This window comes from Acipenser ruthenus, chromosome 16, assembly GCF_902713425.1.
Source record: "Acipenser ruthenus chromosome 16, fAciRut3.2 maternal haplotype, whole genome shotgun sequence".
NCBI classification, from domain to species: domain Eukaryota; kingdom Metazoa; phylum Chordata; class Actinopteri; order Acipenseriformes; family Acipenseridae; genus Acipenser; species Acipenser ruthenus.
Window position 1 is genome coordinate 26,632,439 of NC_081204.1, and position 144,179 is coordinate 26,776,617.

A 144,179-nucleotide genomic window follows, 5' to 3' on the forward strand; every position below is an offset into this window, starting at 1 on the left:
TACCTTATTTTGTATCTCTATTATGTATCTATTATTTGTAGCCTGTTTAAAATGAAATAATTCACAGCATTTGATGGTATTGAGATCAAATGCATAACCTGCGTGTGAGGCTTGTCTGAGCCACTGGACAAAGTGTTTACCTTTTGGAATTAATACAATGTGGGAATCAGAATTCAACCACTGTAAAACAACACTGTAATTCACTTGACAAATACTGTATCCCGGTCGTAATACTGCAGTGATGATTTCACAGTGGTCGATTAGCGCCTACTCTCAAATAGACGCTCTTATCCACATAACGGCCCAGGTAAAGAGAAGATTGAGAAAATAAGCGCACTACTTCGAGCAAGTACAGCTCATAACCAACAGAAAACTATTTCACTTTCCCTTTACTGTACCTTCAAAAACACCTGAACTAGTGTCTTAGAAAGAAGGAAATGTACAATTTGATCTCACCTGTTGTCAGCAGTGCTTTGCGCAGATGGACAAGGTTTTGTCCTTGGAGTTTGTACTCGACTCAGAACTATGGGAAGAACAAGACAAAAACACAAATAAAGAAAACAATATCTTCATGTCAGGTCATCCACAGCCTTCTAGTCTAGCTTACACATGCCTTAGGGCATATGAGCTTCACGACATCGTTTAACACAGACATTCATCCAATACTCACACTCCTCAAAACTCCCATCACTGTCAGAGTTCACAATCATAACACAGGGACTAAAAGGAAGAGAAATATAATTAGTACAACACCCCCAGCACTTATTTTGTAATTAAATATATTTTTTTAAATCAGCAAAAGTGGTACCCACCTGTTTGCCTTCTGTGGTCGGCACGTGGCTTTACGGGCAATTTTGGGAGTTGCCTTCTCAATCAGGACTGAAAGAAAAAGGGACAAGGGACCATTCTACAACATCACATCACCAAAACTGGGCAACAAATCAAGAAACCGGTAGTACAAAGACCAATAATTTGAGTATTTGATTAGGTCCTGTAAATTAATTGACACCCCTCTATATAATAGGAAGGACTGACCAAGAAAGACGCATTAAAATGTTTATACTTTGTGGGTAGTGAATGAAAGGAGCAACAACCTCTTCAATTCTGACACCCTGGTATCTATTCAAATCCTGTTGAGATGTGTCTTGAAAATCATGCATGGCATTCTTTCAATGCTTCTAGGTCAAGGCAGAACTTACACTTATCAAACTCCTCATCCTCGTTCGAGTCGAGAGCAGCCTGGGCCAGGCGATGCTCCTTGCAGCTGGGTGCTTCTGTCACCTTTTGGTTCTCCTTGTCAGAAGAGCTTCCCCTCTCGCTGTCAGAGTCTGAGAGGTGGAGCTTGGGAAACAAGGACATTACTGAGGGAAAGGTGGGTTTACACTCCTCACCCCCAGAATCCGGGCTAAGCAGGGCAGGCCTTCTTTTTTTCCCAATGCTCCTCAGCAGCTGCACACAACACAGGGAGAGAGCAAATATAAAGTAAAAAAGAAGAAACAAAAACAAAGTATCCCAGGGTTATAGAACGGTTTGCAAGCACAGATAAAGTTAAATGAACAGGAGAAAAGGGGGGTTGTAAAGTTGAAGCAGTATTTACAGTACTGTTTTCTCAAATATGACAGGAAGTTAAAACTAATTTGATCACAGAACGGTATTATTTATTTGGATGGCCCCAATATTTACAGGAAATTAATAGGATCATTTAAGACAGATGTGTATCAACATGGCAGCCAGTATCACACAGTAATTAAAATCATTATTTTGCTCACCTCACAGAGATGCTTAATTATTGGGTTCATAGCTTCTTACCTCTTTCTCTGTTGTGTTGAGTCCATCATGTTGGGACCAGCCCAATCTCCCTGCAACTCGACTGAACAGATCTTTTGTCTTGTCCTCCATGGCTGCTCCTTATAGTCCTGTCCTCTCTGACTTGAGGAGTTCCCTGGAAGAGTACACATATAGCGTTGTTTCTGTGTAGGTGCATCTTATTTGGGTTCTAGTATGAGGTTTTATTTTGAATTTCCTGACTGCACATGTCACTCATGTGGCTGTTTGGTTGTTACCAGGTGGTAACTAATAACCGGGAAAGTGGTAGGCGCTTACCTATTATGTTCTGGTCAAGATATTTAAAATGTGCGGATATTAGGCGGTGGTATTGGATTTTACTGTACAGTACTTTACTTCTCTGAAATATTGTGTAATTAGTGTTACATTATAGTGTGGGATTTAAAAAATAATAATAATAATAATAATAATAATAATAATAATAATAATAATAATTACTTCGTGATAGAACTTTAATTGTCTACAACTACATATAATATAGATAAAAGTTCTACAATTCAGGGTTGTGTTTTTAAAAAAATAACAAATATGTTCCTTAAATTATGTTACAACAGACAACTATATTTTTCATAACAGTTATAAATGAAAATTCTGCACAAAAAGTATCCGTACCACATTACTGAACTAATCTAGGACTACTACAAACGGGGATGTTAATATCCCTGGCTTTTGTTTTCATTTTGTGTCTTAAAAAAAACGCAGTCAGAGTTTGCTTATACAGCTGGGAACTAACACGCAGGCACAAGAATCCTTAAAAAAAAAAAAAAAATCTATACCTGCAGCAACACGTCCGTCGTTGCAAAAGCAATGTTTCGAAATATAACTTTCCTACGAATATAAATTCCTACTCGTCTGCAACAAACTCCCGTGAATTCTACTATGTATTATTAAACCCACTGTTAATGTATTAATGTATCCATAAATATCTACCACACATTTAAATGTTTTTGTAACAAAAACAATTTCAAACCTGGCGCCGTGTGACACACTGCTGTATATGACCTCTTCAGAAATCCTGCTACATTTGAACCAATCGGATTTCTATCATTTAAAAAACGACACACATCATGTAAAAGTTTACATGCAACACTTCTTAGCGCCACCTCCTGGATTGGAGTACCGGTATAGCACGTTGCTAAGCATTAACATTTATTCAAGCAGCTCCAGTAGGTCACACATTCAGATTAGTTATTTGCACATTTCAAACAATACAAGTTAAATACATTAATGTGATATGCAAATGTAGCATTTAGACTATTTTAGACACAGGTGGTGATGCGTAAGGACCGGAAGTTGTGTGCACGCCTACCGGAGTTTGCACGTGACCACCGTGTCTCTGCTTGAGTCGTCTTGAGCAAACATTGCACAGCCATGCTTGGTGGGTGTTGTTTTGTTTACAATTTCTAATTTCTGAGAAATGATGCTGAAATAATTTTCATACTAAAATTGCATACAGGAGCCTAAATAAATGTATCAAAGTAATATGAATTTTAAATAAAACGAAGGTAAGCTGTTTTGTTAAACTTCCACACCTACAAATAATCACTTTCACGGTTAATGTGCCTTTACTATACATGGAGGATGCAATTCCTTTGTAATTAGAACTTGTCGGTGGCGTTTTTCTGCAAACGTTGCCATTCCAGGAACCACCGGGGAGGATGTGTTAATGCAGCTGCGGCGGGATGAGCCGCGTTGTGAAAGCAGTCATTGTAACATGCCTGATGTGCAATAACTAAGATCTGTCTGCTTTAACATGATTGTTGCTGAATAGTTGGTTGGTTGCACATCGTTACACTGGTCTAGTGCATCAGTGTATGATTTATTAAAGTATTTGGTTAGCTACTTCTCAAAGGATGTGTATGTAAAATTAAACACATTTTTTTCCCTTCATGTCATATACTGAAAATATCCTATTAGGACCATCTTAAGAGACTTGAAAGGCACCTCTCAGCCATCTTTCAGTAGCAATAGGTAATACCATTAGCAAACGGTATTATTTCACCCCTCTTGCAATGGATTGCCCAGCATTGTTTGGAATTTAAAACAAACAATCCTTTATAACCCTGGCATTTACAATGGATGCTTTTTAAAATATTTTATTAGCATTGATATAAAATATGCTCTAGAATAAAATGTCATATAAAAGACAACTTTAATAATAATGACACAAACACCAAATTTGTTTCCAATTATCTCTATTTACAGCGGTATTAATAATAATAATAATAATAATAATAATAATAATAATAATCACACACCCACCATATTTTTTTCCAATCATCTATTTACAGCGGCACATTTTAAAATGTCTTTGAAGTCCAGGCCCTGCCTTTGCATGACAAGCACAGTTTAACATGGCTGATACGACTGCACTGGAAAAACACAAATTTATTTACCATTTAAAACTGCAGGGTTATTTCAAGAGTCCCTCCAATACAAAAAAAATACATTTACATGTATATTGGGGAAAACTGGACCTGCCAGCCGCTAAATCTGCCGACTCCCGTTTCCTAGAAATGCATTTCAAAACATGTACAAACAGTCCGTGTTGCATTCAATAAAATGACCACCAATAACAAACCAGAAATGTGATGTTCAACAGTAGCTTTTCTATTGTATTTAGATAGCGATTATGCATTTCCAAATCATTTTAGGCTGTTGGTGGCTTAGCTTGTATGCACTGAATGCTGCAGGTTCCAGGGCTTTCAGGCTAAACATCTGTACCCTATATAACGTTTTTGGTGGTGCAGACATCTTTCAGATCATGTGGGAAGTCTGCGTGTAGATTTTCAAAGAAAACACCGAAGTACAGACCCCAGTGGCCTAGCTAGATCTGGCAAAAAAAAAAAAAAAGAACCGCGCACGCAAGCTTCTGGCCTCTGTAGAAATAAGCACTAATGTACACAGGGCTAGTCTTAAACACATTCAAAAGACAAAATGATTTGAACACTCTCTATAAACATTTCTCCAAAACAAAAAGATAAGTTGCATACTTATATTGTAGTTTTCCAGTGTAGTTCTTATCAAAAGCCAGTGCAACAAAAAGGTACACCAAGTCTCAAACTGCAAAAATATTGATGAATTTTGAAAAGCAAAAAAATTTAAAAAATCAGGTTTTAAAAATACTTACCTGGGCCCTTCCACAAGAAGCATGGATTGCAAGATGGGATTGTTAACAAAAAAGCCTGGACTAAATAGCAACACTAAATCTCTGACCAGAGATGAATCCTCTCAGTGATTTAAACCTTTGGACTAATGAAAGATGCATTCTATACAGTACAGTAAATGCTGAATAGAAATTGACATAGGGAGAGTTTGACTATTCCCCACTTCCCCCACCAAATAAATACCAACCAGAAGAGTACAGCATGGGCATTAACTTGAGGAAGGTGACCTGCACTGGAAGCCTGGCAGAGCCAAGTGGCAATTATTTAGAGGGACTCCCATAAGCAATAGATTAGTATTTGTTTATTCCGTGCCCAGATGAAAAAGTGTTTCAACACATCAATAAAAAAAAACTATTTTACTGTGGGATATATTATGTTCACGAACAGTCCAACTTAAGAGACATAAAGTGTTATTACATCCGCTTTTACGTTGAAGATTTACAAATTGGGAGTGGGGGGGGGGGGGGGGGGGGGGGGGTTGGTGGTTATCCTGGATCATACAGAAAACAGCACAATTTCTTAACAGGGTAAACGTGTAGTTTCCCCCCATTTGAAAGGCTATGAAAAGGCTCCCATCTTCAGGGGAAATCAGCAGGTTAGGAGTTGAAATTTCAGTTAAAAAAAGAGGAACCCCTTTGCAGCTGGAAAGCTCTCTGGCAAATTGAGTCTCTTTCAACAAGGCTGCAGGAAAAAGTGTATGCAATAAAAAACAAAAACAAAAAGGAGGATGTAAGGACATGCTGGGAAACCCGCTGTTGCAGTGTCCCTGCTCAAGCGGTCTCAGTGGTCTCCAGTGCTTTGGGTTTGAGAAGATGTTCAGGTTTATTTCCAGCGCTGTGGTGCTCCCACATCTGTAGATAGAGCTTCTCCAGCTCCATGGTGTACTGCTTGGTGTTAAAAAGCGGACTGCAGATACGCTGCTTCCACACCTTGGCTCGGATCTTCTTCAAGCTGGTGAGAGAGAACAGGACAGCTGGTCAACAATATAGTTCTCAAATAAAAAAGGAGTACGTTTTGCTCCTTAGTGTTAGAGGACTTACTACTCCATATCTGTTCCCAGTTTGACTGCCACATCCTCGTATTCTTGGCGGTTTTGAGCAATGAGCTCCGTGCAGCCAAGGCAGGTGAGTTGGGATGCAGCTACTCGGGATGCCAGAGTCTCTCCTGGAAAAAAGGATTGTTGTTAACACTGGAAACCATCTAGGTACATTATTCCCTATTCCCAACTATAAACATATAGCTTTATCAACAAATACCTATTAGTACCTACATAAAACAGAATATATCCTGATACCAATTTAAAACAGTTTGATACTTGGGTCATCAATGCTAGTGGAATGGTAATCATAATAGTCCTATTTCATTGCAGTTTTTTTAAACCAACAATACAGTTAGGTATGCATTTAAGAGCGTTAAATCAGGCCACCCAGAACACCACTGCCTAAATTAAAACCCTATGTTAGAATCAACTGCTTGGAGTTGGGAATATTAAGAATGACACCTTGAGGGGAAAAATTACCTGGGAGAAACATCTTTCCACAGCTGATGACTGACTGTTTCCAGACTTGTCCTACCAGAACTAAAAAAAAAAACTTCAAGATAAAACAGGAAAAGCAATCTACTTCACAAACATTTTCAAATCTACACCAAACACCAACTCCAAGCATTTAACTAATGCAGAAGTATATACAAGATTGATTCGGACATCAGAAGTAAAGAACAAGTTTAATGCATGATGATTTTGAAAACAATAACTTTGAAAGTTTTTTTTTTTTTTTTTTTTTTTTTTTTTTAAACCTGAAAGGTGAGTTTGCACCAAACAAGCGAGTACTTCACATTGAAGTAGACAAAATAAAAAGGAACTGAAATGGCGTATTGATAGCTGATGTAATGTACGTTTTGCAATAGTCACAGTCATATTGTTTATATAGTTTGTTCTTCAGATCTTGTTTTCTATTACTGTTTACAAACATTCTTTATTCACTGCACTTGTTGCTATTGTGCATAATGCTTGTTCTCTATTGTTCATAAAAAACAAAAGTATATATGAAACGTCTTATTTGACTGTTTGACTGGCACACAGGCTTAAAGAGTTAATGGAGATTGAGCACCGATTTATGTTTTATTTTAATTCACAATTTAAATCTGGTACCTGACATGCATATATATTCATTTTAATATCTGGAGTTGTGGTTCAAGTGGTCAAAGCAACTGGATGTGCCTTTACTCGAGTGCACTTCTAGCCAAAGATAGTATCCCCACCAGATAATGTTTAAAAAAGATGGAGTTTCTTTGCTAACAAATTACTTCTAAAAAGGACAAAGCAGTGCATCTGAAATTACTTTGATTTCTTAAACTGTAAAATATTAACACAGCACAACACCGAGCTATGCAATATGCAAGCTATGTCCCTACCTGGCATGGTGACCATTGGTGTTCCAGCCCACAGCACATCCATGCCTGTGGTGTGCCCGTTGCAAAGTGGGGTGTCCAGGCAAACATCTGCCAGCTGACCCCTGCGCACATGCTCCTCCTTTGGCGCAACAGGGGAGAAGATGATGCGGTTGGCCGGAAGTCCCATGTTCTGGGCATACTGCTGAATGTTGGGCTCCCCCACTGCAGGGAATCGCAGCAGCCACAGCACACTGTTTGGCACACGCTTCAGGATCTACAAGAAAACAAACACACAGTAATCTCCTCTGTTCAATATTACAAGGAACACTTATCATGTCATCTTAAATCATAAAACATATTTTGCTTCTATGCATCTTGGTACCAAAAACTGGTAAACAAGTAAAAATGAGCTCTAAATACTCACATTCACCCACATCTGCAAAGTCTGGGGATCAATCTTATACAGCTGGTTGAAGTTGCAGTACACAATTGCATCCTCAGGCAACCCGTACTGAGAACGTGTTGTCACAATGATGGTGCGAGGGACCTCCTCACCAGTCGCTGCCTTGTTATTAATCTGTGGTTATGTCAGAAAATATGCAATGTAAATCTGGTAACAAAATATGGGAACTTGGAAGTTTGTTTTTGCAAAGCACTCTAAGCTGCAGTCAACATGTGCACTACGATAGCTCTGTATTTAACAGGGATATTTACCTGCGTTGTGGCCAGCCCATTGCTTACAGTGAAGCCATTAATAGTGACCTGGATCTGGCCTTGGTTGATCATGTTAATGATGGCCTCAGCAGCCGTGTTCATGGGGATGACTGGCATTGAGAGGGCAGAGTTGCTGTCACTTTCCTGGCCATCAGGACACTTCAGCTGTAAAGGGGATACAGCAGTAAGTAACACACAAGTCATACTCTGATAATAAAATGAAAGAAAAAAAAAAATTCTTCACACCTTGATCACCTTCACATCAGGTAAGCTGTCCAGAAAGGCCTTCAGATCAATCCCATTTAGAACAATGCGATTGTCAAAAATTTGTCCGTTAGACTTGAAATCAATCACTGCCTTTTTCTGAAAGGACAAAATAAGAACGTTACCCAAAAGAGAAACAACCTCTGTACTCCCAAGTTTACCGTGCCAGATCAAATCCCAAGACTTTACCTTGAGGTGTGGGAACATGTTGGCATGGTCCCCAATGAAGAAAGAGTTGGGCATGTAAGCCAGTTTCTCAGAATACTGTTCTGCCACCTCTATTGGAGACGTCTCTTTATCAGTGATGATGTAATCCATGAAGGGCGCACCACTTGTTCCAGGGTATCCCAGCCACATCGCCTGTAAAATAAGATTTAAATTAAAGCATTACCTATTACTAAACCTGACCAAAAAAAACAAAACAAACACAAATGCAGCTGCATACTATACTGGGCATCAAGTATATAAATGATGGACATTGACGATTTTTTTTCTTTATTTTTTTAAAAAAATCACTATCATTCATCCTTGACCATGACACGCTTGAGTGACTATGACTGAAGCATATACACTTAATCACCTAATTAGTAAGACAGTTGATTGGACACTGGATATGGAGTGATTTGAGCTGTTGAATTGCAAGCTTGAATAAAAGCAATAAAGAAAATCACCGAAAAAAAACAACATGCCACGTCTGTCAAGAGAGCAGTGATTTTGTGCTAATCGGCATGTTGGAGGCTGGACTATCAAATATAAGTGAAAAGTATCTAAAAGAATTTGGTTTCAATGGTCTGGCAGCATTAACTAGATCTGTTTTGGAGTAGAAAACTACAGAAATTGCATTTATGGGCTACAATGTACAATATTCAGCAGTGTTACCTGTAACGGTGCAGCACGCAGAGCAAACAACTCATTGCGCGCCCCCTTGGTGTATCCGTTCATGTTGATAAGAATGTGAATCCCATCCTGGTGAATTCTGTCTGCTGCCTTTCCATTACAAGGTATCTGGGGAATGACAGGACAATATTTTATGCTTCTTTTAATTATTTTTGGATGATTATTAATATTTTTAATTGTAAACAGTTAGTCGTCTTTACCTGGGACAGGTCTGTGAAATGGTGCGACTCAGCCATCACTTTCACACGGAAATTAGTGCCATCGTCAGGACTGAGCGCATAACAGAACACCTGAGGACGACAGACCAAAAGATAGAGATTACCCTAAGATCAACTTGACATCATTTAAAAAAAATAAACCTCAAAAAGCAATGACCCAGTAGAGAACAGGTGCCGTTCCCTCCTCTCTCACCTCAAATTTCTCTGAATTGTGCATGCCAGGGATGGACTGCATAAGATGGGAGGTCGGATGGTTACCAAAATCAGAGCTGATATAACCAATACGGAGACGGCCGTTGCTGACCTTTAAATCCTTCGGGTGCTCATAAGGTGGCTTGTGAAGAACATTTATCTGTAGAGAAAAAAAAATTGTAAAACTACTGGAAACTTTAGCATCCCACAGCATACTCCACAATGAGGAGTCTCAATAAGAGAGCAATACAGTTTAGAAACAAGTGCAGGAAATCAACTCCCTGTCAACAGAACACAATGTTTTCACACACACACCTCGACTTTTGGTCGATACATACAGAAATGTGCTTTAAATACTGATGGAAGTCCAGTCCTTACCTTGTCCAAGCACAGGTTCCCGTGCCGCTCTGCAATGGCCTTGCGGAAGGCATGAGACAGCGGGTACAGCATGCTGTGGTGAGGATGCACAGAGGGCAGACGATTCTTGTCAAGCTGATCAGCCACAATGCTCACCAGCTTTTTCATTCGCTCATCATAATCAGTCCAGTCACAGACAATCTGAGGGAAGAGACACAGTTAGAATAGGGAGAGCTTGTGGATGAGTTTGTTGTTATATGCACCCAATCTATGAACAGGATTCAACGTAGTGACAATACAACTACATTCATTATTCTGACAAGGGATCCTTGCAATATTTCACCCAGAAATAAAGTAATTGTACAATTCGTGACTTATTTTACTTTCACAAATTAACCACTGCAGTTCATAAGCAATTTAAAATTACTACTGCCGTTACATTTCCGGGAGTGATTGCTGCGGACAGAAAAAACAACATCTGGGGCACTGAAGTCTAACCCATTTTGCATTACTACACATTTGAAATCAAGAACAGTAAAGGATTCAACCCTTAACATACCTGCAGGCAGTGTGCCAGATTACAGTAAGCATCTGGGAAATCAGGCTTCAGTTTCAGCGCTGTCCGATAAGAAGCAATGGCTTCAGGGATATTTCCAGAGTCCTGAAAGACAGATTTGTCAATACTCTATACAGTTTAAAATCTCCCTCAGACTATTCTTGCCAATTACAGATCATATTTTCAACATGACTACTGCAACCATGCTCATTGTGAAATAGCTGCATCTTACTACCTTACCTAATATTAACGGTGCTAATCGGAGCGCACAAAACCAGTTGCTAGTTGATTTCTGAAAGGTTTAAGACACTACAATTTCCCCTCCCTAGTTGCTATATTGAAGTAATATTCTATGGTGCTTCCAATATTGGATTCCAAGTACATTAGTGCCAGGAAGTTCATTCTGGCTGGTTTTGAATCCAAGGAAACTAGTTAGCCTTCAGACCACAACAAAATGAAGAACATTTTGCCCCTGAACAAAGTACCTTATGAATGGAGGCAAGATTGCTGTGTGCATCTGCAAAGGCAGGGTTTATCTGGATGGCCCGTGTGTAACACTGCAAAGCTCCCTGAATGTCTTGCATCTCTTTCAGGGTGTTGCCCATGTTGGAATAGGCATCAGCAAAGGTAGGGCTTATTCTGTAGGAGAAAATAAAACAAGGATTAAACATTTACAGCTTTTCATTTTGTACACCACCAATGTAGGGCAAAATTTTAAAAACAGTCTGACAATAGCAATTAGGGTATGGTTCTTTGTGTCCTTCACTCAGCTATTCATCTGTTGAACTGTATTGAAGTGTTTGTTTCCATACCTGATGGCCTCCTTGTAATGCATTAGTGCCTCCTGCAGCTTGCCCTGCTGCTGCAATACACTGGCCAAGTTTGAATGCGCTGCTGCAAACTCTGGGAACACCTGTAACCAAAGAAACATTTTGTTTAAGAGAACCAAGGCGAAATACACACAAATTTAAGCAACATTATTTACTGTATAGTAATTCTAGTATTCATTGCAAACTCACACCAAATATTTGAAAGACAGACAATCCCTTGCAGAAAATGTTTTCCCTTTCATCTCTACTAATTAGTCTCAGGAGTGACTGACGAAGCTCACAGTAAAACCTGTTTCGAGTTTAGTAAAATTAACAAAAGTTGGAGTACATTCTATACTTTAATAGGTCCCTCGATTTCAAAAGACACCAGTAGCAGCACAGACATAAACTGGTTGAATATGCATTCTTCTAAAATGGCCCCCATATACAAGGAGAGGTGTCAGGACTGCAGCTACCTGCCATGTGGGCATTACTCTGGCACTGCTGAGGATCACAATCCCAGCCACAACATCCCTCTTGGTGCGGATTTGCCCAGATTTAGAAGTACAGCATGCACTCTCCCAGTCTTAAAAGCCAGGGCACATTCAGCACTCTGTGCCTTACCTCTAAGGCTTTCCTGTAGAGCCGCACTGCCTCCTCTATGTTGCCCTGCTCCCTCTTGATGTTGGCCAGGTTATTGAGGGAGTCGGCATGGGTGGGACACAGTCGTAGAGCTGTGTTGTAACACTCCTCTGCTTCAGCAACCTGAAGAGAAATTCACATTAGGATCCCCAAAAACCACATCCTTGCTACAAATTAATAAAAAGAAAACACACATGCTTACAATATACCCACACTCAAACATGCATGTGGATGTTTTTATTTTTATAAGACACATACAAATGCTTCCTTTACAGCTGTCTGAACACACACACACCGTGTAGTTTCTTACATTGCCCTTCTCCTTGAGGGCGTTGGCCAGGTTACAATAGGCATCAGGGAAGTGTGGCTGCAGCTCGATGGCACGACGGTACGTATCAATGGCTAGGTCAATCAAGCCCTGTTCATAATAAACACATGCCAGGTTCCCATGCACCACAGCATGGTTTGGGCTCAGACTGAGAGCTCGCAAGTAACCAGCAACAGCTCTATAGGAGAAAATGAGAAAATACTTGGGTATCTGCCTTCAAAAAAGGGGAAGAGTTTAAAATTAGCACAAGCTAAAAAAAACTCAACAGGTGCATAAAAAATACCTGTCAAAAATGCGGGCTTCTTTCAGCACGTTGCCCAAGTTAATATAGGCATCCAAGAAATTGGGATCTAAAGTTACAGCCTGAAAAACAAAATCAGTTTACATGTTATTCAGGACACAACATTAAGTCAGTAAACTTGTCATCTTTAAAATCCTGCTACCATCTTAAAATTAATATTAAACACCACTAGCCATTTCCTAGATTGCTTTTTGTGTGTTCCTTTCATTTCAATTCTGATTAGACTGTCTCTTATTCACATGCTAAAGTGACTCCTGTACTTGTATATTTGGTGGACAAATAAATTCAGTACCCCATGCACAAAAACAGATCTTTGTGGAAAGAATACCACAAGTTAAAAATTGCATCCTTATCTTCTAGCTTTTCTGCTTACCTTTTCAAAGTGGTGAATGGCCAACCAGATCTCTCCCTGGGCGTTAAAGACACAGCCCAGGTTACTCCAAGCCACAGCAAAGTTTGGCTGAGTCTCAATAGCTTTCAGGTAACAGGCCTTGATGGGTTAACAATGAAACCAGAGGAGCAGAAGAAAGGTGGAGGTGTAGATTTTCAAAAACAATAGGAGATTGAATAAAAAAAGAGAAAAAAAAAACAGCTATTAGTATTCATTCTCCAAAAAGCAAAAAGTGAGCCTGCAGCATAGGCTAGCTTGCGCACGTATGTCACTGCCGCGCTAAGCTGTTTGCTTTTTCCTACGCTGCGCTGATCCGACCTGCACCCAGGCACAGGCACACATTCTTTAGTTATGGAGCAAGTTTTGGAGTAGCAGCTTGCATTCTCCAGTTATACAGGAACTATTATTAAATTTCCAACATTCAAGTAAGATGGTTTATTATATTGGTTCCATGGATTACCAGTGTTCCCAAGTGTAGAATTAACAAAATAAATTTATATTTTAAATTGTTAAGCAAAGACAATTTTCATTTCAACTGGTTTAATGCTTGAAAGTTCATCTGCAAGGGATTAGTAAAAACCACCATGAATAGATTTTTTTCCATTAAGTGATCAATTCACAACCTCAAATGCAAGTTCTGTGCGAGGGTAACGGTCCCTGTAATGCAGGCGCAAAAACCCACGCTGGCGCATTTGCCGCTCGCTCGCTGCGCAGGCCACTCTAAATGCCGCTTCGCTGGCGCAATCGCAGACTCTGCAAGTAAACCACAGATTCGGTGCAGAAACCCCAAACCAGTTAGGCACACACTCTGTACTTCCAGCTTATGGGACATGATGTAAAGCCTACTTAGGAGCTGTCACAAAACCACAGCTCCAGTGCATGAGAATTTGTCGCACACCAAGTTTAAGGGAGATTTAGTTTTGGAGATTTGTTCTCTTCGCTATTTAGGCACTGTGTTCTAATCTCCTTGACCAGCCAAATGTTCCTCAGTTTACTGGAAGGCCGCTGGGTGCCATGCTAGCCCAAGACTGCATGCCCAGTCTGCAGTTTCCAGTGCAGAGATTTTTCGCATGCGTACGCTTTGAGCAATATTCGCTGCGCAGCCTTTGCGTTACTGCAGACTCACAGCGCATCAGCCCAGCAGAACACTGCAAGTCCAAATAAAGAAAAAAAAAAAAAAAGGAAAAAATAATTAACAAGCTGGAGAGTTAGAAGGTTTTTTTGTTGTTGTTGCTTTTTTTGTATACTGTTTAACTACTGCCAATTTATCTTAAGGCTTTTACATGGCTACTAATATTTAAAAAAGAAACAAAAAGTATACTACTGTTTTTAATTACTTGTTATGTTTTAGAAGCCACAAGATAGAAGAATTCAGGCATGGAGTGAAGTGTATTTGTTTCTTTTCGTGGCAGTTACAAACCCGTTACCATATTTTTCGACTTTGTCGGGGGCGGCCGGAGCTGGAAGAGGAGGTGAGGAGTGATGCTGCCCTAGAGTTCCTTTCAGCGAGGCACCTACGCTGGAATAGTTTCACCCACCTGAAACCTTCTAAATAACAATATCAGTCGTGAAAACACCAAAAGAGACAAAATAAGAAAACAAGAGCGTTAGTAAGAGTCTGCAAATAGTACAGTATCTTTCTTTCGAAATACACAGAAAAAAAACAAATAAAAAACAAACAAAAAAAACAAAGCTACTATTTTTTTGTTTCTCTAGAAGTTTCCGTCTTTTAGGTTTCCATTCATGCAGTAAGAAATGGATTTGACTTTTTCAAAAGAAAAGGAAATGGTAGGGGGCATGTACTTGGAAAGGGGGAGGGTAGGAAGAAAGGCTCTCATTGTCAATTTTAAACAAACACATTTAATTTCACTTATACAAAAGGAGGGGGTTGGCTGGCTTGATCTTCCCAAATGAACTGACCACATGTAATTATTACGAATAATCAATCAATAAATCTTATGTTTTTGCACTTGTGTACGTAATACCTGCATTATTTTCTGTCCTGTTCTTGAATCCTGGCCAATGGATAGAAACTGGAATATTTAAAACTGAATCTAGATGCCTCCACAGCTCTGAAATAAAGAGGTCAGTGCTTGCTGCGTGCGCACTCTCTCACTATCCCAGTCGCTCTGAAGCGTGCAGTGAAGTGCAAAATGATGTTAGCTGTCTGCTTGGCTCAATGAGAATGGGCACAAACTCATCACATTCAATAAGGGGACCTTTTTACAAATACCAATAGAAAGTCAGCCCTTTTTTTGGTTAGCTTTACATGAAAAGCATTGACTCTCCCACACCAAAGTTTTCCCCAAGATGGAAATCTAGTCCTTTCTTTTGTAATTTAACAAAGATTCAATGAAAACTATTGACAGCTTCAGGCCATAAATGTAAGGGGGGAGGGGGGGCAGGTAGCAGAAATGTAAAAGGCCAGCACATGTCAATGTTCTTTTACTTTAAAATGATTTATTTTTGTAAATGCAGGGCATTGAAACCAAAGAAAAGCAAGTACAGGATTGGCTGGAGTTGGCAGGCTCAGCCAATCCCAACTCAGCCCCTCGGCTGCACGCCTGGGTCCTCAAACAGACAGCTACTCTGCGCGTACACTCCACAGGTCCCTGTGCGGGCGCGCGGGGCTCGGAACGACAGATCAGAGGGGTGCAGTCGGACAGACTGCCTCAGGCTCCTCCCCGTTCCTCACCCCTGTGGCACTGTATAAGATGGCTTGTAACCAGGAGAGTAAATAAAACACAACAGCCAATTCCACTAAGTTCACACTACTCCCACTCTAATGGCATCTAAAAAGCCAAGCAGCAAAAGCTTTTGCCATAATATATTATCTTTAGTTTTTGTTTTGTTTGCTGCTTTTGGTTGACAGAAAACTCAATTTCTTCCTAATGGGGCTAGAAGCCATCTTATTTCTTATTGCAAATTACTATATTTATCAGTCCATTTTATCACAAGACCAAACCAGCACCATCCTTCCAAGCTCAATCTGGAACTTGTCTTTATTTTTATATATGAATGGATATGGATATTAGATTTTACTAGCCTTTCTTCCTGTTTGGCAGGCTCTGGATGTCAGATGTTGAAGTGGAGTGGCTAATGGGAATAGTGAGGTCTTAAAATACAGGCGCTTTAACTTAGCTTTCAGGGACGGGGCGGGTCTATTTTTAAAAAAAATACACACTGGCATTATAAATGTGTGTCAAAAGTCTTATGCAAATTCCTTTTTTATCTCACAGGAGCCAAGTGTTTTCTGCCCTTATCTCCAGCAGCCATGTTGTCCTATGCTGAGCAAAGATATATCTGGATTAAGAGGGTTCACATTCAGAAACAGGCTGGCCATCTGTTTGAAGGGCTGAGGGAACCCTACTTTAGTTAGGGGTGCAGGGCAGGATATATATTTTTTTTACCCTGCTAAGAATATAGTGACAAGGAAGGAGGGGTGGGGAGCTGGCTGTGCATCGAGGCTTGTGTCCAGGTTTGCATCAGTTCTGCAATTCAGAAACCGCATTCGATTACCTCATCCTTAGGGAGAGATCGTCACACGTTTCCTCAACAGTGAATTACTGAGCTATTCAGCTGGCTGATTGTGTGCATGTTTTTTTCTTCTCTCAAATAAAAAAAAAAAATAAAGCTAAAATTTCAACCAGGCAGGACCTACCTTAGCTTCTTCTAAGCGACCCAGGGCTTTGAGGAGATTCCCTAGGTCACTGCGAACACAATACAAATCCTGGAGAAAAACAACAAAAAATAAAATCAAATACAGCAGTTAGAAATTATTATAACACAATTAAAATAATGCTGAACATCTTAACTCTGCTTTCTCAACCCAAAACACAAAGAACAGATGTGACAAGGCATTAAATTGCTGGCTGAGAGAAAGAGCAATTTAATGCTTTGCAGCAAATCTTAATTTGTGGACAAGTGTTAATAACAAAAATGTAAATTACCAAATGATGTTCCTTTTTTATGTGCAAAAAGAGAGCATACTTTAAAAGGGCATTAGCACCGTTGCATTAAACTGCACATTATACAATACAGGTACTGCAAGATTTGCTAGTGCATACAATTCTAGGGAGGGTCAGTACCGAGTGGACTGTATGATACTTGGTACTAACCGGGTTGTACTGAAGAGCAGACACATAAGCCTGCACAGCTCCCTCCATGTCTCCTGCTGCCACTAGTGCTGCCGCCAGGTTGATGTATCCATCGATGAAGTCCGGTTTGAGCCTCAATGCATGCCGGTAGTGCTCAATAGCCTCCTGTAACTGCCCACGCTCCTTGTACACATTACCCAGGTTGGAGTAAGCCTCAGCCAGCATCGGGTTCTGCTTAATAGCCAGAGTGCTGAAATGTGCCGACCTGCAATGGGAGGACAGACCTGGTTGAATAAAGCTGCAAGTCCCCACAAGTTAAAACCTAGGGTTTTACAAGGGTTGAGTTGAAACTGCTACTTGCCCAAGAGTTGGATGAAACTGAACAGCAGGTAGACATGACATCACATCAGTCTGACATTTGTAATGTTCTTGAACCCTTTACGTGCCTATGCAACAGTGCAGTGTATTTCAAAAGACTTACCTGCTGCTCTTCAAAACAAAAGTTATTTAAAAGTAGTTAACAGTGAAGTTTAGTATTGTGAAAGGTTAAAGCAAAAACAAGTACAAACCAGTATTGTGTAGAGAGAAAGAGAGAATGAGCATGCCAGTGAGCGACAAAAACAGAAAAAAAGTATGGAGTACTTCATAATAGTCAAAATACCAGTGTAGAAAACAGAGAGCAGGTGAAAAGATTAAGACGAAAGCACCCCAATGCCCTGCGGGACAGAAAGAATTGTTTAGAATTGCACTCAAAGCACAGTGTCCTAGCACGGCAAACATACATAGAAACACAGCTTGTAAAGTGAACCTAAGTATTTCCACTTTATACCTGTCAAGTCGACGACATTGGAAGTGGATAGAGGACAGCAGCAGCAGAACACCTGTGTTGTCCGGCTCTTGTCTCCACAGCTGCATGCAGTGTCGCTCTGCAGCCTCAAAATCACCAGACTGGTACTCACGATGTGCCAGCTCTGCCAACCCTTGGAATGAAAGCACATGTTTGGTTGGTTCTGGAGCAGTCACCAACACATCCAAGGGGAAAACAACAAGTTAGAGAATGGAAACAAATACAACCAACTAGAATGGAAAAACAAAACAAGCACAAAAAACATGCTGTTAAAATAAAACTGGAGAATGATGAATTCATAAATAAAATAATTAACTTAACACTGCAGCTCTTCATACAGGCCAGAGATAGATAATGCCCAACCAGTACACTACTGTGCTCATAAGACACTGTAGCTGTGCAACAGCCTAGTGTCATCCCCTGGTTGCATCTCAAAGTATATAAGCAGGACAGCACAAGTGGATTTGAAAGTTGGCATACAAAGACAATGTAGCAAAAAGTACTGCATGGCTATGCATATAATTTAGCATTCTATAAATATCTGATATTTAAAATTAAAAATAAGTGCTGTCAATATATGGTTTCCCCTGCTTTAAGCAATCAGTTTGTAATGTTGCATTAGTAGCATAGATTTCCTTAAGAGTGTTAGAACACAGAAGGTTAGTGATCAGGTGCTCACAGTGGAAACAAGTTGCTCCTGACTGCTTGGCAGTTTGAGCTTTTCCAGGCTTTATGAACTCAATTAGACACGTCTAAGCTTGGGTTAACGCTCTCTTGAGTGCTTATCGGTAGATGAGCTGGTTAATACATACACTATTCCATCCTACTGAATCGTCTTGAAAGCAAAGTACACCTGTTTGGCCTTGCCCTATCCTGGTTTAAATCTTATCTTTACGATAAGTTTCAGTTTGTCTGTTGGGGAGGTAAAATCGGCATTATTGGAAGTTGTCTGTGGATGTTCCACAGGGCTCCATTCTAGGTCCCTTGTTGTTTTCATTATATGTGCTACCGTTGGGCAATACTATCCGCAGACACGGAGTTAACATCCATTGCTACGCTGATGATAGCCAGCTATATTTGTCCCTAAAGCCAGCAATTTCTTCTGCCTGGGTGTTATTAGCTACTTGCCTTATAGACATCACGCACTGGATGTCACAGAATTTTCTAATGTTGATTTCAGATAGAAGAGGTTATGCTAGTGGGTTCACAGAACCAACTAAAATGAAATGTGGGATTACATGAGCTCGACCCTTGCAGTCTCTCATCAAAACTTAAACTATTTTTTTCTTGTAGAGCTCCTAAATTATGGAATGCTCTGCCGCCTTCGTTTGTCAGAGAAGATGGGATGTTACAGTTTTCAAGTCATGACTAAAAAACACTTTTATAAAATGGCTCTCATCTTAGTGGGTTTTAATGTAACTTCAAATTTGCTGGTTTTGTATTGTGTATAATGTTATTTAAATGGTCTAATTATTGCAGTTGTATGCGTGACATGCTATACAAATGTCTTGTGGTTTGTTCTTTTTTTTCCTATGTACTGTATAAAAACCGCTACATAAATGCAATAAATAATTTATAGTAAAGTATTTTAAAAGGTAGTTACAAAGCTTCAATAAAACCTGGAATGGTTCCAACTGCTTTGTAACTCGAGAAATTTCCATCCCTGTCAAATACTGTATTGGACAGTACTAGAATACATACATGCTTTCAAAGTCATGCAAACAGAGAATGTAGACAACGGGACAAAAAAAGGTGATTGATTTATAAAAATAAATAAAACACACACAGAATTGATAGATGGACTGGAAACTTATGAAACAAAACGTATATGATGATGGATGATGCCAGCTACAGTAAACTTGGTACTAGGGGGCCCCCGCACAGGAGCCCAGCCACCACACAATGCAGATTTTCGAGAAAGCTCGATGAAGATCCACCACCACCTACTTCGGTTCAGTATCTTGAACACTGAAATCATACAGACGCCAATTTTTTTCCCCCGCAGTAAACAAAGCCTGTAACTGGGCCTACCACATTCTCTGCGTTTTCACCCACCCTTCGGTCACCGCCCTGTAATCTAGAATTATAGGCAACATTTGGGAATCTAAAATGTCTGCAATTAAATACTTTAATGTAGGTCATATTTTTTGGTAGACTACTGGAACTAGGGTTGACACATTCTGATTCCAACTTCACAATACTACTTAATACCAATCAAAGAAATGACTCCCAAAACCAGACAAGTATCAATTACAGTGTCAAGATCCTTGAAGTAGGCCGTGCTGTACCCGATGTGATTTTTCCGGTTTTTACTTCGAATCAGAAAGAAATGTAACTCAGCGTGAGTTTAGAAATTGGTTAGAATTGCAAAGACAAATATTTCATGAATATGATTTTAAATATTTCATAAATACACCAGTTTTGCCCCGAATTATATTTTCAAAGTATGACTCTCCATAATGCAGACATGCCAATATTGAATTTACCATAACATTGCGTTTATTCTTGAGACTAGTGTCTTTTAATAATACATTGTACCCGAGCCTCGGTTTATAATACAGGTCACCATCACCATGGAATTTATTTAAATTTGGTGCAAATCAATTGCTACTACTAGTACTAGCTTACATATATTGCCCTCCATATACAACAAAGTTACGTGCACACTAGCCTTTTCTAAGCAGTTTATTTAAAATATATAATTAGTAGTATTGTATTACTATATTATTTACCTGTGCTGTCAGCCACGTTGCCAACTGAAGTTGCCATTCTGTCGATGTTGTAGACTTTTTTTTTAATTCAGAAAACAAATAAAAGAGAATATTTTTTTCCTGTTTCGATGATTTGTCGTTTACTTCCACACGGTAGAGGCCGCGGGTTCTATTTTTATGTACGTTATTTATCTCGCTGATAAACTACTTCCAACTAATAATATTTACTATGGTATACTTCACCAACCAGTATTGTCGTGTATTATTAATCTAAACTTTTCAATCCTTACTACTTTCGTTTTTGTATATCAAAATGTCTGATATTTACACTCGCGTCCGCTTTGCTGATAAGTCGCAAATACATATATGACGTTATTAAAATTTCTCTAGCACTATCAATGCCGACCTCCTGAAATGGCGGCTCAGGTTGGCACTACTTCTGCTTACACATATAGTCCCTATAGTTGACCCACAAGAGTGTTGATTAAGTAATTCTCAACATTGTTTTGTGGATTATTATTAAAACGCACTTAAATAATTTTTAATAGCAGTACGCGTTAAGCTCCAAATGTTTAAGTTCATGGATAATTTTCCAGTCGCGTAGATGTTGACGAGCTCAGTGTGTTAGGTTAAGACAGGGCTGATGTATTACTCCGCGGTAGCATTGCGGCAATAGAAGCCCCAGTGCGCATGTGCAGATGAAAGTTGTACTGTAGGGACCGCGTGACCTTGTACAAGTAAAAAGTAGGTAAAGTAGTAAAATACTTAAAAAAATAGCCATTGTTTTAAACACGCTTGCACTGAATACTATAAAATGCTAATTATTAACCACTCCCTTTAATTTAACAGAAAATGTGGTGTTTTTAAAGTATTTTGGTTTAGGTTAAAAAGGTAAAGTTTAACTGTATTAACCCATTTGCATGGAATCAGCATATACCTGAAGCTGAAACTATAAATGAAGAGCTTGTACACAAACTAGAGTGCACAGCATGTATTAAACAGCCAGTCAGGAATAATGCATTTAGCATGGGGATCACAGAGAAAACACCTGTGAATCACACAAAAAAATCTGTGGTACAGTAATAAATAAAATCCACATAGACCACATTAGCACTGAAAATGCCCACATTGTTTCTCTTTGTTTAAAAGGGGTTGAGCTCATGAAACAATGTCATCATTCTTACCTGCTCTGCTCTTCTATTATCTTTCTCACATGCAGTTTTGAAAAAAAGCACATCTTACAGCAAACATGTATTTGAGATTAAGATGTATATGGTTTCTGGTATCATTGTAGGGTAAAGAAAGCACTGTGAGCCTTACTTCCAAATAGACAGTTACTATTTCACTACTGAGGGCAGTGTTCAAGCATGTCAGAGGCTGCAAACCAGGTCTGTCATTTGGGGTTTGATATTGACTGGGGAAAAAGAAAAAAGAGAGAAAAAAGAGGTCTTAATTTATGGCCGAGGGATCAACTTTACAAAATTTACCACTCAAAATTCGGCACGGGTTTTATCATATATGCGTGGTCAACAGCACTCGCTGTTGACCACGCGTTCTCACGATTTTATCTGAATGCGACATTTTAACCCAATCCAAGCTGTAAACAATTATAAAACGGCGTGTTTTTACAAAATTAAACAATAATAATATAAGAAATAATATAATACACAGAGGGGCGGGATGTACCCCGTCACAAAGGGTGTATAGGTGCACCATTTAGCTAAGCTATTCAGCTATGTTAAAATTAATTTTTTTACAGATTCTTTAAGAAAGTAATATTAATTGTCTTTCCTGTATTCAGTAGCCACAACTGCAATACCATTTCCTGACACTAAGAGGCAGGCTTAGGCCACACATCTTAAAGTCAATATGTCATTGTAATGCATTTTTTAACCATCAGGAGGAACTGTGTTGTAAAGGTTCAGTCCCTAAAATGTGAAGCCGATTGGACTTCTCTAGCTATTAGCTTCAGTACCATTTTCACTGATTCGGCTGACAGTTGAATACATTTCTGTCACTTTGAAAATGCTCGGAAGGTACTACACTGTAAAGCAGACATCTCCATGTTGGTTCACATCTATTTAGGTCCCTCATGCTGGACAGAGAGGGTCCCTTTTGTGTTTGAACTCCACTTAACACAAGCTGTGCCATCCTTCCTGCTGCAGTCGTGGAAATAACTATATTTCACACTTGGTGGATTTCTGTTTGTATCAGTTTACCATTGTAAAAACATAACAAAGTGTAATAAAGCATATTGGAAGTATAATAAAACGTAGGTAAGCATTGTAAAGCCCATGACCATGGGAAAACGGCAAAGCTACAGTGGTACTGTGGTACCATTTTATAAAGGTATTTATTCCCCTTTCTGTGTTTATTTTTTGTAGATGATCAAAAATCTATGTCTGTCAGTTCTTATATTTATTTATACCATCTGAAAAGTGAATTTACCCCTTCTTTCTGGTATTGCCTTGAAAGCCCTGAAGGTAGTTTTGATGTGTTGAGGTATCATGAGAACTGCTCAGATCAAATAACAGCAACACAATGAGGCAGTGCAATATGCCTCTATTGCATTTAAATACTTAGTTCAATTGGTTATTGAACACACAATGTATCTGTGTGCTCCGCTCCCAGTCTGCATTGGGAGAGGTGAGGCATGTTCCCAGCCCTCAGTGTTTAATTAAATTTCTTTCAGAAAACATGTTTATTTTTCCCAGGAGATGGCCAGGTCTTCTCCACGTGTGGACAGAGGCTTGTCAAACATGCACCCCCCCCCCCCCCCCCCCGAAGCAGCACCCTGACAGGCTGCTCTCTTCTCTCACTGACCCCTGTATCACACTGAATCGAAAAACACCAACTGTAATCGGTGACCTCATCGCCACATTCTTTGGGTTTTCTCTCGGAAACGGTGTTTAGCGCACAAAAATACTCAGAATGGGGCCAAACAAAGAGGCTCATCCTCTGGCGAGAGGGCCCGGTTTGCTTAACCATGTCCTTCCCAAACTGTAGGGCTCTCCATGCCCATTAAAGGAGTGCTAACCGAGGGTATAAAATTGCATTTCTTAGCTCTTATTAGCACTAGCAACATTATCACCAACCCCCATTTTGTGTGGTAAAAACAATTTAGTTCTTTGTTTAGACACGAATTTGGGATATGCAAATATTTCAATTACAACTCCGGAGAGGAAAAGTTGCTGCTGCTGCTAATCCCTATTAAATCCAGTGGCCTACAGTGACCTACAGCACAGGTACCAGGTTGCAGCAATTCTTCTATAGCATATTTGAACCAATAAAAAAAGAGTTCCACCAAATGTATCGATATCTTCAAACACTCAATCAAAAATCTAGAAGTAAAACAATGCTAGTGCCATCATCCGTGTATCAGGTATGCGTCTAATAAAGTGGCCACAAAGCTCTGACTGCTAATTTGTGTGAGTGCCCTTGGATCTCAGTTCAGCAGTAGGACTGTCCCAGATAATAAACAGTTAGCATTTGTCTTGGGAAATGCTGCATTATTAGATGTGCAAGGTGATGTCATCTCCCTCTGCCCGGTTTGATATCTCCTGACGTCCTTTATCTTTGTGCAAATGTAGGGTGGTTGTTCAGGGAGGAGAAAAAAAGAAGCTCTCTGCTTTGTTGTGCCAGTGACATGTTGTATTTATTTTTGGTTCACACAGGCTCCGAAACGGGGCTATTCTGGGAGACGAAAAAGCCTAGATGAATTAATAAGGGTCAGTCTTTGTGGGCCTTTGTAAATATTTAATAAAAAAACAGACCATCTTCTTTTGTTGGACGGATTTGTACCACACTGACTGTGTTTTAGTACAGTCAGGGTTTGGAGATAGGCCAGAGTGCTTTGCTGCTGTATACCTGTACACAACTGTCAAGTTGAATTCCAGGGGCTTTGTTTAACATGTATATGCCAAAGAAAAACAAGAACATTACTCCATTTTGAGCCCTGATTTTATCTATTGTAACTTAAATCATTTGGGACTGTAGTTTAAAGACTTATTTAAAAGTAATCACTCCAGAGAGGCTTTCTTTGTGAGTGAGAATGTACTGTAACACATCCTCACTATACTGTTTCTTTCTGTATTGTTTAATCTATTAGATACTTTTACAAAAGACAGTTCATCTCAGAATATTCTGCTTCCTAGTTTTGTATAAATATCTAAATGAGGAGTAGGGGGTAGAGATGGAACAATTATTCAATTACTGATCACTATGGCTTTTATTATGAGAACCTCATTGATCCATTAACAGCTCCGGCGCAGCAGTTGGAGCCTCATGTCGTTGCTAGACTAAAGCTCTTCCGTTTGTATTTGTTTTGTGATGAGAAATGTCAGAACTAAATGAAAAAATCAGTGTTCTTGCTTTTTAGTAATAGTATTAATAGTAATATTTTAGTCATATATTATCTATAATAAGATGCACATGACACATGTATGTTTTCAGCTGTATTTAAAGGCTTTTTGTGAAGAGTCTACATATTTATTTTGCTTCTTGCTTTTGAATAGTATAGTGTTGTTCTCAATGCAATGTGGATGATTTCCTGTCCAATATTCGATTATGAAATGTGTTGCTGATTGCATCTCTTACTAGACGGTGCAGCAATCTAATTCACTAGCTTCACTTTCAACTTAGCAGAGGCCTGGGTTCTAAAGTGGCTGCAGGTAATGATCATTTTATACTGGTACTGTCTTACAATTTAGGGGATCGTGGAGCTTTGGGGTCGATGTTCCTGGAGCAAAGACCACTGGGAAATTGAGTTATACAATGAAAAACAAAACAACAAACATGTCCGTGTGAAAGTGAACACATGGCTCCTCAGTGCCCTCCTGGCTGATTCTGTCCCTGGGGGAGATCATTGTTAGTTGTTAGTGTTTTATGACTCCCTGCCTTCCTGACTCCTGGGTGGGATGGTAGGCATGTCCTAATAACTGGCCATTATAAACATTAGCTGGAGCCTCAACACAGGACCAGGAGGAACCAGCTCTTGTTAGTTTCTGTGTCTACCTTTTTTGGCATCTACTGGTAAATTTCCATAAATCCAGGTCCCACCCCCAGATAACCTGCTTTCACTACATAACATATTGTTATAGGCCATTATACACCCTTAAACCACAAATACAACAAACCTGTAGAGCACCTTTCAGAGCAGGAGCAGTGCCAGGGTGCTTCACATCAACATTACAACTGACTGGCACACAAGGCACCATGCTTCCCCTCTTCAAGTAAGCACGCGCCAATTCTGCGCCGTGCCATTCAGTCCTGGACCTTTCTCAAACACTATGTTCCAAACTGCATTGGTTTTTGTGAATGGCCTTCTGTCAAGACCACCAAAAACCATTTCACTTGTGCCACCTTCAGAGGTGAATTATACAAAGATTTAGTGAATTTGCTAGCTGCGCCATCTAGCCCAGTGAAGGTGAAAGCTTGTTGTTGTGGGCTATTGTGGAGAGTGCTGAAAAAAATGTGGATCATTTTGATGTGTGGTACAGATAGTCAATGGGCTGTTGCCATCAGCTAAACTACCTTTAGGGAATGTAAACTATGTAGTGAACACACAACAATCAATTATATTGCAGTGTCAAATTGAACATGATTGCAGGACAAGGCAGCTTTAATATCCTAAACATGTAATTTAGTCCTGCTGGCTTTGCCATTTTGAATGCCATGTACAGAATGGGTAATGAGTACCTAATAACTGGTTTTAACACACAGTGGCTCCAGGTTTAGAGAAGGCTGTCCCTGAGCTCTGATTATGTTACTCTCAATGGTATTTGCTAAAAGGGCCAAACTAAATAAATTGAACTGAATAAAATACCCAGTTGGATGCTTGACTCAATATTCAAAGAGCCTTTTAGTGCTGGGCAGATTTCCAAGAGGGCTGTTTCTTATTTTTTCTTCTCCCTCCTCCTTTGGTTTACCCCTGGTTTATTCTTTTCTTTTTGCTCCTCAGACTGTTGTGTAGTGCTATTGAGAGCTGCACGTCTCACACGTTGCCCAGCGACGCCAAGCCTGCCCACTTCAGCATACTCCAATACTCCCAGGTTAAAGGTCAGGAAACCTGTGTCTTCATCAGCACCAAAACAAACCCATGTGGTGTGCTTTTTGCGGGCCCAGTGATGTCAGAGCAGGGGAGGGTGGGGTGGAGGAGAGAGCCCGAGAGGTGCCACTGACCATGGGCAAAGAGAGGATAATGGTTAGACTGTTTGCAATCCAGGAGCCATATGGGCACTTCAAGCACATGTTGAACAGTGACTGAAATGCAAGCAGATTGAAACTAGCCCACATGATTTCCATCTGAATACACCCACACGAGGCACGCAAGGCATAAAGTTGCAGTGACCCACAACCATGTTCAATATGACACTAAAATGTTACTCCTCGTGGCTACACAGTTTGGTACTCTGTTTGATCTGAAATCCATCTTTACATTCTAGTTAGTTTACATTCCCCAAATGTAGTTATAGCTGCAGGGGCCAGAGGATGCCTTGCCTTTGAAAACTGCTTGCCACTTCTAAAAGCTAAACATTTACTACTTGTGGCAAAGTAGTCCTTGAGGCAAAGTAGTCCTTGAGGGTTCAAAGATGTAACAGCCACAAATTGACTTACAGTACATTGACTAAAGCTTTGATTTTATGTAGGCATCATACAAGTGACGTTTCACATACACTTGTGATTTAACCCATGGTTCCAAGTACACAGGGATCAACATGTAGTTTTTCAAATGCTTAAACATGTATTTAAAAAAAATATGTATTTATAATATTTTTCCAACATGTGCAAGTTATAAGGTTTCATGTCATGCATGAACTCCATCTTGCGGATACACTTTTTCACCCCCTTACCCTCAAACTTACAGCTAATCAATCTGTTTTCAGGACCACTTGGGATTTTGAATACATGTTCAAGAATATTAAAACAGGTTTAAAAATGGCACTGCTGTTGTTTTCAGAGGGATACAACTGTCAGTTCCACCACTTACAGCATTCCAGGTCTGCAGTACTATCATGATATACAGAAGAGTAATTCTCAATTTTTAATTCTGTCTTTAAGAATTAAATATTCAAAATTCTAGGATTTTGCATATCGAAGATTCTAAAATACAAAGACATAAACAGGCATCCACAATGTGGCTGTTAGGAATGAGGAAAATGCCTGTCAGCTTGAAGTAATAACAAGGAATCCTTTGTCCCCTGCATGCCGAAAATCTCATCTTAGGTGTTTAGTGTAAACATTTTTATAATTTACCTTCCTGAAGCCTGGGATAAAGAGCACACTCAACAGTTTTATAATGAATTTGGGAGTAAAGACATAAACCATTCCTTTTGTAATCGTCCTTTTTTTGTTTATTTCTTAAACATAAAAAGGTCCTTACAAAGTACAATGCTGTGGCACAATTATTACGGTTATTTTGTAGCATAATGCAAAGTTTCCAAATTACGGCGCATTAGGATGATATTTCTTGGGAGGGACTCTGTAATGTAATGGTAGACTAAGATCGCTTAAGGAACAACTTGTATTGAGAGCTGTTGTCAGTCGCCCCCAGCGGAGTCATGTTCTGAACACACTGCCTCGCTGAACAGAGTATCAATTTATTGGCACAAGTCTTTATCCACTTTTATTTGGCTCTGGTGGAGTCACTTTGAAGTCTAACTTATATTCACCTGCTGACATTTCAAAAACCCATTCGTCCAGAAACAGATAATGCCGCTGATATGAAGTGGCGGGAGAAGGTGTTTATCATTGATAATACAGAGTAAGGTGCCATTAATACTGAGTCTGCTGATAGGACTGCTGCTTTCCTTGAACTTCTTACTTGTGATAGCAGTGGCGGCTTGGACTGATTGTAGGAACTATAATTTCCTTTACAATGGTAGCTGCAATTTCCAACGGGTGAAATGGACATCCTTTAAAACAATATATATATATATATATATATATATATATATATATATATATATATATATATATATATATATTATATATATATATATATATATATAGTGACAGGGCAGGGGGCCCTGCACACAGGGTAAATGTCTGTTTTATGGCAGGCAGGGAGTTAATATCCTCCCTGCCAAGAATACACGTGCAAATGTGTGTTATTGTTAATTGTATTGCTTAATTGTTAATTGTTTTTCGCATTTGGTGATTATTGTAAATCAGCGCCAGCTGCCTACACCTGTTTTTGTGGGGAATATAAACCCCTCAGAGAATTAATTTAGGGCTGTTGAGTTGAAGGAAGCAGGAAGCTGTGTGCCCTGCTGCTGAGTGGTCAAAAGTGAGTACTGGGTGTACCAATTTGTGTTTGTGTCAGGGCTGTTCCTGCTTATGTGTCGTTAGCGCTCTGTAAGGAGTTAGGCTTTTGTTTGTTTTTATTTATTTTGAAATTAAAAGTGCGTGTAAAAGCGCTTACCTTTTGGTCTGGGTCTCGATATTAAAGAAGGGAAAAGAACCCGAAAGCGAGCCGAGTGAGGTGAGCGTTATCACATGTGTGCTGCTTCAGTTATGCAGTCCTCTTTTTGGATGCCATCTTTAGTATTAAATAACGTTCCACTTTCAATTCACAGACTGTTCCAAAACAACTCCAGTGGTTATTGGATAGAATATTGAGACACAGGCTATTTGAAGAAGGGATGCAAGAGGAAGCATTTCTGATAGAGCAGCTGCAACGACAGAGAGAAAAGAGGGCACAGTGCCAAGAAGACTTCAACCACACAGCCATCATGTCTGGATATCACCTTTAGGAAATGTTCAGACTTTCTCAATTTATTTTAATGAGCACTTTTATGTTTTTTTTTTTTTTTTACTACCTGCTTACTCACATGTTAATAATATATAGTAACCATTAAAAAAAAAAAAAAAAAAAATTTGCCAAAATGAACATATATATATATTTTTTTCAGTGATCAACTTGGGTTTGTTAATCCCTAAATAGGAATCTGATGTTGGCTGTAAAGGTTACTGTATATTAACCATAACAAACATAACAGCATTTGCTAATATGTATGCTAACTGTGTACAGTTTATGTGGTGTTTTGGTTTATGAAATGTTTTGTGTTGATGATCCAATTTAAAATATGTACAAACTTTGTCGAACTGATAAGTGTATAACATTAACAAAGGATTCAATAAATGCCAAAGTATTGGATTTTAATCAATATTCCTAAATCATTGTGGCAATGTGCTCCGCCCCTGTGTGCATTTCTGTGTTGTATGTTGCGTGTGGTGTGTTAATGTTGGTGTATAGATATGGCTGCACGGGATATAAATGGGTGTGTGCAGCATGAGTTATTTAAAATGTATAATTGTATTTAGGCACGGGATTGCACATCACTTCACATGCATTTAAAGTATATAATATGTGAGCATGAGGTTGCACATAATTAATTCACGTGCTGGGATTCAAGTGAATAATTAATTAGTAATTGAATCCCGGCACAACAGTATATATAGATGCACGTTTTACTCACTCTGGGTTGTGTGTTCGGTGAGTGGAGAATGGGATTGGAGACAGAGGTAATAGTTGCAATAATAATCATTAGTTAAAATATCTGCTCACCGTGTTTTGTCTGTAGAGTCTGTTTTGTTTGTCTCTTTTGTTTTGGCTAATGTGCCGTGTCCTGTTTTGTGTTTAAAACCTTTTTATTTTGTAATAAACCTTCTGAACTCTACCATTGCGTCTCAGTTTCACTCACCACTACTGTCTGTCTGTGTTTCTTCCGGGTCTGACGTGTCACCACTCAGCCAGCCTTGTGACAATTATTCATGGTAGACTACATGTTTTTTAAAGGCTGACCCCCTGAAGAAGGCTGAAGAGTTTTTTCGAGACTGCAACAAATGCAGTTAGACTTTCTTAAACCGTAGTCGTGTGTTATTTTTTTTCTACAGCTATTTTCAGTTTATTGTCGGTAGGCTTTCCTGATGCAGCACAGGAATGCTCTGCTTCTTAAATGCTGATGAGTTTATCTTTTACAGAGCTACATTTCTTTGCAGGAGGGATTTGCTGTGGCATCCAGCTTTTCCTTTTTAGCAGCCTTCTCATGCTCACCTCAAGACGACATGTTTTTCCAGGATCCCTGACGCTTCCTTACAGCCGCTGCTGAACAATAGCAGGAATAAATGGGCTTTTCCAAACACTTTCACTGCAGCCAGGAGTAGTGCTGTGAGGATCAGCTAAAGAAATATTATCCTTAATAACATGTACCGGTTTTTGAGTTTATTCTAGAGAGCCCAATACTCACACGCACTCTGTAAACCAGTACGCTTTTAGTATGGGGTTATGGGGTCAAAGTAAGATTTTGTATATCCGCTGTGCGGCTCCACCGTTTTCCACCCAACTCATGCAATTGTATAACAGGTTGGATTTGATCATCAAATGGGAATCTGAATGATGTTTGCTGTAAAGGTGATCACATATTAACTATCCAATAACAAAAAATCCTAACATATTAGAAAGCTAAGGAGCCAATGGGGACATGCTCCTGATAATATCACTTTTGTTATCTCTGGGCCATAAAAAAGTATTGAAATGTTCATGCATATGAAATACAGTAGCACAACAGCATACAGAACACTGCAATGTGTATATTTACAGCTCTCTTGTGTTCATTATACAGTATTGTACTGTACAGTATAGTATATTTTACTAACAAACTATATTGCAATATAATATTATATTTTAAGTTTCACAGCAAAAGCAGAAATATTTGTTATACCAAGAGTGTTTTAGTCCTTTTTTTTCCCAGGTTGCTGGTGATCTCTGCTTTTTGTCAAGAGACCTTCTTTGGAACCAGTGTATTGTCAATGTATGGCAAAAATGGTTGTAGGCTATATAGTTACAAGAGTTGCCAAGGTACATTTCTGAGTTCAGTCCACATCTTAGGCAGACAGGACAAGATATGTGACTGATGCAGTGAATATTCTGAAAGCCTCACTCTACACACCATTATCTTTGCATGTAGGCTTCCATTATTGCCTCAAGTCCAGATAGGGATCCTGCCTCCTCCTTCCTCCCTCTTATCAGACTGAATCTCCTCAGCTTCTCTGTCCCTCAGCGCTACCAGCCCAGGACTGCTCTGGTTCTACTGCAGAAACAGAGCTGGCTTGTTTTTGGAGCCACTGGCACTTTAATCTACCAGAGAGATCTGTATCCCTGTATCCATGAAATAAAGAAATGCAAAAAACAAGCAGACTACTGTTTTTTTCTTTTTTTCTCACCTGTGGGGGTAGGAGGAGTATTTATAAGGTAAAATAGGAGCCTTCTGGGGAAATATAAAGATAATAATCAACATTTTATTAGTTTCCAAACAGGTTCTGTAATCTGTAGCTATTGAAAAGACACAAGTCAGCCAAGGAAGATGGAAGTGGTGTGTGTATGTCACAGAGGACAGGTACTCTCACTGAAACCACCAAAATTGTTAAATACCAATGTAAACTAAAAGAACACCAGTTTTAGCCCCTGTCAGGAGGACTGAAGATACATGGGCAATCTCTGTTCCTGTTGTCCAGCCAATTGTTTTTTTTTTTTCATCAGCTGAACTAAGTTACTGAACCCAGGATACAAGAACTCAGTCTGGGGAGTCTCCTGCTGGACTCGATGGGTGCCTCACTAGCAGTGGGAGTGAAAGCCGATGTGGTGAACCAGGCCCAGACCACTGTCCACCAGGAACGCAGAGGTCAGTGCAGATCGGCAAGGTGACAGGAGTGGGATTCAAAACACACTTGCATGCCTTTAATCTGATTAGTATTTTGTCCCAGTGAAAAATATACAACTGTTGCCAAACTAGAAATAAACCGCACACAGATTTGCTATGGCGTAAGGAGGGGTATGTGGACCCATCCAAGAGTATTGTATGAATCCATCCCCAGGGCAAAAAGCTTTTATACCAGGAGCAAGAAGTTGCTTTGCCTTTAGGACATTCTCAAATGCTTTCCGTGACTGTAACCCTTTTAGTAGAATCCTAACAAACTGTAGGACTAATTAGTATGTGATATAATTTCCCTACGATACCTGGGAACTCCACCAGAAGCAGTTCAAACCCTTGAATAACAAATGAACAAAGTGGATAATCACAAACTAAATACTGTCATCAAATAGATCCCCTTGGGTGGTTCAAAGTCTCTGATCTGTGAAGTACATGATGATATCCCTCCCCCTGCCACGCCACCCATCAGTGCATCAAAGGAGCGCTAACCAAGATTTTAAAATGGGTTCTTACTATCACTTCCTGACCTGTTTCTCATGTAGGAAAACTTGGTTCTTTGCTTATTTTTTATACTTTCATTTGAGCTATGCATCTCTTGCTGCTATTTCCTCATGTCAATGATCTAGCTACAGTCAGACTACGTACCTTACAGCACAGGTACCAGATAAAAAGGTAGAAGTTGCATCGCTTTGTTAGTTTCAGTCACGATAGGCAATATAGAGGGTCTGACAGACTTTGACAGAAAATGTAAATTAAAATTGCCATTCGGTTAACAATGCAAAAAGTTATAGAGAACAGTGGTTGTAAGTTTTACAACAACAACCATTCCAAAAAGCATGCCTTAGTTTTAAACATCTGTGGCACCAGGAAAATCTACAGACAAGTCGAACATGTCAGTTTCTAAAGTACCTGTTCTAGGACTATATGCACCTCCAGAAGCATACGCACTTATACTTGTAAACTCAATGACATCATCAACTCTTTGCTCTGGATGGCCAGTAATATATTACAATTTCAATTGATCCAGACTTGATGTTTATTAGTGAAACCCCAGCCAAAAATAGCAATACTGCAAACCATTAACCTTGTTATACACAGTTTAAACACAGGACACTACCCTCTGCACCACTCAAAGGTTTACAATATCAATGAAGCATCCACCTAAAGCTTAAAGGTGTCAGTGCGCTCCTTTGGTGATGTAAACTTCATGTGCACTAAAGGCTCCAGCAGATATTCCCAGGGCATATTTCACAGGATGAACCGACAACCTGTGTGACACACATGACACGCTGCTATTGAATAAAGGTGTTAGCATGTTTCTGTGACCTAGATTCCTGGATTTCTAACAACATATCAAGAATTATCTACAGGATGGGCAGGCATGTTTGCTAACCCAACATATCTCCTATAAAATCTCAGCTGTGATGCTGTAACAGAAGCGGGTGTGAAGAAGGGTTGTTTATTTTGGCCATAACAACTGCTAACTTTGATGTTAAACACAAACCCATGCGAGAGAAAAGGAAGTGCCTTCATGTTGATGTCCAAGTCTTACATTTGAGTGAGCAAGCTTGAAAGGAAGTGTTGCAATGGGCCTCTTGGTCACGGCAATCATGTTATTCAGATTAAATCAGGGGTTCTGTTTGAAAGGTCAGTGCAGGTGTCTGAACACAATAGAACGGCGCTGAAGGTTAATGGAGGTGCTTCACAGCATACCTGGGGTCAGATTACAGCAAGGGTCAAGGGGCAAGCCAGACCTAAAATGTCGGTGCTTGTGAATGACACCAGACCAAAGCATTATACAAGGGGGGTGAGGGGGTAGTTTCTCTGAAATATTGGCTGACACATCACAGGTGTGGATTCGATTTAAATTATAAACTACAAACAAAAAATGGTCATGAAGATAACTGATGTTTTTTTTTTATTTTACAGCTTTAGCATAACTTAATTGCAATGATTTTTATCATATGAGAGAGCAGACTTGAGGGTTAATGTCTCCAATAAAAGTCTTATGACCCAAACCCCACAAATTTCTTTAGAAATACTAGTTATACTGCAATCATTTTAAAATTGTTTCAGTACATTTCAACACATTCATTTTAAAGTTTATTTTTCTGCAGGTCTCCCAAAAGCACCTCTCCATAATCTCTACTTCTAAAGAACTCCTGCAGCCGTGTTATGAAAACAGTTATTAGCTCAGTAAAAATAACGATTGTTTCCAAGATTATATGAAACAATGAAACCTAATTATCTACCTGCCTGCTAGCAAAACAACTACTGTTCTATCTGATAGTTAAGAACAGATCAGAAACAACGCTGAACAGAACAGTAGCACAACATGGCATTAAAATCAAAGTTTTGTATTCTAATAGCTTTTCTTTTTTTTAATCACTACTTACAAGACAACATGAGATACACATTTTTATTTGGAGCTGTGCGATGCTTTGTGCTATTTATTATTAGATACAGTGATTTTACAAGTTCCTCACTGCATACATAGGTTTAATAAATAATTTTTTATCAGTTTATTACTGTAAGGAAGTAACCCAGGGTCAGGCGGTCACATCTTAATTAGTGAGGAAGTATTCCCAATGGGGGGAGACACAGCGAGCTTGTGGTTGCTAAGAAACTACATTTCTACATGGGCCTTTAAAATAGGTTTCAATGAGTAACAAGTAACAATGACCACGTGCTACCTGTTTGGATGGGGGTTCTAATGAGGGTCAATACTAGGCCATTGCTTTGTTATTTCCCTTCTTTAATGGTTTGTTTGTATTTGGTAAATATAACAACACACACATTTATAAGCTGATTAAAATATAAGCTTCAATCAACTTCAAAAGGGCTTTTTCCAAACTAAGCTGAGCAGGAATTTTATCGTGTTGTCACTTTGTTAAACAGTATGCTGATTTTATGTGACATTTACTCTGTCCTATATCTGCTATACATTACCTACTCTGTGAAACATCTTCCTTCCGCATGCTACAGCTGTCTTTTGCTTCATCTGCTACACCTGGCCTATGCCATATCTTCCCTGTGCCCTGTGCTGTATCCAACTTGTGCGATATCTTCCCTGCTCTGTGCTATACCTATGTTGTGCCCTAAGGTATACATGTCAAGTGCTATATCTTGCCTGGTTAAAACCTTCCCTGTTCTATATGTTCCATGTGCCAGTTCTGAGTAACATTTGCTACTATATCAGCCACAGGTTGTGTCACACCATGTAAACTAATTTAAGACACTAACAACACTATACAGTTTTGATTTCTGAACAACAGACAGCTAAAACAATACTCTGGCTAGAAACTAGCAGAACGACAGCCAATGCAAGAATGCATTGTATTTCAGTTCTGAAATCTGCCAACTCTTATGAGTCACACAGAACTTCAGACAAACTTATTAGTGGATTACAATCTCTATATTTTTCACACTATAAAGTATAAAATAAATACTTATGACAAAATAAAAAACAGTGTTGTGGATTGGCATAGAGGGCTTCCAGGAATTCTCTGGGTTTTTCTGGAACTTTTCCACTGTTTCTCTGGCGCTTCCCTTCAGGAACTTTGGACCGGAGCCTCTGCCTTTTCCCAAGGATAACACAGCCTCGTGACAAACAGCCGGGGAGGTGAGAGGTGCCCAAACACCCCACTATCAGCACCCAGTGAATTCAGCATTAATTATATAAAAATGATCTGACCATTGTTTAGCCCTCTCCTTGCTAATAAATCACCCAACACACAGCCAGGAGCCTTGGCATTACAGACCTGGCTGGTGTCCCTTTGTTTGCCTGGTGTCTCTCTAGTTTTCGTAAAAAATGTTTTCGTATTTACAAAAGGAGTTTTAGCGTATATACTGCAGCTGAACAAAAATACTAGCGAATTGTAGCACATATGAGGACTATCCCTCACATTCCTAATTCATTTGTTATGTAACTAGAATCCCTGATAAGCATTGTGTAATATATAAAAGCTTCATCTCAAATTGGGCCTACATGACCACAGTACTGTGCTCGCAATGCAAGCTGACATAATCTGTAAAACTGCAAAACTGAGGGAGAATCAGAAGAATTATTATTCGAGTTCTATCTGCTGCTCTGTGCTCTAAACCAGTACAGTTGTGCCATTTAATACATCTGAATTTCAATATCATTTTATTTTACATGAAAAATGCACATATGTGAGAACCACTGCCATAGAGTAATGGTCAATTTCTCCTTCTAGAAAAATGGAACCTCTTTTGTTGAATCATTGCTGCCATTGCATTTACATACTAATTCCAGTGGTTGTATTTACATTGATAGTACTAATTGCTGTTAAGGAAATTGATTTAAAAACAACGACTGCTTTAAATACAGCTATGTAATGCAATGCTGTATTAAATGTAATTGTCAGTGCTCTGTATAATAAGACTGGTGCCAGTAGTTGGAAGGACTGTTTCTGTTTGATGCTTTGGACCTTATTCCCCAGTTGTGGTTGTTCATAATGCTGCTATTAAGCTATTTACTGGTATGATCATATTAGCTTTATCAGCAGATAAACAACACATTCCTTCAGTCAACCCAACAGGTGTCATAAACTGAAGAATTCAGCATACTGAACTAAATTTACTTTGACATTTGCTCCAAATATCACTACTTTTTTTCTAAAAGGAATATAATACATGAAAACTGTAAACAAACAACAGTATCATATTTTAAAGCACAAGTCTCCCACAGTCACATTCTTTACACTAAAATATAATTCATTGATGTGTGTTTAAAAAAATGCAGCCTTCTGTGTTCTTCACTTTGTTAAACAGTACAGTGCAGTTGTTCCATTTTTTCAGTAAAGGTCATTTTGCTCATCCTATCCCTATTGGTCCTAATGCATTAATTTTATTGCAGCCAATCACACTTCTCACATTAACTAGAATGGAATGTTTTGTTATAGGTAATATTCATACGCACATGAGTGAATTCATAGCCAAGTAAATGCAAGAATCAATTGTATTTTAATTGGCTTTCATAACTTTGAAGCTGAAAGGGCGTATTTCCCACTCCACCTCAGCTTTATGTGTGTACAAGTTAACAGCACTTCTATTCAGTTTCATAAATTGTTAACATAACTATCAGTTTTCCTTTCTCTGAACTTCAGTCCAGTAAAATATAGATATTATGTTGGTAATGTAACCCTAGCCAAACTGGGATTCTACCCCCTGGGCCATATGGATGGTTAATAATGAAACAGCGTCCTCGAGTTTACAGGTATGACCAGGTTTTCAATCTGACCACTGAGAAAGCTTTTGGATCATCTACGACTCTAGTATCTAGAGACAAATCAAACGCATCTACAGCACGTCTGTGCTCCAGGATGCTACAAATGAGAATGAATGGAATAACTTCCATTTAAATATTTCCTTAAACCTGTGTCATGAGTTGTTAATGTAACTACCCCTTTCCTTAATCTTAACTGTCACTCTCAGCCAATTTATTTGTCTACAAGTCGAAATCTGGTTACCAAGTAAATATGTAGGAAGGACATTGTGCTAAAATGCTTTTGCTTTACAGTATGAGTTACAGTAAATGGGTCTTTCGAAGGCAATGCTGTAATGTGCACTACAATGACAATAGTGAAGTATGTAGGGAAGCATGATGACAGCTACATCAGTAAAACCAGTGGGTATAATAGAACCACAGTGTAACTTTATCCTATTTTGATTATGTCAGTATACCATTAGCCATTGCAGGACCAGTCTGCTGGAACCCCAGTACCCCAGTACTGGGGGGGTTGGGTGGTGTATTTGGAGCAGATTTAGACCACAAGGTATGTGTAGAGATGACAAGAAGTTAGTGCTGTTTCTAAATGATCCACAATTCCTGGGGTGACACCAGGCTGCAGTGAAAGGGGAGTTCTGACTGAGTAGCTCCTTTAAGGAGACACAGTCTCTCTCTACTACCCCCTTTATGAAAGCTCAGGAGTGCTTAGAGTATACAAAGAAACAATTAGATGAGCTTATGTAAGATCTTAATCTGCACACGTCCGTGTGTGTCCCTGAGGTATAACCTTCATGTACAAGCAGTACAGGTCCAGGTTACTGAACCAATAGACTTGCTTTTAATTTGTTATTATGTGTCTGGGGTCTTATTGAGTGACTTGACATCTCTGTATAGTTAGAACAGTCCCTTTCTTAATTTAAATATGAAATTAAACGTGTCATGTGTACAATGTCTGCCTTCATTTGGATGCAGATGGAGGTCACTTTTTCAATTCGGGCAACGATGTACTGTTCCATATCCAAAAAGTCATTATGACAGTTAAAAATATGGTATGTTGTTTTGAAAACTGTTTCAATCACTTTTGAAAACAGACTTTTTTCCATGTCCAGCAGGGTCAGGAAACAGTACCAGTTGGTGATTGATTTATCACTCAGTGTTTGTTATTAATGAAACCTCTCTGTGTCACCAACTCCCTGGTGAGTGAAGGGCTTGTCACTTCAATGGCATTGGGGAGAGATGGACTCAAAGCACTTACCTTTCTGCTTGCCATAGCCATATTGTTATGTCAAGATCACAAGATACAATATCTCACGATCTCGACATAATGGCTTGAAATGTGAAAATCCTGAGATAAATTATACCCTATCAGGACCATACTATACAGCAAGGGTGCGTCTGCAAATTTTACCCAGAGTATGGGATTATCTTCAAATTACCAATTTAGGAAATTAACAAAGAGGATTTACTAAAATCTGGTAAAAAAAAAATGTGGTCAGATCAGTCAATTTGAATCACCTAGAACCAAATGCGCCCCAATTGAAACAGTTAGTTCGACTGCTTGTTTTTCACAGAGTGAGAGGATAATCTGTCCCATTGTATGGACCTCATTAATATTTAAATTAGGGTTACACCCTCGTTCCTTAAACGATTTCCAGGTATTGTTTGTAGATGAAGCGACAATTGTTTACACTTTTCTATCTCTGTTAAAAGCCTGTTTTGGCCAATGTAAAACTTAACATTAACCCTATATTTCCAATTGTTATATTCTGTTTTCAGACACCAATATGGATATGCACATACAGGTCAGACCTGAAACTGTTAGTAGCAGCAAGCCAACTGATCAATTTATAAGGTCTTCAGAAAGGACATTTTAACCAAACTGGAGACAAATTATAGAAGAACAAATGTTCTTTAAAACTGGACATGATTGTGGGACTGCAGCTATCAAGCATGTCAATCCAATAGCACAAATCCTTTTACAAGCTGTTTTGCCTGTTTAAACCACGGTGCTTGTTGCATGTTTTTCTCCGGGGCCCGTGGAAAGTTGTGTTTCCAATAGGAAATGTTATTTGGCCTTTGCTGAGGGAACTCCCATGGAAGGCTGGGCTTGCTGTGGGCACTGTTTGTTTTTATTCTGCACATAAATAAAACTGTTTGTAGGGAGGAGATGCAGGATCCTGTTGCTGTAAAAATCCGCAAGATTTATCTTGTAGGAAGTGTTGGGCTCTTAACTCAGCTGGCACAAAATAGGCTGCTGTAAAGTTTCTTATTATTTTTGACACTTCCATGAACAGAGCTGCCCATATGTCAGACATAACAGGAGCCTTGTTCTGTATAGTAGTAACACGTGTATATAGTGAAAAAGACAAATCGCTATTTTGTTGAGCTCAGAAAAACAAAAGTATGTACTCAAGAGTGAAGCTGTTCCTCTTTAGATAAATGTTTCTTATGGCACACTTCCAGAACTGACAATAAATCTTTGTGGGAATCCTGGGCTTTGGGGTTGTAAAGGCTAACACCAGGCAATGTTTTATGTTAACCTTTCAAAAAACTAGTTGTGGGTGACGTTTTCACCCGTGTTACTCCATGCACAGAGTTCATGCAACAAAATCACGTTGATTCAAATCACTTGAGTTGCATCAACTCTATTGCTAGAAGGAAGTTGCCGTCAAGTGGTCTAGTGTTTCTTAGGCTTTACAGTTTTACTCTGATCAATAAAGAGATTCAAAATTGCAGTACATTGATAAAGAATTTATGTTGAAACGTTTGCCTTTAAAGTCAAAGAAAACCCAAAATGCAAGTGAAAGGAAGAATAAGGATGAACTGTAAATACATTTGTATACTTTAAAATATCATTAGCATTTATTTTGATTATGAGCATGCTGTAGGGCTGTTAAAAGCCTTGTCTATATATTGCCCTGGCCTTGTAGGGAGTAACTAGCTTTTCATAACTCAGAGTGCAGCTGTGATGCTTAATAAGCTGTTTTGTACAAACCATAATTAACCCAATTAAAACTGGTTCTAAAACCACTTACTTTTATTAAAAGTGACATGCTATAACTTTAGGTAAAGTGTCACGGAACGCCTAATAACACATTATACAAATGAAACACTAGATTTTTCCAATTAAATTGCACAAGTTCTTATTGTTTCATCAGCCGGTTGTTTCTTTCCATTAGCAGCCCGTTGCTTATGTTGCCTATTTAAATAGTAAAGAAATCATTGAAACTGTCTGTAAACGTGTGATTTTCCTGTGTTTAATGTAAGCTCTGAATCAACGCAGGGTTAATGAACTCTTAAATTAAGTTATACATAGCTGGTGTATATCAGCAATTCGCACTCACCAGCCTTGTTGTTCGACCTTGCGATGGGTGGGTATAGAACTTTACTGCCTGTGAGAATTTAGCAAAACTCTTAAATGTAACTTCTTGTTTTTAAATGTGGAGCACAGTGCTCAACAAGAATGCATCTCAGCATGCACCTGAGTTCTAACCCTGTCTCACCCCTAGCTAATGTCTCCTCCTTAGCCCTGTCTCAATATAGTGACCATTCGCACATGCTGAGAACTGTCTCATTCATTTAACATTGGTTCCAAGGTGCCCTTTCAATCTCAAAACTCTCCAACAGCTGTTATATCATCACACGGTTATGTATTCTGGAAACTGGTACCTCTTCTTAAGCCATTCCTTTTACATAAAAAAACCCCTCTTTTAGTAAAAAAAAAAGTCTGCTTTTTCATTTTCTGTAGATAGAAGCCAGACAAAAGACCCCAGATCCCAAGAGATTATCTGTGTCTGTGTTCACTGAGGTGGATCCAATCCTCTGTCCTGTTTGGGCTCCTTAGGAGACCAGGAGGAGAAGCCTAGTCATTGTTTATCAGATCTTTTAGATCTTTTTACAAGACCTGCAGGAAATGAAGAGGCGCTGTGTTGTGCATGTTTTGAGTGAATAAAACACATGGATAATGTCAAGCAGGAACTGTTTATTTGAGTATGTGTGAGGGTGAATGAAAGTGTGTGAATAAGTGTCTGTGTGTGCAGGATTATGTGTGTTGAAGTGTGAAAGTGTGTATGTGAGAGAACATTTAAATGTGTTTGTACTGCTGTGGTGTGATGGGGACACTTGCCTCAGAAATCAATTCAAAGCAGGGCTGAAGTTTACTGCATTTATCAAACACTGCTCAGATCAAACAGCACTGTTCTAAATATTGTGTATATTTGCACGCGAGAATATGTGTAAGGATGCGTGAATGAGTGGTGTGAGGGATGTTTGTATGTTTTGGTTTGAGTAAGACAGTATTTTCAGGTCTGAACTGTTTATGCAGTTTCATGCACACCAGTAGAACTAATTGACCTGAGGGAGAAAGGCTTTTAAAATGGCAATCTGGGATTAGTTTTGGTTGAGCAGTGCATGGGGGATTGTCTCAGAACATAAATATCTTAAATACCCAAGTGCAAGTTGCTTTTATTGTCCATAGTTAAGTTGCAATCAAGGAGCACTGAAGTGGTCCAGTGTGTAATTATGCAGCATAAAACTGCAGTTTAAGATCACTAACATTAACATTCTACCTGAATTTTCCATACAGTACCTTTTGGTAAAAACCTTTTGTCTGGCACACCTCACTCCTGACCTGAACACCCACTGACATTCAGCCCTGGGCCTCTCTCAGACTGAGACTGGCAATTGTATTGTCCACTTGGGGCTTAGTGGCGACCTCATGTTTCCAGAAGAAAAAGATATTATGCTTAGTGAATTAATATACCACCCCACCATGCCCCTGAGTGACTTTGTCTTTTTATACGCACTAACTGGCAAGTTTTATAAACAGACAGCCACATGCAACTTCAGCGCCAACCTTGCAGTTCCAGCTGCCACCCTGGACTTTCTAAAGGTAATCCCTTAAGCAAGAGAACTGAAATAAGACTGTCTCCCCAGGAAAAGGATAACCAAACTGTATAGAATCCTGAACCCATCGGGCTTTTACTACAACATTCAATGCTCTGTCCGGCTGGGACTCCAGCCAAAATTCCACTTGTTACTCCCCAATGACATCAGCGCTTGGCACACCAGCCTTTGGGTTCTCTGGTTGGTGTTTGCAGAAATGAGGTCATCGCAGGCCTGAATCAGATGGGATCTATGTGGGCTGTGTGGTGTGTTTTGCTTCATTTTTTTTTTTTAATACAGAACTGTCCCAGTTCAAGAGAATGTAAACAGCCCCCTTGCTCCCCTGCGACGTGTGTATAAAAACTCTCTTTCTCTGGGGCTTGAGTCTGCGCCAGCCCGATGACAGTGGCTCTCTCTCATCTGCTGGGTTATTACCCGGGCAGACAATGAGCCTCATTATCCAAGAGCAGCACTCACAGACACCAGCGAACAGGACACACAACTCGTTTTCTTTCGCCTATGTTTACTAATACACTGCCTACACTTCATCCAGTGCTTTCAAAACCCCAAACAATTTCATTCACACTGCTGGGAGAAGGAGGGGAGAGGGGGATATATTACATACATCACTACTCTTCTAAAGGAAGCTCTTTTTCCCAAATGGACACTCTTGAAAACTATTAACAAAACTAATTTACTGATTTACAATTATGTACTGTCTTATACATCAAGTGAGTTTCTTTGACATATAACAGAGAAGTTCAACACTGGTATGCCATTATAATCATAGTGTGTTAACCCACAGAAAGCAGAACCACAGACAGACCACAGCTTTACCAGCTAACAGCAGCACACCTATGATATGATGATACTGCAATATAATTACCATTGTATATTGGTTAATACCATTCTAATACCACAGATATGCCATCCTACCACTGTGAAATATCATACCATTGTAGCTATTCTTCTGTTGCCATTGGGTCATTCCATACCAACTCAACCAGAGCCATTTCCCAACCGTCTCAGATTTTGCTAGAAAAATTAACCTGGGGGTTTTCGGGCCAGCTGAGTTCAGAAATGTTAATCCATTTTTTTTTTAATTTCCCCTTCAAGCTGTGATCTAGCAAAAGTCAACCTAAAGTGAAAAAGTGACCCTGACCAGAAAAATGATCCTGGGCTCAACTTTGACGCTGCCATCATGTGTAGCACCTCGTTCGACTCGTAATGAATAGAGCTTTTGAGTATAAGATTCCAGGAGCACCTAACTCACTATTGGCAAGTTGCTAGACGAAGGGTAAGTTACTCAAACTGTTATTTGGCTCAACCCTTTACCCTGTAGTGGATGCAGGTCCTAAAATGTTAGTATTGCTGTAAGAACCTTAGGGACCACTCTTCCAAATTTTGTCCCCCCACTAGTCAAACCCCCTATGAAATTTGCATTTTTAGTATTTCTACCAAGTTTAGGCCAAAATAACTCATGTGGGAGGGCTCCAAAAAATCACCCAAAGATATTTTTGGATAGATGATAATAAAGCAAAACATTTTGGTATCCACAGATTTTAGATTTTTGGCAGATTTTTGAAGTTGCATTTGTCATGCATTCGAGCATTGCTTATGGACACTTTGTTGAGGCTAAAGCACCACATAGTCCTGACTGAACTGGCGTTATTCTTCAATTTTGCATTGTCTGGTGTTAGATCTATAGTAAAAAGTGACAGAGTGTGCTTATTGTGGCACCAGCTTGGAGCTGAGGGTTTATGAACTTGCGTGTGGAACTTAGATTTCTTTGTTACAGTGACACATTTCAAAATACCAAAACCTCAATTAGGTGTGTTTTAAAAACTACAAACTGATAGAAAACACAAAAAAATAGATTACCATGGTAAACTTAAGGAACTTGAGAGGTTAACAACTTCCGGAGTCACTAGAATTTCATGTCTACTCCTACTGGAATCAAACTAAAAATCTCAGGTCTTAAGACAAGTATATAACTACGCAAAAAAGTTAGGATCTTAACCATTTTAAAAGTTGCATGCAGAATGTCGTTGTTTAAAACTGCTATAGAAACCACACATCACAAAGTTCAGTACTCATCAAATTTAAAATGATTGTGGGCGTGAACTGGAATGGGGAGCCAGATTTTCTTCACAATGTTCTTCTCTTTTTTATAGGGTGTGGTGCCTACCTAGGGGGATTCTTGAGAAAGCCATTTGCTGCATTTTCATGCTGGCGATTGAATCAATTAACCCTCCTGGGCAGGCACACCTGAAAGTCTGGAGTTTAAGTCTTCAGTGACAGGGAAGCTCTACCTTGCCACAATATGCCAAGTCCTATTTCTTCAGGATGTGTCAGTTGCCAGTATGCATAGCGCCTGGACACTGGAGCGCCGCACTGAGCAGTGTTCAAAACCACATGGCAACCACACTGCATTGCCAAGATGGCGGAGGCCATGCGTATGCAAACAGTGGGGTAAACTGGGAAGTTTTCTTTGTGAAAAACAGTGAATTTCCATAATTATTTCAACACCAGACCTCACAGCCTAAGGAAATTTTGAGAATGGAAACCGCATACAGTATGGTAAGCATGTCATTAAAATAATGAAATGGTTGACCCCTTAAGCACCTAAGTGTGCCAAGAAGATCTATTTCTTTTGTGTTTTCTATCAGTTTGTAGTTTTTAAAACGCACCTAAGTGAGGTTTTGGTAGTTTGAAATGTGTCACTGTAACAAAGAAATCTAAGTTCCACATGCAAGTTCATTAACCTTCAGCTCCAAGCTAGTGCCACTAGAAGCACACCCTGTCACTTTTTACTCTAGATCTAACATCAGACAAAGCAAAATTGAAGAATAACACCAGTTCATTTAGTTATTATTATTATTATTTATTTCTTAGCAGACGCCCTTATCCAGGGCGACTTACAATCGCAAGCAAATACAAATACATTCAAGTGTTACAATATAAGTCATACAATAAGAACAAGAAATACAATAATTCTCAAGTGTGACAAACCACAATTCAATAATACAGCAGATAATAGTGAAAGTTACATCAGGATATGATTAAGTAGTGATAGTTACATCAGGATATGATTAAGTACAAAATACTACAGATTAAACACTTGGGAGATTACAATATTCTGAGGTACAGGATTAAATGCAGTAAAATAGGGGGCAGATAAGAGCAAAATAAAGCATATTTAAATGAAGGGTGATAGTGTCCCAGGATACAACAGAGGAGTTCTACAGGTGCTGTTTGAAGAGGTGAGTCTTAAGGAGGCGCCGGAATGTGGTCAGGGACTGGGCAGTCCTGACATCTGTAGGAAGGTCGTTCCACCACTGCGAAGCAAGGGTGGAGAAGGAGCGGGCTCGGGAGGCAGGGGAGCGTAGCGGAGGTAGAGCCAGTCTTCTAGTGGTAGAGAGGTAGAGCCAGTCTTCTAGTGCAGGCGGAGCGGAGAGGTCGAGTGGGGGTGTAGGGAGAGATGAGGGTCTGGAGGTAGCTGGGTGCAGTCTGATCAAGGCATCTGTAGGCTAGTACAAGCTAGTAGTTCATGTGGTACTTTAGCCTCACCAAAGTGTCCATAAGCAATGCTCGAATGCATGACAAATGCAACTTCAAAAATCCAAAATTATTATTATTATTTCTTTCTTTCCAGACGCCCTTATCCAGGGCGACTTACAATTGTTACAAGATATTACATTATACATTTTTTCACATTATACAGATATCACATTAATTTTACATACAATTACCCATTTATACAGTTGGATTTTTTTTTTTTTACTGGAGCAATCTAGGTAAAGTACCTTGCTCAAGGGTACAACAGCAGTGTCCCCCACTGGGGATTGAACCCACAACTCTCTGGTCAAGAGTCCAGAGCCCTAACCACTACTCCACAAAATCCACGGATACCAAAATGTTTTGCTTGATTCTTGTAGATCTCATCAACATCTACCCAAAAATATCTCGGTGATTTTTTGGAGCAAAATCTGAGACGGACTTGTCATTGAAGATCATTAGTTTTGGGAAGACATTTGAAGACATTTTCCTCAAAACTGTGTATTTACCCAACCAAATGACACAGTATAAATATTCCTGCAATCATGTGTATCCACTTAACACAAACCAAACCTCTCGGTAATCCTTCAGCATATATATATATATATATATATATATATATATATATATATATATATATATATATATATATATATACAGTATATATTTGAATCTGGTGACAATAAAGATGTCTATTTATGGCTTTATAATGACTGTCATCAAGTTTAAGCAACAACATTCCCTATTGCTTTATTTTCTTGAGATGAAAGGCAAAACTGTAAAAGGTTATGAAAAGGCATCCCTAAATATTGTTTGTCATGTTTATTAGTTTTGATGGATAGTATGTTTGTTAGATTGTGTTATAATTGGTTAATAAATGAATGTACCTTTTACGATTCCTGTAACTCCTGGGGTGCAGGTGACCAGCAGGAGCTGGGAACAGGATAGTACATTTTGGTTTATTTTACTGGCTATTGAGCTGGACTATAAAACTCAGCACAGGCTTACATAAATTAGATACATTTAAGATACTAGTGAAACATACATTGACTTCAAATGTAGTTTTTCTTAAACCAGCATAACCAGCCTCCAAACCAGCTTTGCAGTCCTTTCCAGCATGTCTACTTGAACAACCAACACTGGCAAGCTTAAACCAGCACTGGTCACAGCTGAAACTTCAACCAGGTTGAAATAGAAATTACCATTTAAATGCAAACACCATGTTTTCACTTTTATTTTAAATCTAATTTATTAGGAGGAGGTAAAACTATAAAAGAAACAGAGAGCAGTTGGGGTTTTATTGCATAACTGCATGAACCTAAATTCTTAACTAAATGCTTCCAATAGTTTTACCTCCGAATGTATTATTAATGTTGTGATGTTTTGAAAGAACATTGCATGAGAGAAATTCCTTTGCCCTGAATAACTGAAAGCATTTCCCTAGTATAAGGACAGAGTTACATGTAATGGGTTTCCATATAGATGTTTTTTCCAGGGATGACCAAATTAGTAAGATATACATATACAGTGCGTTCGTTTTGTCACTTACATGCATGCATGATTCTGTGCTTGTATTACAGTGGTGTAGTTCACATAGATGAATGTGTGTTTCCCCTTTGGGTGATGTAGGAGGTGTATTTGACTGAAGGGATGTTGATTCAGAGGAAACAACTGTTTGGGAGGGGAGACTTGTATTTGTGTTTTCGAGATCTTTCACCGTGGAACTGATATGATTTATATCCCATAAAATGTAATGTAGAAAATCAAGCATTTATTTTTCTTACTGGCCTTGTAAAATCCTTGAAAAACAAACTTGAAAGAGAAACTTCCCATCCACGTACTCATATTTAAGTGGACACATACTTGCTATAACCCCCAATACCCTCCTGGCCTCTTGGCAGTATGACGTGGGCTGGTTGAATTCGGCCTTAAAAGGTTGCCATGGACACTAAGACAGGAAGAGGGACCTGGCACAGAGAGGCAGCCTTGGAGCTAAGAGCTGGGAAAAGTGTTTGTTAATGGAGATAATCCCTTTTATTTCTTCACAGGAAATCCTAATTGCAGTCAGAAACCCAAATGAATGTCTGACAAGATTTGCTCTTACTGGCAATTTACCCCAAGAACTTGACTAACCCTCACCTCTCCTGCTGAACTACCTTCAACCCTATTAAATGAATAGTATCAGTGAATGTGTACAAATGACCCTGCCTCTTACAGTTTAAGGCCTCTATGTTTTTTACTTTGGGTAGGAAAGATGTTCTGTCAAGTGAGAGCGGTCTTATTCTTTCCACAGAGAGTGGTAATATAAATATAGTTAAATATAGTTAAATGAAAAGCGAGACATGCATATTTGTGTTGTTCATTTTACTTCCTTTGTAAAAATGATATGCGCCAGTCCTAGACAAAAAAACACCCCCCCCACCCCAAAAAAAAAACACTCAGAAACTATGAAGAGATGTCAGAACTCAATTTGCAAACTACAGCATTCTCAGAAGTGGGAACACAATGCATTTGGGGCACAAGGGTAGCATTAGTACTGCAATTAATACTACATTGCTTCATACCATCGGAATACCACAACATACAGGAGGAGATTTGGTGATCACCTGTGCAAGCAAGGTTCAAGCTTTAAGCCCAGCTGGCGGGGGAAGATTGGCTGCTCTGCTGTCACAATTGGTCCTGGGGGTCAGCTTCCAGTTTCTTGGCTGCGACACTCGCTGAAGAGGTTGCAGTGTTCCATTTTGTTTGCTCTAATCGTCTCTTTATTAAAGTGTCACGCAATCTTCCTGTCTGCTTGTGCCGCGTTACAGAATTAAACTAGTTCCTATTCTTCCTCTGCCTGGCTCTGGGGGTTCCTGTAATCTTGTTAACTGTTTGTTTAGCAGTGGCAATGGCTCTCAGGGGGGGATTTGGTTACTCTCTCACAGAGATCAAGTCATGCTTCCCCCCAGCACTGTGCTTTCAAAGAACAAGAGACACCTGATCCCGGTAAAAGAAGCAAAGGGAGGAAAAGTAACTGTAACCCATTCCAGGACGCCATTGCATGGTCAGTGTTTGTTTATGTGGAGAAGGGCTTAAAGAAAAAGGCTTCAGTTAATGAAAATCGCAGGAATTAATCAGGAGCTGTGAAAGGGGTTGGGGATGGTCAAGAACCTTCAGAAATAGGTCCATTTGAAAGAGTGTGGTCAGAGTAAGTGCAGATAGGTTACTAATTTAGAGGTGCAACACTGAAATAGACTACAGCAGCTGTTAATACAAGTCAATATGTGGGATAGGGAAGGTGTTAATAGGGATAGTGTGAAAGAGCTGGGATTAAGGATGTTGTCAATTAGTATTGGGAATGGACTGGTGTTAAAATAGTGTGTATTGCCTGGTGTTAAATTTGTAATTATAGAACTGGTGTTAAAGATAGTGTCACCACGGGTACTGTGAAATGGCTGGTGTTATTTGAGAGATTGTTATATGTAATGCAACATCAGTTGAGTTGGTGGCATTGCACTTACCACATGTGATGCTGTCCTCAGCTGTGTGATTTAGAACACGGCTTTAGTTCCATTTGGCCACATGTTTAGGGTGAATACTCAGTTGTAGTGTGTTTCACACATTGTATGGTTGATTGAGATATAGCATCCATGACTATGAAGACATTGAAACAGACTTCTAGTCTAAACATTGCCATTCATTATCCTTTTAGTATTTTTAAATTTAGATATACAGCACAAAAAATATATTAAAAATGTAATAACACAGAAATAGCAGGAATTCTTTTTTTCACATGTCGTTTTAAACTTGAATTTGACATGATTTTATTTGAGGCTGCATAAAGACTGCATATCAAATCTTCATAAACATTACACTTACATTTAATAGTGTACAGCTCTGTCTTTCTTTGAATCACAAGTGCACATGGAAAGTAGCATGGACTTTGTGTGCATCACAACATTTTTTCTGAATTTCCACAACCATTAATATGGGGCTGGAACATAGCATGCTATTAAATAAATGTGGACTAGACAATCCTGAGTGACAGTATTGCATAACATACAGTTCAAAGGCATTAAACTCCCTAGGGGTTATATTTAATTACCTGTGTGTTAAACCTAATTACAGAACGCATGATCACATCTATCGCAAGCTTTGTCACGGTTATGCTCGTATATTAAAAACAAAACAAAAAACCATTTTGCACAGAGAGAACTAACACACTCACAACCACTGTCTCTCGCACAGACACTTACAAACGCATTCACACACATTCAATCAAGACCCCAGGAGGTGAGATGCTTCCTATTATCTCGAAACAATCATTAGTGATGCTTAGTTTTGAAGTCACTCAGATTGCCTTGATGAAGGTGGTTAATACAGGTAAGCGTATATATATATATTAATTGCATCATGTTACTTTGTGCCTTCACTGCTGTCTGTTTGACCCTACACCAGCAACAGCAGTACATGCTTTTACTGCCAATTAGGGTTACAGTACTAGATCCAATTAGGATGACTAGGGTCACTTACATAACTGGATTAGGGAATCCAAGCAGAAAAAGGGCTTTATTATTTTTGGGAAGGATCATGCTTGTTGAAAATGATCAGAGAAAATCATTTGAAGACCTTTTTACGTAAGTTTTAAATTTTCATCTTTTTTTTTGCAGGCTTTTGTAAGCCTTAAAGAGGAAAGAAAGATGTGTAGAAACATTCGAAAAATGATTCTAATCAAAATGTTTGTAATTCCATTTTCTTTGTCATTAGGGTTAATAAGGTATTTTGAAATACAAATACAAATACCTTTTCCTTTAAAAAAAATATATAATTTCTTTATTTGGTTATCCCTGTCTCTAAGTAAAGAGTCCAGGAGAATCACAGTTGCCTTCAAGACATTGAAAAAGATGGCTAGTCAACACATTTGTCAAAAAATTGCACTATTCCTACATATTCTACCGTTGAGAGTTTTTAAAGTTATGCAATACTTTTCTCTCCAGAAGAATAGGTAAAGCCGATGGGCAATGAGGTGCAGAAGTGGGACTTGAAGCCTGCTTGGGAATGCTGCTCCACCAAGGCTTTGATGTCAGGATTTATCATCAACGTACAGAGCTAATCCTGTAGAAATAGAGAGATCTGACACTTTTTATTCTCCAGATCTCAGCAAACATGAACAACCCCCAACAAGAAGAAAAGCAACAGCCCCAGCTGCTGATTAACTTATAAATCTCTTCGTTTAGGACAGATTAGCAGCTCTAACGCGTGGGAAAATGGGACAGGAAGCCACGGGGACCCGGAATTGAAGTGCACTGTGCAGACAGTGTCCCAGACGTCATCTTTTCCAGAACTGGTCATTTACAACAACAACCCCGAGGAGTCTCTGCTGACATTCAATAATACATTCAATATAGTCTACTCTGAAATAAACCATTCCATCCATACTCTCGCCTAATTGGATATGCACTGCATAACACATTACAGGCATCAGTGTCCTTCATAAAGTTACCCTTTTAACCCATTATACAGAGTAGGGTATCATAATAAATATCCCTTCAAAGTACACAAGCGGTTCTTTCCCTCTTCAAAATAGGGACAACAATCCTCTATACCTTTCTAAAGCTCAGCCAATCAAGTCACTATTTGTCCACTATGTCGACTGATGGTGGACTATAGATCAGTATAAAAAAGTTATTTTACTGCAAAATATATTCAATATATAAACAAACTGACATATATAAAATGTAACTCAAAGGCATTCACTTTTGTATTTGTTCTAAAAGGTGTCAACAGCTTCCAATCGAGACTGAAATCAATGCTTTGGGTGTTGTCATATAGTTCAGCCCCATTTCCACGAGGGCCATTGATATCAGCTGCACTTTGATAGGTTGTGTGTCTGCCAGAGTTTCTTCATTTCCAGCTCTTGTGCTTGGTGAATGATAGCTCTTTGTTCCCGGGCCTGTCAAATAAGTAAAATGAAAAATCTGCTGCAGTACTTCCTCACATTATGAAAGGCTTTGCTTTCATTTTTATTCTTTAATAAAAATAATGTACTGCTGAATTTCCTGTGCGGGTTTATATTGGCAGAGAAATTTCAAAACATTTTGACCAGCTTTTGCAAAGTAGATGTTTGGCCTGATAGAAATAATTAAAACATTTTTCAATTCAACATACCACAGGGGTGGAGAGGAAAGCAGTACTAACAGCCATGGATATACATTTCTCCTGGAATTGCTGCACTAGAGACTGCTTGGCTGGTTCTCAATAAAGGACAGACACGAGTAATGAAACTGGAAGGATTGCTTCAGTGACGCCTTTCTGTGCACGAGCGAACCTTCACAATAGATTGCTGCTTGTACATTAGCCCTCCAAAGATAGGAATACCCAGCAAAAACAGCATTGCAGACATACTGTGGTGGGTCTCCACATGGCTCACCAGGTAAAGGAACAACTGTCATACAGTCCTACGGTTAGAGGAGCAAGATCTGATTCCACTGGGAGCATCGCACTGGCTCAGGGTTAGAGAAGCAAAATACAGTATTGACTGTGTTACAGCCGACCTTACTGGCCAGGCATCCTCTGTATAGAGTCAATTGGCCCACTGCCTTTCACTTCTCAGCTCTTTTAGGGATTGCTGCAGTGAGCACAATAATTGGATAGCATAAGTTGGGGAGATAAATGGGGGTAAAATAATTGGGCACACTAAATTTGTAACAACATTCCTGTGGAGAGACCTAACCACCTGGTCTTCAAGTACAATGTAGTAGCACTACAATGACAAACCAATGGTTCAGTGCTATGGTAACAAAAGGGCAGCTACAATGGCATGAGTCATTGATGGAATGGTGCCACAATGATAGCATTTTCATATTTTGACATGCCAGTTGCATGGCAATGGTGCTATTGTATCAGGACCACAATATTTGTTTCAAATCCTTTGTGTGGTTTTCCCAATAGTATTTGTCAAGCTTTCCTGTAAAGAGATATTGTCTGTGCTTCGCTGCCTTTCTTCTGTATTCATCTCCACAAGACATGGCGTCCGTTGCAGTTCACTAATCCAGGGGATGGTTTTGGCAGACAGCACCAAAGGAAACCTTGTGGTAGTCAGCAGGGCAGGCTGAAGGCTTTTCTTGTAATACTGCTTGACACAGCCATGTTTTCTTTAGTAGAAACTAAAGAGTCTTTATTTTAGTTGATCTTGTTTTGAATGAATCTTTCAATTCTGTTGCTAATTCATCCATAACTTAACTTGAGTGTGCTAACTCAACACTATTGAATAATAACTTGGGCTCCATCACTCAATCTGGGCGTTAGTCTAGCTGACTAATTTCAAAGTCACGAGCAGCCCAAAATCGTTTAGTTATTAGATGAGAGACTCAATTGTTTCATACATCGTGTCATCTACTATTCTGTCCTTCTCTCTCTTGCTCTTTGACATTTCGCCTGGAGCCGACTGCCCCAGGAACATCCATGAATATAGAATTCAAAGTTCTATTAGTACAGCTATGGATGAAAGACATCCCAAAGATCTGCTATTCTGTGCTTCTGAATCCACAGAACATCAGAGGGCTTTGTCCTTCCAGTACCAGTAACATGATGTGTTACTGAGCAAGTGACAAGGACTTGCCAGAACGCACTATAACATAGGAGAAGTCTGTTAAAATACACTCACACATCACTGTACTAAAACCAACCTCCTTCCTGCTTCCATCCTTCTATCACTCTCAGTATCTCTCTCTCTCTCTCTCTACATTGATCAAACACATCCCCACCTATTTGTGGTTCCAAACAGCTTTATTCTACAGTCTGCTTCACTCTGAAGAAACCCATTGACATGACATCATCACTTCATAGACGAGATTGTCCAATCTGTAGTCTTTGAACTTTGATACACTTTCACTGAATTAATCCGATACTATTTGGCACTGGGATCTCAACTTCCTTGATTGTACTGTATCTTTTGAACATGACTATTTGCAGGTCGGAACAAGTGCCAAGCATGTTTGAACTAGTTGTGTTGGGTGTTCTAGTTAAAAGCACGCAATAGTCTTGTTAATATTTCAAAAAGAGTAATAGTGTTTTATTTGTATTTATTTATTGTGTTTATTTATCAGGAACACGTACAATAAAAAATAAGTGTCACTTGCATGACCCAAGATGCATTTCCAGCCAGAACTGCTTCTGAAAGAGTTCTCAAGGCTGATTTACTGAAGTGAACTGGGGAAGCGTATTAATGTTGCACAGGTTTTAATGCATAGTGCTTCAGAGCTTCCCAACCTCACTTCAGATAACCAGCCTTGGTGAGTCTTTTCAGAAGCAATCCTGCTGGAATAGCTGGTACGCATGGTAAGCAGTGCACACATATTGGGTTATTAAAATGGTAAGAAATTAAATTTTAGGAAAAGGTAGATGAAAGTATCCCTTTAAGGGACGAGGGACGAGTTCTCCTTTGTATCAAATCCTTGGCTTCTCTTGAGTCTGCCTATAATGGTGCCCACTGCCAAATCTATTTGTGGTTTTGTCACTACTGCTATCTGAAAGTCATGTCTAGACCACCAAACCAATTTCTTAGCCAGATTCAGCCTACTGTATGTGAAAAGCCAGTACTAATAGTTTTATATGTGGACTGACAGAGGTTTGCAGAGAAGGCATGACCCAGCTTCCCGCTGCTTGAGAAGAGCGTAACAATACCAGGGTTCCTACAGTACATAGCAAAACATTCAGGCAGAATTAGTAAAGAAAACAGCAGGACTACAGAGGGTTACAGTAAGCCCCAATAGCCACATGTTCCTGGGTTTAGGTTACCATGTGTGTCCAGGTTACCTGACTGCAGCAGACAGCAGGGATTGACCTTGTATCTTTTTGGGAGCCAGGGAGCTCTGTCCAGAGAACAGCTTTAAATTACAGATTGAAAATCACATTCACTTATACAAATATAACATTCCTTACAGAAAAGTATGTAAAATACCATTAGGATACCATCATAATATCAGTGTATACCCCCATCAGAACCAGAAGCAGCCTACATCATTACAATGCCAACACAAACAGTATCCTCATACGGTAACACACTTGTGCCAAAGTGCTACAATGGATCCCCAGTGTGTACACCATTGTGAAGCCATTGGGATGTCAAAATATATAGCAGTGCTGTTCCATTAAAAAATATCTTTACAGCAGCCTTTGCCCTCAGCACAGATCTATTACACTGCCAAAGTGATATAGATTCAAAAACCATTCAAGATAATTCTGTATTTAAACCAAGTGTGACACCAGATAAATATAATATTGCAGTTATAAAAATGCAAACATAATCCAGACTTACTTTGCTGAAAGAATGCTTCTTGCTAAATAACCCACTTTATTCTAAAAATGCAGCAATTACAAATAATTAACAAAGACTATAATGAATGCATTATGAATCCAACCCCCACCCCCCAAAACAAGGAAAAACAAAACTGGACCCATATTTGGTACAGGATACTATAAATATACTAGGAGGAGATTACAAACACCACAACTGTAGTCGGCTACTCTCTTTGCACACTTTATACATTGGAGCAGTTCAGCAAAGCAAGCTTATCACAATATTACTCTAGACAAATATATACTTGTTATAAAAATATATTGTAAAATGTCATTTGATTCAGAGATGCTCGATTAAAATAGCACCAAAAACAACCATTAAAATACATGTGATTGAAGAAACACTGAAACAGGAGATTCACAAACTAAATAAAATCTTTTAAAAAAAAGTCCTTTAAGATCAATTGTTTTTTGTTGCAGCAAAATACAGTTGAGTACCGATCTGGGTATCACACATGAGAGTACTGTATTTCAATTGAGGGGTCGGGTGACATCGTACATTGTGACACTAAAGGTCAGTTAGTGTGGGCACTTCATTTTAACCCTGAGATTGAATTACTGCTGACTTCCATTTTCTTTGCCACCTGCTTTGGTTTATATTGAGCCAAATCTTCAGTTCCTAGATTCACCCAATTTTCTGAAATAAGAAAGAAAATATATAATAATTATGTGAATTAAAACTAACAACACATCTCTCAGTTGCAGATAGAGCTAGAATGTTTTTTTTTTTAATTGCTAGTGTTATAGCAATTAATTTTCACTTCAGAAAACATTGGACTGGTGGTAAATGCTATGAGCATATTAATTACTTCCAATATAATATGTTGGTGAAATATCACCTTGCAATTATATTTAATTAAACAAAGTGGCTTAAGAATGAGGGGTATGGACCTAAAAGTAGCAAACTTCATAATTAAAAAATAAAATAAAATAGAACTTACCAAGTACTTGCAATAATCAATCAGTTCTAGATTTGTGACGTTTTAAAGCTTAGGCAGAGATCAGATAAGCACAGTGAATTACACAATTGGTTGCTATTTCCCTGCAATTTAACTAAAACATAATATAGGAAGCATGAATTATGGGTTCTGGGGAGGTTGGCTTTTTACCATGCTATCTAACCAAAAGCTTCCAGAAAGGTATGTGAATCATAAAGGTATTCCTGGTTAGGTTGTGCGTGTGTGTGTGTATTTTCTTTTTAAGGTGCTGTGTATACAAACAAGCATAGAACGACTTCTGGAAACGACTGCCAATTTACGCTTACAATTGTCTTTTGTTAAATCAATGAGAATTGTATGGCAGCAAATCTTGTGTTTATTTTTTTGTAACTTAATCCAATCATCCATCCATCACAACACATTTTTTTTTTAAATCTGTCGACGTAAACTGATTCCCAGCAAGTTGAGTCACAAAGCAATTGAAGGGCCTGTCCCTTTAAATCATACGTGCCCGCGCACGCGCGGCCCAGAAGCCGCTGGAAAGTTGGTGAAGAAGTTTGAAAAGTTTATGCGGGGCTCAGTCTGAAAGAGACGACCGACAATGTTAGCAGCCTAGTAAAGGACCTTGGGGGGGTTTCATATTATTATTGGGAATAAACTGGGATGCAACTGCAAAAAAACAAAACAAAAAAGAAAATAAACAAAGAATGTAAGTATTTACTCTTGTATTTTACTAGAAAATTATTTATTTGTTTTAAGTTTTAGTGGCAATGCATTCAGTGTATATATGTAGACTTAGCTGCAACATGGATTTTGAACAAATGAAAACAAACAACAAACAAAGGAAACGCACTGAGTATATCAATAGAATGTTGTTGTTTCCAATGTTTTTAAATATATACATGTTATTTGTATATATTTTAAACAAGAACATTTTGTAAACTAAAAGTGATTTTTTTTGTGTGTGTCGATGGCAGGTGCCGACTTCTGGGGATTGAAGTAAAATCACGAAATCAGTCTATTCAATCTTTAACATTTAGTTTCCTAGAAAGAGTTATTTCATATATGCATATCATAGATCTGGTGTGTTGTACCGTATGCAACTGTATACATTTGCAGAGGTTACCTGTACTGTATTTTTTCTCTTCGGTACGATCGATGTTTAGAAGAGGTACACAATATTAACGCAGTGTGTTAACTCGCAATGGGACGGTGGTGCATTTAGCGGGGTAGGTTGCTGGCGCTCTATCGACAGCTAGACAGTTGAACGTTTCATGGTAGACCCAGAGGACTTTAAAAGTCTGAGTGAGGTACTTTAGTACTAGTAGAGTTTTTGTGAATACGTATCTGCAAACAGGATAATGCCTAAATCCATTCACCTTGACGGACCCATGTCATTTTATATAACATCCATACAACCGAGTTTTGAATAATGCTAAAAATACTAAGTAACCACAACCGAAACCCCAGTATTCGACCCCATATTACATAGACGTTTGATTGATCGGATTAAAAAAATAATAATAATTTAGGCGTAATTGTTTTGTGTATTGCTCTGCTTCGTCGTGAAATAGCGCCCTCTGTTGTCAAAGGCGGCAACCGGAGCCTTCAGTTAAGAGCCTGTTCAAATGGGAAAATGAAATAAAGGTGTTTGCAAAGGTTTAGCCACCTGGTGAACGTGTTGTATACGCGATGCGCTGCAAAGGTAACCGGTGTTGCTATTTCCAGGATAGGTTCAATAAAGGGAACCCCTTAAGTAGACAGTTAAAAAGAAACCGATTGATATTGCTTTGTTAAAGATGGTTTACGTATGTCTATCAGTTTAAGCACTAGTTTCGGTTAATGTTTGTCAAATTTGCTTTTGTCCCAGTAACTTGTTTTCATCAATTATGTGTTGAATATCCAATGAAATTGCCTTTTGTTTCTGTATGTGTGTTTGTGTGTGGCTACTAGTCAAACGTATGTACAGTACAGTATGAGGAAGTTTGAGTGCGTATTAAATTGTGTGCTGGCCCACAGTATGTGTGTAATTCATACGCTTTGCATTGGCAGCTCTACGCTCTACTGAGACCTGAAAAGCCGTTTATTGCATAAGAGAAAATAGTAAGCCAAGGTGTGGAATTCGTGCGTTAAAAATGTAATATTCTGAAAACCTGATCCGTACAAGTTTGTTTCGTTTTGAGTTTATTTCTTTTCGTTTGACCTGACGGGAAAGTACCAGACATTACCCTGTGAGGGTGCTTTCCTCATGTATTAGGTTGACTGTAAACTGGCAGGCTTTTAACATTGAACAATTCTGCAATCATTTTCAGTTTTAGACTAAAATTGAATTTTTGACGTAAGTATACATTCCAAAATTACGTGCACTATAAATGATTAGAAACCAGGCTTGGTTGACAGTCCTGTTGTTGTACAGTCCCAGTGGTTCATTTTAGATTGTAGTAGAAGCCTCCTTCCCTTTCCTAGAACCTTTGACTCTCTGCTTTCACCTGTGAGCCAAATAGACACGTGCCTTCTGTACTGCAGCTGCAAGTAGGAGGTTATAAAATGACTTCAAAGAAAAAGCATAATGAATATGAACCTTTTTAAATAGAGTGGTGTCTGGTGTTCAGATAGCATTTGTACATACTTTTAATTGAACGTTCATCTTGTATGGAAAATGGTATCATGTAAGTCCACCAACAAAGCAGAGGTCTCAGTGTGCGCATGGCAGCAAGGTTAGGATCGTTTTTTTTCACGGGTACAAAAAAAACAACGGTTAGCAATTGACACTCTGAGTCACTAAGTGCCTTGTTTTTGTTTCAACTTGGACCTGGAAGAAAGCGTAAGCTTGGTTAACTAACTGACACCTTTCTGTGATGCAATAAAACACAACTATCTCTTCAAACCAGAGCAGGCAGTTAAGATCAGTCCCAGATCTCTGAGCACCGAGCTCCAGTTTGTCTGCTCTGTCTGTCTGGACTGTGTTCTCCTTGTCATTTATACAGTGTTTTGTATTGGTGCTGTCTTGTTCAAAGAGGCACTTGGAATGTTTCAGCCTGTCTTTTTTTTTTTTTTTTTCTTTTTCTTTTACTTTGAAAAGTTGAGATTAAGTTTAATTAGGTTTGTGTGGGTTTTGCCTGAGCAGAGCATGAAATACTAAAGCTGTAATTAGAGGCTGTGAAGCTGAAACAGGCAGGCCAAAACCACAAGCTACAACAGAACATTTAAGATTATTTGTAATGTTGAATGCTGTTATTCCCACCACAAATATGTAATTTCCCAATATGGTATTTGCATATATCTCATTATTAATTATTATTATTATTATTATTATTATTATTATTATTATTATTATTATTATTATTATTTATATGGAAAATTAAATTGGTCTAGTGTACAAGAAAAATCGTTGTGAAATGCCACAGGGTACAAGGATTGAAGTATAAAATAGTGTTCTTTTTCCACAGAGAGGGATGCAGAATAATTGGTGAACAGAGAGAGAAAGAGACTAAGCCACTACAATGAGACCATGAGAGGTCTTCCTTCGCCACAATGCTGATTAATTTGAACGTTGGAGCCAAGGAAAGCCGCTTGCATGGAGTCTCTGCTACGATGCACGAGAAGAGCACGGCTCTGACGGATATTACGGTCAAACCAATGGAAACGCAGCCCGTTCCTGCAGCACTGTTGGAATGCCCCACTCCTCCTCCTCCTCCTCCTCCTCCACCCCCCCCACCCCCTCTCGCCCCCCCTCCCCCTCCGCCTCCCGCTTTCGGCGCCCCGTTCTCCCGCCAGGATGTGACCCGGAGGTCCAAGCTGAGGAATTTTAACTGGGACGCTATTCCCAAGGATCGGATTTTGGGGAAGAACAGCGTGTGGAGCGATGTGCAGAGCGATGACTTTCAGATCGACACCACCAGCATGGAGGAGCTGTTTGGGAGGAAGGAGAGTGCGTCACCGACTGGGGCGAACGTCAGCCGCCGGAGCCTGCGCTGCAGCTCGCCCATGGATACCAACAGTGACAAGGTGAGCTACTTGGCTACGGCTACTGTGGTAAACTAAAACCTGTTGCTTTTTGCCCAGTGTCCTCTGAATCAAGGTGTGCAAAGTTTACCATTTCATTTCAGACCCAACCTTGTTTTAATTAACTGAACCAATTAAACTGAACCTCCATCTAGGTCCCAAACGACAGTCTACACTCGTATATCCCACTCAATTGTCCGTCACGCCCATTGTTTTTGCAAGGCACTTTATATATTCAAATACTATCGCACATTTAACCACCACTAAAACTCAACGGATAGTCTATAGACTGTAGTTCATTATTACAGCCAGAGTGAAATGACCCTCCAGGAACAGACTTGCCAACATGTACTCTCACTCGAGGGAATGGTTCCCATACATGCACATAGTATAGTTTCACTGGTTGTATCTCATTGGCACCAGGGGGGTTCGAATGGCAGCTGCTTTGAGGTCATGGTGTGGGGATATAAATCAAAATATGGACAAAATGGTGTGGGGTGAAGTGGGCATTTAACCACAAGAGGGGGAGATTTCAGAATTGGCTTGGTTTCTATCACAATATACTACTTGAAACCTTCCTTCAGTATTTTCAGGAAGAGTTTTGTTTTAGCCCCACCTTCCAGTGAAAGAGGGTTATTAGTTTGTAGGGTTATTAGTTAGTCTGTTGAGGTAGTAATTGGCTCTTTCAAATCCCGGTATTAAAATCAACATTTCATTTAGTTTCAGTTTTCTGGGAGCGAGACGGAATTGGCTCAAAGATTTGTTGTCAAGCGAGCTGAGACTAGACTGTCCCCTTCCCTTCAGTTGCCTGACATCTCCAATTAATCTGACTTAGAGTCCACTTTGCTCAATGGATTTAAACAAACAAATACTTTAGGGTTTCAGTAAACGCTTATCCTGTATTGACAAGAACATGTTCTAATGAAAGAGCAGAAGTCAAATCACAAGGAAGTTTTTTTTTTTTTTTTTTTTTATTAAACTACCTGCCTCTTTTGTTTCTTCTCAGAAAAATAAACTTTACTTGAATTGTCTTTTGTTTCTGTGCCAAGCTTGTCAGTGCTTGAAGGATGTGGTAGACAATGCCTGCTCACTTGTGCTCTGTGTGTGTTTAACTACATTGCATGTTCTTTGTAATGAATTGCAGGTGTCTCTGTTGGATGCAAAGAGGAGCATGAATGTGGGGATATTTCTAAGGCAGTTTAAAAGGTAAGGGCTGCTAACTCCATGGCTATCTCAGTAGTTTGAGTCGTACACGTAGCAATAGTATTAATGCATGCCTTGTGTGTCCTTTGGTACTTTTGAACCATTCTAACTTCTGTCTACATTGCATGAAAGGTTAATGCTCATTGTGGAAAAAGAGGAAGGTTACAGGTGACCTTTAAAGGGATTTTGTAATTACGCAGGAGTTATCAAGTACTTGCACTGGTGTCTTTAATTTAAATGCTACAGTTAAATTTAATGCATCCATCACAGATGTAAAGGCCATCTGGCAGGCAGGCAGACACTCCCCAAGGCTTTTATACAGTGGCAGATTGTGCTTGTGTTATAGAAATTGGGGGGGAACTTGGATTAGCCGGCTCAGCTGTGTTTGAAAACAGACTGCCTTGGCATTAATGGAGTAAATAAGTTTGAAGCTTCTGTACACAAGCCTTGTTATTTTTACACATTGTGGTTGGAGTCGTTTCGGGTCCACTTGAATGTTGCTCCCTGTACACTTTGCATTGTTTTCTTTTTAGATTTGTATCCAGCTGTGCCCTTCCCTACAGTTACAGTATATGCTCTTTTTGAAGGATGTGGTAAACGCCACACTTCCTCACCACGATTTTGTCTTTTGAATGTCCTATTGCTGTGGGATTGTAATGTGTTCAATAGCTGTGATTTCAGTGAGACAGAAGTGAGCTACAGTCAATGACAAAAAAGGCTAACCAGATTTTTTTTTAAATTCTTTTAAAGTGGGTTGTGAAATGAAAGACATGCATATAAAAACAAACAAAGCATACAGAATTGTGTTTTAATGCAGAAGGCAATAGAAAGTAATAGTGAGAATGTAGTCAAGGGCTGAGACTTTTTTTTTTAATGACATTTACTTTGTCTCTCTTGCTTTACTTTTATTCTGAAGGTCAAGCTGTTATACGTATGTAATCTCTGGGTTCCCCTGACTCACTACATGGCTCTATTTATCATAATCAAAGTGTACCACCCTGAGGCATGACTGTTCAGGGTCTTTGATGTTAGCACGTAGAAGGCCCTCTAAACCAAATGAACTGTAATACTATAAAAGCACACAATAACATTGATTAGTCACCCCCTCCCACACACACACACACTCTCCAAGCAGCTCCAGGACATTAATATCACAGACTCTGATGTGTGACCCCTCACACTCAGTCAATTTGCTGAGTAATTTCTACATCGCCACCCATTCACTTGTTCACTGTTTGTTCTCTCTGACACATGGGTGTTGCATGCGGTAACCTGGCTGCAGCCAGGCTCATGCAAACTAGAACGCACGCAATGCTGAAACCTGGAGCAAGAGCTTGGATTTCCTTCATAAAAAAAATAAATAAATAAAATAAAATAAAATACTACAGCAATAACCAAAGAAGTGACTCTGTTCAATAAGGGGGCTGTGATTTTCTGTTGCTAGAACTAACAAGTACGTTGGTAACATACAATCCCTGATGCGGCTCGAAGTTCAGTATTAGAGCGGGAGATTACAGGTAGGATATTGTGCTTTGAATTCTAGGAAAGCGTTTGTTGCTCAATAATTCCAGTTACGTCTTGTGCCTCATTGAAAAGGGCTCTAATCTTTCTCCCTTTGTTCTGCTACCCAGCTGCTGATTAGTGTGATCCGCGACTTTCTCAATGTTTAACATGTTTATTCTTTCAGGGCGGTGACCGATATTATCGAGGACATCAGACAAGGAGTCAGCCAGTCTTATGGCTCAGAGAAAATGACTGAACTCTGCAAACTGCTGCCAGAGAGTGAAGAGGTACAGTTTCCATTCCTTTCTTTTTAATGGAATGAGTCCAATTGTGGCAATTTGGGCAATGTTCCCAGTGCAGTTTAGGTATCACAAATGTAGATGACTTTTATTATACATGTTGCAAATGACCTCCTTCGGACCAGACGACTGCAGCATTTAATTCTGGACTACCCAGTGCTACCTCTGTAAGGTAGTCCAAGACTAGTGGTAATCCGGGTCTGTGAAACATTTACTTGGCTTGCAATCCCTGACTTGTGCATGTTGGAAGTCTGCTTCAGTCATATGTGGCAGGAGTTGTTAGATGGTGGCGATGGCTGCTCTGTTGATGGATGATTCCGTATTCAAGACTTTTACGAAGAGCAGTCTCAAAAGTAATGTCCATTTAGAAGTACAGACTCTTCATATTTACATTCCTAACTGCTCTTTGGGGGCATTGATCAATACTGGTGACATATCCCTCCAGAAGAGAATCCTAAAATAAATGTTCAAATTGGTGACCCTGTGTTCCAACACAAGAACATTGACTGGAGTATTTGCCTGCGTCATGTGCCTTGATTTACACCATACCCACACAGTCTCGAACAAAGGAACTTCTCTCAAACAAACACATTGTGTTTGAGGGATAAGATTCAGCAGTGTGGAGAACAGTATCCCTCCCAAACACACACTGTCTTACCCTGGTCCTTGCATGCACCACATAAACTCTGATTTGCTCAGTCAAGATGCAAAAGACCATTCTGTGGTAGCACAGATTGCTGCTTTGTGTGTGTGTTCCATTGCGAGGCGTTGACCGCGGGTCCCTTTCTGTCCCCATGCAGGTGAAACGTTTGAAGTCTTTCCAAGGAGATCGCAGCAAGCTGGGGGAGGCTGACCTTTTCATGGTGTTGATTGTGGAAGTGCCCAGGTGAGCCTTTGTAATGATTGATACTCTAGGGCAGTGGTACTCAACTCTGGCCCTCAAGATCCAATCCAGTCCAGTTTTTAACCCCAAGCAGGTTTTAATATAGTTAATTGAAGCTGTTAAGAGGCAATTAACTAATTTGGAATAAAGACCCAGACTGGAATGGATCTTGAGAGCCAGAGTTGAGTACCACTGCTCTAGGGTAAAGCTGTACATTTTAAATGGGAAGCAGTAATCCAAATCCTGAATATTAAGTTCCTTAAAGGTGTGTTCTTCAACACATTATAATCTGACTAGGTTCTATTGAAAGTACAGTTTCAGTGCATCAGATAGTGCATTAGTAACCAATAGTTAATAAGTGGCATTGAACTGCATTTGAAGAGTGATGTTTACATCATGAAGAGTTCATCCTGCTTCCTCCAAACCTGCTTGTCCCATTGCAGGGGCAGGGCTGATGAAAGACGTCCAGGGTGACCCCTGGCCTGTATGCGCTGTGTGACCCCTAGCCTGCCTAGCCTGTGAAAAACCAATTAAATTAACATAAACAGTGACACGCTGGCTGATTCAACAGCATTGCTTGACTGCACTCCTCCAGTCTAATAAAGCTGATGCTGCTTTTGGCAAACCACCCTCCTCCCACACAGTGTGTACACTCATCAAGATGTTGTCTGATGCATACTTGACACATGGCGCTGAGTTGCAGAATTTTTAATTCTATTTTCACTTTCACTGTAACTTTTTCAATGCTGAAGCTCTGTATGTAGTTCTGGAGAAGATAACCACACTGAAAACTCAAAGCAGTGGCCCAGTAAACTAATATAATATACTAATACATACTGTATCTCTTGGCCCATTTATTTTAATTTTCAGCTTAAGACACTGCAGCTATTTAGTTATCCTAAGGTAGTCTTTCTGTAAAGTTACTTGGTGCTGATTGAGGGATTCAAGCCAAAACCCTTATGTAGGGGTAGAAAATAAAAGGAATATAAATATTCAGACCTTTTAACCTGGAGTCCCCAGTGGTTTGGGGTTAAACATCCCAGATACATTATATTTGCAAATTATACTTTAATAAATGATGCAACTACTAAGTGGGAATACAAAAACACTTGCTAAGAACTACGAAAATCCTGTTTGCTATCAACAACACTCACTATTCCTGGATGTTTCTCTGGGGCAAAACATGTTGCTAATATAAGGTTTTATTATCATAGTTTTCAGCTGCGTCTGGAAGCCATGATCTTAAAGGAGGAGTTTGAGCCTCATGTGACCTCGCTGTGTTCTGCGGCCTGCACGCTCAAGCAAGCAGCTCAGGGTAAGGCAGGGAGTCTGGGGATGGGATGCTCTGGACTAAAGGGTGAATAATTACATAATTGTGTTGTGTGGTCCAGTGGTTAAGGAAAAGGGCTTGTAAGCAGGAGGTCCCCGGTTCAAATCCCACCTCAGCCACTGACTCACTGTGTGACCCTGAGCAAGTCACTAAACCTCCTTGTGCTCCGTCTTTTGGGTGAGGCGCTGTTTTATGTGACTCTGCAGCTGATGCATAGTTCACACACCCTAGTCTCTAAGTCGCCTTGGATAAAGGCGTCTGCTAAATAAACAAATAATAATAATACTTAAACTTGTTTGTCAGGAGCGTAGCACAGCATACAAATGATCATTTAAGCTTGTAAATCTGCTCCTACATGTAACATTTGGAGGGAATGGTCCCACTGTAATAATTGTATAGTGCAGTTTAACTCTTCTCTGTCTATTGTTGTGCCAGTTTCTGTAACCGAGCTGGCCTTAAATTTTTTAATGCTGTCTTTGTGCCTTTTTAGTGAGCAGCCATTATGTGGCAGGAGTTAATAGTGTTTTTCTGACCTTGGAATTGAGCTAGCCCTGAAATGTGAGTGACTGGACGGGACTCTGCACTAAAAATGCTGTAAAGGTTTAATGGTAGTTCAACCTTTTTTTCACTTTTGTTAGAGCTCTTGAACTGTCCGGAGCTTCACACAATTCTACGACTTGTGTTGAAGGCAGGAAACTACATGAATGCTGTAAGTATCTCGGTTAATGCTGTGTGTGTGTGTGTGAAACTAGGTTAGGTGACGCTTTAGTCTGTAGCCTTAACTAATATATAAGATTATCAGGTTTGTTTTTGTTTGGATATAACTAGCAGGTCTTATAATAAATCAATACAAGTAACCAAATCAAGCAGACAAAAGTTTATTATGCCCTCATCAGTGTAATATTACACAGATTACGTTGTTGGCCTCAGTTACACAGTTTAACCTTTTATGAGTCTACCTGTTACACCCAAATCATTGTACCTTTTGAAACGGAGTGCTTATGAATGAAGTGTCTTTCTAATTATCCAGGGAGGATACGCTGGCAACGCTGCTGGATTTCGAATTGCATCTCTGCTGAAACTTGCCGACACAAAAGCCAACAAACCGGGGATGAATCTCCTGCACTTTGTAGCCATGGTAAGCAAAGAATGTGCTCTGTGCTGGCTGTTCCTAAGAGCAAGCCCATTATGCTGGCCCAGTCTTCATCAGACACTCCCTACAAACCCCAGCTCAGCTCTGTAAAGAGGACACTTTGGGCTCCCTGGTATAGTTCCTGCATTGTGGTGCAGATAAAGTGTTCTAAAGCAGTTCTGATTCTTTGAATCTAAACTGCTGTCTTTACTGTATGTACTGGCATGTGTTAATAACTACCACAAACTGTATAGAACCAAAAAACGGCTTGTCAGGACAGGTTCCTCCATCACTCGTCCTCCTCTGTTTCTATCTCTCCATTTCATCTTTTGAATCTTTTTTTTCTAATTGAATTTGAACTCCAAATAAACTGCCATGCATTAAAATTCTTGCCATATCTTGCTGGTTTAAGGTTGATACCAAATAATTATTGTTCAGAAATTAGCCTTGTTTGGGCATTGTTAAAAATACAATGGGCCCTCTCTTGAAGCAAGTGGACATGAATATTTTCTTTTTAGGATTGAAGTAATTGGAACTAGCAAATAAGTTAGAGCAGCTGACTGTTTTAGTTTCTCTGAAAATCTGTCTTTACAGTTGCTTCTCAATGCGTTTTGATTTTATAAAACCCTGCAATACAACAAGAGACCCCCTTTTTATCCTGTTTTTTTTTTTTGACAATGACTAACATTTAACATTCCTCTTCGTGACACAGAGGGATGCAAGTATTCCTTTCTTTGCTACAAAAGAGGAATATGCAGCGTCAAAGCTGAATCTGAGTTGCGAAAACGTCTTCTAGTGTGACTCATACAGTATAAAGTTACATACCAGATGTGATGCACTTTTTCCCTTTTACACCCTAAAATGTAATGAATAATAAAACCTCGATTTAATGCTTTTTGGCTCTTGACAATGTTTAATTTAGCCTTCAAATCTTTTAATTTCCCTATATTTTAAAGGCTTTAATATACACCAACCTAAAAAAATAAAATAAACTTTATTTATAATCTTTTCCAGGAAGCTCAGAAGAAAGACAAACTGCTTCTTTCCTTCCCTGACAAATTGAGGCACGTGGGCCCTGCCAATAGGTTGGTTATGATGTTTTACATTACATGAATATGTTGGAATCGATACTGGTCTTTTTTTCCTTGTTTGTTTTTGGACTGGTTGCTAAGTGGATCCTCTCTGTTTTGTCGTGCCTCAGGTTATCAGAAGACTCAGTCGTGGAGGAGCTGTGCCGGTTACAGCGCAGAGTGGATGGGTTGCGGAACAATCTGCAGAGTGAGGCCGAGCTGGGGGCTCAGACACAGCCCTTTTTGCAGGTAAATATGGAGACTGTTATCCCAGAAATACTCAAGATAGATGATTTATTTTACCAGCAGGAATTTCTCAAAATAGTCATCACAGTACAAAACGGTTAGCTGAATCTGGATGTTGAATTCCCATACTGAAATGCTAGAGGCGGAGGGCATGCCTAGCCGTATAAATCTGTATTATAGAATGGTAAATTCCAAAGTACAGACAAGTTCCAGAGTAGGCCAGTTGCAATTTACACACCCTGATGTCTTTTAGCAGTTCGTTCTGAAGCTTAATCAGAGTTAACATAGATAAAGAAGCAAAGGTGCAGTTTTAACTGGAGTATCATTTTTTTCCAATGTGTACTACCCAAACATCAGTAAAATATAATTTTCATAATTTTTTTTGTGGATCCATTTTTGTGCCAGTTTGAGAAACCATGGTTGCCAATGGGTTATGTGACGTGTAAGAGTGTGGATTAATTTATTGAAGTTCCAGCGAGCTATGCAGCTGTGAGATTCAGCTGATTAACTGCTCTCTCTCTCTCTCTCAATTCAATTCAATTCAATTCAAATTGGCTTTATTGGCATGACAATAAAAAGAATTGTTGCCAAAGCACATACATGGCATAACCGACTCAAATATACAGACAAATCTTTTTTTTTTTTTTTTTTTTTTTTTTTAAAATCTCTCTCTCTCTCTCTCTCTCTCTCTCGCTCTCTCTCTCAGGCTGCAGAGTCGAGGCTCTTGCAGGCTCAGGGGGAAGTGGAGGACATGAGGCTGGCCAGTCAGCGCCTGGTTGAGTTCTTCTGTGAGGATGGCGACACGTTCAAGCTTGAGGAAGCCTGCAAGGTCTTCCAGAGCTTCTGTGAAAAATTCATCAAAGCTATTCAGGTGGGTGTCAGACACAGATTTGCATAAATGAAATACCTGCTTTCTTGGCAGCCTTCATATATTGCTGTTGATACATCCTATACTTGGAATACAGTAATTATCTAATTAAGTCAATGTTAGGTATTTTCAAATTGCATTTAGGGTTCTAATTTTATCTAGGTACATATGTTGACTGAAAGCCAACAAGGGCAAAAAATTGTAAATACTTTTTTGCTGGGGCATGTGCAATTACTTTGCTTACTAGAGACACCATTGTCTAGGCATGTTAATGGAGTGTTTTCACAGGCTTTGAGGGATTTTTGACTGGTCTCTTTCATTGTTCAGGAGAACTGGGAGCGGGAGCTGCAGGAGTTGAGACGGGTGCAGCGACAGGAAAGGGAGGAGGAGGGTTTAGAGAAGCGGCGCTCAATCGCCACCTGCTCAACGCTGGAGGTGGGGTTGGGGCGGACCGCCTCGGATGACGACCTAGAGCTAACACTGGAGAGGAACCTGCGCAACTCATGGAACAGGCGAAGCTTCCGCCCCAGAGAGCCCCGCCCCCAGCTGAGCATCCTGGCCAATGAAGACTCAAGTAAGAGGCTATACTCCTCAGAGGTGCTGCCCTCTGTACTGCCGGAGAAGACAACAGTGGAGACCAAGGAGTTTGTTCAGGAAGACTGCCCTGCTCAGAGCGCCCAATTCATGCGGCAGGTAACAGAAAGAGTCCTGAGCCAACAGATGAGCCTCAGCGCCTCTGGACAGGGCAAAGCAGCCGCTGCGGCAGTGCCTGTCCCAAAATCAGTGGAGGAAGGACTGCAGGAGTGTGTGCATCCGCTACCCGAGTACCCCAAAGTGGGAGAGTCACTGGAGTGCCACACACTGGTGAGAGGACTGAAGTCGTATGATAACATGACCTCGGCGGTACAGAAGCCCAGCCATTGCTCTAAATGGCGTCGGGAATCAACGGCGATGCAAAGAGAGGCGATGGAGAGTGAGAGGAAGGGAAATGTGAGGACAATGAGGGAAAGTAAGAGTTTGAAGGTTTGCGGAAGTGAAACTAGGGAGCAAGGAGGAGCAACTGCAGTGTTTCAACAGAAGGAATTGGAAGTGAGTAAACACAAAGACTCTGTAAAAGACGGGACTAAAATGAATGAGGCCGGCACTGTGCCGAAGAGATATCACTCTTTGAAAGAGCGGAGCACAGCCCTCATGGGCTCTCTGAGGCAGAAGGGAATTAAGCTGGAGGAGCCGGTGCCTGCTTCGCCACGAGACTCAAAGCTGCCATTATTCCCCCGTGGTGGATTGCGCAGTACTATGCCGCACAGGCCAGCTGTGTCGGCCTCTCAGGACGTCAAACGTCCCGGCAGCTTCAGGGAAAAACAGAATGTTCCCAATATCACCCCCGAACCCAAAACCAAATCCCTGAGGCGCCCAGCTGAAAAAAATAAACTGGAGAAGGAGAAGTCGATTGTGTCTCCAACAAGCATTTCCCGTGCTTCCTCACTGAGAGTTCCCAAGAGAGTCTCCAATGGGCCCGACTCGACTCCTGCAGGTACAGGGAGTGGGCAGCAGGGGCGGTCACCCCAGTCTGCCAGCATGAGAACAAGAACTGGAGCAGCTTCTGTGCCAGCCGCCACTAAGACAGTGAAGCACTGTGAGCCCAGCTCGCCCAGTCCGAGGACTGCTGTAGGTCGACCGAGTAAGAGTCCTAAAGGAACAGGCCTGCCCACTTGGAAATGAGAGTGGGATACATTCCAGGGGCAACCACCTTACTTCACTCTCACCTGGGTCATCACAGGAGACAAGGCAGGAGTAGTTTATCAGGAAGAAGTAATTGATTGATGGAGTGAGTAATCCATGACACTAGGGCCGTACACAGTAAAAAGAGGCAGAGGTTAATGCATTTAAATCCATTATGAAGAGTGAGGCATCAGTCATCTGCAGAAATCAAGCTTACCTCAATAAGATCCTGGAGATATAGATTCCTCCTTAGCTCAGGAGTTGGCAGTGACCAGCAAGTTCATGGTTTTCCATTTTGCAAAATCCTTGGAACAATGTCCTTGCTTTGCACATGTGCAGTTAACCATATTTAAAATGTCCTTCCACATAAATCCAACATTTTCAGTCGAATTGCCAGAAACCACAGTAAACTACAGCAATCAATTACAAGTTTAATTGAAACTCTGTAAGGTACAAAAAGGTTCAAATTTATTTCTATTATTTCCAGTAAAGTGATCCATTTTTTTCATGAGTTTTAGTTTAATTTGAATTTATTTTAAGCGTGTACACAACTCAAGTCAGACGGTGGATTATTTACCCTAATCAACACTTATCCATTTCCCTTGGCGACTGAAGTGCACTGCGCTTTAAAATCTGTGCTGGTCATTCTTACTCTCCCCAGATTATTCAATGCACATGTGTGGAGCACCTGCATCATTCCAGGGATCCTTGTGAAAATTATTAACAGATCTAATCAAAGCCATACTCTCACTAGCCTCTACCACTCCAATAAAAGACGAAAGTGCCTTGAGCTTCAAGCTGCTGTTGAATGACAAAAGTCAGTATTGGGTGGTTCTGGAGATCCTAGAATGGCCAATATGATACTGAACTTCAACAAAACCACTTCTTGTGCTGGTGGCACCAGAGAAACTGATTGACAAAAGCTTTAAAACAGCCAACAGTTCCTACCTCGAATGTCCAGGACTCCCAGTGCTGGACACAGGGCAGCGCTGGACAATCATGCTGCAGTCTCCATACGATCACACCACATATCCACTGGGCTGCTGTGTCTAGACCAGAGGTGAACAACAAGGGCCCTTCCAGTGCAGATCTTTGTTTCATCCAAGTCTTCCAAGTTCCACCCAAGTCCTAATACAAATGGTTCCTATAAAACCTGGAGTGGAATGACCCTATCGCAAACGAGAGTTGTCCCCATCTGTGCTAGAGTATGCCAGTACATATTGAGCAAGTTCTGGTTTTCCCATACTGAACTGTTCTGTAGTCAATCATCCGCTTGTAATAGTACACAGGGTTAGAAGAAGGTCTGCAACAGTAAATGCATGATCATTTATATATATAATATCACTCTGTTGTCCTGAATATAGTTGTCATTTTAATTAATGTACAGTTCTCTGATGTGCCTCAGCCCAATGAGGTGCGTTAGGAATTAAATGTAGTTCTCTTTTGTTTTTGTTTTTGTTCTGACACCAGTATGCAAAGGAATTATTATTTTTTTTTTAAATGGCGGCAATTATACTGTATCCTCCACACACACCACTTTTAGTACCACATAAAACAAAGGGATGTAACACAGCCAGCCATTTGAGTATGCGTGATATGAAAAAAAAAAAAAAAAAACATTCAGAACAGTTCATCACCAGTCATGCCCAGTGGAAATGTGGAATTCTCTCTAGGGTATCGGTGTATGCATGAGGTGTTTTTCTCCAAAGGTGCTCAATAACACTGAGGGAGGGCTGGATAACGAAACTGACAACTATCTCTGCCCTGTCTGTAGGACTGAGGTCTAGATGAGCAGAATTTTCAAATGTTAAGTTACAAAAAGAAAAATTATATATATATATATAATTAAAAAAAAGTGTTGGACTTTTGACCTGTTGGACTGCTAAACAAATGTTATTTGGAGGCATGTTTATCCTGCAGTAATTATCCAACTGTGGCTGTTTGGCGTGAATGGAAGTTACCAAGTATTATTTATTATGAGAATGAAATCTACCTTTTCATCAGAAGGGCCATGAACTAATGGAGGATCTGTTTCACTGAATGAATCTAGATGGAACTTTAACCATCCTCTCTGACAGTACTAGCAGTTTTGGAGGGAATGTCTGCCACTTCCTGTTCTCAAACCCAACTACCATTATGCTGCTGCTACTACTGGACTTGTGTGCTTTCCAAGGTTCCGTCCAGTTGAACCTGGTTCTGAAATGCACTGAGAGTGAAAGACTCTTTAAAACTAGATGTTTCTGTTACTGTCATATATTGTTCTGAGAAGAAAAAAAAACACGAAATAATAACGCAAATATAGCCGCGGTTGGTAAGGTTTCGTTGTAAACAAACAACTTTGGACAATGGTTACAGAAAGAACTGTGGTATGTAATACTGTGGACTGGAAAAGAGAGAAATAATGTTTTCTATTTGTGAAAATTAAATAAATAAATAAATAAATTTACATATAATGTTCTAGATTGTGATGTTTGTATATGATGTAACTTTTTTCTGTTGAGGTGTGATGGTCCTCGGCTTGAGGACTTGGTTCATGGGACACAGACCAGCTCCTTGGGGGGGGGGAGTAGCTTGGACCATAATGTCTGTCTTTTGGCTGTTATTGAAAGCTGGGGATTGGGCACAAACAGGTTGGTTTCCCAGTGTTGGCTTTCAGAGTAAACCAGTACTGGCTTCTCGGTTAAATGTGTCAACTACTTTTTTTTCATTCATGCAGTGCTGTATCCAGTTGCAGTAAAGATGCAGACCTTTTAAACCCACCATGCTTCAGTTCTGTACTCTTCATCTTTACCGTGTCTGGGTAAACCACCACCCATGTGCAAAGCAGTCGGGTTATTCCAGGAAATGAATTTCAGAGCTTTGTTCCAAACATGGCTTTCTTTTGTAAATGATTTCATTGAACCAATACATGTGAATCCAGGTCAAGTAGTTCCACTAATTATTTCCGTGGTAAACCAGTGGAGTGGCCTATTCCTGGTGTAGAGACTGCCGGTGTATTTCAGATTCTTTTGTGGTTTAGATCTGGATGTAGATTGGCGTCTGGAAAGTCTATTCAGTGTTTGTATTATGTTTTACGGCATTGTGCTTTGATCTTCCAGATTTAGTTCTAAGATTCAACTTAAAGAAACTGCTGCAGTAAACAAACCCACAGGTTTTATAGAAGTGTACGATTGTAAGTCGCCCTGGATAAGGGCGTCTGCTAAGAAATAAATAATAATAATATAATAAAAGTGCTCAAAAGGCATATTGTAAACTTTTGTTAGGGAAGCGTTTTGATGCATTATCATTGTCTTCATGCATTCTTTTTAGTAGGTATTTCAATTTATGGATGAAATCCACAAGTTTAACTGAAAAGTCGGTCAATTAAACAGATGTTTTATGTTGAAGGATTGGCGGCTCAGTTATTTTAAAACAATTGTATAGTCAGTTTTATACCAGTGGTCTTTCACAGGTTTCTTGCCAGAAGGCACTTGAAATGGTGGACAGTTTACAGGTTCCTCCAGTGGTTTTTGTTAGCCTGTATTGAGTCTTCAGCCAGAGTAGCTGCTTTACTGTCAATGAAAGTACCGGAAAAAAAATAACGTAACTACAACCTCCCCCTCCCCTGCTACATTGTCTGTGTCTTGTCGCTGCTTTTTTCATGTAAAGGTACTTGGAACGAGTATTTCCCTCTCTCTTCCCTCTTTCCTGCTGTAGACTGCAGATATCTTCTGTCTCCTCTATTTGTATATCTCTGTCTCAGTAAAGATGCTGTGTGAACTTCATCAGTCTGCTGCACTTTATACAAACGTATACCTTAAAAACTTCAGTTTTGTATTATTTGGTATATTTTAACATAACTATCTAATTTTTGCAAAAAAAAAAAAAATGAATAAAGGTGATTACTATGAACAGTGTACCAGTTTGTGTGTTCTGTTTGCCAAGAAATGGAGTACGGAGGGATTTTGTTCGATTGGCTGAGGTTCTTGTGTTTGTTTAATTTTTTATAATCTTTAACAGACTAAAATAAAAATATTAATTCGGTCTTACTTTTTAATGTAGAGCCCTTTGCTTGGGTTATCCAACATTCTAAATCGTCAGACAACCACTTCCTAAATGTGGTAATTTTATAGTAACCGGTATTAAATCAACTGATCTGGAGAACTGTCTTGTGTTTTCATGCTGTGATTCTCGTACAGCCTTTAATATGAGACCAACCTAACAAAGAACACTGCGTTCAGCAATGAACAGTCACGCAAGCACATCCTACAAAGATTGTCCTGTGAATAATGAGCAACGAGCAGAATGTGTTAAGGGGAGCAAGGGGAATTCAATCCCAGGCCTTCATCAGTAACTGTCCCCTTGATCAAGCGCAGCTGCGTAATCGTTTCATTTTGTGTGGTGGCGGAGGTAATGATTTTGTACACAGCTGAACCTTTCAATGGCATTTTTATTTATTTTTATTTTTTTAGCTAGACAAACTGTAAACTTTACAGGAAGTGTCAAAGCTCTACAACCTTAGGCAAATAGCAACAAGTTTTTATTTTATTTTTTCATTCAATATTTGACTAGTACTCTTGTGTCTATAGTGACCTAATAATGTCCACTGTATTGTTCATCCAGTTTCTAAATATGTTCTCTATGCACCAGAATTGTTCAGATTACCTGGTAATCCTAAATGTTTACTATAATTCTAGTATGGTTCAGTTGTGTGTTATTTTAGGTCTCTTTTTACAGGGATTTAAAAAACTTTTTTTTTTACACAATTAAAACTATTAAGTATCTAAATAGTGTTTGCCACTGTAGATACTAAATATATGTGGCGCACAACTAATTGAAGATTTTAGTGCTTGTGAAAGGTGAAGTGTAATGCACTGACAACAGTCAGACAGTACAGACAGGCTCCATTAATTACCTTTTCATATGCCACCCTTTTCATAGTCTGATAAGGTTAAGTATCCAAACAGCCCCCTCTCCTCTCCCCCTGTTGGGTAGCGGGGTCTCCCTCCCTCCCAGCCTGTCTAGACAAGGTGCTTGGTGCAGTACCTGGAATGCATAATGATGGCCTGCAGTCTTGCTAATCACCAGGTTGGCTTGCTTGGTTTCTGAAGATTCCGATTTATTTTGCTGTAATTTGTTTAATTTCTCCTCTGGTTTTTACACCTGAAGATGGTAATTATAGGAGCACTAAATTTCCGACAGGTTTTCACATGCGAATCGTAACTTATCCCCTCTGCTTAAACCTCCTAGGAATGGAGTTTATAGCCTGTAATAGAGCCAGGCAGTGATTTTCTGTTTGCTTCCATTGAACTGCTGCACCTTAGCTCGGTAGTGATGGGATTTACTGTGCGATGGCCACCTACTTTCTCTGTTTGTCTGTCTTCTTCCTTTCACCCTTGTTTCTTTCCCTCTCATTTCTCCTCTTCTCTGGTGGCACCCAGGCCCTTGGAGGGTCACTATAGAAACACAAGAAGTGTCCCTGGAAATTCCTTTGTCTTCCACAATGCAGGAGGGCAAAGGGAGTCTGTCGTTTCTGTGGAAAACTGTGCTTTATGGTGAAGTATGACGCCAGTCCTGCCCTGGAAATGCTGTAAAGTGGTTCCTCTTTGTGTGCATGTAAGTCTGTTTTACAACTGATCTGTGGTTAAACATCTCTCCCCTCCTCCCTCAAACCCTTTTTTTTAGGACTGCAAATTGAGTGAAAATTATCCATCAAACATTCAAGCTACTGCCACCCTGGTTCTAGTCTTTCTACTTTTGTATGTATTACAGAATGTTTGATTTAAACACATTTTTCATTGTGTCACAAGCTCCTGTTATGAATTAGATATAGAGACAGTTCCCACCTGCAAAACTAAAACCCCCAGATATACGGAACATGTGAAAGGGTCAGCTGTTTTGTATTGAGAGCCCAGCACTGAGGGAATGTAACTTCTCAATGACCTTTTCTTACTCTTTATTCAAAGCTGTGGGGATTCAAAAGGAACAATTATCTTTTCACTGTCAAAGAAACAAAATCCAACCAGGCAGGGCCTGGTAACCTTTCCCCCGATTTAGAGAGCTAAGAAGATAGTGAGGGATGTTTGTGTTTGCAGTCCATTGAGTTAATACTGGAACAGATAAGAAGTTGCATTAAAGTGGAAAATTAATGAACTAATAATGTCATATCCTCCCATGTATTATTCAAGCTAATAGCAAGCTAAAAAAACAGCCCAATTCTTTTGGCGTATCTATGAGTGGTCTTCAATACTCTGTGTGTTTTATTTTTTTTATCTTCCCTTTTGAACTTCCTCAGCTATTTATTTATTCGGAGATTGCACTTTTTTTTAATAACACCTCTCCCAAAGGAGAAGTGTTTATGTGCTGTTGACGTTTTGCCTTTTAACCCTGCAGGAAGTGGGGTTTGTGTGCACACATTAAAACTGTGTATTGATGTGCTGAGCTGGCCAGCGGTGATCACTAATAAACCTTCAGGTTTGGTTTCACAGGCCGTAAACTCTGAAAGAGGCCCTTCCCTCTACAAGCCAAGTAGCAAAGAAGTATCTTGCCAGCTATAGAACATTCTGAATAATTTCTTCCTGGGTATTCATTTATGGAAATTGGAGAAGCACTTTTCAAAAGTCTACAGTATAAAAAAAAAAAGTAACATAACAAGCTATGTTTCTCTTGACAACATCCAAGTTGCTATTTATCTGGCAACTTCTAATATTGTGAAATACTAGTCAGGGGCAATTTAGGACATGGGTTTTAAATGTTTGCTAACATTCTTTCTGAAAACAAAAATCTAAAAAATGTTTTGGGTCAACCAGAGTGTTGCACTTCATTCAGAAATGTCCTCAGGATACGAACTGATAAAACAGGTGCAAGTGGAATTCTTGGACTACTTGAATATAATCTGCACTGTACACCTTCCTCTTTGATGAGAGTAGGCCTCATCAATACAACGGCTTGTGATGTTAGCTGATGCCCCCAAGGTCCCAGGAAATGCAAATGTGATTGCAAGGGGAGCTGAAGGTAGATCACAATACAATACAGCTAATCCCTATTCTTATGCACCAGGTTTCTCTCCAAGCATACAGAGCTATAGTCATTGGCATACTGAAAGAGCATAAGAATATGACAAAAGCTAGGACCAAAAGGAGGCCAATCGACCCATCATGGCTCGTCTGGTTCCTAGGGGCGAGATCATCTCAAAACATTGTTAAATCGGGTCTTAAGGGATCTGGGTGATTCACCATTAACCATATTCTTACCATTTTCTAGAAGCTTTAATTGTTGAATTCTAATTTAATAAAAGTATATACAGTCAATTCTGTATCTGAGACCAACTGATAAGTAGGATCGCCTGTCACCACAATGAATCCCCATTCCGTATAGTTTCAATATAAAATCACCTGTCTATATAGACCATCTGCAAATGTTATTAAAAATCAACATAACTGAAATTCATTGTTGGAGTGCTCAGTGCTTGTAATGAGATACAGTATTACCATCAACCAGACCAAACTATACAACCAGAAAAAAAAATGATCATATTGTATTTTGAATATGGAGTTAAAGAGACTTCCTTAACTCTATCTCCCACCCCTCCCCCCACCCACACAGTAAGACCCCCTCCTCCGCCCCTCTTTTCCGGTTGTGCTTTGTGTAGGACCCTTTATTCTTATGCTTGTCATCTGAACTTGTTCCTAGAAGGTTCTACTGTGCCCTTTTTGCTATGATTTAAAGATGGCTTTAAAATTATATATATATATATATATATATATATATATATATATATATATATATAAACAGACCTTGATTATGTTGTGTATAACCTCATACTGCTGCAAGTAGTTCCATTATAGCTCACACGTTTCAAGGGAGAAGAATGCTTCTGTCCCTAAAACTACCTGTGTAGACAAAATTCAAATATCACAAAACTACAGAAGTATGAAGAGGACACCAAAAGACTGTATATTTGAAACTCATATCTGAGAAAAGGGTCCCTTATTTCTATTTGACCATTTGTGTCTCTGAGGAGTGCCTCCCTTCTGAAGTGCCCTGCCTTGTCTCAGGGTTGTCTGAGAAGAGGTTTTAAAACATCCACAGTCAGAGCCCATTAATCCGGTCCCCTGTTTTCCTCAGACAGGTTAATGCGTGTCAACAGCCTCAGAGATTTCTTCGGATCCTCTCCCTGCCCCCAGCTGTCACATCCCTGGCCTTCCCCAGGCTCCACTTTGCCACCCAGAAGGGGAGGTCATTCACCAGGGCTCTTTATAACAGTGAACTGGCTCATCGTCAGCCTCTCTGCTCTCCTGACAAAACACTGCTGGGATTCTACAGGTGTCTTTGCAAAGCTGGAATATGCTGGCCTTGATGGCTCCTCCCTTTCTGTAGTGAGCAATGTAGAGCTCTTCTAGTTTTTTAATTCTGTGAAGCACCCTGGGGTGCACAGGGACATTATACACATGAAAACTGGTATGGTGTGGCTTTGTAATTTATTTCACGCAGGTCAATAGCTAACAAAGAGAAATTACTTCCTACTGCTACTGAAATGGAATTGGTTTGAACCGGCGTGAACAGGTTGAAATTCATAAACTACGGTGGACTGTTGTAGATATCCTAAACAAAAAGTTAGGTAAATATCAAACAGTCATTTCTTCATTCTTTAGATGACTCATGTGTTAAAGCTTTGTGAATAGGGCCCTCTGAAATAAAGCTATTAAATATTGTTTGTCCACAAAAAAATAATTTCAGACATATCTGCTATTTTGCAGGGACCCATAAATATATATCTCAAGTATGATGTTTTTGATTATTCCTAAAAACTTAACTCATGCGTGATACATTTATCTGTCCTATGGGAAACTGAAACCAGTTTTGATGTTACACACACAGTGACTCTAAGAGTGTGTGTATGTGGTGTGTGGGCTTACTAATCTCAGGGATAAATCACTTCAAGCAAATAACAACCTGGTGAATACATCCATCAAAGGAATAATAACATTCATTTCAACTCTGCAGATAACTTCAGCCTCCACCACTTGAAGGTTAATGGGTGCCTGACTTGTTCCACTTCCAAAAATCTCAAAAACTTTAACACTTCTCTCTATTGCATACAATAATAAGTCATGTCTCCATTACCTCCATTAGAAACAGCACCACTTATAAATCTCTTAAGAGTGCTGTCTCGTGAACTAAGAAACACTTACAATTCTCACTCTACTATTCTTATAGGCAGCTGTAACAACCACCCCAACAAGGAAATGAAGAGGCAGGCACAAGTAGAAAAAAAAAATGTATATAATTATTGCTTTAAATGAATCATAAATCTGAATATTTGATATGCCTAATAAAGTTAAATATAGTGTACACATACCTTTCCTCTCTTTGGATCTGTAGCCTCATTTAGTACTGAACAATGTTAATACACTCCACGCTGTTGGAGGGAAAACAACTGCATTATTGTTAAAAGACTTGACCCAGGTCATTTCAAACCTTCAGGTCACAAACATCTGAACTAGAAGTGACTGAAAGCAAACCGTGGACCTTATCTAGCAGCATAAACAGTGTATTTTGTTGCAACATAACTTCTAGTATGTTTTTACAAATCATGAAGCCTGGTAACATGTATAAAGATATAGAACTAGTTCTCCTAACCTGCATTCATAAACGGGGCTGACAGAGCCTCAAATCAATCTGGCCTGCTACTGATGGAAACAAACAGGACTGATTTCAGAAGAGTGACATGCGGCAATATTCAGAAGCAACTACTGGAGCTCTGGAATGTCCTGTAAAATACAGCAACACCATGTGGTTGGGTTACCTTAGTGCTTAAGTGGCTGATTTCAAAGTACTGGACGGCCAATTGTCTTTATGATGAATACATGCAAAATTACACTAAATGTAATAGCTGGAGTAATAACAAGGCTTTATGTATAAATGGTATGTATTTTTACTTGGACCAGCTTAACCAGCACAGCTCCTGCAGCAGCTCTGACCAGCACACATCAGTGCTGTTGATTAGTTCTGGAATTTCCCCCTAGGCTGGGGACTCCTGATATGAAGATTTTTTAACAGCCTGTTGCAGCCTTACTCATGAGCAGAAAAGATGACCTGCAGCACAGGAAGTAGTTAGATGCCTGAAAGCAGACATTTTAAATTTAAAGTGCTTTAATTAAAGTAAAAAAGCAAACACATATTGCAGAAGGGCACCAGTGATAATGTTACTAACAATACGCTTTTAAATCCTTGATTATCATTATTGTATTACACGTTTGTATATATGTATCATTTGCTGTTCCTTTTTTTTTTTGCACTGACAGTTCCACTTTGTAATCTCGAGATCACACAATCATTTTATTTTTTCGGGTAACAATTTTTTTTTTTCCCCAGTGCTGACTCATCATTGCATACTCTCTCATATGCTGTGATTGTATGCCAAAGATTCACCACAGCAGCAATGTGATATTCAGAGCTGTATCTGTATGTACAGTATGCCTGCAGTAATGCAGCCTTACAAGTCTTAAAGGCCACCAGACAGTACAGTGAAGTCATGAAAGTATAAAATACACCTACATGATGATCAGCAATTCACTGAAACCCATGTGGACCCTGGTGGAGGGAGGCCAGAACGGTGCCAGAATGTCTCTGCCAGCACTGAACTAGTTAATTGTTTACCTCTAACCCTGGTCATTTGTGTATTCCTTTCAATAAAAACGGGCTATTACCCACCCTTTCATATCCTTGCTGGTTAATCTTGAACCAGAATCAAAGAATTACAGAGGCTTAGTTAGCTATCCACTGTTAAGAACATAAGAACATAAAGTTTACAAACGAGAGGAGGCCTTTCGGCCCATCTTGCTCGTTTGGTCGTTAGTAGCTTATTAGAATCTCTCTAAGCAGCTTCTTGAAGGATCCCAGGGTGTCAGTTGAGAATATATTATAAATGTCCAACAATGGCATTCAATTGTACAAGAGCTTTAAACACTGCAGTTTATACAACAATTAGGCCCCCAAAATTACTGGATGTGTTTTTTAATCAAGGACCCTTTTTGAAGTTTTTAAAGAATGGCCATGCTGTATAATATAGAGCGATATAATGAATAAGCAGTTGGGAATTAGAACACACATTCACAGTTTCTTTATTCCTTCGTTCTTTCATTGAGGATCCGATCACATTGGAGGCTCCGATCACATTGTCAATGGTGTCCCAGTTTCATAGGTACAACTAGAAGAAAAATAATCAAGCTAAGAACCATTTGGGTTAGTGCCTTCTTCAGATACTTTACCCTGACTGAAGAAGGCACCACATGGAATGTCTGTCTACTTATAATTTTACTTTAGGTTTCTGATGAGCGTTTTGAAGTGACGGTTGTCCCAGTTTTAAACTGGTTACTAAATACACGTGGGGTTCAAGTTAGGAAACAATTTGTGTCATTTACATCACCCTGTGTCTTCACTTAAGTCCATGTATTGCCAGGCTTGGACCGCCACCTGCTGGAGAAATAGAATATGACTGTATTAAAAAAAAAAATTCTCTTGTGATACTTGGGAAAACAAAATACTGTATGTATTTTTCCCTATAAAGTGATTTTAGTGTTATATTAAATTGCAAGGCACCATTATTTACTGTGCATCAGTTAACATGGACACATTATTTATAGTCAATATTTTAAAATGTCTACAGGTCGTTTAATAATTGTCTATTGTCTTCATGGAAATGTTACCGACGGTATAAGTTATTAGTGCTATTTGCTACATTGGCACAAAAACATATTCTTACAGTTACAGAAAATATCGATATATACTTGTATCTATTACAGAACAGTTTCTTATGTAAAAAGAAAAGAAAAAAAAAGTATGCGTGGCTTTTCTTTACACAGGTTATCCATGAGTTTAAAATGCTTAATTCGAATTCTAAGTCAAAGATTGAATAAACTAAGTCGATTACTCAAACATTTCGACTAGTGCTTTTATCAGTTTACTGTACTTTAAAGTGATTAAGAAAGCAGTTTCATAAATCTTACCTGTCATGCACTTCCATTGACTACATAGGTTTCAAATCTTACAGCAAACATGTATCGGGTACTACGCTTGGTTAAAGAAAGTTCTGTTTCCATGCCTTTCAATGGACATCTGTCACTTGCACTACCTGGGTCATTTCATATCACCAGTGTCAAGTTCTGGGTCAAAGCATGCGGGTTAAGTCACTAAGGGAAGCAGCTGGTTATTCATATGAAAGAAGGCTCTGAAGGTGTGGAATCGTTTCCAGGTGAAATGAAAGTGCAAGGCTATCTGAAACAATGCCTGTAATCAGCTGTTCTTTAACCAAGTGAATTTCCTGAAATCGTGTTTTAAAATGTTTATCAATTTATGTCTGCTAAAACATACGTTTTATTTACCCCCATTACCCTGCTACAAATCAATGGTAGTATGGTACCGACTATACTACCGTTATCTGGTCAGCAGGGTAAACTCAAATAAACGAAATGCAGTTGTAGCTTTTAGTATTCGAGGTGAATAAAATATGTATTTTACAGGACGGCTCCCAGGATCAAACTAATTTCTAAAACCATGCCTGGTGTGAAAGACTTCAAGTCCCATGTCAATGTTCTTCAAATGACTCAATTTCCCACAGTGCCGCTATTGTCCATGCGCAGTAGGTATTTGGGGCAGCTCCCCGGATGTGACTCGAGTCTGACTGCGGAGAGAAGGAAAGCGCGAGCTGGGAGCGAGGTGGTGGGAAGGTTAATATTTGTTTATTATTTAATTTACTAAAGTAACTTTTTTTCAAGTAGTAATATCGGGAGCTGTAAGTTAAGTTTCGACTGTTGTAGACGGAGTGGAGTGTAAAGGTCTGATTCTAACTAAGAGACTGAAAAAAGCAGGATTAAGTTATACTTACTGTCTGGCAGTAGGTGTTAACACCAGTTCCATATACAATAGACCAGAAGAATATTAACAATGCATTATTATTATTTTTTGTAATCCCAAAAAGTCTGTAGAAATTGCGAAGTAGGGAATGAGTATAAAACTGTGTCGTAGAGATGACACAGTCTCTGCTGTGAGAGTCGCTAAGTGATCAAAATGATTCAATCCTCCGTTCATTATATAAATTCAATATATGTTGTATAACTGCCAGTATTGGGTTAGATTAAAAAGAATAACGAAACAAATGATGCTTAATTGTGAGACTCAGCTGTCACGGTAGCAAAGCTGACGGAGGCCGACCACAGACGAGAGAAACAAAACAAGTTCAGAAGTATGTTGGTGACTAATAGAAGCTGGCTAATAATATATCTTGCACATACTGTAAAACGAGAAATGAATATTACTTAATAATAATAATCAGTAGTAACTATGGGTTACATGCATAGCCACAAGCTGTTTCTATGCAAATACACCCGCAGTAAATACTATGCTGGAGACTGAAAACTGCGATTGCGACAGTGTATTATTGGCAAATTAAAAAAAAAACGTCTGCTGTCTGTCCGAGCGAGAGTAGACACGTTAAGCAGTTTTCAAGGTCTAAGGAGGTAAAACAAGTGGAAGAATTTTGTTTTTTTTTTCTGCACATTGCCAGTCTGGCCTGTTCTCTCTGACTTGTGAAGTGTCTGAGGTGGGATGTCCTGCCAAAGCGCTCGGCGGCTCCTGTTTAAAGAAACGAGGGGAAAGGAATTGTAAACAGTATTGTAATTCTGCCGTGCAGTGATTCCTAACTTCATAATGTAAGCTGTGCTGTAGATATTGTCTTACTGGAAATGGTCGCATGTGGTATGTTTTCTAATTTATTTATTTATTTATTTATTTATTTATTTATTTATTTAGCATGAACAAGATTTAATATTCGTAGATGGATACAAATAACAGCTATGTGGTTGTTGGGAGGCACAGAGCTTGTTTGTTGAAATTCCTCAGTACAGTAGTAGTTAATTTTCATGGAACACAGGCTGGGAAACCTCGGATATAGTCAGTATGGAACTCAGTTAGTTGCTTTTTTGGTAAATTTGAGAAGCAGAAAACTGTAAACCAGGCCAAGAGTTAATGCACACGGATGTAAATGGCAGGTGTAGGTATTAGCACTGAATAACAAACGGACAAAACAAAACACAAGGTATTTGAACCCACTAGTAAATACATAATTGTACGTTTTTGTAGGACTTCTGGTATTTTAGATTTGTGATGGGAACTGCTGGACATCTTCAACTTGCAAAGCCTAGATTAACAGTAGGAATTGCAAACATTTGTTCAGTGTATTTGTTTATGCTACAGTGCATAAATGCCCTGTGTTTTATTTATGAAGAATGAATAAGACACAAAATGAGGAAATGGCCCAGCAACAATCATAAACTTTGGTGGATTTAAACTGAAGAGACTGTTTGAAAGAATGTCACTGTTGGATGTTTGATCATCATAACATTAGGCCTGAATAAATAGTATTTAGATCTGCCGTCATTTAGATGAATAGATACCACTTTCATTATATGACCATTACTGCAAACAGATGTTTATTTGCCTCTTTTCAGGACAGACAGTCTGCTACATACCAGCTTACTGGTTTTGGATTTGAGCCTAAATACTTAAAGTACATGGTTAAAATGGCGTGCACACAAGGAGGGAATGAAAAGGAGGTGTTTTTCTCATGTACAGTTTTTGTTAGGTAGGAAAGTGTTAAAGCTTGGACCCAGACTCTAAACATATCCCTAGCCTCGCCTTACTGTGAACTGTCCTGGTTGTTTGTGGTAACATTGCTTTCAAACCTTGAAGAGCTTGGGGGATTGCATACATGTGTCCAGTACAAATAATTGATGCACTTGGATTATCACTGAATATTAACTGCAAATCAAACATATAGCACATAAATACCTTACGGGTACAGTTAAACCTGGTTTCCATACCACATGATGCAAAGATGTGTGTGTGTTTTTCCTTTTTTTCTTTCTTTTCACGTAATGTTAGTTGCAAATTCAAAATTTCTACCATTATGTGTTGCTCCCAGGCAGAACTGCTGTAAAGCATCGCAGTGACTCTTGCCTGGCTTGAAGTTGAACTTGATGCTGGAAGCAAAGGTCAAGTGCTATTTTCAAAGATAAAACAACTGTAATATTATCTCATTAAGGCTGCGTGAATTCATAAGCTAGACAAATGTAGAACTTAAAACATGCTTTGCACAATTCAATGTTGACTTTTTCATAAGAGGTACACACAATGCACAATAACGTATTTTGTATTACAGGTGAGCTCTCAAATGCAAGAAAAAGTAAACAAGTCAATAGTTGAAAAGCATCTGACTACTGTAAGTTTACAATGCAGGATAAAATAATTGTGTGAGTTAAGTGGTGCACTAGACTTAAACTAGAATTATAACTTTTCACAGACAAAATCATCATACCACTTGCAAACAAACCATTTGCTTTAAGGCATATGTGAAAATAAATCAAATTAGAAAAGTTTTATTTGCAAATGTACAAACCATATTTGAAAAAAGCTGTTGGATACTAAAATCGTGCCCTTTGTGTACCAAGATTAAAATTAAACTCAATATCTCTGGCATGTTAGTCTCTTTAATGTATCCAAAAAAATAAACATAATCTGTGTTAATTAGTCTGTGGTAAAACCAGAAACGAATCATCCCTAATGCCTTTGTCATTGTTATTAGATTATAACCAAACTACTTATCTTGTAATTGAGTGTTAATGTAATTAGCTGAAAAGTGTGTCTAATTGATTATTTTACTATAAAAAAAAAAAAAGAAAAAAAAGTGAAGCACACAAACAAGTCTGTGCTGTTTCCCCTAACACTGGCTGTGTCTCTCGGCAGGCGGCTGTGCCAGTGTGGATGAAGGATGCAGACGATCAAGTGTGTGGTGGTGGGGGATGGCGCTGTTGGGAAGACCTGCCTGCTGATCTCCTACACGACCAATGCCTTCCCAGAGGAGTACATCCCCACGGTCTTTGATAACTACAGTGCGCAAAATGCAGTGGATGGGCGCACGGTCAGCCTAAACCTGTGGGACACAGCAGGCCAGGAGGAATACGACCGCTTGCGTACGCTCTCATACCCGCAGACCAACGTCTTCATTATCTGCTTCTCCATCGGGAGTCCCTCCTCACACGCGAATGTGCGACACAAGTGGCACCCTGAAGTCTCACACCACTGCCCCAATGTGCCCATCCTGCTAGTAGGGACCAAGAAGGATCTGAGGAACGATGGTGAGACCATTAAGAAGCTGAAGGAACAGGGCCTGGGGCCGACGACACCACAGCAGGGGAACTCGCTGGCCAAGCAGATCGGGGCAGTGAAGTACATGGAGTGCTCAGCTCTGCTGCAGGAAGGGGTGCGTGACGTGTTTGCGGAAGCTGTGCGTGCAGTGCTGTATCCCGTTACTAAGAAGAACACCAAGAAGTGTGTGCTGTTATAGTGCGCAGGGCTGAAAGAGCCGTGGGACTGCATTGCGAACTATGTCCCAACGGGTGCCCGCTACCCAGTTTATGTAGTTCCAGGTTCAGTAGCTGTTTCCCATCTCCTATTTGCCCTCTCTCTCTCTCTCTCTCTCTCTCTCTCTCTCTCTCTCTCAAAAGGACCTTGCTGCACTGAACCTGCTACCTAGCTGGAGAATGCTTCCAATTATAATGGTTTTTTTAAACATTTATTTTTCTTTTATAAATTGTCAGTCCAAGGCTTATCGGAGAGTTAAAAGGATGGGGTAATTGGGTTCATGTGGAACTGACCAGGAAAGGTGATGGTTGGGTGGGTGGTAAGGATTGTATTTGTGTGTTCTAACTGACAACAACGGTAAAATGTGTACAATGTGATCAGTGCCTTACGTTGGGATTTTAAAGCCCAATTACAACCATGTAACTGACCCTTTTTTGTCACACTAAAGTAGCATGGCTAGTTTAAATAGAGCCTGTTTGGAAAAATTAAGATGCAAGTGTCCTCCCCACAACCTAGTCCAACACGGCCCTTCCCCTCCCTCTTCACAGCAACAATCTTCCTGCTTCCAGCGTTATTGCACCAGCATACCCTTTCTCAATTTAAAGCCCTGTTGTCCACAGGGAAAGTAACCTAATACATGTCTTGCATATCTCTTGTTATTGTATCCAATTGTTTAAGCCAGAATGCTTTTGGGCAGATGCACTGTTTTGGTCTGGGTTGTACACAACAAAATAACATTTAAAAAAAAAAAAAAATCATCTGGATTCATTTCATCTTAAGTGAAACAATTTTTTTTACTTTTGCTAAATTCGAATGAAGTTTTATAATGAAGAATTTAAATGTTTCTCGATCCTCAGGGTGAGACTGATTAGGTGTAACATATTCATTATTATGGTGACTGACGGCATTGCTGACAAGAGGGCTGACAGCTGTCCAGTGCTGTTGAGACTAGCAGTGTTTCACAGCAGGCTTCCCTTCATTGAATGAACGAGTGTGTGCGTGTAATTAACATTAAGGTAGCCATCTCTTTCATGGTATTATCAAAAAAATATTCTGATCCAATTAGAATCTACAAAGGTCACAACTCCAGGTACAATGGATCAATTTCCTAAACAAACTTGACAACCACTGCTGCACGCTTTCCTGTTTACCTAACAGTCTTTATCTTATTTGTCACTGTGGCACAGACCCTTGGTCCCATGCTAGCAGTTTGTTCTTGCACTATAAAAACAGCTTTACATATCATACAGTGTATGCTGCTGTAAAGGGAAAACAAATGTCCGTGCCTTGTTATAACGTTGCCTTATTTACAGTAGAGAATGATGGAGTGTTTGGTGTGTGTGTGTGTGTGTGTGTGTGCAAGGTAGTTTCTCTGAAGCAAGACGGACGAGAACTCTGCTTTAAATAATTGCCACAGTGTAATTGTGGCAGGCAAGGGCTTGATGTATGTTGTAGTGGTTTCCATCTGTTTAAAGCAGCAATGCTGTCCCAGTTGTGGCTTTGTCAAACATTTAAAGGTCTAACAACAAAGATTTAAAAACAAACATCTTTCTATTTGCCATACTTCTGTACAGACTCGCGTGAAAGGTGATACGTTTATTGGCAACGCTTCATTTGCAGGAGGTATAAGGACCCTACCTGTACCTTACATTTTATGCAGGACATGGGACTAGTCAATAGGGGACCCTTGTATCTACTGGAAAGTGTGTGTGCTTTTCTTTTATTAACGTTATCATGTTTTATCAGAATAATCTGCTGCCTCCAATGTACAAGGCATGGAATAAAAGGCACTTCAAAAATCGAATCCAAAATATAGGTGGGGCATAGTTTCCTTAATTTTTGTTGTTTAAAACTGCAATAAAATCTTTTGAGGTACCCTAGACATTTGACCAGTGTTCAGTAACAAAATGCTATGTGTAGAGAATGTTGTGCTCTTGCTCTCACCCCACCTGATACTTCTGTTTGTATAGGGGTGAGTGATGGGTCTGACTGCTTACCTGACTATCCAGGTGCTTGATGAGTCATGATGCCCTGTAGGGAAAACCATTTCAGGTATCGCGTCACAAACGTCTGTTATTTCCCATAATGGCTAAGTAGTAATCACTTAAGGGTGCTGAGTTATTCAACTCTGTAAGACAATACACTGAAAACGTTAGTGTATTATTTTAAATTACTTTATAGGGTTCTCCAATTGACATCACATGGTACAACACTACATTTACTGCTGATGTCAGGGATTCTGTTTACTATATTGTCATAACAAACACATTTAAAATCTGTACAGTATTTGCTCTTCTACCAGGGTTAGTTAAAACCTGATTGAATTGATTCGAGTCCAAGTAATGTGCCATAGGTGTTCTTGTTACTCTGTTGCTTTCTGTGTGTATCCCTTTCAATTTCAGTATGTTGGTAGTGATAGTTACACTGTGCTGCCCATGCTAATCCGGTGACTGACAGGGGATCAAAGGTGTTGTTGAGATGTTAGAGAGGATCAGCAGCTAATCATCACTGTAGAATGTTAATAGTGATGTACAGGTACATACACTCTAGGCTTTAGCAAAAAGAATGTATACTATTCAAAACAATTTTCCCAATTCTGTAACTGTACTTTATGTCTGTTCCTGTTAATCAAAAAGTGCGAAAGTGCCTACAGTGCAGAATCACCTTGATATGTCTGTGCTAGCTGCAGCTGGTATTTTGTGCAAGAATGTAATACCCCGAATATATATATATATATATATATATATATATATATATATATATATATATATATATATATATATATATATATATATATATATATATATATATAATTCATGTGCAACGAGTTACAGTAGAAATACCCAAAGATTTTTTTCTTAAAATTGATTCTTTAAATGGAAGGGAACAAAGCATTTGATCTAGAGAGAATCCCATTACTATAGGGATGAGTACAGAATAGAATGGGACTGTTTTTGAATCAATTCTAAAGCCTAACAATAAATATGTATCAGGTGTTTAATTATTTTCTAGATATTTTAAATCATGTTAAAAGTCCAGGATTTTTTAAAGACTCTTATTTTTAATCTCTAGCCTTCCAGTTTATAAGAGATATCCATTCCTTTCTGTAGTTTTTTCCAGCAGTATACTACTGTAATGTTCAGGCTAAAACAGAACAGCGCTTCCAATACCACATAATCTGACCAGCATAGAATGCAGTGCTGTTTACACACTGACTGGGACCAAAGAGCACTGGTGGTTCCCGGACAGTTGCTAGATGCATACTGTAATGTGATTCATATTTCAAAAAGATCCTGTTTCCAACAGAACAATGAGTTACAGTGAATGTCCTGGGTTGTAATAGGGCCCTCCTGTAGCAACAGGCACAAGAGGGATTTTTGCTAATAAATGGAATGGGAGTGGTGAGGTGATGAGAACAGACTCCCTACCCAGCCCTTTGGAGAGGATTAATCACAAGAGAACTACTGTATGTGTGTGTGTGGGGAGGTGTGAAGTTATTCCCTACAGCAAGGCTGGCAGATAACTTTTTGTTCTTTCTGTACTGCTGTTCTTTCTACAGTGTTTTGAACAATTGTGTCCCATAACTTCTCTAAACTTCTTTGCCCTATCTGAAGTACAGGATCTTGATTTCAGAGGACATCCAGGTCTGTAGATTTGGGTTTTGAAATACAGTAGTATAAAACCATAAAGGTAAGAAAATAGTTGATTTATTGTGGTCTGTCCACCAGGCCCACTAGTTTCTGCTTGTCGCTGCTTTCTATTGATTTTTTCTTTTTAAGCATTTGGTGTTTTGTTATAACCTTCAGGTTTGGCTCAGATGTCAATAGATGAATGGCATTTACAGCAAAGAGGCTGTATATTAGAATTCCAAAAGCTGAAATAAAGGTAGAGGTACAATTAGATTACTGTGTTACTTGGAAAGTTAGATCTTGTTTGGGTTCTGGGATTGATACTTCAATTAATGTCCTGATGTACTTCTGAGAGTAGCACAGATTCGGTTCCTGTAGAGAATGAATGTGGGAGAGTGTAAATGTATGAGAGAGAGATGGTTTGCTACTTTACTGACATTTACTGTAGAATGCTGTCAAAACTAAATAGATGAGGCACCCCACAGCAAGTGCCTCGAACCGATCTGGTATGGTGTGGTACTAAATCTATACACTGGGAACTTGATTTGTAGAATTTAACAAAATGTGTTTGTATAAAAGGACTAACCGTGAAATGATTTTTAAGTTATGCAAAATAAAATTGTAAAGCTGTAATAAGTCTTTTCGTCTAATTGTAATTTATTAAGGAGTACCTGTGGACCCTTGTTCACAGGTTAGTGCCCCCCCCCCCCCCCTCCCTGACATTTGGCCTCCTGAGTGAGGACCCCCACCCAATGAATCCATAGAAATGTAACATTTTGTTTGCATGATAGAGATGCGATAGTGTAAAATAACCCCAAGAAACACACTAACAGCAGCTTAACTGATCCCCAGCCTGGGGAGCATTTGGTTGTCAGATGTCAATTGGGAATATATCTGCAGCCCACTGAAACCATCTTGCGGTCCCTAGTTTGGGACCCATTTGATGTATAGCATGTCTCCAAGACATAAGATATACATATAATAATATCCCTGGCATTTTACATATTTTTTTACAAACATTATTACACTAAAGAAGCTTGCACGCAGTGTAAGAAGCAAGGTTTTTTTTATTATTAAGAATAATTTAAACACTGAGGGTATATTGATCTGCTTCTTATCTTAAACCTGCATGCAAAAAGCAAACAAGCACATGCAACAGTCTTAAATTAACCTCTATCAGTAACGTGATATTTATCTTAATAATCATCATTTTCACTGGACTGGTGTTGTGTAATACATATTTAATGAATAGCGGGTCGTTTACTGGAAGCAGTGCATGGTGTAAACAGCTCTTAACACTTTCACTTTGAGAGGTTGCTGGCCTTTCTCTGGGACTTCCTATCCAGTGTTCCTGTTACTGGTTGTGAACCTGGCCTCACTCAAACATTTCCTGTATACCTATACTGCACAACCCACAACAAAGTGCAGCCTACAGCTGCTGCCAAACTCATGAAATGTTGCTTTTGCACACAGGGTGTATAACTAGTTTAAAATAAAAACAACATTGTTTTTGTCACACACAAATTTGGCATATTATAATTAAAAATACAACTAATTATTATTTTTTTAAACCATGAGATGTCCCACAGTGGTGTTCAATTTTTAGTGTCTAGTTGTCATATTAGCTACACTACACAGGGATGGAAATAAGACCCCAGTTGTATACCAATCCTGGTTTTAATGAGTTTAATCAGACACACACCTCAGCTAGTTACGTATACATTGGGGCTAATAAAGCTCATCAAAATCTTATTTTCATCCCTACTATATCCAAGTAAGCAAACACTTAACACACATTTGGAATATTGTAAAGCATGTTTATTAATGGGGCAGAACATTTCATGAAACCCCTATGCAATAAAGTTATTATTAAAAAAAGCGCAATAACAGCATTTGATTTCATGGTCCGGAGCTACAATATTTAATTTATTATCCTGAGGGTATGGAGAGGTTTTAAAAAAAATAAAAACACAGACAAGAAATTGTATGTAAAACACGAGTTCATGTCTTTAAACCATTTGAACCAATTAAACCTATGATCAAGTCCAACAATACTAAATCATTATTTTTACATTTCACTATGAGTAGAATTGCCCAACCCTGATTTATGCCCATGTACTGCTCCAGCAACTGGCTTAAAATATGCATGATATAGCTAAAACTGAGAAAATCTGGAACTAGCTCCCTATCAATTACTGATGTAACGCTACCGCAAAATATTATACTTGGAGCATGGGCGCCTTAGAAATTTCTGAAAAAAAGGGGGGTATTTAAAATAAAATAAAAATACAATTACTGCTTTTTTAGAGATATGTAATCAGTAAAAAATAAAAAAAAAACATACGGGATTCTTATACTGATTAATAAAGCATATCATTTTCAAGTGTCATTGTAATTGCATACGTATTTTTCATGTCTAAACATTGTAATGTTTAGTAAAGATGGGACAGTCACGGAGAATACCCCAATCAATAAATTGTGCTTTGCAAGAGATTGTGCCGATATTTGCATAAAAAAGTAAAATGAATAACTATAAATATTCCACTTCGTTATTTTATCTATTTTTATTTTTTCCAAGATGGCTGTCACGTCGTTTTGTTTATTGCCGCCTGTTCTTTCTTTCGATTTTTTAAGGCAATACGCAGTAGGCCGGAGAGGGGCGCTGCAAATATTACGTTGTTGTAGACTTTTTTGTGCTGAAGGACAGCGCTAGTTAGGCCGAAGTGCTTAGGAAGATTGTGAGCTTATTTCTATCTATATACAATTTGCTTTCTGTAGTAGTCAGAAAGGTAAACAAACCGCGAAGCACCGAGTTGTATTCAATATCTGAGTCGATATCCAGACTGCGTCATCGAACGACCCCGTTTACCCCTGCAGACCAAGAAACAACGTCTGGAATTGGAGCACCATTAGGGTCCCGGGAAGCGGTCTTGTCAACCGGTGGAAACGCAATCCAGTCCGCGGATCCACGGCCTTCAGCGGTGGAGCTTACAGGTGAATATATTTGTAGCTCTGATTAATCACCACTGTGTTTGTTTTACTGTTTCTGATTTTACGAGTAAAGACGGAGCCATACGGTATTTTAAGCAGGAAGGAATGGAAATACAGGAAATGCATGCTTTTTCTAATCAATGCTTTTAAGTATCAACATAGATACAGTACCGGGGCGGTAGGTTGGTGCAGTAGCGTGTATTTTCAAGTTATGTGATCTGTACTCATTTCCTGTATTCTCAACTGTGATATTAACCTATTTATTATATTCGCAAACTAAGAATAACAGCTTACCTGAAAACGTCTGATGTGACATTTGACAGTAGCACTTTAACTGTTGTGTAATATATGATATGCGTTCTAGTATAATTCTGTATTTCTAGTAGTCTGATTTGAACATGTATGCATGCAGTCGTTTTAAACTTTTTCATATTTGTGTTCATGTAGGTGAGATGTTCTGCAGTTTATTGTTTATCCCTGTGTAGTTATATAAGGGATAAAGCAGAATTTTGCTAGGTTTTGCCCTCAGTGCAGTATCAATTAACTAATGTAGCCATACAACGCCCCCCTTAAAAAGGAAGATTTTTTTTTTTTTTCAGTTGGCTTTTGAGATGTTCTAAATGTGAATATCTGGAGAATTTAATTGTCAATTTTAGGAACGTTTATACTCAGACCCTCAGAACAAATTGTATATTGAGGTATACGTTATTATTATAATTGTATTGCGCCTTATTGGGCAGTGTTTAGGTGGTGAAACATGTCAGTATTTAGTTAAAAAGCAAATAGGCCAAGAATATTAAAATGCTATATTATGAGCCAAATACTCAAGCACAGTCTCTGGGTTGTGTTTATCTAAACAGCTGTCAATCCTAAAGATACAGTCCATCATAAATGACATATCTTTATAATTCCTGTTAAAATCTCAGTAAACACTGTCAGGATATATGCTGTGTTAGAGTGTCAGTATTAGAACTCTTCTCGTCTCCTCAGCAGTGTGATGTGAGAGCCCTTTCCCAGGAGAGGTTCTGCGAAGCTGCTGGAGGATGTCAGACTCAGACAGTGATGAAGATCAGGACCGCCCCTTCTCCCTGACTGGGTTTCTCTTTGGGAACATCAATGAAGATGGGCAGCTGGAGGGTGACAGCGTTCTCGACACAGTGAGTCGATCAATTTATTGGAAACCACTGTATTTAACATTTTATTGAAAACATTTGCTCTCCAGGATAACCCTTGAGATGCACCATCTCGTTTCCATGGGTGCCCTGGGGGGGCTGGCGTGGCCAACAGCAGCCAGTGTTCCTGAAGCCTACTATAGTATATGTCATACTTTTTCATTCAATCCTGTTATGTATTCCATACTAAACATTTCAAATACTTTTACAATCACAATTTAAATCAAACACGAACACTTCCACTTAAATGTTACAAACACGGTCCATTTGTAATAAATTCAAGTGCTTCTGAAGTTTTATTTGCTGTTTTGTTATTTTATATACTTTCTGGTAGACCATTCGAATCAATGTGTGCTCGTTATACAAATGCATGTCAATATTCTGTATTAACAAGTCTAAAGTCTTACAACTTATCTTCTCTTTTCTATCAGGAGTCGAAGAAACACCTGGCTGGCCTGGGGTCACTGGGTTTGGGGAACCTCATTACTGAAATCACTGCGAATGAGGAGCAGCAGGAGGATGATGAGAAAGATCCCGCCAGCACTGACGCTGAAGGTAAGGCACGGCTCAAATCAAATGAAAGGAGAGTGAACATCTTCTCTTGACTGTCCAACCTTTGTTGGAGCTTTGCATTGCATGTTCTTTTGGTATGCTGTTGCTATTGGGGGTGGGCTTGTCTCTTCATGATCTTCTGAATAATGTTACCTCCTTCACATACCTCTCAAGCAAGATGTGGATGGCCTATGTGTTCTCTTCTGACATGCAGGTCCCCTTATCGGCATAGAACCCATGTTGTAGACATCCTTGCAGAGTCTGAATGCAAGTCACTGTGGCGCTCAGAGGCAGGTTGCTAACTGATCATCTCTGTGCAGGCTGGGTAAAGAGTACTGATGATGCTGTGGATTACTCTGATATCAGCGAGGTGGCAGAGGATGAAACCCGGAAATACAGGCAGGCGATGAGCAGCCTGCAGCCCTTCAGAAAATCAGGTACTGACATAGTCAACAGATGTTTTATTTATTCTGTTCTTTGTTTTGCATTTGTTGTTGCTGCTGAATTTGTTGGGCTAAATTGAGACTTCCAGATTAATTTCCATTGTGACGAGTATGATTCGAAACGTGGACCCCAGAGGGGAAATGCTAAAGTTAGTGCACTGTGCCACCTTGCTCCCTTCGGGCACTGATGTTTGCTTTGAGAATGCCAAATGATAGTCTCAGAATCTTATATCACAGGTAAATACTTATATAAAGTTACAGCCCAGTAAATAAGGACAAGTTAACGGTATTTGTGGATTTATGTGTCTGTGGTTGGTAGTTCAACTGTTTGTTATTTCCATTCAGATGATGAAGATGACTACGATGCTGACTGTGAGGATATTGATTCGAAGCTCATGCCCCCACCCCCTCCTCCCTCGCATTCCCTCCCAGCTAAGAAAGAGGAGTCCACAGCTCCGGACTCCAGTGGTAAGTGGTTGATGCACTCTTTTCCCAATTTGTGCTATGTGTATAGTTTTTTGTAAGCTTCTATATAACATTTTTGTATTTATATTTGTCTAATAAAGTTAAACACGGAATCACAGATTGCTAACGCTTCTGTTGCCTCTTTACAGTTCCAGATGAAGGTGACGGGATTATCCTCCCCTCCATTATCGCTCCCTCCTCACTGACGGAGAAGGTGGAGTTCAGCAGCTCCTCGGATTCCGAGTCGGAGACCGAGCGCACTCCTCGGGGATCAGGAGGGCTGGGCGAGGAGAGTAGTCTAACACTGCCGCTGGCTGGGATCATGCAGCGGGATGCCACCAAGACACTGCCCAATGTCACCGAGCTCTTCCCAGAGTTCCGTCCTGGCAGAGTAAGATACCAGGGTTGGGAAGGCTTGCTGGACCACTCCATGTTTTTTGTTTTTTGGAGAAAGTGCACTGCTGCACCATTTTAAATGAAAAGGCTGTCAAAAGCACAAGAGTCTTGTACGATATTGGCCAAGCATTTGGTGTACTTTTCATGGGCGCATATTCACATGAATTCCAATAAACTGTTACTGCTATGGTGTTACAAATTCATTATGAATCTGAGGCCATCTGTATAACTGTTAATTGATATCCTTTTTATTTTTCAATAGTAAAGTAATGCATTTTGCAGTAATAATAATAAAATAAAATGATCCAACAGGTGCTGCGTTTCTTGCGTCTCTTCGGCCCTGGGAAGAACATGCCCTCAGTGTGGCGCAGTGCCCGCCGTAAGCGCAAGAAGAAACACAGAGAGCCACAGGCTGACATGCCACCAAGCGAGGGCGAAGCTGGGGAGGCGGGGACAGACAAGAAGTCTGGGTGGGGCTATGAGTATGCCCCGCCCCCTCCTCCTGAGCAGTGTCTCTCCGATGACGAGGTCAGTAATATGTTGTAGGAGAGGTTTCTGACAAGGTCAGTTTCAGCTTGCTAATACTCCATTTGCACTGTAACATGAACCATTCCACTGTCTCAATTGCTTTTAATCTTTAGTTAACAATGAAGCAGATATTACAAATGTTATGTTTTTGTTTAAAAGATTGATAACCACGTGCTCTATTTAAACAAGTTTTCAAATGATAACATGATACAAAACAATACAGTGCCTGTACTCACTGTCTGGTCCCTGTCCTGTCGTCCCAGATCACGATGATGGCTCCTGTGGAGTCCAAGTTCTCGCAGGCCTCGGGCGATGCTGACAAGGTTGCAGAGACCAGACCCAAAGTGGCGGAGTGGCGGTACGGACCTGCTCAGCTGTGGTATGACATGCTGGGGGTCCCTGAGGATGGGACCGGGTTCGACTACGGTTTCAGATTGAAGGAGAGCAGTGCGGAGGGGCAGCAGACTTCAGGAACACAGGTAATCCAGAAATACAGAAGCTGCAGACCGCAATAATTAGTTAGGACCCAGCTGTGCTCTGTGAGAGGGTGGTTAGCACCAGTAATGTGATTAAGAGGTGCACAGCAATTATTGAGTTGCAAGGGGTGTTATGGGAGAATAGAGTTTGCCCAGACTGGTTTTATATGGGTTGTTTTGTATGTGGGCATATTCTCATTATAGATGCAATAAAGGTAAAGTAAAATCTGTCTAATTACATGTAAGATGCCTTTCTCTCCTTTGTACAGGACATTGAAGTTAAAGTGACGCAGGAAGCAGAGGAACTAAAAGGAGAGGTCGGAAATGATTGTTGTTTGGGTGCTTATTTTTAATGCAGTGTTATGTTGGCATTATGTATTTTTCGTGTGTGTTAAGTGGTGGTGGACCTCAACGAGAATGTAGGGATGGCATGGAAACACTAGGCGCTTATAGGCTATTTATTTATTTAACTTTTTTGCCACAGTTGACGTAAAGGGCCATGCCAAGAGAATCCCAAACTGTTCGCTAGGGAAAGGCCAAATCAAATAAATAAGCTTTGAGCTTAGATTTAAAATACTGACAGACTCGGCATTCCGGATAAACCATAGGTTTTTAATCAAGTTCTTGGAATTGCCAAGAGACCATTTGCTGATCTCAAAGTACAAGCCGGTTATAGAGAATAAGTAACTCATGCAAATAGACAGAGCCAGATCCATAAATAGTCTTGATGGGAACCCAATGTAGTAACCTTAAAACAGGGAAAATCTGGTGAATAGAGTGTGTTGGCATCAGCAATGTAAATAATCTAAACTTCTTTTTATATAATAATGAATGGAAATAAGGTGGATCTAATGGGAATAGTGTTCTGTTGATGTGGGGCCTTTGTTGGTAAAAGTGTTCTATTGGCATTGATTTCAGTGGGGCACACAGTGTTTTAAGATGTTTTGGCTTCAGTGGGAACATTGTGATCTATTGACAGACTCTTGTAGCTGTAGTGTTTTCTGTTGGTGCAAGTTTTCATGGGAGAGGAAAGGAATGTTCTGTTAACCTAGATTGGAATATAGAGAGTGAATCGCTTGTGGCCTAGGTATTGTAGGTTGTTAGAATCTTAATGCAGCTCTGCCTGTTGATGAAAGTCTCCTCCTATTTGCAGGATGATTGTAAAGGCAAGGAGGGCGATGGGGGGCAGGAGGAGAGTCCACAGCTTCTGGAGAACGAGCACTTCCTGATGGTGACGCAGCTGCAGTGGGAGGAAGACATCATCTGGAATGGAGAAGATGTGAAGCACAAAGGGACCAAAACCCAGCGGGCCAGTCTCGCGGGTTGGCTCCCTTCCAGCATGACCAGGAACGCCACAGCGTACAACGCCCAGCAGGGTAAACGCAGCAACTTCTCTGTGTTTAAGGCAGTAGCAAAACAAAAACCACCTTCAACTTCCAGAAAAGGGAACGATTAAAGCGTAAAGAAGGATAATCGGCTTCCTAAGTTTTCTGCCCTGTGCTAATGCAGGTAGTGCTTTTTGGATTATTAGATTATAGATCCTCTTAAAAAAAAAAAAAGAAAAATGAAATACATAAATAAATAGTAACAGGTATGTATAACACAGTCCTCGAGTTACCAAGTTACAGATGAGGAGTCCCAAGGGCAGGTTTCTGAGAGGTGTTTCTTTAATTCCCCAAGTTTAACAGGCTTGTTTGTTCCTCTGTGCAGGTCTGAATCGGAGTAACTCCTTACTGGTGCCTCCCACTCCTCCTCCAATAATCCAGAAATCAGTGACACCTGGGACCCAGGGCTCCAGTAAAAGCAGAGATAAGCATGCTCAAGAACAGCAAGGTAAGTGAAAAAACATAACTGGAGTTGAGGAGGGGGGGTGAAAGCATGTGCATGAATAGCAGAGGGAATCTGAAATGTAGCCATTGAGGTGCCCTGGACTGAGTTCAGGAGCAGTGCATGATAACAGTGTTTGTCAGTCAAGAAGTGTTTTAAATTGTTGTAATCAATCTTGTATTTAATTTTATAACTGACTTGACTGCACATTTTACCTCAGACCAATGGTACCAAATCAGATAAATAACTTGGCCAAAAACAGACCCAGCGTCAGAATTGAATTAAAAACCTACACAGTAAGATATCTTAATATGTTGAGTTAAAAGTGCACAAAGGCTTAATACATTAATAAGAACCCTGTGCTTACAAGGGGTAAGTTGCGTGACATGCGATGGGCAGGATGTACAAAACACTGTTAACGAAGAGGTGCAGAGGGGATTAATGTACTTAAATCCAGAGCCTGGACTGGGGTGTGGGATTGGGGTTAGACTTGTACTGGGGACTGGATGACCTTCATTTACTTTCTGCTGTCCCACTGTGTTCCAGCCTTCCATGAGGATGACCGCACCTGGTTCTCTATCTTCCCCATCGATAGCGAGGAGCTTGTGTACGGCCGTTGGGAGGATAACATCATCTGGGACGACCAGGCCATGAATCGTAAACTTTATCCACCTGTCCTGACCCTCGACCCCAACGATGAGAACATCATCCTTGGTACTTTGAGCTGCATCTTCACCCACAGACAGACACTACATTATGCCAGTGTTTTACTGCCTTTCTGGTGTTATTATTTTGAATCACATTATATTATAGTTTGTTAAATCTTAAGCCAGGGTTGTAAAACTCAGGTCCTTCAGAGCTATCCACTCCAGCTTCGATGGGCAATCAATAAACAATTGACTGTTTAAAGTAGGTTCAATTGGGTTTTGTATGGAACACAAACCTGAGGGAACAATTCTCGTTGGGCACCCCTGCTTAAAGCCAGAGATACACAAGCAATTTTTTCAACTGGAGCTGTCAACATATTTTCGATTAGCAGTTGAGTTACTAGAATAGAACACTGCTCTATTTTAAGCAATTCAGTTGACAATTTTATCTACGTGTCTGTGTGTTCAGCCAGTTATATTGCCTTTTCTAGTCGCCTGAATTCACTCTCAATTTTACTAAGTAGGAAGTATGGCTACGGACAAGTGGATGCATGAGGAAACTTTACAGTTGATCAATTTTTTATCCTCCCCCCCAAAGATAGAAAATGTATATGAGGTGTTAGATGTGCAGAATATAAAGACTGCAATAAAAAAAACAAGACGAATATAAGGAATTGGCAAATATTTTCGGGAAATCGTCAGTGGAGGTAAAATACAAACTAAACTCAGTATTTTGCCTGTTTCTTCGGCACATCCACTCAGGGGTCCAAACTTGAGTTTTTCGACGTTGACGTCTTCTTAAAAATTATTCCAATTACTGTAGTCGCTGCTGAAACAGTGTACTGCAAACGGGCGCCATCTTAAAGTTGCTTAAAATAATTGTCAGTTTTCCAGTGTGCATGTGGCACATTTAGCAACAGCAGTTCAGTTTCAATTTTTTGTTGTCAACTAGAATTGACAATAAAAATTGCTTGTATCAAGTGCCTAAAAGTGAAAGTTGCAGGAAACAACCTTTCCAAGCTGATGTAGGTTTATCAGCAATACCTGTAGTTTTCAGATTGACGTCATCCCCAAAAAGACAAATCAAATATACACATGTTTGTGTACCTCTCGGAGTGAAGGCCTAGTCATATTGTATGAAGGTATATTCATATTTCTATAAACAAGCACTGAATAACATCTATTTGCATAATTGATGCATCACTTTCAGTTTTTCAATTCAGTGTAAATAATTCAAACCTATATATACAGTAGATTTGTTTATACGTTTCCTATTGCCTTTGCTCACTCAATCTCATTTTGATATTCTAGAAATACCTGACGAGAAGGAGGAGATGACTTCCAACTCCCCTTCCAAGGAGAACAAGAAGGAGTCGTCCCTGAAGAAGAGCCGCATCCTGCTGGGCAAGACTGGGGTCATCAAGGACGAGCCGCAGCAGGTCAGTGTCTGGGAAGCAGTTTGCTGTAAAGGACAACACCAAACATCTCATCTTTAACTTCCTTTACAAACTGTTTTCTTTAAGTTAATTTCTTTTTATTTACTGTTGTGATCATGATTTTGATTATTGTAAATGTATATTTTGGTAATTAAAGACTAAAATCTGAGGTTCATAATGGTCATGACAATAGAACTCTAACTATTCACACATCCAGAGAATGAAAAACTATGTTATTTCATAAAATATAAATAAGTGGATGCAGTGAAAGATTCTTTTGTTTGGTTTGCCTGTATTTTCGTAACCCAACCTTGTTGCTGCCCTACAGTAGAAGCTTCTATCACCTTATTGAATTTATTGAATGACCACAGCAACTCGCACCCCTTTTTCTCTCTCCCTGTCTTCCCAGAACATGTCTCAGCCAGAGGTGAAGGACCCCTGGAACCTCTCCAATGATGAGTTCTATTACCCCAAACAGCAGGGCCTGCGGGGCACTTTCGGAGGCAACATCATCCAGGTACAGTTTACAGTGTTTGTGTCTTGAAATCAGAATGCATTAATTTACATCAATTTGCAATGAGGACCCAGATTTAATTGAAATAAGGTTCTAAACTAGTTTCAGGATAAGTTAAACTCCCTACAAATGACTTGTTGCTTCTTTTTCCTCCCCAGCACTCTATCCCTGCAGTGGAGCTCCGGCAGCCCTTCTTCCCTACCCACATGGGACCCATGAAGCTGCGTCTCTTTCACCGGCCATCCCTGAAGAAATACTCGTTTGGAGTGCTATCCCAGCCTGGGCCACATTCTGTCCAGTCCCTCCTCAAACACATCAAGAAGAAAGCCAAGGTACTGTATGGGTGGAGGGCACGGCTACTCCATACGTATGCAATGTGCTTTATACAGTTGCACCACATCGGACAGTTGCAAAATCAGTAGATGTATGTATTTGGCCTAGCATTGACAAGAAAGCATGTTCTGGAAACATTTTCATTCCAACTAAAAAAGTCTGAAAGAAAATATTGCATTAAGAGGTTCCACTGTTAAAATATGTTCTACAAACACGATTTGTTGGCACAAATATCAAGAACGTTTACAGTTTAAGCAAGTGTCAGTTCCAGTAGGGAGTTGGTAACTTGCATAGTCACATGATCCTTGTCAAAGAAATGCTTCTGGAAAGCATTTCTCAAAGTAAAAGATGAGAACCGCGCTGCCTTGTCATTGGCATCTTGAAACACGTTGTCCTATGTAAAGTTTTTCTTTATAAAACATACATGAGAAGTTACTTACCGTAAAGCAAAAGATGGTGATGCATGGCCGCATTCTTGCTAGATTGTCTGTGTCTGTTTCATTATTCCCATTCCCATTGTTGTGTCTCTCGTGGAGTACAGGTGCGGGAGCAGGAGAGGCAGGCCTCGGGTGGCGGGGACATGTTCTTCATGCGCACGGCTCAGGACCTGACTGGTAAAGATGGGGACCTGATCCTGGCTGAGTACAGTGAAGAGTACCCACCTCTCATGATGCAGGTCGGCATGGCATCCAAGATCAAGAACTACTACAAACGGGTACGTTCTGCTCCATGACACAAGTGATTTAGTTCAAAATATTTGAGGGTATGATTTTGAATTCGATTCATTTGACTATAACAAGACAGACGCTGACATAGGGCCTAATTTTCAACACTTGGCAACCAAGCTTTGAAAATCAGGCCCAAATAGTGCCAACACATGCTGCTTGTTCTGTAAATTATTGATTTGCAATCTTATTAACCTGTTTTGAGAACATCACTCGGGAACCAAAATGCAGAAAAAAGATACTGTTTTTCTCAGTGCAGGTTGCATGTTTGTACAGTATTGCAGGTGAATTATAACTAGAACAGGTGTGTTTTGCAATACAATACATGGTTTAGATAGTGTTTTTTGCTGTTTTGAAATAGTGATCTTAATTTTCTTTTCAACAGAAACCTGGGAAGGACCCAGGAGCACCAGATTGTAAATATGGAGAGACTGTCTACTGCCACACCTCTCCCTTTCTGGGATCGCTCCATCCAGGGCAGTTGCTGCAGGTAGGAAGGAATGAAAAGGGATGGGTTGGGGTGGGGTGCAGGGTCACGAGACTGGGTGGAACTTTGAAGAACATTTCAGAAAATCCAGCTTCTGCTCGCCTGTGACCAGTAGTAATGAAAATCCAGATGACAGGTGAGGTAGGCTGGGGGTAAATCTTTAAGTGCAGCGAACTTAACATGGTTAAAAGATCATTTGATTATGCTGAGCTGCAACATTCTCCTTTTAAGAATTGCCCTCTTTGCTGGTTTAGTGTGTTACACAAAGAGTAAAGCTTACCATGATAAATTATGTCCCTAATGAAATTTCTATTCTTTTCCTTACAGGCCTTTGAGAATAACCTTTTCCGTGTCCCCATATACCTACACAAGATGCCAGAGACTGACTTTCTGGTGATCCGGACGAGACAGGGCTACTACATCCGGGAGCTGGTGGACATTTTTGTGGTGGGGCAGCAGTGCCCACTGTATGAGGTGCCCGGGCCCAACTCCAAACGGGCCAACACACACATCCGAGACTTCCTGCAGGTGCCCTCTTTGTAGATTTCAGTCAGCATTGAAGTGGGGCTGTAAATTCTAAGCCCAAAAAATAACTCAACTGCTCCTCCTGCTGGCACAGTTAATGACATAGCACCTCTTAAATAGCATAGACCCATAGGAGTCTCACAGCCACATCTTCTTTGCAGGTCTTTATTTATCGTCTCTTCTGGAAGAGTAAAGACCGGCCACGTCGAATCCGAATGGAGGACATAAAGAAGGCGTTTCCATCACATTCTGAAAGCAGCATAAGGAAAAGGCTAAAACTGTGTGCAGATTTTAAACGGACAGGTACTGTCTTTTTCCCTGACCATTCACTAATTAATTTGTTCAAAGATATCTCATGTCCATTGGACAAATGTTTCACCTCGTGTCTTCATCAGTGTTCTAGTTATTATTAAGGTTTAACTTAAAAGAAACAAACTCAAGTAGACTGTCTTGAATGTCTTGATTACTCTAACCAGTAATTGGGTAACCTCTTTGTTTTGCCCTCCGCAGGTATGGATTCTAACTGGTGGGTCCTGAAGCCGGATTTCCGCTTGCCCACAGAGGAGGAGATCCGAGCCATGGTCTCCCCAGAACAGTGCTGCGCATACTACAGCATGCTAGTGGCAGAGCAGAGACTCAAGGTAAAGCTTGCTTCGGGTCTGTTCTTGCTTCGGGTTCGGTTCTGTGTAAATGGTTAAAATATCACAGTTTATTTGGATGGTTACATTTTATGGTGGCAGTGTAGCTCGTTTTGATTGATTGAATCATGTAATATTCTCTTCACACAGGATGCTGGATATGGAGAGAAATCTTTTTTCGCTCCCGAGGAGGAAAATGAGGAAGACTTCCAGATGAAGATCGATGATGAGGTATATAAATGATTGTTAAATAGGAATACCCAGGCTTGCAATAGAACGTAAAAATATGTTTTGTGGAGAACAAGTAAATCAAGAAATAATGAAATAAAAAAAATGGGTTGTCTAAATGTAAATGTGAAAATGGATTTCCGCTGTGTCTTGCAGGTGCGGACAGCTCCCTGGAATACCACTCGTGCCTTCATAGCAGCGATGAAGGGGAAGTGCCTGCTGGAGGTGACGGGGGTGGCTGACCCCACCGGCTGCGGGGAAGGGTTCTCCTATGTTAAAGTTCCAAACAAACCCACGCAGCAGAAGGTGGGTTAACTGGGATTTTAAAAAAATTGCAGGGAATTGCATCAGGGGAATAGGGTAATGAGGTTTTGACATATCCCAGGAACTGATGATTGTTTTCGTTTTTTCAGGATGACAGGGAGCCACAGCCAGCGAAGAAGACTGTGACTGGAACAGATGCTGATCTGAGACGTCTGTCCCTTAAAAATGCCAAACAGCTGCTCCGCAAATTCGGGGTTCCAGAAGAAGAGGTAACCTGCTCAGGAATGCAGTTTATTTTTTATTTTTTTTAAGAAATTGCCATATTGAATTGTGAACTATTAATAGATTAAAAAATTGTCACAATCTACCACTAGTTTGTGGAGTTCTTGCAGGGATTTCTGTGTTGGAGGAGGAGACTAATTAGGGGTTATATATGTACTGTGGAAAGGGCTTTATTGCTGGAATTACAGGTTTGTGGGATGGGGACTGGTTAGTGAGGGGTATAGAACTGTTTAAGGAGCCCTGTTGCAAGGGTTATAGGGCTGTTTTGGTTGATTCTGAGGCTAACAGTCACTCCATCCCCCAGATTAAGAAGCTGTCCCGTTGGGAGGTGATAGACGTTGTTAGGACCATGTCAACAGAGCAGGCTCGTTCGGGGGAGGGCCCCATGAGTAAATTTGCAAGAGGGTCACGCTTTTCTGTTGCTGAACACCAGGAGAGATACAAGGAGGAGTGCCAGAGGATCTTTGACCTGCAGAACAAGTAGGTGGTGTGTGAGGGTTGGAGGGGAGGGAGGAGACTACAATATTAAAAAATATTCTTAATTTTCTTAAGAATCAAGGTGCTAAATGGAGTTTATTTGGATCAGTTAGGACAATGTGACGTAATTAGAAATATAGCAAGACACATGTATGTTTGGAAGGGAAATTGGGAATTATAATCAAAATCTTATCCATTTCCTTTTTGCAGTGAACTTCAGCAGTGTCTTATGCTTTGTGGTCTGCAGTGGCTCTAACTCCTGGCTATCCCCACTAAATGTTTGTGTCCCCTCACCTCAGGGTACTGGAATCCGCAGAGATTCTGTCGACAGACACAGACAGTAGCTCCGCGGAGGACAGTGATTTCGAGGAGATGGGGAAGAACATTGAGAACATGCTTCAAAACAAGAAGACAAGCTCCCAGCTGTCTCGTGAGAGAGAGGAGCAGGAGAGAAAGGAGCTGCACAGGATGCTGATGGGGGAGGACAGCGGCCCAGAGAGGGACAAGGGCAGGAAGGGAAGGAGAGACCACAAGGGCTTCTGTGAGTGTCTCTTACTTTCCTAACAACTAAACCAAGATACTCTACTCTGTTACATTCAAAGATTCAAAGACTTCAAAGAACAGCAGGAGTTTTAAGCCTGGTGTTCTGCTTTATTAACAATACAGGACAAAGTCCCAGAGATCGAAATGTCACAGCTCTATGGATCTGTGCTGCCAAAATATCTAAATAATAACAGTTTTATAAATGTTTGTAAAAACAGAAGTTAGGACAGTTTGGTAAGTGACATACAGGGTAATCAGACAGATATTATCAGTAACCTGTGTTAAAGAATGTACTTGGCTTAAATTAAACTGAAACAGATTTTTTTTCAGTACGTGAATGACAGAGATGATTTGAATAACAACCTAGTTTAAACATACACACGATATCTAATTCCCTTGGTGATAAGTCAGTTTAGATTTCTTAATAAAAAAAATAAGTCACTTTATTAAAAATTAATTTCCCATTTGCCCCTGCAGCCAGTGCACTTTCAACTGGCTCCCACAAGGACGATGATGCTTCCTCTGTTACCAGCCTCAACTCCTCAGCTACAGGCCGGCGCCTGAAAATCTACCGCACGTTCCGCGATGAGGACGGGAAGGAGTATGTGCGCTGCGAGACTGTCCGGAAACCCTCCGTCATCGACGCCTACACCCGGATACGAACCACCAAAGACGAGGATTTCATGTGAGTGTCGCGGGCAGTGGATGAGCCAGGCACATGACTTCATGTCTCTGTGATAATGTAACGTCTCCCCCCTTTCTGTGTCGCAGTCGGAAGTTCGCCTTGTTTGACGAGCAGCACCGGGAGGAGATGAGGAAGGAGCGTCGGCGCATTCAAGAGCAGCTGCGTCGACTGAAACGGAACCAGGAGAAGGACAAGATGAAGGGACCGCCTGAGAAAAAAGCCAAGAAGATGAAGGAACGGCCAGACCTTAAGGTAAAATATTAGAGAAAGTGAACGTTGCTGCTTCTGCTGTAGCCAAACCATATTCAGAGGTTTCAGCAACGTCACTGATATTTTTCTTTTACAGTAGCACAGTCTATTTTCACACCAGTGTGCCTTCAGGTCTTTGTGCATTGAAATAATACTCTACTTTTTCTGAGCCCCTCCCAAACTTGTTACTGTGCTTTATAACAGTTGCAAATGCTGTTTATTTGATTAAGTGCTTTGCGTCTTTTTTAACCCTGCTTCCCATCCCCACAGCTGAAGTGTGGTGCCTGCGGTGCCATTGGTCACATGAGAACTAATAAGTTCTGCCCGCTGTATTACCAAACCAACGCTCCGCCCTCTAACCCAGTTGCCATGACTGAGGAGCAGGAGGAGGAGCTGGAGAAGACAGTGATCCATAACGATAACGAGGAGCTAATCAAAGTGGAGGGGACAAAGATTGTGCTGGGCAAGCAGCTCATTGAGAGGTAGGGAGCCTCGCTATTCCATTAGCAAGGCAAGGTAGAGATTAATGTGCATCCATCCTCAAGGGCTGGGGTGGGCAGTTCTGTTATTCTTACCCTTGTATTTCCTGTGTCTGTTGAACAGTATTTTCAGGAATTAAGGTTTGGGCTAATTATGCCAGAAGTGCATGCTGCAGTGAGAAATACTCGACAATCTATCGACTTTTCTTACTTGAGAGAAAGAAAGAAGTATGTAGAGAATTATGTGGAAGGGGGTAGTTTGAATTAAGAGGTAGGATAGAGAATGATAAGTGGACAAATATATATGGTTGGGAAAGTCATCACAATATTACATGTTAAGAATTAATTTAAATAAGTGGCTACTTGAATAGGTAAAGAAATAAGTAGGGTCAGCACAGTAGCTTATTCACCAACTCCTCTGCTCCACAGTGCGGATGAGGTGCGAAGGAAGTCCCTGGTCCTGAAGTTCCCTAAACAGCAGCTCCCCCCAAAGAAGAAGCGTCGTGTGGGAACAACCGTGCACTGCGACTACCTGAATGTGAGAGAAGAGTGTACCCCAGAATACTTGATATCAGGGATAGTGTATCCCCTAATTTTAATTATCGTGTGGCTTTTACAGGCATTCCATGAAAACTGAACAATTGTTACACTGATCAGTATTATCAGACTAGCCTAAGATTATTGTGGGGATAGGTCTATCCTAATACACAGAAGTTTGGTCATCAAAGTCTTGGGCTTGCCAGTTGATTGATAAGGGTGACTTACCCAATGTAACATGCACAAAATGCCCTTCATACCCTGATAACTGTAATAGACAGTCAATGATATCAGAGTACTCTAAGATGATACTGTGTAACACAATACTGAAGTACTTGGAAACCTTTTTTTTAAACCTGATATTTAGTCTCTAACATGGCTCTTTATTGTAAGATTATGCACTGAAAACTGTGTACCCCACAGCGGCCACACAAATCAATCCACCGGCGCAGGACTGACCCCATGGTGACCCTCTCCTCCATCCTCGAAGGGATCATTAACGACATGCGGGACCACCCAAACGTAAGACTTCCACCCAGTTTAAACAAAAATAGATTTTAGATTATAATGCGTTCAGAATTGCTCAGTCTTGGGACTCAGTTCTCATTATCTTTTCACAGTGGGGTGATTTAAGTAAAATAAATTAAATCCATTCTACAGCGTTGGTTATAATAAAGGTTATGAAATGCAGACTGAGGGGTGGGCAGTGTAAAAATCATGTGGGCAGTTGAACTGCACTAACAGTAATTTAGAAACCAACAAAAAACTTTTCTTGTTTAAATAGGAATTAGGAACTGCAGGATCAAAAAACAAAACATTACATTTATTTACTGGTAACATAAATGTGCAGGCAGGTGTTTTTGTTTGTTAAATAAGCTTACAGTAATAATCGCTAACTAGTACTGTTTTAAATCGGATCAGTTCAATATTTTAATTGTTTTAGTTGAAAACAGTGTATTATGTCTGTCAGTGTGACTCTTCATGTCCTACATCTGACCCTCCCAGTCTTCCATATTCCCTGTGTGTTCTCTCCCGGATTCCCATTCTCCATGTATATTCCCTCCCCAGTCCCGGCTCTCTGACGTCCCCTCTGCTTGCCGTTCCCAGACCTATCCCTTTCACACCCCGGTCAATGCCAAGGTGGTGAAGGATTATTACAAAATCATCACGCGGCCCATGGACCTGCAGACTTTGCGGGAGAATGTCCGCAAGCGCATGTACCCATCACGGGAGGAATTCCGTGAGAACGTGGAGCTCATTGTGAAAAACAGTGCCACCTACAACGGTAAGCTGGGGAATATGAGGTGCTGCTGCGTGATGGCACAGCGAGACGGAAACACAGCAAACAATGCAATGGAGGGCCAAGCTTGCATAATCCAGTCTACAACAAGTTTGGTCTAAACATTATCAAACATACCACAAATATTTTGAAGTTTGCATACGGTTTATTGTATTTCTTTAGAGCAGCCTTCTCTCTAGACCATATGTATTGGACAGTCTTTTCCAATTAGAACAATACTTAATACATGATGTACCAACCTGCTTTAGTGTATGTCTGGAATGAGTGAATGACAAGAGTTAAATATTTGATCTGAAAGGGACACACAAGTCTACTCTATCGTGTTATAGTTATTTCAAGACAACTTTTTATATGCATGAAAATCTGAACTAAGCAAAGTGAGGCAGCTAACTTAGGGTAGGAGAATGGACTTTGGTGTGTGTGTGTGTGAGATCCATAGAGCAATTCTTGATGAGGAATGTGACAATGTGACAATACTATTCCCTGAACAGTATGTCCTTTCTGTTGCAGGTGCGAAGCATCCTCTGACCCAGATTGCACAGTGCATGCTGGATCTCTGTGACGAGAAGCTGAAGGAGGTCAGTCTGCAGGGATCTTGTAAATCATACCAACACTGGAGCTTTTCAAGACACATACTACATATTTTAATGAGCGCACACCTCTATATTGGAAACCTTGATTCCACTTTTTAAAAAGGGTTAGGTAGTTGAAGCCATTCTTCAATGGTGTTTCCGTGCACTGTTTAATAAGCTCTGCAGAGTCCATGCAACTGAAGCTACAAAATCCCAATGTTGTGGATGAAATTTTCATTAACACTAGGATCCGTGACGGGTACTAATAATCTTTTCTCTCCACCCCAATAGAAAGAGGATAGGCTAGTGCGGCTCGAGAAGGCTATTAATCCTTTGCTGGACGATGACGACCAAGTTGCCTTCTCCTTCATCCTTGACAACATTGTCACTCAGAAGATGATGGCGGTGCCTGATGTGAGTCCTTGATTTATTAGATGTGACAGAAATGTATCTGATTGCATTTGGTGGAACAACGCTCTCTGTGGTTCTGGTAATCTCATCCAGTACCAATGTTGCACATTTCTATACAGAACAATGATCTTTTAATGATACATTGGTACAATGTTCTGAAAGCATTGGTGTTGACTTCAGGCATTACTACACAATTTAGTTTACTTTTGTATTCTGATTGTTTACCACAGCATCTTACTTACCTGCTCTGTGGTACAATTGTGGATAACATAACATGTCTTTTTAATATTTATCTGCTCTAGTCATGGCCATTCCACCATCCAGTGAATAAGAAGTTTGTTCCAGATTATTACAAAGTGATTGTAAGCCCCATGGACCTGGAGAACATCCGAAAGGTAACAGCTAGTGGAGTTCATTGTATCATTCCACCAGTAGTACAAGAACCTGTTGAAATTAGGCAACTGATGTATTCTGTTTTTTTTTTTTTTTCTTGTAGAATATTTCTAAACATAAATACCAGCACCGAGAAGCTTTTCTGTACGACGTGAGCTTGATTCATACAAATAGTGTGAAGTATAATGGTGAGTTTAAAAAATGTGTGAGTGGGGATGGGGGGGATTTATGGATGTTCTTAAAGAGCAACGTGTACACAGAGACACACACTTAAAGCATACTTTCCAATTCCATTTATTACAGATAAGAGACTGTGTAAGTTATGTTAAGACTACAAGTGCTAGTGTAGTGACATTATTGGGAGCCATGCTGACACTACCATTCTGCAGTGTAAAATATTGCCTTTTAACAAGGCAGCACTGTATCTTGTCTCTGATAGAATGCCTTTTTCGGTGTGGAGTCCAGTTAAATAGAATAAATACAAACCCTTTCCTGTCTCTGCCAGGCCCTGACAGTCTCTATACCAAAACAGCTGAGGACATTGTCACTATCTGCAAACAGACCCTGGCAGAGGTAAGGAACGTATCCTTGCACATTAATGTTCAGCCCCCCCCCCCCAGGTGTTTCTCTCACACTAACAGTGCATTCTGTCTTTCTCTTCAGTATGATGAGCACCTCACTCAGCTGGAGAAGGACATTTCCACAGCCAAGGAGGCAGCTCTGGATGCTGCAGACTTAGAAAGCCTTGACCCCATGACACCCGGACCCTACACGCCACAGGTAACCTCTACACCCCAATACTGTACCACACATTGAATCAAAAAAGGATCGATCATTTAAACATGTTAACCCTCTAGTGTGCAATGTTTTACAGTGCTAATAAGATTAATTATTAAAATCCTATGTTTTGAAAATGTGATGGAAGTAAACATTTTCTGATCAATTGATCTTTAAAAATAATACAATATTAGACTAATGTGAACATGAATAGAGATTTTTCTCAATATCTTCATTAAAGTACTTGTTTGGAAGATTTTCATATGAACCTAGAAATAAACAGTAGACATTGCTTCATAAAAAAGTAAGTCATGGCTCAACAAATTTAGAGGAATCCTTGTTATATACAAGGTTACAGGTATAGCATTCTATATAAAAGTGTCACAAAGACGGCCGGAGTGGGTGGCGTCAGACCAGAAGCAGGAAATAAACAGACAGAGAGGTGTGGTTTGGTGAAGCTGAGCGAATGCTTTCGCTCAGCATTTAATAAACAGAACAGAAAATAAAAGGTTGGAACAGACAAAACAGGACACGGCACTATATGCCAAAATAAAAAGACAAACAAAAACGGACCAAACAGACAAAACACGGTGAGCTTCTTCTAATGATTATTACTCTTATTCTTTTTACCTCCGTCTCCAATCCCGTTCTCCACTCACCGAACACCCAACCCTGAGTGAAAGAAATGTGCATCTATATATACTGTTGTGCTGGGATTCAATTACTAATTAATTATTCACTTGAATCCCAGCACGTGAATTAATTCTGTGCAACCCCGTGCTTACATATTACATTTAACCAGCACGTGAAGTGATTTGTGCCCTCCTCGTGCCTAAATACAAATCTACACTTTTTAAATACACGTGAAACACAGACCCGTTTATATCCCGTGTACCAATGACTATACACCAACATTAACACACGCACGCAACATACAACACATAATATGCACACAGGGGCGGGGCACATTGCCACAAAAAGTCATTGAGTATTTTATTAAGAGATGTTTCCTCTGAGTTTTACCTTAATCTGAAATGATCACTTTCGTAAATTTTATTTTAAATGTTTCTGTTCTTAAACGTTCCTGTTACAAAGGACTGTGTGGTTCTTCCTCTCTGTTCCTGAGTGTATTGGTTATGACAGGAATGCCCCCTTTGTTTGGCTACTTGAAAAGCTGCACTTCACTGACAAAACCTGTCCCATTTCTCCATACAGCCCCTTGACCTGTATGACACCACTTCCCTCAGCATGACCAGAGATAGCAGCCTATATCTGGACGACAGCAACCTGTCTGCAATGGCCACACCGACAACCACACCTGAGAAGAGAGGACTGCAGGTGAGATGCCTTCCCAAAGCCTGGAGCAGTTGGCAGTCGCTACATGCGGAGACATAATGCTGCCCAGGTTAGAGTAGGGCAGGGATCAAATCCAGGTACAGGCTCAGGTCTGTAAAACCCAAGGATAGAAAGGGCCTTGACCAGGTCTCAGAGTGAGAAAAATAACTTTACAGCCACACTGGGGGTGGAAGTTAGGGTTTTGTTTTTCTCTGTATTTGCCGAGTTGCTTCCTACTCCTCCCCCTTTTTTTTCCTCTCCTTCACTCTTGCTAACTCTCTACTGCTTGCAATCCCTCTGTGTGTCTCACACTCCCTCGCTCTCACAGATGCGTCACAGACGTGGCCGGCATGGCGGGGAGGAGTCCGACGTGGATATCGAAGGATATGAAGAGGAAGACGATGGCAAACCAAAGACTCCTGCACCTGTAAGAGAGGACCTCTATTGGGGTGTGGGGTGGTGTCATGTTTTCATTTCTCTCTTTAGACTTTCACTCCCAGAGTTTGTATATTGAGGCCTGGTATCCTAGATTTCTATATTGTAAGAATATTCGAGGAGTAATTAAGTTAAGAATTCCATATGGAATCCATCCCCAAAGGGAATGTGGTGGGATGGTCCTGTGCTGATGGCTCTCCTTTGCTCTGTCCCACAGGAGGTGGATGACGGTGAGGGGGATCTGGGCGATGACGATGAAGAGGAAGGGTCTTTGCGGCCGCCCCAAGCCAGTGTGCTTTACCAGGATCTGCTCATGTCTGAAGGAGAGGACGATGATGATGCCAGCGATGAAGAAGGAGACAACCCCTTCTCCTGTAAGTATCCAGTCTGCTTCTCGCTGTCTGCGCAGAATATATAATTTGTTTATTAATTTTATCGTATTTAAGCCTTCTCACATTTGTTTGATATTTTTTCAACTCAAAGCTTCATCACAGTGTGTTCTCAAAGTAATACAATAATGGTGGTGACAGTATTAATTGAGTAATTTTTAGCTATATCGTAAGACACAGTTTGAATGAAAGCAGTCTCTTCTTTATCGCAAGCTCTTAGTACCTTGCATGAATTGTGACCTCTGATTTAGAAGGCTTAATGATGGTTATATCTTTAGAATTGCCTGCCCAAATTTGATTAATCTTTGCATGGACATTTTTGCAAGAAGTTATTCCACATACTTCATTGGCTGAGATACTAGTCTGTCCTGGGGAAAAATATTTGAAATAATGCATCAGCTTGTGGGTCATGGTGATTGTACAGCAACAGTGGAGTGAAAGTTGATGCAGTAGTGTGGTGATGGTTTTGCAATTGTGTCCTCAGCAATCCACCTGAGTGAGAGTGGCAGTGACTCTGACCTGGAGTCAAGCAGCATCAGGCCAAAGCAGCTGCATGTCCACCAAGAGAACACCATGCTGGGGCTGGATAATGATGAGAGCATGATGTCCTACGAGGGGGACGGAGCAGAGCCATCGCAGCTGGAGGACAGCAACGTCAGGTAAGGGAAAGGGCAACATGGGACCTAGGTTAATAACAAGTAGTAGAGGTTGCGTTAACACAAAACTTTGCCTCGTAGGCACAAAATAAGCCATTGGATTGAAAAATATTTTGTCTTGCGTTCACAAGATGCACAGAATGGGAAAGGGATGCCGACATGCATATTTGTGGTAATCTATTACACTGCAGCAAAATGCATGTAAAATACCTGTTTAAAAAAAACTGTTCTGGAATGTGACTGCCAAGATAAATGTACACTCCCATCCTGTAGGTGGCAGCAATAAGCCTCGTATTTGGCTTACGCAGCAATATTAAGAAGGATATTTACTTTGACGTTTCTAGCGCCAGATCGGTGTCTGTAACAATATAGCGAAGCAGTTTATTTGCTACGCAGTCAGCTTACAGGTACAATTAATGAATTGGGCCAATTAAGCTTCTAATAAGCTCTTAATTGGTCCAATTAAGTCATTTAGGGTACAGTTGGAACAAAAACCAGGAGGTACACCGGCCCTCCAAGACCAGGATTGGACACCCCTGGTGTAGAGTGTGCCGCTGATGTATCACAAGCCCATGACAGGCTTAAAGATGCCATCGGTGGTACTCCCATGCAATCCCACCTGTGGGGAAATCCTGATACTGACATGAATTCCAATATTCTGATGCTACAAACCAAATATAGCTCTACCCTGATGAATGGAACTTTAGTTGTCAAAATGAAAGATGTTTCTTATAAGGAGTATGGGGCGAGAAAGAGTTAATGCGTGCCGAATAAACTAATAATAATAACTTTTACAACTTATCACTGCTTACAAATGACTTTTCAAACACAATTGTTTTAACTTGTAAGATCTTCTAGTTTCCCATCAGCATGTTCGACCCTCTCAACCGCCACTATTGAGCTTTTATTTTGAATATGCGATGACCAGGTTAAGAGGCGGTGCGGCCAGTCTAAGGAATCTTTTGAATGTTCCTAGTGTTTTACATGCTTGATGAACCTCTTCCCTTCTTTCCCTCTCAGCTACGAGAGTTACGAGGATGTGGATTCGCGGTCTCATAACCGAGCCCAGAGTTTCAGCAGTGCAGGTGGGTATGGTCTCAGTGAGGAAGAGGAGGACGAGGAAGAAGCCGAGGAAGAGGCGGCGAGGCAGCACCACGGACCCAGTGTCCTCACTCGAGTGCAGCTGAGCGAGGATGAGGAGGACAGTGAGGACTTCCGCTCCATTGGGGTGGACAGCGACGTGGACTCTGACCCCTAGGGAGTGTCAACAGAACACAAACAACCACAGCTAAACAACACAACAAAACTTCTTCACAAGACAACTGTTTTTGGTACTCCATACACTGTTGAAGTTGCATGTTTTCATACTCAAGAAAGGTGTATTTTCTTCATTATACCACGTGTTAGCATGTTAGTTTGTGTCTTGAATTCAGTATCACCTGCTGATTTGATCTCAAGCTTAGTGAAATAAACCAGACGGCATGGTCTTGCAGTTGTGGCTGAAGACTGTGAAGCAGGACAAAAGATCCAGGTTTGGTTTCCCAGTCTTAAGTGACCCTGAGAGGAAGTGGTGGTTAAGTTACTTGATCTCTCTGTGTACCTTTTTTCACAAACAAGGCTTAAAACTGGACTGAAACTGACACATTCATTATACTCCTGTTGAAATTCTGGAATTTCAGAATTCGGTGGTGTAAAGTCCACTTGCAAAATGATCAGGTGCTAGTAATTTGGCCAAATGCTAAATGGTTAACTAAGTCTAATTGATTAACTGCTGGAAGAGGTTCACGGGGATCATGTGAGACTATTTACTGGCTGGATAACTGTGTTGTGTTTGGAGCACAATTTAGAGGGGACTAATTGCCACTTTGAAGCATGGTGATCATCATTAAAGTGGGTTGCCCTTCATACATCGCAAAGTGTCGTTGACCAAAAGTGACTTCAGGATCACCTTGTACTTTGAAAATGTAATGGCAACAAGGCTGTGGCATGGGCAGTAGAACAATTATGGTGTGATAAGTAAACAAGAGTTAATCTTGTGCCAATAGGTTTAGAAGTCAGTACTGGACAGGAGCATTCGCAAATGGCTGAACCAGGGGCTTTGGGGCTCCTGTACAGCCATCACACCACACTGCCACAAAAAGCTAGCTGGGCTAAACCACAGCCACAAAGTACAGCATTATACTTTTTTTTTTTTTTTTTTTTTTTTTTTTAAGATGATGTCCTTTGCATAACTGTCTTATAGACAGTAGTAAAATTTTTGTATTGAAACCTAAAATTATAAAAGCTGTCACAATTGTATAATGTGGATTATCTTTGTCCCACGACAGTCCAGCTTCTGTTCTGTACATTTATGTATGTCTATTTAACTTTTTTTTTGTTGCAGTTGGTTCAGTGTTTTAAGAAGGGTTATAAAGGTGAATAATCATTTGTATGTAAATAGTATGCAGTTGTGTTCAGGTTTGAATATAAATGCATTCAATAAAAGCCCAAGCTCTTTGTCATAGCCATAATTAATCATAAATTAAAACAAAATAATTATTCAGCTTAGTTATCTGTTAGCTAATTTATATATATAAATATATATATATATATATATATATATATATATATATATATATATATATATATATATATATACAGACACACACACACACACACACACATACACTGTGTTGAATATTACATTTTTAAAGGTACAGCATCTAAAACATTTACATTTTGCATAACTTTAAATGGACACTACGTCCAGTTGTCTTCCGGAATTACCATTGAAATGTGCATTAACTACACAAGACACCATATTACTTCCCAAATAATGTCTTACTTGGCCCAAATTAATGTAAGGATAATCCAAGGATCTGAACAGAAATCTTAAACCTTACAATTAAGACAATATAGTATACTTTTCCTGACTGATGTGTCGTGAACATTTTTTTTCTTTTTTTTTTACCAGTAGATGGCGGTAAAGGATAAACATTCCGTTTTAAAGAGCTTCTAATGTAATTTTATTTTGTGATGTTTTTCTTGCATTTTATAATGTTTTCAATCATTGAGTGCTTCTGGGTTTTTCTGTTCCAATATTAAGTCATATTTTTTCTCAATTTGAATTTTTCTTTTATAGTTACAGTATGACAGTTCTGAAAATTTACTAAATACGGGACCTAATAGAACAAGTGTTGAGAGATTTTTCATAATCCTGCTGCGTGGGGATATATCGTTTTTGAATCTAGTATTCTTTCAAATCCAACAACAGATTGCTTTAATCAAAGGAAATTCAGCTTGAATTTTGCTTGTAAATACAGGTTTAAATATACTTTCTTTTAGTATATATATTATTCTAGCTATATAAACAGAGTACTCCATGAGAGTTTCATAGTGTGCTGTGGTTATTTCCCTCGTGAGTCATGAGGTTGGCTATAAATAATCCACTGGACCCCAGTGGGGACTCTAGGGTTATTTGTCTAGTCTCATTCGTGGAATAACTACAGTAGTAAACGTACTGTATATCCCCCTCAGGCTCTGGATCCAAAAATGTGGTCATCAAATTGTTAACTGTATATACAATGATTTGTGTATAATGTTGAAATGTAGTTAAAACAATGAAATTATTTAGCCTATATTTTATTTACATGCTTTTATTGTATTTAATAATACTGGGATCGTAGGGAATCAACTGTGCTTGTAACCATGGAGAAGACGTTGGTTACTATCAGGAGCAGGCTTTGCTATTAGTATCCCCCTGTTGCCAGTGGCATATTACACTGTACTGTCTACAACATCATTGTGGCTCCCTCAGGTGTGTGAGGGAGCCTGGAAACACTAAATCAATAGACATATTCCAGGTTTATAGGAACTGGGAATTAGTCTTTTTATTTTGACATTCAGTGGTGTGTTCTGCATTGAGCACTGCAGCAAACACCTGCAATAAGGCCTTGCTGTTTCTCCAAGCACTTCACAGAATGAACTGCATAATGAATACCAGAGCAGGGTCTGCAGTTTTGGAATCCGTGGACTGCAGTCAATGAATTGTGCGTGTTGCTACATTTATCTTCCTTAGTGTAGATAGAAACAGGTAGATAAATGAAGATGCACTTGCTGAGTTTTCAGTTCCTGGGCAAACTGTTTAGTGCAAAGAGAAATCAGAACAGGCTCATCTTTCCAAATTCAAATTTAGAAATGTTATCATTATTGTTCCTGACGGCTATTCTATCTTTCTGTATTTTCACCATACTTTTTCTAACCTGTCTCCCTTGGCTTTCTCTGGTATCTAGGGTTTTACTCAATCAAATGAAATACTGCAGCTCAGCACACTTTCCTCTGGCTCAAATCTCTACAACTTGTTCAGAACTTGACTCTCAAGGTTTTGACTTGAACTAAAAAAAAAAAAAAAAAAAAAAAGTTGCTGCTTGTGATTTTATGCGTTTATAAAAGCTGAAGGACTAGTGCTGTCCTGACCGCTGCCACGATAACTCCCCCCCTCAAGCCGGATCGATCTGAACCTAGGATTTCTTGGTTGGAAGGAATGCCATAATGTCTTCCAGTGCTTTAAGCTGCTTTTGGAGATTTACTTAAATTAACTATATTCACAAAGCATTGATCCGGTATCTCTGCATGTGTTGTTTTGAAGGTGAGAGCACTAATATGATTGGCCTAGATGGGTGCATGTGACTGGTGCTGCCTAACACTATTGTCAAGTGTACACCTCTGGCTACTGTGGTTTATGACTTGTTAGCAACCCTGTAACTGTAACTTTTCCAATGCCTGTACTTTGAATTAACTGCATGTTAACCATGGTTTTGCAATGCTATACCATACTAATCTGCAAATTACCATGTTTGACTCTGCTTTACCAAGCTTTCAGTATGCTTTACTACAGTGTTGGTTTATCCAGCTATACTGCAGTCATTTTATTTATAGGGAGGGCTTGTGCTGCATTAAACTGCAGCAGTAGGGTAATTGGAAGAGAAGTGATATAAGCAAGTGGAATGAATTTATTCAGCCATACATTCAAACAGATCGATACAAACAAACAGCAGCAGCTCATTTGTGTAGCTTAGATTTTTTTTTTGTCAATATGAGAAAGTCTGCAACATAGCAATTCGGGAGTTGGACAAGGGAAGAGTGTAGCACGTTTCTCTTAACGCACAGCTTCCATCTACAGTAATTCACTTCATAGGCTTCCCTTTAATCAATTTATTTTCAACATCAATTGAACTCTTTAATATTTTAATAATAAGAAGAACACTTCAAGCTGTTCTTTTGCTAAAGAATGGTTGTGCAGAGTGACTCTTTCTCTAAGCAAGATTAAAGATGTTTTCCATCACTAATGCATGCTGCTGTAAAAAAAAAAAAAAAAAAAAATCCTATCCGATTTGAAGCATGCAATCTGTCATGTTGTGTGTCTTTGTGAAAGTGCTACAGCCATAGTGGTGCTTATACAAGCTAAAATATGAAACCATTAACTACATTCTCACAGAAAGCATAGTATACCCAGGTATAACACCATGCACCTAGTTGCAAGGTTATAAGTTTAGTAGACTAATATTTTGACCCAATATGTGAGGCGAAAGCATGATCAAGCACTAGAATATTTACTGAAGGCAGTGATCAATTGGCCCAGTACCTCACCCTTTGGCCTGAAAGGAACCACACTCTTATGAGAAAAGACTGTTGTCCAGTTGGTCAAAGCCACATGATGAGACTCATCGACCCCCAAAAGGGAGAAGCAGCAATGCTGGAAGGAGGTACATCCCAGATTTTAAATGATTGGGGTAAACCAATCAGGGCTGGAGAAGGGCTGTCATTTAGGCTCTAGAATAGTGGCAACGGCACAAACGATTTCTCCTTCCAAACGTCTCTTTTTTTTTTTTTTGAGGTACGTGTTGATTAAACCTGACAAATGTTCTTTTCAAAATAAATTGGCCCACTGTTATCTAAACTACAGTTTAATTACCTGCTCCTTGAACTTATTTTCTTGTGCTTCAGCCTCTGTTTTCAAGATCACGTGTGTCAGCCCCACGACAGAGATGAAGGGTTTTGTTAAATAGATTGAAATAAAATAAAACCTTCCTGCTTTGACATTGTTCTGTTCTGTTCCACTCAAATTTATCATTCAACCTTTCATAGAATCCACTATTACTGCATATATTGGTGTGTGACAATAGCTGAGATATCACATCCAAAAAGGGCCTGACAGCAAACCTCACTTAAAGACCGTCTTACAATTGAGGCTTCTTTTTATACAGTCCTGATTTGCTCCTATTTAGTATTAAGGCTGCCATCTCTGGTTCTAAATGTTTCAAATCACTGTTCTATTACCTGTCTAGTAACTTGGGATGCAACATTTATGAAACTGCAGCAACCAAATACCTAATAACTTCTTGACAAACCCTTGTGTCTGTTTCAACTGAAACTATATTTAATTACTGTGGGAACACATTGATATTTTGTAGAGAGAGCTATTAATCTTCCTGCCTGTCCTTCGCAATCCTTTAGGTTTTGAAATATGCTTAAACAGTTTCTTTGTTCCCTGGTTTCTAATTATGCGAGCCTGAGTTTCTCAAGGGTGCAGCAATTACTGTTTTATTTCAATTAACAGCAAAGAAATTCCATTATGAAATCTCAGGTGGCTTTTGTATTCCAGGAATTGGGTGTTCTGTAAAGAAAGGAATTTCCTTACATGTTCAGAAAACTAAATGACTGCCTGGAGTTCAAAAGAACCATAAGAAATGTATTAGAAATTTTAAAATTCATACGTTCTAAATTTAGAAAACTGCTGCTTTCTGGCATCTTACCATTTCTGAGTCTCTTCCGACATCTTTAAGAGGGGTAAAAGTTGGTTTTCTACAAATTGCTTTGCCATTCCTCAGAGCAGCTTCGTCCTGGAAACCCATGCTTCTTTCTCACTGGCACACAACTTGCTTGGGTCTCCAATGAGGAGCAGCAGGTGCTCCCTGCAGCTGTCAAGTACGTTAATGAAATGTAGGACGACGGTGGACCAAATTTTGACAGCGCCACACACTAATCACAGCAAGTCAGATGAACCCTAGTTCAGTTTACAAGCACTCATATCCCAACACCATACATCGACACTCCAATTGCTAGTACATTACTTTCACTAAGTCCCAGTATACCCTGATAAGAATGTTACTTTACACCTCTTCAATCCCCACACACTGGTTAAGGTTTAAATGTGATGGACCTTACCATCACAAGCAATGGAAACAGAACTGGAACTAACATTGCACAGAGCCTTGATATCACAGCACACTGGTACAGAGTTTCAATGGATTACCTGTGTATCGTGGTTCTTACCATTACAATACCATTGGTATATAAATATATGAAAATGGGACCACGCTGGTACCATTATAACAATGACACCATTGTAGAGGTCTTTGTGCTACCATTGCTTCTTAGCACATAACTGCCTTGTCACTGAAAACTGTGTGGCCGGTATAACCATGGTTTTACTTTACCATTCATGTGCTTTACCACACTTTACTACACTTTGTTTACCTTTTACCCTGGTTTACTGCAGTACATTTTTATAAAGTTTACATTAACAAAGTAAGAGATAAACCCAGGAATTATGACCAAAAACCCGGAAACAGAAAACAAATATAATTCATTAATCTTTTCTTGTCTTCTATTTTGGGATGTATAGTAGTCCATGCATTTTTTGGCTTATAACAAATTTTAGAACATTACTTGTGCCTTAAATAAAGTTAACGGTTTGAAATCCTGTTTCCTGTCAATTTTCACTTTGTTAAAACATAGTGTGACCGCCTTCTCACATCCTCCAAATAGCAGGAAAATCTGGGACGTGCTAAAATAACAAATACATTTTCATGAAAACACCCGCCACAACTAAATAGTACCAGTTACATGTTGAAGAAGGATTATGGATTACGTAATATAATTGTGTTAATTCTGTATAATGCTCATCTTTCAAGCTTCTTATGTTACCGCTACAGAAAAGGAAACAAACAACACATATGGTTCCCGAGAACCAATCCTGTTTCTTTCATAACTTGTCATGCATTTTTGTTTCAGAATTGTTTTAAGTTTCTTACAGCTGCTTAGTATGAGTCAGAGAAAATACACGTAGTCTCACATATTTATACACAGTGCCTAAGCAAGCATCTTAAACACTGTCTTATAGTTTTCCCTCAGAATGACTACCATATATTTATCAATAAGTAAAATACTAACCAATTATTCTTGCAGTTGTCAGGAATAACTAAAACCAAATAATTGATTCTGGGATTGTCTGCTACTGATAATACATTATATATAGGCCAGAGGAGTGTGTTTTACATGTCATACAAGGGGTGAGCATAAAACAAGGGATGTTAAAAAACAACAGAAACAGTTTAGACAATGCACACGATGTGAGCAATGCACAGGATGCTTTATCTTGTGAGAATTATTATAAATACCAGCCCTTTGACCTTTTGTTCAAGCTGACTCAAATAAGCTTTAGCAAGCATGCATTGTGTGAGTGCAGGGTGTTTGTTGGAACATATAAAAAAGGGGCTCTAAATAACAGACAGGACAAAGACCATTCCAGCCTTACAGCCAACAGAAATATTGGTTCTATATATCTCATGGTTGTGGGGTTTAATAGACTAGATGAAGGCCAGCTTTCTCATTGATGGTGTTATTATCTACTTTTCCAGTCTCTTGAACTTTTGGCCTTTGCCTTATTTAGCAATAAGACAATAAAAGTAGAAGACAGCATTTGCAATTGCTGGTCCTTCAGACTGGGATAAACTGACCATTGAAAGGTGGATTGGCAATCTCACTCAATCACTTTGAGGATTACGGTTTTCCTCCTTGAATGACTCTGGTGTTTGCTCTTAATGGTTTATTAATATATGTCCAGCAACAGTATACTTCTTGTTACAGTAAGGTTGCTGCCTGATTCGCCCCTGGAACACTTTGATAAACAAGCTATTTCCAGCTCATATTGATTTCCCTATGACATTTTTTTTCCCCCATAACATTTTAAATACCTGTCAATTTACAGGTAGCTCGCTTTAACAGGAGTCATTTTGAATGTTGTTGTTTTGCTGTTGTTTTTGTTTAGTTCTATAAAGGCCTTATCTTTTTGTTGTACTGGACTGAACGTTTAAACAAGTAGATCTTGCTCAAATATTAAAAAGATGTTTTAACATGCTTATCAAGTGGAAGGGGCTTTACTTCTTCATTTCGGTAAGTGATACAGATACTCTTTCCATGGTTACCAGTCTCTTTAGTTTCACTCCTCAGTGCTATGGCTTTGTTTGTTGAAACTATCTAGTTTGTGTTGTACTAGAAGTTCCAGCAACCAGTGAGGAGCTGGACTTTTCAAAACAGCTCCAAGCACAGGCCATACAGAAAACAAACCAACTTTAATATGTGAGCATCAACACTCAGAACTACTCAGAATTGCAAATACCATTACAAGGTTAGGGGAAAAGCTGTAAAAATGTCATTTGAAATGAATTCATCTTTATCATTTTTACACCTTTGATGCCTGTATCCCAGTTACTTTGACCAGCGACACCATTATCACTTTGCCAGGCTTGCAGCCAATATCTTTGCAGTATCCTGAGGAGCATCTGTGCACTACCATGCATCTATTACATTATGCAAATCCTCATGTGTACTGGTTTCACTTTCTAACACAATGCAATCTTGAAAACCTGCCAAGGTAAAGACAGGTTCAGCTGGTACTCAGAATATCTTTTAGAACAATGAGCAGATGTAACGTACCCTCTCAGTGTTATCAGCAGTTGGTTATGCCAGCTAGTGACAGTTGTTGTTTCAGCTCAATTGGTTTTTATTTGAGTGTGTGTAAGGAACTGCTGGGAAGGTACAACAGGTTCCTATTACAATGTATGAGGCAGCAACTGAGGATCAGACAGTTTTGCAGATTGAGCGAACACCATGCTGTCGACTGTGCCAAAAACAGAGGTCTAGCAGTGGAGCAGACAGATGCATCGTTATATTACTCAACTCATTCAACTACCAGAGAGAGCTCATTGCAAGTAAAACAACCAGCAGTCTCTCAAGAACAGAGATGCAACCAAATAAAGATCATTAAAGCAAGCAGTGCTTCATTATAAGCATGTTTCGAGTGATTGGCTTTTAACTGCGGTTCAATGGATGCAAGCGGATTCACTGAATTGAAGAAGTAAAAGAATATTTGACACTCTGTAGAGCTCTTCAGTTCTAGTTTATTGCAATATATAAATGGTACACAGGCTCTGACAAAGTGTATTCATATTAGTAAGGGCTAGCGCCATCTAGAGCTCATCAGTGTATTGCCAACAAAACAAAATGATCCAAATGGCAGATCACTAGATGGCGCTGACTCGTGCTTGTATGCAGACACTTTGGCTGATCTAACTTTGTATGTCTATGACAAGCAACCAGAACTGATGAGCAGCTCTTGATCTCAGGCCAGTGCAGTTTGGCACAGACTTATAAATCTTTTTCAAAATGCAATAAAAACCATTAATAATGATTGCAGACATCATAAAAGGCAGTAAAGAATATAAGAACATGTACTTTGAAGCTTCTTACTCTTAAAGCTATCCATTAAAACAAATGATGTACTATCTCAGTACACCTGCGTTATTTAAATCATTTAAAATAAGAGTCGTAAAAATATAGGCTCTGTTTGGGAACTGTTCAGTTTTGCATGCACAAAAGACACAAATGTTACCGTATCCCTGAATAAATAATCCAATCTTCAAATACAAGCAAAAGATTTTAATGAGCAACCCATCTCTAGGCCCCTCTAACACACTATTCCTTCATCCTATCACTTCGAGGAGTTGCATGCTTACCTGACAGTAATAAAAAACAGCAACAAAATCAAAAAGGTCAGAAACTTCTTTTTTTCTTTTGAAAAACAAGCCTGAGAATTTCAATAAAAACCTTGGATGGTTAGAGCATGCCTGCAATAATTAAAGTGATCTGTTTAATAGAAATTCAGTGGCAAATTGCTTAGATGAAATGAAACATGTAAAAGCCCCATTAACTGCACCAGCTGCATATAGAGAGCCCATTATGTCAGCCCAAGGGTGAAGTAAAAGAGCTCACATCTCATTAGATTTCCATAATAAAGAAATATGTGGAAAAAAAAACTAGTGGGAGCATAATGAAGAACATTGGGAATAGATACATTGCGTTAACATCTGATAGAGTCATAAAGAGAGGCCTTTGATCTGTGATGTGTATTGAGCAATATCAAATAATCCTATAAATAGTAAATGCAGCAAACCTCCTCTCTATTAGGGTTAACACGTTATTGAACAGTTAAACTCTTTTTCTTGATTTTCCTTATTTCAGTCATCTTTTATGCAAACTGCTCTAATTCACAAAACATACAATCATATGTTGATAATGACAAGCAAGACGTCTTGTTTGTCATTATCAACATATGATTGTATGTTCTTTTTTTTATTTAGAGTGACCAATTATTATTTTTATTTATTTTCCCCCAATTTGGAATGTCCAATTATGTTTTTCCTCATCACAGCAGCGAGTCCCCACACAGCACAAACGTTCTGAGGGCATGTGAGCGTCCTCCGATCTCACTAGCCTAAAGCCAGACTCGCTTTTACGCTGAGCAATCCAGTGCAGAGGTGGGCGGGGCTACCGATCCCGGAGAACAGAGATCAGCCCTTTATCCACTCTGAATGTGCTGGGTGTCTGGCCAGTAGGGTTCGCTGTTGCATGATGAGGAGAAGCAATCCCTGCCAGTTTCCCATCCCCAACTCTGGGAGCATCAGAGGCTCTGACGTCACCTTCAGAGTCCCCAGCAAAGTTCGGCCTCTTTGCACAGCCTGGATGCGAACTGGCACCGCCTGTGTATGTTCTGGAGGGAACATTGGTATAAAGTGGTACTATAGCTTTTTAAATGATTTGCCTTATCAGGAGGCACTCTTAAGAAGACAACATGGGTGTAATTACGTGCTTTAATTTGATGTCAGAAAACCTCCAGACTTGGTGTTTGTTGTCCTGCGTGCTGACTGTATGTTGACACATTTCAGTGTTGGTAATTAGGGAGCGTGCGTTCAAGACTGTCAGATGTCTTTAGTCTCCTCATTGAATACCTCCGACACCACCGAACAGTAACAAGTCTAATTAATTTTTCTGGTAATCATGAAACCCCCAGGCAACTGACAGTTCAGGAGTTTGTCTAAAGAGGTGCACGACAGACAGCTGCTTCGCGGTACCATCTCAGAATTCAGCAAGTATGCAGGACATGGCAATTCAATATTTAATTACAGTTTGAGAAGCTGTTCACCAGATATATACAAAAATGTCAGGCATACAGACAGACAGACAGTACGGACAGACGGACAGACAGTACAGACAGATAGACACAACCTATATGACCAGATTCTGATATTGTTAATAGTAATAGTTTTTCAGGTATGCAGAAAAATGTGAAGCGTGACATACATACATACATACGGCTCTATTTCATTCCCAGCGGGGGATAGTAGCTGACGCATATTGTAATTTTAAGACAAAATGCTATGTGGCAAAATGTAATACCCAAGCCAATATGTAAGCCACTGTGAAAGGACATTGTTAAATAGGTAAAAGAGTTTCAGGGACATGAAGTCCAATGTCTGCCAATGCACGAGAATAATGTGAATAGGAAATGGGTAAAGTGTTGAGTGTTTGTATATGAACGGGGGGGTTGTCTCTATATGGGGGAGAAGAGGGCACAGGTAGGAAGTACTTACCATGTAACGGAATGCTTAGGAGATCCATAATATTAGGTGGACAGCACTCTGGTCTTGCATGACCACATTTTAATTGATTGTTTTTTGAAACTGTCTAAAAATACATCCTTTAAATAATTCATACCATATATAGTATGAATCATTTAAAAAATATTTGAGGTTAAATGGTTATCAAGTATGGCATTTAAAAAAGACAAGACGACAGCACTGTGCATTCTATTAAATTTGTACGCGGTTATTAATTTGACCTTCAAGCAGGGTCTGTAGTTTTTCTCTGTGTCTCAATGCTACAGTATCCATCATAATCTTACATTTTGAAACAGCTGGCTCTTACTCGCCATCTCATCCAGTATTGGAGAGTTTGATGTCTGCCACTTTTGATCAAGATTCAAAATCTCCCAGAAGGATGAATTAAGCTTAATTTGACAATCAGACCTGCAATGTTAATTTGCTGTTAAAGTTATCAAGGAGAAACAGCTGCTAACAGAACAAAAACTGAAAAAAGAGGAAATAAGCAGCTTTATATTTACAAAACCCTGAGGAGCTTCACGTAATTAATAAATACTGTAGCAACATTTACAAAACCAATCTACTAATTCAGGGTTATTTTATATTTCAATTGTTAATGTCTGCTGGAATAAATGATAATGGAGATTCATTTTCAGTAGTGTATCAGGGGACAAGGATCTCACAATCGCACAATCCAATCCATTAAACAAACACAGTAGAATTAGGATATGATTGTAATATATTAAATTACGATTTGGATCGCTATACACATGCTTTCACATGTCAGTCACATGCTGCAATTTATAGCTTTTTCCCACAATGAACTATGCTTGTGATTTACAATTATTTTATTCCTCTCTGATTAAGCGTTACACAACAATGCTTAATACATACAATGTGTACATTAAGGCCATCTTGTTTTATAAATCATTTTATCACCAATACAATATGTGATAACATGTAACACTGATTTTCATTGTGATATCACAGTCAATATCTTGGCTGGAAATGCAGATCCATTATATTTCCAGTATATTTTTCTTTTATGGATGCGCATTTCATGCATGTACATCAAAACAGAATGGAGTCATTTTCCCCATATCTTCTAGATACAGAAGACATTGGGGGAACACTACAGCGAACAACCCTAATTGTGAGCTTGACATGAAATACATGTGGTGATGAAGGCTCAAAGCAATTCACAGCCCAGAAAGGAGAGGTTTATGATTTCACACAAGTACCTTGTGGAAATGTAGCATTCATCTCCATGGCTCTAGATATAAGGGTGCTAAATAAAGGTGCATAAGGGTGTTCAATCAAATGTAAGGATTGGATAGCTGTTCAAGGTGCGGAATGTTGTTGGGTAGTGGCTGCAGTCCAGGGTGCTGTTGTGTGGTGGTGTGGATCAATGGCTGCTCTCTGGGGTGCTGAATGTATGACGAGGGTTACACTGCTGAGGGTCCCTCCCAGTGATTCAGCACGTCACCGGGAACTGCATTTATATTTTAAAGAAGAGTCAAGACTGCAACTCAGATCCAAGAGATATGGTTGCAATCTATGTTTAAGGCAGCTGTAATTGTAGAAACTGTGCCATGCTGTTGCCTGGAGGCACGGATGAAGCAGCTTTTCTTTTCCCAACACTGTGGTCACATACTTAAATCCCTAATCTTTTGTTACGTTCTAACAGTAGGCTTCTGCAAACCTGCAAATCTCCCAAGATTCAGAGCTAAAAGAAGAAATGTAAACTTATAAAGAAAGCTTCTGCAGTCCATTTACTAAGATCCTCTCTTAATTTAATCATGCCCAGGACATCATAAACCTGCTGCTGAAGGGATTAGGATGTTGGACCTAAATAGTATGATTCATTATAATTGCTATTTATATCAAGTAGAAACTATCTGTATATCTAATATATAACTACATATTTGAGAGATTGATGGAATTCATGGATAATCTCTGTGTGTACCAGTAAAGCTTTAGATCCCCTTGTTCATTTGATTATTTTAGTTTTTTGGGGGGGCTGAGTTAAAGCAGAGCTTTGCGATGACTTTCACATTTCACCTCCTCAGCTGCAGGCCGTCACCAGGATATGTCTGGGTAGTTCTGTAGTAAGAACACTTCAAGGAGGAGGAAGCTTGTGTTATATTTTATGTATTGTATAAAAATCAATTTCTATCATCCATGCTTTCAAAACACTGCATTCTAAGCTAAAACTAAAAGAAACAAAGTCAAAGGTCAGCTCGTGTCTGCATACTGACAAAGGCACTAGCTGTGTTTTACAATTCTAATTTAGAGCTTTATTTGCCAGTTCAATGTTTTGCTTTCCATCCAAATTATTTTTGTTTTTAAAGCTAGATGCTCAATCTCAATGTTCCACAGTCTACAGTGTTGTGGCTCTCTGCAATGGAGCTACCTGATTGGAGGATTACCATTTTATAACTAAATTGAACTTGATTGTGCAGCACTGCAGCTCTAAATAATTCATGGAGCTTTTTTTTTTTTTTTTTTACAGGTAATGGAAACGGGTTCAGATTTCAAATTGCTGCAGTGATTGTTAAGGGTCAGGCATACTGTATGTTCTGTGCCTGAAAACGTCTCTACAAGCTTTGTCTCATAAAAGCCATACATCCCATATATGGTACCACCAGGTATTTTGCAGTGATTTTCCTTTCTAACTACAAATGTTTCTAGCAGAGTTAAAAGCATGAAAAGCAATTATTCCGAGCACAAATGTATATACCGGTATATATTTTTTTTGTTCTGCAGTGTTGATCAAAAAATGTTTCATTGGGTTAGCTCAGTGGTTCACAGACTGAAAAATATGATGGTGAAAATAAAGCCTTTTATCTATTCATTTGTGTTTGCTTTCCCTGGCGCAAATGATCTTAATTAATTTGTTGTTGCTGATGCAAACGTAACACTGAGTTTTCATCTCTGGGGAGTCTCTTTACAGGGCAACCGGAAAAAAACAAAAACAACCTACAAACAAATTAGTCTGCTGTTGAACCACAATCATTGGCCACTCTGCTTGACAGGGTGGAACGGCAGACTCATGCTCAGAAGCTCTAATCAAGCCTGAATGTAGTTGCTGTAGTTTCACTTTTCCTCGCCTGCAATGTTTATCATAAAAATTTAAATAAAAAAAAACTGAAGGGGAAATATTGATATCCTTACCTAGGGGTGTAAGGGGTCAGAGGTGAACAAAGAACTTTCAATGTTAATAGGAAAACCGTAAAGAGGAACTCCCTAATATGTACATTTTTCAAAATAAAAATACACAGCTTTGTATTTCTGTTGACATTTCTTTTAGAATTAGACAAATACAAGTATTGTGAGATATCCCTAAAGGTATGTTTACCTTTACACAAACCTTTTGTAATTACTATACTGGTAATATAGATACTTCTAATATTTCATACGGCTAGACATCACTTTAAATGCATCCCGGTTTCCATGGGAACCTGTTCAGGCCCTACAGGTGATGTCTGCAGGAGGGATGCCCAGTAGTCAATGATAAATACATCTTTCCACGGCATGTTGTTTTTGATTAGTGTATCATCCAGTGATTATCAACACCTGCTATATTGCCCAAAGATTCAAGTTCTTATTACATGAAGATATTGATAAAAAAAAACACTAACTATATCAATATATTATTAGAGTTACGGCTAAACTTAGGCTGACGTACAAACACACAAAGTGCAGTTTCCTGAAAACTCAAACTCATACAAACTCGCTGAATGTCAGTTTTTTGGAACAGCAAACTAATTCCTGAATGATGCAAAAAGGAGAAAGACCAATAAAAGCATCCTATTATCTCTTCCGTTTACTTTAAAGTGCTTCTTTTCTTTTGTATACTGCAATTACCAGTGAAAAATAACCATGGCACTATTGATGTTTTTGCAAATTCAAAAACATCAAAGGAGTGCAGAGTGAGGTTCTGAATTAGAAATTGGAAAGAGCATTATATTAGCAAATAATGGCTTTGAGTTGAACTCACCCATTAAAAGCACACACAGGGTAGAACAGTAATCAAAGACCCAGTGAAGTAACAACATGCAAGTGGAGCACTTATATGATAAAAGGTCTCAGACACCACATTCAATTCTAAATTGCCTGCTAAAGTTTGCAAGCTCTTGAAAATGGGAAATAAAAACTTAAGTAAGGTAAATCAAGTGCTGAGATAAAGTGCTATACTTGTAGAAATAATCATCTGCCTACAGATACCTTTCAACTGTACAGATCTGCACCGTTTTCAATGCTTATGTAGCATAAATTAAAAACAAAACAAAACAAAAAACATATCTTAGTGTATTTCCACCACAATCTAGGAGTTTTATGTTGCTAGCATACTTTTAGAAGATCCATTATCTTCTAAGTCATGAGGATTTAACTGTTGTTCACATCATTCAACTCTCATATTACATACCAGCACACACACTGATCAGACTGTGTATCCAACCTCAGCTGACAACAGGAAATTACATTTCAGGCTAACATCCTGATTATTCAATCTGTATCAATTCCTGAAACAAGGTGACATAAGCCTTCAGCTTAGCAAGATAACCAGTGAAGAGGTATAGGTGAGACAAGACCAGTCCTAAAAACAGCTTGAATAACCAAGTTACTATTTTTTCTTATTGTTTCGCTGTTTATCTTTTAGTTTTCTTGACTTGAGATTCCCTTTGACGTGGATGAAATCCATTTTGCCTGACACAGTGTTTGATGGAAGTACTTGATCCCCTTTCCAGTGTTACAGGTATTGGATTCCCCGTTGACCCTACAGTCTTATACTGTACTGTAAAAGGCAGTGTGAGGCTCAGATGGGCTCCTATACCTGCTGCAGGAAGTTACAGTTTAACAGCAGTATCAGTAGACGATAACACACCACGTTGAGCTTGATATTGGAATCCAGCTAACTGGATCAGCTCCATAACTAACAAGACATGAACAGCACTGTCAGAGTTAGCTATTAGAGGGTTATATGCAAGCAATGGCTGAATGAGTTAGATAAATATCATCTCTAACAGCCTGCCATCAGCAATCCTATTTATACCACAGATATTTTAAGTAAATGCATTTAATTTGGTTTATTTTTCCATTATGATTAAGTGTGAGCTAGCAACATCCTAGGGTTCTAGAACATGGGCAGTAGTTGGAGGACATAGTTTCATGAAAAGAGTCCCAAAAGAAGAAGGGACAAGTGCTAAGACACCTCAGTCTTACAAATCAAAGTTTACATCCACTGGTCTTGTTCTTTTTAGTGGAAACAGAAAATAAATTATGAGCTAGTCAGTATTATGTGGCATGGTTTTCATTCTATATTATTAGACAATTTATTTTGAGCTAATAAGTTATAAAGCAACACGAGTTCTATAAATAAGTGCTATGGCAACGGTGTCATGCATACTTACAGTGCAGGAACGATATGTCGGGTTACAAAGGGATTCATTCACATTACATTTTTAAGAGATCTGTTCATCCATAACTTTAAATGATTACTCATATTATAAAGGGGAACTTGTGTTATATAATAGATCTATAAAAGATATGATCATATTACGGACATGAGCGATATTAGATACAGTACAGTATTTTGTCAGCATAAAGCAACAGCCTATAGTCAGTAGGTCATAATTACAGGTTTGCCAGTACTGTAGGTTGTCCAAAATCATCTGATTAGGTGTCATTGGGAGAAGGTGGGTGCCTAATGCTGCTAGTTCAGTGAAGAGATAATAGCAGCATTGGCATGTAAGAGTGCCAATGCTGCTATTACTGGAAGTGGGTGTTGTTTTTAGGCTCCTAGAATGTGTGGGTGTCAGTATTTTAATAATGGGTAGGAATTGCTCACATACACTCACAGTAAGTCAGCTTGCTCATGCTGCTAATAGATGGATAGTAATTTAAATGAAACTTGTTGGCAGTATTTAAACATTGTCAGCTTTTTCCTCAGCTTCGAATCCCAGAGCTGTAATGTCTAAACAGCAATTTGTATGGGACTCCTTATCCAAGACTACTGTGTAAAAGCACTCGTAAGCATTAACCATAGTAAAACACAGTAAATTAGGAATATAATTGGACATTCTATTAATAGAACAAGCATAGGAACAACATTTATCATGCTAATCCTTTATTAGAGAAAGGACCAGGGGTCCCCAAGTGGCTCACCTGGTAAAAGCACCTCCACGTGGTGTGAGAATGCACCATACACTCAGGGGGGTGCTAGTTTGCATCCTGCCCTTGCAAGGCTGCCGTTTTTACTGGGGATTCCACACATTGGTGTGGTGCTTCTGCAGAATCCATCGGGACTTTTTTCTCGCTGTGCTACAGAAAACTACTGACCAGCCGCCTCCACTTTTAGACATTCTAAATAGGGGAAAGAGAGAGAAAGAGAAAAAGGACTACTTACTGTAATTGGGCCTTCTTGTTTTGAACAATATATAACGCACCATGTAGGACCAAGCTACCTTGAGTTCCTGGATACTGTGCACCCTGTATATATCACGCAACATAAATCTGTCTCAAATTTGTAAAAGGATGTCAATTATGTATATTCTGAAAATGAAAGTATATCTGTATTTAATGGATTAAATCAAGCTTGGTATTCTTACTGTTTTAGAGAGTTGTAGTCTATTAATAATCCATCAAAAACAGAATCCTTTACAAATGATTTGTGAACAGGGACTGGTTTAATGGTCACGTTTTAATTACAATCATGAATAAAATGAATGTGTTGTAGAGATCCAAGTTATTCATTCAATATATACAATTCACTATATTGCTATACGTTTTTGTGTGTCTATCATTGAAACCAGGATAGCGGTTCCTCGTGCTAGATCAAAGGGAAAAGGAGGATAAAAGGAATGCTGACCAAATACATTTTTAAACAGAATCTGACATGCATCTATTCCCTTTGATATCATTTCTCTTAGGTACATAGGATTATATTTCCTAGCGGTGCTGAAACAGAAAACATACAGATTTGTATTGACCAGCCCACCTGGCGTTTACAGCGATCATTGGGTTTTTGCCAGTTACAGACTCATTTGTTGGAATGTTGTTAACACATATTTTTATCGAAGGACTTGTTCACACAGGGACAAAACTGGTCACTAACTACACATCTGATATGGTTTTATCATGACTGAAATGTATTAACCAAGGAAAAAGTGTGATTCGATAGTGCTCAGTGGATTTCGCGCACAGTATGGACACAGTTTGCATTTAAAACGTGGTTAACTGTTAGACGCTGCTTATGCCACTGCAACAAGACAGACATGGTGTGAATGGGATCCAAATTTCCTTTTCAGTGCTTGAAAGCAGATTATATTGTGTGCGTGAGAGAGTGAGACTAGCACTTGAAAAAGAAAGGCAATGAACTTATGGGAATGACATTAACTATGCACAGTGTTATGGATACTCAGCTGTATCCTGCCCTGTTGAACAAAACAGACAAACGACTGACTAATCCAGCTTGAAAGTCCAAGTGGAATCTAAGGAGGGAGTTAACTGAATTAGGAAAACAAAATGAGAAGATAGAAGTGTCTGCTCCCTCTAGGATAGGCAGCCTAGAAACCGATTGTTTGAATCTCTCTGGGCAATAGAGAACAGACTTTGACAGACATCATTAGAACGTGTAGAGAAACCTAGGCAACCAGTTGTGTGAAAAATACCAAAGTTCGTCAGTTGTGATTGTGTCTTGTTCCGAAGTTGCTTGCATTACTTCTGACAGATATACCAGCAGACGTGGCTTCCATTCCAAGCAGCAGCCGTTTGGGCACAGATTTAGCAATCTTATTCCAGATAATGAAAGAACTCCTGAAGGCTTTCACCTCTAACTCCAAAACATTGCTGAGAGAAGATAAACGTAAATAATTTCACAGTTTAATTTTCATATTCCGATAAATAAAATCTCTATGCGTTCCTGGGTGCCTCCTCGAATCGGATATTGGTATTTTTTTATAGAAAAACCGATAAACTAAGATTGTGAAGATAAAAGGCTTATTAAAGCTTATCATCATGCTCCAAATAAAATGGCCAGGTGTTATTTGTTTTATCAGAACTCAGCCACCAGAAATAGCTGGCAATGGAGAACGATATTATGGAATTGCATGCAAATCACAAAGAGACAAATTCAAGTTTAAAGAGGTGATATTCTTCCATATTTAATATCTTCTAGTTCTCAACGTCGACTAGATAACTCAGGGGTTTTTTATCTTGATTGACTTGAGTGTTTTACGGCTTATTTTCGATGCTAGAGAAGGAATCTAGTGTTTTACAGCTTAGGAAAATGTAGCCTGACAGGCCTTTCAATTTAAAATAATCCCCATTGGAGCCCTGGCCTGCTTTAAGAAACTGTGACGTCTGAAAATGTAAACAGCATGAGCACTCAGGGCATTCTTTGAATCTCTGCACATAAGTCTGTCTCTGAACTTGCTGCAGCGGCCAAATACAGTTTTTCTTCCAAACTACGGACAAAAGACGCACAAGAAACCACTATTTCAGCAAAAAGAATGCATCTACGCAAATGGAATATAACCTGTGTCTCTTTGACCCGTAACTGATGTCTGCTGAGATTAATTGGTGGCAGCAGCTCAGCAGCAAGCCTTCCTTGCAGTCAGCCCCAGCCCCTCACCTCTAATTTATTCTTCTCCTCTGTAATTTGTACTCACTACTGCCTCTTCTATCAGTATGCCAGAAACAGCAGGAATTTCGTTCATGCTAAGGACACCTGCCTGTTTTAAGACGGAAAGTTTTTTGTTTTGATTCAGCAGGACTCCCAACCAGGCCACAAAAGCAGTGAACCTCACTACTTCCTGACTGATTAAGGGTAATTGATGCTAGTCATGCACACTGAAATACATGTCATTGAATGGAAAAATATATCTTGTATTTTGAAACTGGTTTGCTTTACAGTGAAGGAATTCTTATTTTGTTTCAACGGATACCTGTGAAACACTTTGATGTATTTTGTAGTGTATAAGAGATGCATCACTTTGATGCAACAACAGTCACGGTTGGCATGACAGCAGATCTAACAGACTTTGATAAGGACTTGTTTGACTGGCCGTTAACAAAATACTGATGTTTCATGAGAACAGTGTCATAAATGTCGCAATTCTTGAGAACAGACTGCAGCTAATCGTTGAGGAATGGTCATGGTGTCCTCCTTAAAAATGTCAATGCCTTTCATGCTCATCACATCAGAGCACTGCTGTCTATGATGGTCCTAAACTCCATTGATAGAGTTGAGTTGAATATTATTGTCTCCAACAGTGGCCTTTTCTTTTTTGTATTCTGGCTGGCTGTAAAATAGAATAATGCTTGTTGTGTTCAATCGATACAATTCAATCAGGCCATTTTACATAAATATAAAAGCAAGATAACTGGAGGGTAAGCAATGTTGTTTTTGGAAGTTCTGTCCAAAGTCATATCCAGTTACAGTTACGGTACATTTAATAGGAAGCATCGGTACGCCCACCTCCAGTCAATAAAACAAGCAGACATGATGCAAGGATGGTGACTGAGGAGCAAGATCTTAAGGCATTGTTGCCAACAGCCTGTGTTTTTTTTTTCATTTGATTTACAGCGGTTCCCTTAGGGATTATCCCCTGTACTGCGTCAAATCATGTGATAAATCGAGGAACGTCAAACTACCTATTTTACCAGCACTGTGCCAGAAAGCTTATAGGGATTTGCTTCTGGACTATAGCGATAATACCAGCAGGACCACATACATGTACTGCACATGGTGAGACAGCATTCAATGTCATCACCTAAGACTTTGCCCCAGCTGGAATCGATAAGCTATCTTTACTTTTTTGTCACAGTGACAGACAGTGATAGTCCCCTTACTCAAGCATTCTGTTGTAATGACAGAAATGAAAACCAAAGAGATAACTCCACAACTGTTTGCTGTTTCAGAAGAGCTAGTTTAATTTTCAAATAAAAAGCCAAAGATACTGTCTAGGCATCTTCCGATTTAATAGATACTGCCATGGCACAATCTTGTGTGTATCTGAGACTTCTTCCCTCAGGAATTCTGCATTATCTATCTTATCAGTTATTTTTTTTTGTATTCCAGTATATATAATATTACCTTCTGGAGGCCAAGATGACTCAGTAATGTAAATGGATTTTAGGATTGATAATAGAAAGGAAGTAATACAATAGATGTGAACCTAAAGGCACTCTGGACATTCAATAAGCACCCTTATGAAAAGCAAATGGAGTTTCAGTTGCAGTGAAATTGATTAAATCCAGATAAATAAATGTGAAGTGTGGTTTATTTCTAGAGGTATACATGCATCACAATACTGATATGCCAACCCTAAAAACCACAAGACAATGGTTTGATGTAATAAGAAAACAGACCTTATAAGCTGCCATGTTAACAAAGTTATTCTATACACAGTCTAGTACATCTTGGTTGGCAGTAGGTATATTTTGCAATTCCAGACAAACAGAGCTATCCCAATCAAGCACACTAAGAGTATTCAAATCGAGACTATGCATTGTACACCCACTTCAGAATGGTCCTCACTACACTACCAACCTCAGACTGTCTGGTATGTGTGTGTTTTTAAACATGTGTGTGTTTTAAATATTAAGCATATCTTCATGAGCTGCGTTGTCCTCCGACGCTGTAGCTCTTAGGTGGCTGCATGGTGAGTCCGCAGTGTGAAAAAAAGCGGTCGACTGACGGCACACGCTTCGGAGGTCAGCGTGTGTTCATCCTTGCCCTCCCGAGTCAGCGCAGGGGTGGTAGCGGTGAGCTGAGCTTAAAAAATAATTGGCCATTCTAAATTGGGAAAAAATAATAAAAATAATTGGCAACGACTAAATTTATTAAAAAAACAAACAAACAAACAAAAAAACAAACATATCTTCAGTTCTTTCCTTCCCACTGCCAAAATGAAATTCACTTCATGCAGTATCCTGAACAGTATTTGAAAGTATCACATGATGGATCATTAGGCTGCTTAATGATTCACTGGATATCAAACTCTCTTTCATCCAATTCAACAGATGGACAAAAAACGTCACTTACTATGGTGTCCTTTCGCCAAATCTACTACAGCTGGTTTTGCAACTGAGAACAGCAATATTCAGTTGAATCCCTCAATTACGACTGAGAGAACACAATGTTCGTAAATAAAAATGGTCCTAAATGTATGCATTACAGTTTACAATATATATATATATATATATATATATATATATATATATATATATATATATATATATATATATATATATATACAGACGTGCTCAAATTTGTTGGTACCCCTCCACAAAAAACGAAGAATGCACAATTTTCTCTGAAATAACTTGAAACTGACAAAAGTAATTGGCATCCACCATTGTTTATTCCATATTTAATAGAAATCAGACTTTGCTTTTGATTTTTTATTCAACATAATATTGTAAATAAGAAAACAAATGAAATTAGCATGGACAAAAATGATGGGACCACTAACCTAATATTTTGGTGCACAACCTTTAGAGGCAATCACTGCAATCAAACATTTTCTGTAGCTCTCAATGAGACTTCTGCACCTGTTAACAGGTAGTTTGGCCCACTCTTCCTGAGCAAACTGCTCCATCTGTCTCAGGTTTGATGGGTGCCTTCTCCAGACTGCAAGTTTCAGCTCTTTCCATAGATGTTCGATAGGATTCAGATCAGGACTCATAGAAGGCCACTTCAGAATAGTCCAATGTTTTGTTCTTATCCATTCTTGGGTGCTTTTAGCTGTGTGTTTTGGGTCATTATCCTGTTGGAGGACCCATGACCTGCGACTGAGACAGAGCTTTCTGACACTGGGCAGTACGTTTCGCTCCAGAATGCCTTGATAGTCTTGAAATTTCATTGTGCCCTGCACAGATTCAAGGCACCCCGTGCCAGGCGCAGCAAAGCAGCCCCAAAACATAACCAAGCCTCCTCCATGTTTCACTGTAGGTATGGTGTTCTTTTCTTTGAAAGCTTCATTTTTTCGTCTGTGAACATAGAGCTGATGTGACTTGCCAAAAAGCTCCAGTTTTGACTCATCTGTCCAAAGGACATTCTTCCAGAAGGATTGTGGCTTGTCAATATGCATTTTAGCAAATTCCAGTCTGGCTTTTTTATGTTTTTCTGTCAAAAGTGGAGTCCTCCTGGGTCTTCTTCCATGGAGCCCACTTACGCTCAAAAAGCGACGGATGGTGCGATCAGAAACTGACGTACCTTCACCTTGGAGTTCAGCTTGTATCTCTTTGGCAGTTATCCTTGGTTCTTTTTCTACTATTCGCACTATCCTTCTGTTCACTCTGGGGTCGATTTTCCTCTTGCGGCTGCACCCAGGGAGGTTGGCTACAGTTCCATGGACCTTCAACTTCTTAATAATATTTGCAACTGTTGTCACAGGAACATCAAGCTGCTTGGAGATGGTCTTGTAGTCTTTACCTTTACCATGCTTGTCTATTATTTTCTTTCTGATCTCCTCAGACAACTCTCTCCTTTGCTTTCTCTGGTCCATGTTCAGTGTGGTGCACACAATGATACCAAACAGCACAGTGACTACTTTTCTCCATTTAAATAGGCTGAATGACTGATTACAAGATTGGAGACATGTGTGATACTAATTAAAGAAACTAATTAGTTTGAAATATCACTATAATCCAATTATTTATTATCTTTTCTAAGGGGTACCAACAAATGTGTCCAGGCCATTTTAGAATATCTTTGTAGAATAAGCAATAATTCATCTCTTTTCACAGCTTCTTTGCTTTATTCTATGACATACCAAAGGCATGCAAGTATACATGATAAAATAGCTTTTAATTTCATCACTTTTCAGGAGGAATGAAGCATTATTTCAATGAGCTGTAAGGGTACCAACAAATTTAAGCACGTCTGTATATATATATATATATATATATATATATATATATATATATATATATATATATATATATATATATATACACACACACACACAAACTAGGGCTTTTAATCAATTCATTATTAATTTACTAATCACACCTGTGGGCTTTGATTGACTACAAAATGATTGATTAATTAATCTTGTCTACTTGACTGAGGTATCAATGTGGTGTGAACAATACATCTTGAAAAATGGCGGAGGGTACTTCTAAAGACCTTGGAAAAAGGACAACTAGGAGATACTGTATACCCAATATTTCACAATATCTCAGAATGAAGAAAAAATGACTGCAACTTTGCAATGTTTGCTCATCGTTGCGTTCCTTTCACGGCAGTACTACAAGCTTATCATATCATCTTAATCGCAAGTAAGTTGATGTTTCTTTATATTCATCGTATTTCCAATTACTGTATATGTAAGCAAATATTTTAAAACTGTCAAATTACATGTAAGTAAATATGTGTATATTCATTATGAAACAGTACATTTGCAGTAAATAGCATCATGTTAATGCTTGCTTGCAATTGTCTTTCAATACAATTTCATATCACTAGCAAACATGTGTGGTTAATCGATCATAGATCAGATGATTCATTGACCAATAGAAAATGTCAAGATTAAAAACCTCTAATCTATACACAGTGCTGGCAATTTTTCAGTGGGCAGATTCTTCCATATCACAGTATTTGTGAAGCAAGTTTACACAGATAGAATTACTGCTGTGCCTCTTCGGAGGTGCTGGGCAGTTTATTTTATGAATAAATACCACATTGACAAGGCTTCATCAAATGCATTTTCATTTTCCAGGCACATTTTGCTGCTCTTCTCAGCTCTTAACAATATTTCAATACTGTTTTGTATAGTATATAGCTACTGATGATAAAATAATCATCTCTTACATTTTGTATTTAACTTCTACTCTACAGTTTGTATTTAGAGAATAGCAGAATGCCTCCCCAGTATCGGAGACCCGATTTGTCTGCTGTTACTCTACAGATTATAAAGTAACGTGGCAAGAGCAGCACAGGCCGCTTCATCAGGGATTAAGTGTCTTTCAAATAGTGCATTTTAAATGCAGGACAAAAAATGTATTGCATTGAGATTGCAGCTGCCACAGTCATCTTTCTGTAGAGTCTGCATGTATTGTAAAGTGACATGCTTAATGTCACTTTACCTTAAAGTTTCCTGTGCTGTGCACACATTCCAGAGGACTGGGTGTCAGTGGAGTTTTAAGCATATTTAACCTCGTATTTGTAGGGCAATCTGCTGTGGGATGCCTAAAGCAACATGCTGAAATCAACATGACTGTATTTTGCTCGCTGTTGCTTCCCAACAAGCAGAAGAAGCTGATGATTAACTTGCCCCACTGGATTTGGTTGTAATGTTTCTTTCCCTGTGGTTTAACTATCACCTACTGTTCTCTGAGCATTGAGCTCCACTTCCAGACCATAATTACCGAATGACTGTCTCTAGTAGAAGCTAAGTGAACCAGAGAGAAATAATGCAGAACGCAAGAGTATAAAACACACCTCATATATTCTGATTTCCAGAGCAAAGCGATCTGTATTTCCAATAGAAAAGCAATTTACTCTTTCTCTTAGCTGTGGAAGTGAGGGGGAGTGAATTGATGGTAGATTATTTTCAGCCATTGGGGGCTGGCATGTTGTGAGAGTTGATGATAAATCAGCTGTTCTGTATCTGCCAGAGAGCTGCTGCTGCTAACACTGATGAAGGCAAAATGTTTGTCTGCCCGAGTTTCTCTAGTTTTACCTGTGTATTAACGATTCAGTGTTTGAAGTTCTGGATGTACAGAACATTGGTGCGTTGAGCTCCACCAGTGAACCTCAATCACTGTGATTGTGTCCTAGGCCTGACAGTTGTTCCAAATGGTGCTCGATTTGTTTTGTTAACCTCTGTTCTCTGAGGGCTAGCTCTCTTGGCTCCAAAGATAGGACTACACCAGGTAAACCAAAGGAAAATCTACCTCCATCAACACGTATACAGTATTAGTGGCTGTCAGTGCTTACATAAGAAAGGGAAATATAAAAGCTTTTAAAGAAAATATAGAAATGCACTACTGAAGAACATATGGTACCATAATGGAAAAAACATGCGAAACCAGCGTTGTTCCCTCCCTAAATCAGTATTGTTGTAGGTTATCACCCTATTCCTTTATATGAAGATGCCTATAGTCTCTTTAATCTTGTTTGCCTCGACGAATAGTGGATCAAATCCTGCCTAACCCTATTTGTCCAGAAGCTCTTCCACATTTTAATTAAACCTTTGGCTAAAGGTCAACCAAGTGGATAAAACAGTCAAAAGTAGAATTCCTGCAAGCAGAACAGAAAACCTGGGGTCTATGCAATTGGTTATCTCTTCTGTTAATGTTAATCCTCTGTTTAGGGTTAATCTCTGATTGGTTAAAGGAATATTTTGAAGGAATAAAAAACAACATATTAGAGTTGGGAAAGAAACAGCATTCTGATTGGTTGCCACCCATTGGGTGAGAACTTATGATTGGTGGAATGGACTTTTGAAATTCAATATACAGTGTGGGTAAAGGTCATTTGCCTAGCCGTTAGGAACATTAACTGTTATATAGGTCTTACTATATAGGTCTCAAATGTGTAGATTTGAAAGAAACACGTGTTGTGTTGTAAACATATTTTAATTTCTAAGCTTGATATCCGGAATTGTCATCCCTTCAGTGCCTTCTATCCTTTCATTATGTTTTCTCTAAGCTAGTGTAGCACCGTATTTAAAATAGAATACATGTTAGCTACAGCGTTTATTTAAAAGCTGGACATCTGAGACCTTTATATCAAATGGAAGCACACACCCTGTAAGATCGATGGGATTATTGTGTTAGTTACAATCACTTAGGTAGGTTCTTGTGGACAGTAGCCTGCCCCCATCAGCATTGCTTGGCAACAAATGTATTAGGACAGCATAATTGTAATGAATATAACCAATTAATACATTAGCATCCTCTGAACAAACCGTACATGGAAATAGGTGCAAGACAAATTGAATTACTTGGGCTGCTAATAAGAGGCAGGGTGCATGGTAACAGCTGGCTGCTATTGAGTGTACCTGCACGCTTCTGTACATTGAGGACATAGTGATGAACCTTGACAAGGGTCTGGCCAAGAGTGGAAAAACAAACCTGTGCAACAATATTAATCATCCATGACTCTAGGTAATTATATATATATATATATATATCAGAATGAAAACGTTATCAATGTCTAATATGTTTGTTAAATTTACTTGGTTCTATTGTAGAATATTAACCAGCTTTTCCAGTACAATCTAATGCAGTGTTCACTTAGAAGCAGATGCAGTCTCATTCCTGTCACCTTGAGCTGAATAGATATGAATTTGTTTACTATCATGAAAGTAAATCAAATGTTTTGTTTTTTTTGCAAGCTTATTCATATTTGCTGAGGACAAAAAACACCCCATTCCAACACCACCTGCAGCTGACAGAATGAATTATTCAAATGAATCATTTATTTACTGTGTTGTTTCTTCACAGTGTTTGTTGGTGTGGGACTCAGCAGGTGTGCAGAACACAGTGATCCAAATGCTGAAGCTGCTGAAGGACTAAGGGCAAGCTA

General features: G+C 39.5%; 5 protein-coding genes across 18 annotated transcripts in view; 3 read left to right on the forward strand and 2 right to left on the reverse strand.

The window, feature by feature from the left end:
- The window catches only part of LOC117412667 (germ cell nuclear acidic protein-like), a 7,594-nt gene extending 4,637 nt beyond the window's left edge, over nucleotides 1-2,957 (reverse strand). Inside the window, exons 1-6 of one of the 3 annotated variants that reach the window (XM_058989188.1) lie at nucleotides 2,816-2,957; nucleotides 1,810-1,942; nucleotides 1,200-1,449; nucleotides 813-879; nucleotides 671-720; nucleotides 457-523 (exon numbers count right to left, since the gene is read on the reverse strand). In XM_058989188.1, the coding sequence (XP_058845171.1) occupies nucleotides 457-523; nucleotides 671-720; nucleotides 813-879; nucleotides 1,200-1,449; nucleotides 1,810-1,899 (524 nt within the window). In that variant the 5' untranslated portion in view covers nucleotides 1,900-1,942; nucleotides 2,816-2,957. The other 2 variants (XM_058989189.1, XM_058989190.1) reach the window with 2 other exon arrangements.
- Nucleotides 2,958-3,978: 1,021 nt separating this feature from the next.
- Nucleotides 3,979-21,340, reverse strand: LOC117412666 (UDP-N-acetylglucosamine--peptide N-acetylglucosaminyltransferase 110 kDa subunit). 5 transcript variants are annotated; one of them, XM_034021209.3, is made up of 23 exons: nucleotides 20,752-21,340; nucleotides 18,002-18,182; nucleotides 17,194-17,437; nucleotides 16,737-16,805; nucleotides 13,058-13,174; nucleotides 12,667-12,746; nucleotides 12,366-12,561; nucleotides 12,038-12,178; nucleotides 11,417-11,517; nucleotides 11,090-11,243; nucleotides 10,608-10,709; nucleotides 10,070-10,249; nucleotides 9,693-9,851; nucleotides 9,482-9,571; nucleotides 9,264-9,389; nucleotides 8,574-8,744; nucleotides 8,367-8,483; nucleotides 8,121-8,285; nucleotides 7,831-7,983; nucleotides 7,428-7,680; nucleotides 6,532-6,591; nucleotides 6,053-6,176; nucleotides 3,979-5,963 (listed from the first exon to the last, which is right to left on the reverse strand). In XM_034021209.3, exons 1-23 carry the CDS (start codon nucleotides 20,786-20,788, stop codon nucleotides 5,783-5,785), a joined length of 3,201 nt encoding a protein of 1,066 aa, XP_033877100.1. In that variant the 5' UTR covers nucleotides 20,789-21,340; the 3' UTR covers nucleotides 3,979-5,782. The 5 variants fall into 5 exon arrangements, with proteins under 5 accessions (XP_033877100.1, XP_033877099.1, XP_033877102.1 ...); XM_034021208.3 differs by having other exon boundaries at nucleotides 12,351-12,561; XM_034021211.3 differs by having other exon boundaries at nucleotides 18,002-18,152; nucleotides 20,752-21,339.
- A 35,140-nt stretch (nucleotides 21,341-56,480) lies between these two features.
- LOC117430448 (FH2 domain-containing protein 1-like) lies at nucleotides 56,481-72,298 on the forward strand. 2 transcript variants are annotated; one of them, XM_058989192.1, is made up of 12 exons: nucleotides 56,481-56,618; nucleotides 59,867-60,425; nucleotides 61,567-61,628; nucleotides 63,313-63,415; nucleotides 64,228-64,313; nucleotides 65,525-65,625; nucleotides 66,279-66,349; nucleotides 66,671-66,778; nucleotides 67,787-67,857; nucleotides 67,974-68,091; nucleotides 68,795-68,959; nucleotides 69,284-72,298. In XM_058989192.1, exons 2-12 carry the CDS (start codon nucleotides 59,952-59,954, stop codon nucleotides 70,676-70,678), a joined length of 2,754 nt encoding a protein of 917 aa, XP_058845175.1. In that variant the 5' UTR covers nucleotides 56,481-56,618; nucleotides 59,867-59,951; the 3' UTR covers nucleotides 70,679-72,298. The 2 variants fall into 2 exon arrangements, with proteins under 2 accessions (XP_058845175.1, XP_058845174.1); XM_058989191.1 differs by lacking the exon at nucleotides 56,481-56,618 and adding an exon at nucleotides 56,870-57,126.
- A 10,995-nt stretch (nucleotides 72,299-83,293) lies between these two features.
- Nucleotides 83,294-91,347, forward strand: LOC117412253 (rho-related GTP-binding protein RhoG-like). Of its 2 annotated transcripts, XM_034020459.3 has the most exons (3): nucleotides 83,294-83,388; nucleotides 85,878-85,937; nucleotides 86,462-91,347. In XM_034020459.3, exon 3 carries the CDS (start codon nucleotides 86,487-86,489, stop codon nucleotides 87,060-87,062), a length of 576 nt encoding a protein of 191 aa, XP_033876350.1. In that variant the 5' UTR covers nucleotides 83,294-83,388; nucleotides 85,878-85,937; nucleotides 86,462-86,486; the 3' UTR covers nucleotides 87,063-91,347. The 2 variants fall into 2 exon arrangements, with proteins under 2 accessions (XP_033876350.1, XP_033876351.1); XM_034020460.3 differs by lacking the exon at nucleotides 85,878-85,937 and having other exon boundaries at nucleotides 83,295-83,388.
- A 1,966-nt stretch (nucleotides 91,348-93,313) lies between these two features.
- Nucleotides 93,314-117,976, forward strand: LOC117412340 (transcription initiation factor TFIID subunit 1-like). Of its 6 annotated transcripts, none has more exons than XM_058989197.1 (42): nucleotides 93,314-93,702; nucleotides 94,690-94,856; nucleotides 95,303-95,426; nucleotides 95,744-95,860; nucleotides 96,212-96,334; nucleotides 96,481-96,722; nucleotides 97,040-97,255; nucleotides 97,519-97,734; nucleotides 98,001-98,048; nucleotides 98,885-99,107; nucleotides 99,442-99,564; nucleotides 100,105-100,272; nucleotides 101,517-101,644; nucleotides 102,051-102,158; nucleotides 102,314-102,487; nucleotides 103,030-103,203; nucleotides 103,599-103,703; nucleotides 104,028-104,228; nucleotides 104,387-104,528; nucleotides 104,736-104,866; nucleotides 105,014-105,094; nucleotides 105,248-105,397; nucleotides 105,505-105,624; nucleotides 105,942-106,117; nucleotides 106,414-106,655; nucleotides 107,135-107,342; nucleotides 107,429-107,594; nucleotides 107,862-108,073; nucleotides 108,500-108,608; nucleotides 109,031-109,129; nucleotides 109,715-109,892; nucleotides 110,418-110,485; nucleotides 110,771-110,893; nucleotides 111,193-111,285; nucleotides 111,387-111,471; nucleotides 111,789-111,856; nucleotides 111,947-112,063; nucleotides 113,276-113,398; nucleotides 113,724-113,822; nucleotides 114,048-114,204; nucleotides 114,704-114,878; nucleotides 115,896-117,976. In XM_058989197.1, the coding sequence occupies exons 2-42, from the start codon at nucleotides 94,743-94,745 to the stop codon at nucleotides 116,131-116,133; spliced, it is 5,964 nt and encodes a 1,987-aa protein (XP_058845180.1). In that variant the 5' UTR covers nucleotides 93,314-93,702; nucleotides 94,690-94,742; the 3' UTR covers nucleotides 116,134-117,976. The 6 variants fall into 6 exon arrangements, with proteins under 6 accessions (XP_058845180.1, XP_058845178.1, XP_058845181.1 ...); XM_058989195.1 differs by having other exon boundaries at nucleotides 94,693-94,856; nucleotides 109,676-109,892; XM_058989194.1 differs by having other exon boundaries at nucleotides 93,315-93,702; nucleotides 109,676-109,892.
- The last annotated feature ends 26,203 nt before the right edge of the window (nucleotides 117,977-144,179 follow it).

Excerpts from the sequence above, each read along its gene's own strand:
- LOC117412666 (XM_034021208.3), bottom strand. The coding sequence starts at position 20,788 with ATGGCAACTTCAGTTGGCAACGTGGCTGACAGCACAG. Across the intron at positions 11,244-11,416 it reads CATTACAAGGAGGCCATCAG|AATAAGCCCTACCTTTGCTG; the intron begins GTATGGAAACAA and ends TTTCTCCTACAG. Across the intron at positions 10,710-11,089 it reads ATCTTGCCTCCATTCATAAG|GACTCTGGAAATATCCCTGA; the intron begins GTACTTTGTTCA and ends TCTGTCTTTCAG.
- LOC117430448 (XM_058989192.1), top strand. The coding sequence starts at position 59,952 with ATGCTGATTAATTTGAACGTTGGAGCCAAGGAAAGCCGCTTGCATGGA. Across the intron at positions 65,626-66,278 it reads GCTCAAGCAAGCAGCTCAGG|AGCTCTTGAACTGTCCGGAG; the intron begins GTAAGGCAGGGA and ends CACTTTTGTTAG. Across the intron at positions 66,779-67,786 it reads TCCTGCACTTTGTAGCCATG|GAAGCTCAGAAGAAAGACAA; the intron begins GTAAGCAAAGAA and ends AATCTTTTCCAG.
- LOC117412253 (XM_034020459.3), top strand. The coding sequence starts at position 86,487 with ATGCAGACGATCAAGTGTGTGGTGGTGGGGGATGGCGCTGTTGGGAAG.
- LOC117412340 (XM_058989195.1), top strand. The coding sequence starts at position 94,743 with ATGTCAGACTCAGACAGTGATGAAGATCAGGACCGCCCCTTCTCCCTG. Across the intron at positions 100,273-101,516 it reads CGATGAGAACATCATCCTTG|AAATACCTGACGAGAAGGAG; the intron begins GTACTTTGAGCT and ends TTGATATTCTAG. Across the intron at positions 109,130-109,675 it reads ACATGCGGGACCACCCAAAC|TCCCGGCTCTCTGACGTCCC; the intron begins GTAAGACTTCCA and ends TTCCCTCCCCAG.